At 34.6% G+C, this 144179-nt stretch overlaps 6 protein-coding genes across 10 annotated transcripts; 3 read left to right on the forward strand and 3 right to left on the reverse strand.

Moving 5' to 3' along the window:
• The first annotated feature begins 3001 nt into the window (after window positions 1-3001).
• Window positions 3002-18417, forward strand: Arpc2 (Actin-related protein 2/3 complex, subunit 2). The gene is made up of 8 exons (XM_089637925.1): window positions 3002-3186; window positions 4095-4188; window positions 6272-6371; window positions 7003-7189; window positions 11312-11447; window positions 12891-12975; window positions 14227-14428; window positions 15918-18417. Exons 1-8 carry the CDS (start codon window positions 3113-3115, stop codon window positions 15943-15945), a joined length of 906 nt encoding a protein of 301 aa, XP_089494051.1. The 5' UTR covers window positions 3002-3112; the 3' UTR covers window positions 15946-18417.
• A 1023-nt stretch (window positions 18418-19440) lies between these two features.
• Window positions 19441-24445, reverse strand: LOC149426667 (uncharacterized). Of its 4 annotated transcripts, none has more exons than XM_089632723.1 (4): window positions 24277-24445; window positions 20907-21059; window positions 20049-20147; window positions 19441-19770 (listed from the first exon to the last, which is right to left on the reverse strand). In XM_089632723.1, the coding sequence occupies exons 1-4, from the start codon at window positions 24308-24310 to the stop codon at window positions 19607-19609; spliced, it is 450 nt and encodes a 149-aa protein (XP_089488849.1). In that variant the 5' UTR covers window positions 24311-24445; the 3' UTR covers window positions 19441-19606. The 4 variants fall into 4 exon arrangements, with proteins under 4 accessions (XP_089488849.1, XP_089488856.1, XP_089488839.1 ...); XM_089632730.1 differs by lacking the exon at window positions 24277-24445 and adding an exon at window positions 21909-22002; XM_089632713.1 differs by lacking the exon at window positions 24277-24445 and adding an exon at window positions 21688-21900.
• LOC149426668 (uncharacterized) lies at window positions 23567-42094 on the forward strand. The gene is made up of 3 exons (XM_089632738.1): window positions 23567-23907; window positions 24175-24311; window positions 39225-42094. Exons 1-3 carry the CDS (start codon window positions 23751-23753, stop codon window positions 39429-39431), a joined length of 501 nt encoding a protein of 166 aa, XP_089488864.1. The 5' UTR covers window positions 23567-23750; the 3' UTR covers window positions 39432-42094.
• Window positions 42095-42298: 204 nt separating this feature from the next.
• Window positions 42299-65738, reverse strand: LOC149426669 (uncharacterized). Of its 2 annotated transcripts, none has more exons than XM_089632693.1 (11): window positions 65546-65738; window positions 64431-64507; window positions 51438-51657; window positions 46527-46796; window positions 46251-46443; window positions 45618-45785; window positions 45372-45523; window positions 44900-45217; window positions 44615-44674; window positions 44102-44267; window positions 42299-44022 (listed from the first exon to the last, which is right to left on the reverse strand). In XM_089632693.1, exons 2-11 carry the CDS (start codon window positions 64499-64501, stop codon window positions 43964-43966), a joined length of 1677 nt encoding a protein of 558 aa, XP_089488819.1. In that variant the 5' UTR covers window positions 64502-64507; window positions 65546-65738; the 3' UTR covers window positions 42299-43963. The 2 variants fall into 2 exon arrangements, with proteins under 2 accessions (XP_089488819.1, XP_089488829.1); XM_089632703.1 differs by having other exon boundaries at window positions 65542-65738.
• A 3481-nt stretch (window positions 65739-69219) lies between these two features.
• PolrMT (mitochondrial RNA polymerase) lies at window positions 69220-103495 on the forward strand. Its single transcript, XM_089632749.1, has 24 exons — window positions 69220-69479; window positions 69618-69734; window positions 70475-71072; window positions 73392-73499; window positions 73787-73973; window positions 74553-74663; window positions 74782-74943; window positions 75039-75371; window positions 77237-77377; window positions 77652-77770; window positions 78954-79128; window positions 79234-79355; window positions 83304-83519; window positions 83874-84023; window positions 85320-85517; window positions 87617-87826; window positions 89337-89491; window positions 93909-94060; window positions 95491-95650; window positions 95816-95945; window positions 97889-98032; window positions 99282-99453; window positions 99768-99859; window positions 99996-103495. Exons 1-24 carry the CDS (start codon window positions 69332-69334, stop codon window positions 100117-100119), a joined length of 4224 nt encoding a protein of 1407 aa, XP_089488875.1. The 5' UTR covers window positions 69220-69331; the 3' UTR covers window positions 100120-103495.
• On the reverse strand, window positions 103495-114110 carry LOC149426671 (protein KATNIP homolog). The gene is made up of 13 exons (XM_089632759.1): window positions 113483-114110; window positions 113287-113402; window positions 110450-110614; window positions 109849-110276; window positions 109576-109758; window positions 109350-109487; window positions 108345-108606; window positions 105898-106125; window positions 105444-105800; window positions 105226-105373; window positions 105041-105134; window positions 104832-104947; window positions 103495-104722 (listed from the first exon to the last, which is right to left on the reverse strand). Exons 1-13 carry the CDS (start codon window positions 113503-113505, stop codon window positions 104587-104589), a joined length of 2394 nt encoding a protein of 797 aa, XP_089488885.1. The 5' UTR covers window positions 113506-114110; the 3' UTR covers window positions 103495-104586.
• Between the last annotated feature and the right edge of the window lie 30069 nt (window positions 114111-144179).

Raw genomic sequence — 144179 nt, forward strand, 5'->3', positions numbered from 1 at the left:
CACCGCATCATCAGCATACAACAGACAACATACTTTCAAATTATTCAAATTCGCGCCCAATCCCACCTCTTTCAATTCTTGCATACAATTATCCATGTATAGATTGAATAACCACGGTGACATTACGCAGCCTTGTTTAACACCTTTTGTGATATCAAACCACCCCGTAAAACCACCGTTTACCCTAACACATGCAACGCTTCCCTCATACAGAGACGCAATTGCCTGAGTCAGATTTGTATTCACTCCATACTTGGACAACACCTTCCATAGCTTTTTCCTGTCGACTCGGTCGTATGCTTTTTGTAGATCTACAAAGGCACAGAAAAGTTTCTGGTTTTTTGCCAGAAAATTTTCAGTGAGCATACGCAATGAGAAGATCTGGTCCATGCACCCCCTTCCACTCATAAAAGCACCTTGCACATCCCATATTTTATCTTTTGTTTCCTTTCTTACTCTTTCAATCAAAATTCTACTATACAGCTTGCCAACTGAACTTAGCAGGCTAATAGCCCTATGATTCCCACATTCCATACGTGACCCTTTACCTTTGTATAATGGCATGATCACAGCCCTTCTCCAGTCTAAAGGCGTATAACCTTCCTTTAAACATTGGTTAAAAAGATTGCACAACCATGTGAGAATTATACGGCTACCTCCATTAAAATATTCAGCAGCAATATTGTCAACCCCAACAGCCTTACCATTCTTCATACATTTAATCGAACTTTCTATCTCATCCATGCTAATTTCGGTAACATTCACTCCATCGTCATTCATATCTGATTCGCCGCTGGAATCACTGTCACTCACTTCGCTTTCGAAGACTTCCTCGAAATAATTCATCCATCTCTCTTTTATTTTTTCCTCATTCGTCAACATTTTTCCATCTTTTGATTTTATCACTTTCATGCTTCCGTTTTCTGGGCCACTCCGGGACCTTTTGACTTCTTTCCAAAACAACTTAATGTTTTCTTGGAAATGGTTTGTCATTTTCATTCCTTCTTCCTCTTCCAGGCGTTTCTTTCGTTCTTTCACTCCAACTCTTACTTTTTTCTTACATTCCTTATATACTTCTTTCGCTCGATACTTCTCTTCGCTGGAAGCACTGCCAGCCACAATCAGACATAACCATGCTTTCTTCTTCTCTGAGACCAGTGCTTTAATCTCATCATCCCACCATGCATCACCTTTCTTCCTACCTTGCGTACTTATTCCACAAACCTCCCTAGCAGATTCACAAAGACACACTTTTATGTGGTTCCATGTTTCGTCTATGCTTAGACCATCCATTTCCTTCGCATTCAATCTTATCTCTGCACAATTCACATACTTCTCACATTATCGTTTTGTAGTTTTTCTATTTTGATTCTTGTTGGAGTTAGTACCGTTTTCACTTTAGAGCGCCAACCGCGAAAGAGGTTTACTCTCGACACCACCAAAAAGTGGTCAGTTTCAACCTCTGCCCCTCTGAAAACTCTCGTGTCCTCGGTAACGGCTCTCAACCTAGAATCAATTACTACAAAATCGATAATTGACCTCTCATTTCCTCTTTCCCACGTATATTGGTGGATACCTAGTACCTTCATAAAATTCTTTAAATACCTATAATCTAAGAACATATTTTAATACAATTTTAAGAAAATATTAGGAAAATTTTTCATAATATTAGTAAGTTCATACTGGTAAAACAGAAAATATATCCACATTTTAAAAACTAAAAAATAATAATACTAACACCTACATTTTCCCCAAAAAAAATTCCCAGAAATTTCCCATATTCAGAAGTTTCTTCGGGAGGGCAATCCAATTTTGCTGAAAAACAACTTTGTAACGAAAATTCAAGGTCATGCTGCCGAATTCAACCATCTATTGCGAAATCTAACAGCCGAAATTTATCAACCGAATAAATTGAATATACACTTTTGCCAAAAGGACGGAGCAATTCGAGAAAAAATTGAAGCCGAGGGGTGAGAGGGAAGATGTATGAAAACGAAAAAACCTACTTAAATTTTTTAATGACTTATCACATTCCTTGCCTCATCAAATACCCCAAAAAATCATCAGCTAAAAAATAAAATAACTGCGTTAACAACATAAAAATAAAATAATATTATTTCATCATGCTCCACTTTGCGCATACAAAATGGGTTCAAAATTTAGTCATACAAAATGGCTGCCAGGCAATTTCCCGTCACCCTAGATTTGGCTTCAATGCCATTCATACAAAATCGCACTGATGCTCTGTGCTTTCTAGGTCTATGATTTTTGTCACATAAATGTACACTGCTCAGACATCAATATTAATTTTATGCATAATACTTCAATAACTTAGGGAACATTTAAGTTATGTATTTTGACTCAAAGATATTAAAAACCACGTATTCTAATATTTTTGGTTTTACTAAACATATTTATTGCTATAAATAAATACAAAAATGTTTATTTTTTTACTATCATACAAAATAAGTATTATATATCCATACTTGCAATAATAATTATTAAATTATATTACATGCCATTTTGCTAAATCCACAATTACGCACGATGTGACAATCTTATCATGAATCATTATTTATAAATTATATTCTTGATATAATATTCTGTACAATGAAGATCAATGTTATACGCAATATTATATATAATTAGCAGTCTGTGATGCATTATGAACAATGGAATAAAGAGTATTTTAATTAGCCGTTGATAACACATAAAAACAAGAACACAAAAAACAAAAAAAATTAAATGATCGTAGAACAAGATTTTTAAAAAGTGTACTTTAGTACCAATCATAAATAAACTATGGTGCCAATATACTGTTATCGGGTTGATCTGATACCAAAAATAATTCCTCTGAAAAGATCTAAAATTTTGCCAGAAATTTCTATCACGAAAATCAACCCAAAAAATCAAACACACACAACCTGCCCCTATCTTTTGACTTTGTAGTCTATGGTATGCAGCAACATTTTTTATGGGTTGTCAGTTGAAGCATCTGTATCTGTGCATTGCTTATTCTTATTCTTATTCATTCCGGTTGTAAAAAAGGTGCTCTATGTCAAAATTTTAGGGCTTGGTTTCATGAAGTTGAGGTAGTTAAAAGGAAAACATAATGATTTTACTGGAGATTAACAATAGGATAGTCGAAGAGACTCTTACTGTTAAATATAAAAATGCACAAGCTCGGTGAGTCGCCTTTCCTTCTTACAATTTTTGGAACACAGTTTAGCATAATTTTGGCGTTTTGAGACATTTTGATAAACATTCAAGTCATTCGTATTCTTTTTTCAATGTTCGTGTTTTGGCAAAAAACTGAAAGCTTAAGTTTAACGTCAAAATACTAATCAGGGTGAGGCCCCCACGTTGGTCATGTCGGATCCGCCTTTTTATCGCTAAGATATTCTTATCTGACGCATACTATTGGAAACCGCTAATGTTGTACAAATAAACCTAGTTTGAAAGACCATTAGAAGTAGTTAATTTTAAATTGCGCAAAGTTCCAGAATTTGGTTGAAATTAGGTTCGGAAATAATTTTAAAACTTTTTAAATTTTTGTAGATCGCTACATCGGTATGAGTGTGAATGAAGCAAGAGGTGTTTGTAGGATAGAGTCGTGGGGCGTTCAATCATCTTTGCCCATCCTTACGTGAAATGGAGTAGTGGCTTTTTATTTCTGACTTACATAAAATATTTTCATTAGTGCCAAATTTTCCTTATTAGGTGCAACTAAACTTTTTGCATTTATTCAATTTCACAAGAGTATTTCCCTATTTAAATAAATAACTTTTGCATTCTTACCAATAGTAATTAACAGCATTAGAAATCCCAGTGCTTGTCATTAAAACATTGTTCCCTAAATTGATAATAAACTCATTTTATTGTAATCTGCCCTATATTATAATAATATTATATAATCTGTCAACATTTTGAGGGTTATTTTATTGTAAAATTTATTAATTGGTTGGAAAGCACGCCAAACAAATTAGATATGGTATAACTGAATCATGTCATTTGGTTGTATAAAACATGTTTTGATTCATAGATTTGGGGTCTGTTATATCATTGATGCCATAATTCTATCGTCATTTTTTCAGATTAAAGCCGGAAACAACTGATGTGACGGTAGCGGATTTTGATGGAGTTCTGTTCCATATTTCAAATGTTAATGGAGATAAAACCAAAGTCAGAGTAAGTTACCTGTACAAAATAATCCAGTAAAATAAACAGAGAAAAAATCTGGCTATATAGACCAAATGTTTCACCTTTTAATTTGGGGTTGTCTCCTAAAACAATATTTCATGCTATTTACAAATGTATCATATTAATTAAAGCATTCGAAGGATATAACTTTTACAATTTTTAGAAAATACCGAATAGTACTGAAGGTATAAGCCGTCAAAACATTGATATTTGTGGTCGGTCGAAAAGCATGTGACATCACAGTACATGCGTGGCGGTACTGCAGTATGAATTGTGCTGCGTGTGACTTTACGAGACACAATTAGATACATTTTAAATATAATAAATTTTCACAAGGTCACACTCACCTGGAAGTAGACTCTGTCCATTCAACGATTGAAAGGGCAAAAAAAAACTACCCAATTCCAAATATTTTACCGCACGACAAAAAAATTAACGGGAACAATTCATCAGATATTGCAAAACTAATAATCAGTACATTGTACACTCAATGAACTTAGAAAATTTCAAATATTTAAATCCCCTTTAAAATGGTTCACAATCACCTTTTGTAAATCGAAAGAAGAATATGAATGGTGAGGGTTTCCTAATATCAACGATATTATGGCTACGAGCTGACGTAAATGTGTCGGGGATGATACTGTATAAAAATGGTTTTCAGGAAACTGAATTTAAATATTATTATATTAGAAGAAAAGGGAGAGGTGTTTTGAGCGGTGACCGGATAAATCATCAAAATGATAATTTCGCATTTTTAAAAAGTTATATAAAGTCATGAAAAGTGATAAAACAAAATCTCTATTAACTGGGTTAAGTAGGTTAGGTTTAATTTATTTTTTTCATCGTTTCTAATGACTTTATATCACTTTTTAAAGGTGTGTTGAATTGTCTATGTGTTGATTTATCATGGAACCGTTTTGAGCACCCCGGAGGTATTGACCCCCGGGTAAATACAAATCCAATCGCATTAAATACACCAAATTTTGGTGATCTACAAAAGATGTTACAGTGGGTACCAGAGCCACTGCACTTTTTTTACACTTATTTTTTTTTTAATCTTTTTTTCTCTGTCAGATGACGAAGATATGGAAAATAGATATTTATATTTACCTGTTATATAGTTATTTTTTTACTTCCAAATGAAGTTTTCAACTATCTATTTATTATTCTATCTATTCGATCTATTTTATTTATATTTATATTTACCAATAAATAAAATATAAATATCTACTTTATTTATATTTATAGGTAAATATAAATATAAATAAAATATATATATATTTATATTTACCTGTTATATAGTTATTATTTTACTTCCAAATGAAGTTTTCAACATTGATCCTTTTATAATATACCATGTGTCGTACCAAAATATTCCATATCATTTTGAAGCAGAACGACTCAAGTCCACAATGCTTTTTTTTAAACATTTTTTTTAGGCTTCGCATATAAAATATTTTATTTTATTTTCTCATTTTCAATACAAAATTAATTGATTCAATAGGATAAAAAATTAAAATCAATTATCATGAATATCCGCAGAAGTTATGAGACAAAACTTACAGAAAAAAAAGTATTTTGGCTCTCCTGAACATTTAGCTTTTTGGACTTGCATCCGTATGCTTCTCGGGTACAGATATATATATTTGGCCGTATTGTACAGACAATTCATTATTCCCATTAGATTTTAAAATTAATTTCAATTGACTACAAAACTGTTTCTAATTTGATTAAAATTAGTGAATAAAATTTTATTGGTGAACGGAACCCACCTATTCTATTCTAGAACAAACCGTTTTGAAAATATAAAGGAATTGTCATGCGTTCACACTTGCTCTATTTTTTAAAATTGGACATAACCACAGATATTACTGTACTGTGCAGCATTTCTGTGTAAAATAGAACGAAAGTTGAAGTTAATTCAACATTGAGTTTCGTGGATTCTGAGGCATATAAAGCCAGTTCTCACTCATCTATTTCATAGTTCATATAAAATAGATCATAGAAGAGTAAGGTGAGAACTCAAGATTTAGAATGTTACCAAATGAAAAGTACGTTTTTATATTTACAGGTTAGTATTTCACTCAAATTCTACAAACAATTGTTAGAACATGGAGCGGATGAGCTCTTGAAAAGGGTATACGGATCTTTACTCACCGAAACTGAAACTGGTGAGCATTCATTGCTTTTAAATACATATAGCATAGTGTTTACTATAGCTGCAGGGCGAGGACACGGGATTTGAATTGGAAATTTTTCAGTTTGACTTCAATTACAGTGCCAGGCTCCGCTCATGGGTGGACTTTTCTTATTGGTGTTTTTCCCTTAATAATTACAATATGTAAATTCATACTAAGGTTGAGGCGTTTCAAACTCCATCACATTTGATGAACATCAACAATATTTTGATATTGAACAGACCCTGTTAAATGCCGATTCTCAGATATTTTAGCTTTTGATCAAATTGCGATCAGCTTTTAAGCATAACAATATAATCATTAAGCTTTGCAGTTGATCTCAATTTGATCAAAAGCTAAAACGATTGAGTATTGTTTAACGGGGACCGTACAGTTAATAAAAATTCTAAATGTGATGCAATTTGACAACACAACCTTAATTCACAGTCAATTTGACTTATAATACAATTAATGAAAAATTGCAGTTCAAAAGACCGGTAATGTATGTGATGGTGCATCCACTATGAATGGGTTATAAAGCGGTGGTGTACAAAAGATGATAGTCCGATTATTGCTGTGAATCTTGTTTCTAAACGGAGTATTTTAATGTTTGTTTGGTTCGCAGGGTACAATGTATCCGTGTTGCTGGATTTGGAAGATATCCCCGATAATTGGGAGGAGGTAGTAAAGAAAGTGGGACTCTTGAAGCGACACTGCTTCGCTTCGGTCTTCGAAAGGTACTTCAGTTTCCAGGAAGAGGGCCTGACTGGAAACAAGAGAGCCGTCATAAACTATAGGCAGGATGAAACACTGTGAGTTACTATTGTTATTTGAGTTTTACCTATATGCTTTCCATGTTCCAAAGTGGTAGATACTTTCAGTATCGCCCTGTTCAAAGATCACCATTCGTAAACGAAATTTTTTCTTTAAATGTCTTTAGCCGAGTTTGGTTACCAGATGTGAATAGCCGGGTATTTCCCCACCTTCCTCCCCATCTCCTTCCCATATTCATTGTCTTCAGCCCACAGACATATGAATATTAATAGACTAGAAATTAAGGATGAGGGGTAAAATCAACTGTTGACGAACGGAGAGGGTAAAGCTGACTGTGATTCGTCAATAAATCAATCTGATAGTATAAAGGCATCTCGCCTTATAATATCACCATTTAGTTCATAAAAGTAAAATCTGCTTTTGAATGAATAGACATTTTTACATGAGAGCGCAAATTACTCGCCACGTTATGAACAAATTTGCAAAGTCCGAATTCGGCAAAATAAATTTCTTCTATTTTCAGAGTCGAATATTTCGTTTATGTATTTAGTTAAGACACTTTTATAAATGTTCATAATTTACTTCCCAGCAACCAACCAGCTTTGTGTTTCACGTCCAGACGTGTCTCGATGTGATAGTATAATTATGTTTCTACAACTGATCCATATTATACGATGTGAATATGCTTAAAATAAAGTAAAATAATGCTTATATATGGAATGTAATACGACCACAGACATAGGAATTAATAGACGAGAAGATAAAGGCGAGGGGTAAAATCAACTGTTGAAGAACGAAGGGAGTGAAGATGACTGTGATTCGTCAATAAATCAATCTGACAGTAAATAGGCATCTCGCATTATAATATCACCATTTAGTTCATAAAAGTAAAATCTGCTTTTGAATGAATAGACATTTTTACATGAGAGCGCAAATTACTCGCCACGTTATGAACAAATTTGCAAAGTCCGAATTCGGCAAAATAAATTTCTTCTATTTTCAGAGTCGAATATTTCGTTTATGTATTTAGTTAAGACACTTTTATAAATGTTCATAATTTACTTCCCAGCAACCAACCAGCTTTGTGTTTCACGTCCAGACGTGTCTCGATGTGATAGTATAATTATGTTTCTACAACTGATCCATATTATACGATGTGAATATGCTTAAAATAAAGTAAAATAATGCTTATATATGGAATGTAATACGACCACAGACATAGGAATTAATAGACGAGAAGATAAAGGCGAGGGGTAAAATCAACTGTTGAAGAACGAAGGGAGTGAAGATGACTGTGATTCGTCAATAAATCAATCTGACAGTAAATAGGCATCTCGCATTATAATATCACCATTTACTTCTTAAAAGTAAAATCTGCTTTGAATGAATAGACATTTTTACATGGGAGCGCAAATTACTCGCCACGTTATGAACAAATTTGCGAAGTCCAAATTCGGCAAAGTAAGGCAGCTTCTATATTCAGAGTCGTAGTTAGTTTCAGAGTATTTAGTTAAGACACTTTTATAAATGTTCATAATTTACTTCCCAGCAACCAACCAGCTTTGTGTTTCGCGTCCAGACGTTTCTCGATGTGATAGTAACAACTGATTCATATTATACGATGTGAATATGCTTAAAATAAAATAAAATAATGCTTATATATGGAATGTAATACGACAATTGGGTTTATTCTCTTTTTTCGCATCTATTTTTACCAGTTTTCATAGTACAAGTAAACATTTTGCCGTGTTATTTCGTAAAATGAACCGATGATGCCTCGACCATAGTTCGCACAAGAATGATGACGTCACGTTTTCAAATATCACTTGAGGCCGTACGCGAGCCCAGCCGGCTCAATGGAACCGGTATGGGGAGTGGGGATAATACGCTTTTAATCACTTAGGGCAGGTCTACCTAATATTCATATGTCTATGAATACGACAATTGGGTTTATTCTCTTTTTCACATCTATTTTTACAAGTTTTCATAGTACAAGTCACCATTTTCCCGTATTATTTTGTAAAATGAACCGATGATGCCTCGACCATAGTTCGCACAAGAATGATGACGTCATGTTTTCTAAATTCACTTGAGGCCATACGCTAGCACAGCCGGCTCCAATGGAACCGGTATGGGGAGTGGGGAATAATACGCTTTTAATCACTTAGGGCAGGTCTACTAATATTCATATGTCTATGCTTCAGCCTCACAAAATACCACAATTGGGTATGCCATAGTCCCACTGGCAGTTGGAACCCAAAATTATATTATCATAAGGCAATCAGAAACTGTTAAGAAATAATTATAAGTAGTGTTTTATGGCCTGATTAATCATTGATGCATTGGATGCACTTCAAACTGGGACAGTCATATACTTAGCTATGTTCATTTAGCAATAATAACTTTGTATTTATACTAGCTGAAGTCCCCGGCGTTATCCAGACTTTACGAAGATCGAAAGCAGTAATTTTCCTTTTATTTTAAACTTCAAGTATGCAAAATTTCACCAAGTATTATAATTCTGCTTTAATGGTGGGGAAAAGGGGTGGTTTTTCGCAATCTTATATACAGGGTGTATCGGCACTAACCCGACAAACTTTAACCAGCTATTCCATAGCACATTTGGAGTAAAAAATGTTATGGGCACTTTGCTGTCCGGTAGCATTTTTTTTTCAATTAAAAACAAAAAAATTTAAATTTTCCACACTACATCACTGTCATTGGCATTGCGTTTCATGTTCAACAGCTGTTATAAGCAAGTATGTCAAAAAGCGTCTTCGTTCTTTCGCACACACTAAATAATAATAGTTAAAAATGAGACGAATGGTGCCGTGCCATTTCGTTGTGATTGTAGAAGTGCGCCAATATAGGTACACACGTGCATTATTCAACGGAATTCGAATAAAATTTTTGCCAGATGGGTTTTCAAACTTTGACAAAGGATAAAACAGTGGTGACATGTGGTGAAAATATGAATAATAAATTTTTTATTAAAAAAAAAACGTTACCGGACAGCAAAGTGCACATAAGATTTTTTACTCCAAATATGCTAAGGAATAGCTGGTTAAAGTTTGTCGGGTACGTGCCGATACACCCTGTATATATACAGTGACCTTCCTCTCGTTTAGAAGGTCAAGTGTGCAAAATTTCATCAATCTCGGAATAAAACTGTAGATTTGTATAAATCAAATCCACGCCACCCTTTGCGGACACTCTTCTTTATATAAATACTAGCTGACGTGTACCTGACGATGCTCTGAGACTTTTCTCTACCTTCTATAAATATAATGTGCAGGTATTATATATATAAACCTTCCGGAACAAATTCTCTACATGATAGTGAAAACTCTTACCAAAATCCGTTGCGTAGAAAAACTATGCGCACAAACAGACAGACGCGGATAGCGATTTTGTTTTATACTATTTAGAGATGTAGATATTGTTATCAGTAGTTGTTTATTTATTTATCAATATTCCTCACTAAAACTGTATTTAATTTTGCTAAATTCCATCTGACTTTACAATGACATTGACTACACCCAGAATAACCCAATTTACATGAAATAGAAAATTATTTCAATGTATTTATCCACTGCGGTGGAAATCCATATTTTTTATTTTCCGTCTTCATGATTCAATATCTGTTTAGGATTACTCAGTTATAAGTGAACTGAATATATGTTTGAATAATATTTGATCGGTTAGTTATTTGAGTAATCCAAAGGGTCAGGTTCAGTCAAAGATATTAGAAGAACGAGATATGCTATGTTGGCCGCCGGACCGTAGCCGGAGTACTACCTAATTAGGGTACTTTGAACAGTATCGGGACGTGTACGCACAGAAATCTGTTCTATGTATTAGTGCGGATACCTTAGCGCAAGCGAAGGTGTGCAGTAGTATTGGTGAACAAAACCGGCGACACTCGGCAAAACAATTCCACTCAGTACGAACTGCGCATAGCACATCTCGTTCTTCTAATATCTTTGGGTTCAGTCCCCTGCTAACTAAGACCTCCAACATTGCACAAGCAACTTTTTCCCGTAAAGTTATTAGGGTAGTAAGAGGAATTCATATGTTGTCAGATTACATATTTGTAACCTGGAAATGGTTGTAAAAAAATAGTAAAATGTGAATCTTTGTCAAATTGTAATTTCTTTCAGATATGTGGAGGCACAAAGTGACCGAGTCACTGTTGTATTTTCAACAATATTTAAGCACGAAGATGATGTGGTCATCGGAAAAGTATTTATGCAAGAGTTAAAAGAGGGGAGGAGAGCATCCCACACATCACCACAGGTAAACTATTCATTCAAATCCAACTACATACATTTATGTAATGTCAGTCGGGGGAAGTGCATCTACGGGGTATGTACATCTATCTATTTTATGAGAAAACCAAGCCATTTGTGACTGTGTGTGACATCTAGGAACATACTACATATATACTAAACCCATCAGTGCACGCCAATTTTATTCTGACAGCCATTTTATTTTCATGGTGATTTTTACACCTCGAAATAGTAAAACCCTATGTATTTGCTTGTTTTAAATCACATATTGTGAAACTGCGGGAGCTGGCATGTAAAGTCCATTTTTCAATAACATTTTCAGTGGATTAACCTCTCAGAGAGTGAGTTTTTGAAAGAAGAAAGTGTTCAAAAGAGTGAGATCTTTTTACCTCAAAAATTCCCATTTTTTTAAATTTGAATTCATAGTATGCATTGTTAAAAATTAAACTTGTATATAATATCAAAATAACCTAATTAATCAGATAATTATAATGACAATATTTAATATTATTATTATTAGGATGTTTCTTACAAACACCGTCGCACGGTGTGAGTCCATACTCCTTTACGCATATTTTTTAATGGACGTACATGGTGCGGCCATACTCTCCAAAAGGTTAATAAATTTTTGTGTTTATTGTAAAAAAGATATAATAGATAGATGAACTCGCCCCATTTCACAGGTTATTTGCGTCTAGGTGACATTTTGTACTATAATGATTATATTTCATTCTACAATGCTCTTTATGGTTCCCGCGGTAAGGCCTTTAATAAGGAAATGTATAAACGTGTTTTAAACCATTTACGTATTTCTCAAAAGCACACGAAACTTGCCACTTATTGGCGTTTATTGTTAATTGAATCTAACTCGTTAATTTATATGCTGCACTTCCCCGAACGACTTTATACAGTGAATTCTCAATCAATCGCTCCCTGAATAATTGTTTTCCTTCATTATTCGTTTATTTTTTCCAGTCTGGAATTAATTTCATACAAAACACACAAATAGATTGCATCGATTGTTCCTCTTATGTCGAAACATAAGATTAAACATAAGATTGACCAAACGAATGGTCACCGGATAACTTATCAAAATGAAAATTCAACACACCTATAAAAAATGTTATAAAGTTATGAAAAGTGATGAAACAAAAACTATGTTAAATTTTTACGTATATAACTATTTAACCTCGTTTTTGTTTCATCACTTTTAATGACTTTATATCACCTTTTAAAGGTGTGTTTAATTGTCATTTTGAGGAGTTATCATGGAACCTGTAGATAATTGTGCAGCTCACCCAAGTGACACGACATTAGTATGAATATAACACTTTTCTATATTCCCGCATTCATCACTTTCAAAAGCCATAGAGGTTTCACTGTATTATATAATTATTACATTTATATTTATGTACCCTTTAACATTACAACTCTGTTTTATAATCTCCAGGTTCTGTTTTCTCACAAGGAGCCACCGTTAGAACTGTTAAACACAGACGCTATAGTGGGTGATAATATTGGTTATGTTACATTTGGTGAGTTTCAAATATTTATTTGTGCCTAATATGTTTTCTTTTTAAATACATCTATTTGCTTATTGAAGATAATATTAGCGATTTCTAAATGAAAATCTGAAACAGAAAAGGATACGGTCACATCTAGGACTCGAACCCAGGACCCTTGCCGTAGATGATTTGTATTTTGTGTTGCGCCTTTTATGAAAAATAATCTCAAGGGTGACATGTTAGGTGTATACAATATCAGCGCCGGGGCGCCTTAGAATGTCAGGGCCCGGAGCGAACTGCTCCAATTGCACCCGCACAGGGCCGGCCCTGGCGACATATCATTGTTATTAGATCTGAATAGTCAGGTTCCCATCCCACTCCCTTCAGCTTCACAACAGGGTGCCATAGTTCCACTGGCCTCAGAAGGCTGGGATCATTAGGGACTCTAGTAAAGTTTACACATTCATTTATTATTCCATATATAGTACTCTCTCAATAATCCGTCACCCCAAAACCGGGCAATTGTCAAATTAGCGAAAGCTGTGGATTATGTACATACAAATCTGCTCAAAATTAACACAGATATTTCGTAAAAACAAACAAACACTTCTATTGATCTTTCATAAAATTTCCTTTTTATTAAAATTAAGGTGTCGTGTTTACGCTTGCAAGAAGACTCGGTTTTGTAAACTTTTATACAGAAATGTGGCAGAACGAAACGTTTTTTACATTAACGAACAGAAGCACACTCGACAATTGCTAAAATACACAGGAGGACTAAGTGAAATGTACATCTAAATGAATGAATGCGACGAAATTTTTTTACCTAGATTTAGCAGCGGAAAATCAATTTAACTCAAAAATATTATAGCTAGACAGGTTTGTTTAGTTCTTTAAACGTGATAAACGTAACCCGATTGCCCCTTTTTTGGGTTGCATGGTTTTGTCGGGGATGCTGTGCGGAGGGGGCATGATAGTGGGTATGCTAATAAAAGAGTATGCCTGTTACGTTATGCACGCACGCTACCGGCCGACCTGCTAAACCGAACTCGTATCTCAAATTTCGCTCGTAACTCAAAGCAAAAAATCACTCGTTCGCCGGCTCGTATCTCGAAAAACTCGTACGTTGGGGCACTCGTATGTCGAGGTACCACTGTATTTTACTTACTACATGAGAGGTTTTCCCTTTTGTTCCCTTGAAGAAACCGACAAGCGCATTGCACTGGAAGAGTGTATCCATCAAAATAGAGTCAATCTTACTCATCTTTGTTTATGTTTTAGTCCTGTTCCCGCGCCACACATGTGCCGACGCCAAGGACAACACAATAGACTTACTGCACATGTTCCGAGACTACCTCCACTACCACATCAAGTGCTCTAAGGCATATATACACTCGCGGATGCGCGCTAAGACCCAGGACTTCCTGAAGGTGCTCAACAGGGCCCGGCCCGAACCCAAGAATGTCGAAAAGAAGACCATCTCGTAAGTTATCTCACTATATTCATAATAAATATATTACTATAGCTAAACCACAAGCAAAGGTGCGCAAAAGCATGTCTCTTACCAAACACAGAAAAGGCGTGGTTTATTAGTAGTTCACTAGCACTCCTTGGTGGCTTACCACTTTGCCCGCACCTCTCTTCATTCCGGACAATACTAGGAATTTTTGGTTGAACTATAATCGTAATCTTACTTTGAAGACCAATTTAAATTATAGAAGCATTTACACCCCTAATTAACCCTTTCGATGCATAAATCAACCACCATGATCTGTACACATTGCCATTGAATGTGTAAAATGATTAAAGCTGCCCAACGCTCAAGACATATCTACTATTAGTGAGCGGGCTTTTCTTAGTAATGGGTATGGTGTACTTAAAAATCCATTACATTTGATGACAAATTGACATCGGCACCATTTTAAATTTTCGACATTTTAACAGTACCCGTTAAATGCCGATTCTCAACCCGTTTTAGCTTTTTGTCAAATTGTGATTAGCTGACAAGCATAACAAACAATATGACCGTTATGTCGAAATTAATGATCGATTAGTTAGTCATCAACTGTGATGGCAGTTTCAAGCACTTCAACCCCAGCGTTGCATAAGGGATAAGAAAAGGAATGGGTGTCCTAGAGGTTAATAAATTATCTAAATATTTTCCAAGCAATTCAAGTTTACAATAAGTGAAAATTATTATAGGTTAAAAATATATATATTCTTATAAATCAATGATTGCTGATTCCGGGTATATGTATAAACATTTTATTAAATAGAATTAATAAATTGATATATAAAAACGGGTTCAATTCAAATCAGTGACAATTCAACACACTTTTAAAAAGTGATATAAAGTCATTAGAAACGATGAAAAAAATTTATCATTTTAACCCAACCTAACCTAACCTACATAACCCAGTTAATAAAGTTTTTGTTTCATCACTTTCCATGACTTTATATAACTTTTTAAAGATGTGATGATTTATCCGGTTACCATAAAAACGATTTGTACAAGATTTATACGCCTTGTATAAATATTGGTCGGTGGGTTCTGACAAAACTATGGCCGCTTCCTCACGGGTCTGTCCGCCGCGTGTTTGTGCAGGAATTTTTTGCGATTTTGTACTGCGTGTAATCGCACATGGGTCACCACAAAGTATTTCAAAAGCATTAATATTTTTTTGAATTCTTGGTAATTATTTATTTTGGGATTTGTGACCCATTTGGGAATGGCCTTACTGTTAACCGACAAAACAGGTACGAGTGACGTCACATGAACCTCGCCAGATTTCAAAAATTAAAATTTTGATAAATATTTTAACCATGAAAACTATGAAAACAAAACTGGAGTTCATTATTATTGTTAGTGCTTTAATATTGAATTCCTAGAGATATCTTGATCATTTTAATATGTCCTTTCATACACTGGTATTATAATTTGTGTTTTATAATGGTTATTTGTTTTGTTACAGGGGGAGATTATTTATTAGAAAGGATTGATGCGCAGAGAGTGCAGAGAGTTCATTGTGTACAAATGTATTAATTTCCTCCTTTGTTCACCAAAAGGCATTACAAACCAACTCTTCAATGGTATGAATACGGAAGTTAATTGTAGTATTTTTCCTAACTATGTATAAATCGTTTATAGTTAGATGATGCTCAAAACGGTTTCTCATGAACCTGAATGACAAATTTCATCATATTTAAAATCGTAATAAATATTTACTTAAATGTCATTTTTACACTTAAACAGAATCATATTCAGTCAGGTAACGACACGAACATATGTTTTTACAACTGTTTTTTTTTTTACCAAGAATTAATCCCTTTTGATTGATTTGGAAAAGAAAATTAACTTATCTATGTTGAAATACGTATTTATGAAAATACCACCACATTATTAAATACTCTAATTTTGTGATTTGACACTAAACTACATAAAACTCTGATTATCTTACGAACAGGTGATAATGATTTAGATTTTATTCAGGTAAATATTTTATTCATCAAATATCTATTTTATATTATTATAAAAAACTATTTGTGCATAGTAGACCTGCCTTTATACTTCCATTTATTAAATCTAAAACATTTATTTTGCATTCACAGCTGACAATATTCGTTACTGCTTTTTTTTAAACTTAGCTGTTTTTTTTTTCAGTGTGTACAGAAGACTAGTTTTAAATTAGGTCAATTTAAAGTAAAAGACAAGTCAATATTATTTTATGAGGGAATAAACTTTTAAACATGCTTTTTTTATAAATTGGCTGAGCAGTTAATGGGTTTGGGTTCAATTTCTGGCTTCATTGTGGCTTTCTTAGGAATTTGAAGAATGGTTATATTTCAATTACATATTGTCATACAAAACTATTAATCCAAGCATGGTATTAACTTACTAGATGAAAAATTTGTGCAGTTGACATTGTCGTTTATTTATATCTTTATTATTGTACGTACTTGTAAATCGAAATTCATTCTACTTCCACAAGTACAGCCAGGGTTGAGTTTAAAATACAGATGGGTAATTGACTCTTATATTATTATTACCACTTGAATGTATTCAATCTATTTAAATAGTTTACTATGCACTTGTCAATTCTTATTGTAAAAAATAGGTAAATGTAAATTATTATTCTGCAGTTGCAAAAAATCACATGAAGAGATAATATCTGTACACGAATGTGGTTATCCTGGGATAGTCATGATTATATGTAATAAAACAAGTATATTTTCTAATGTGTTGTTAATATAAGCTTATTTTTATTAATAATTTAGAGAAAGTGGTAAATTGTGTATCGGGACTATTTTGCCAACATATTATTTACAATAATAAGTATGGACCTTCATATTATCTTTATTACCAGTGAGGGATTTGTTTAAATATTACATGAATCAAAGGTATTCATAGTTAATTATTATTTTATTAATAATTATTATAACTCATTTAATCAAAATTACATTCATTTCATGTCATTAGTCCGTAAAATATAAAATAAACGGTATTTTGCATAATTATAGGAAAGCTGAAACTTTAGAGTTATGGAATAATGTATCTATGTGCAAAAGTAGCTGGCTTCTTGATTCCCTTCTATTACTCAGGGCCCTAGCGCACACCGGTCGCCGGAGACCATAATCGCCAGGAGACTAAATTAAGGCGACCAAAGCGACAACCAGTGCCTTTTAACATCATGATTGGAGCACTCATCGGATGATGTGGTTGGTCAGTTGTCGAGAGTTTTGCCTGCGAACCGCTGGGCTCGCCGACCAAGGGTGTAAATGCATTTAAACTATTGCACCCAATGGTTGCCAGCGACTGTTGCCTTGTGCGCAAGGAGTCTTATGTAATACAAAATAACATCTTAACCTTAATTTTACAAGCTTTGCTCCAACTCTATTACTGGTAATGCATCATGACAATTTTACATCCCTCCTGCAGTTAAATGTAGTTTACTGGCGTAAATGCATTTATTTCGCATTTCCCTTTATAATAAATATGATATTAACTTTGATAACTCCACCATCCTCGTAGGTGTTGTTTAATAACATTTTTCCGTATTTATTTACACAATCAAAGTTTGGATGTCTTGAATCTGTTACTCGAATTGTTATTTTCCGTTGATATTATGTTCAATTTGGGCAAGAAATTTGTTAGTCCTTTAGCTTGTAAATCTTTTATCGAAATGAAAGTAGTATAGCCAAAACCAGAGATTGCATTTCTTGTCCCTCCGTTAATAGCCACGAACAAAGTTCACGCTTACTATTTATGTTCTGTTTCATTGCATAGCTGACAATTAATTGCTTTAAATATTATTTTTTTAAACTATTTTTAAGTATTTTTGAGTCACGGATCTAGTATTTTACTTTAGAAATTCTTTGGTTTTTATAACATTAAATTATGTCTGATGTTTTATATTTTGATTTTAATACATTTAAGGTGAAATATTTAATAAATAAATATAAATATTACAAAAATTTTGTGTTATTACTAAAGAGATAAAAATTAAATAATATTCTTACTGCCCTAACCCATTTGTGTTATGTTTATGTAAATAGCGAAGCAAATGATGCCTACATCCTAGTATAATTTGTATAAATAATTAACCTTTTCCATGCGGGACTTTGTTTCGCCATCCATGCCATCACGCGGCATGTGTTGTCACAATTAATGTTTTCCATTTTAAAGGATAAATACGAGAGCTAAAAGTTATTTAGAACTGTTATTGTAACCATTTACAGACAAGGAGTGATTTGGCCCTCTAAAACAAATTGAAAGTCATCAACTCATAAATGTGTGGTCCAGAAGACCAAGATTGCATCCACCAGGTGTTCATCGGCAGGTTTCTCTGATCAATTTAGGAAGTTCAACAGAAATACATTTTTTTTTGTAAGTGGAAGCAAGCATTTTGGACTCGATCTTGTAGATGTCGCTAGCGTGACTAATCAATGAAGATTTTGATCAAAGATTTGGCACATTTAGGACAGTAATGACATTGATACTTCTTGGATCACTATTGCGACAGTCGCGTACAGAGATAGCCACCAATGGATCAACTGTGTAACAACCGCATAGATCAAGTTAATTAAGGTAAACAGAGAAAATGCCGTGGGTTCTAATTTTAGGCCCCGATTGCTTTTAAAAGATAACACTGAAAGGATGCCCCCACACAATATTTCTAATATATTTATAATTTTTGTTGCTTTTGCAACTGCACATTTAGACTTGCGTCTCCGAAAAACCAAGACTCCCGGGCAATTGTCCAAGCAATAGCTGACCCAACAATTATGTAATAATATTAAATAGTTCACAAACAGAAGAAGAAATTTTGAATATCACCACTACACTTGACGGCCTCCATGGTCGAGGGGTAAGGCTCTCGACTAGCCTGCGAAAAGTCGTGGGTTCAAATCCCGGGTTGCGCAAGTAAATTTTATTTGATTAATTTGTGATATTTCACAATTTATTCATTTATAATAATATGTAGTATACTTGCTGCACGTTCCAGAGTGGGAGATACTCTCAATATTGCCCTGGTGTAAGACCTCAATTCAGAATTGAAACGCTGCTTGAAATGGCTTTCGCCAAATATTTATCTAAGACATTACTCATAATCTGCTGTGACATAAAGAGTAAAATAAAAGTTGTATCTTCCACTTTCACAGTTCAGCATAATATCTGCCCCGGTTCATTAGATCTCTGCTTGGACATCTTCACTAATGCTGCTATCTTACTGCTGAAACTGACGGACGGCTTTTTGAGATTGTGATTGTCCAGTTCCTGTATGCCATTCAGACGTTTGGTAGATTTATATGAATTGTCATCCGAACCTGAAAAATCAATCATAATGAAGTTTTGTTTTGATACATGTAATATTATTGTTCTTTGGCAGGAATCAAACCCGCAATTTCCAGTGAAAGACATAAACTCTGTGTGTGTTGGAACATAAATTCTCCAATTTTAATTACAGCTGGGTGGCGTTACTAGTTACTACTGAAGCTACTGTTGTCTGCACAGATATGTTTGTATCTTATGTTTGTTGATCCAATTTGAGCACAGAAGTTATACTACAGCATTACAACACAAAGTATATAATTAGTAATATTACTTGGAACGGGAGATGTGATGGAACTTATTAAGGAGGCACTTTGTTGTTCTCTCTCACTGTCGGTGTCTGATTTAAACTCCGCCCGCACCAAATCCAATGCTACCAATAAAGTAAAACTGTATGAGCATTTCTTATCGCATCTTTTGACCATTCAACTTCAATTCAAACCAACCTGATAAAATTGGACATGTTAATTTATATTTTGATCAAATGACTGCGAGATAATCCACTTCCTTTTTGATAAATATTTTCTTCATCCAATATTTATGGTTTCGGTGTTAATTTTAAGGTTCACATGCCCTGTCTAGATAATACTTAGTGATGATTTTATGTTTTGATTTTCAAATGCAATCTCAATGGTGAAGTGGACACGACAACAACTTGTCTTCAGAATTACTGTAAGTTGAAGCAAGCAATGTGTGAGTTGAAACAATTACTGTAAGTTGAAACAAGCAATGTTGACTCCCGTTTTGATCTATTAGACATGTTACACATTCCAGGGAGTTGAATCTTGTACAGGATAAGGAACTTATAAATGGATAACATTGTAATATTAGAGGAACTAAAAACAAGTTTTACAATAGCTTGATACAGATAACGCATGTAAGCCGCTCCCAACTAGCAAATTCATAATTAAGCAGTCAAAAGGGCAAAATAAAGTGTATGAAATCAATTTTGGTATACATAAATATAGTGTATTCGGACCTTCCCTCAATGTTATATTGAATTTATTAACTTACTAGCTAGTTAAAGAGCAGCTCGCGTGCATTGTGAGGCCCATCTGTACCAAGCTAATGATATAAATATGACTTAATATGCCAAATTAGAACTCATATGAAAACAGTTTGGTTTAATCACCTGCCTTGAGGTCAATCATGTCCATTTGAGAATTTTGTATTCTTTCTAACTGCTCTCGGAACTTCTTTGTGATGACTCTGCGTTGATAATCTGCTTCTATCTGCTGTTTGGTGCGGGGTACTCTAAACTTTATACAGCAACACAATGCGATAACTGAAACAAAACACAGGAATTCAATAGCAACGTGCAAAGTTTCTCTTAGAGAAATAAAATAGTTTTTACATGGAGTTACAAATAATGCTGTGCCCTCAACACTTAATGAATAATCAGTTATTATTCGTTACATGAAGTTGTGTACAATAAATATTAGTAAACCAACAACAATCTTTAGTTTGCGTAATTAAATTGATAGTAAATTAAACTTTTACATATATTATTATTAGTTTTTATTCACATATACATGCTGTTTCCAAAAGTAATTTACAAATAAAATGTGTTACGCATACTTAAAGCTGTAAAACCAGTCAAAGCCAGAAATATGATTTGCCAAGCTCGAAAATTTCCGAATATTGTCTGTTCGAGCCACTCCGGTTCTTTTGCATTTTTAATCATTTCATCCATCACAGCATCCATTTTTAGATTTGGGTTCAATGAAGATATTTTTGTGGATTACAAATGGATTAAACAAAAGCAGGCTTTGTCTTGCCATCCAAACTCAACAATATTATCAGTCAACTAAACCTAACTAATCATGGATAATTGAGGGAGTGGTAAGCCACACCTCAATACTACCCCATATTACAGTCACACCTATTAAAAAAGCATAAGTGCACCTACTTACTGTGATACTCTCCCATCCCTAACTCACTTATTGGAAATCTAAGAAAAGAAACGAGACGAGACGATAAATAATGCATATTCATTATAAAAATATTAATGTGTATTGTGTTCAACGATCGCACTAGTATTACAAATTTAAAATTCAATGACATAAAATTTCGTAGTTCCCGCTGTTTCAATAGGGTTGCAATGATAAAAAATATTACTCAATAAATATCTCACCGCCCACACTAGCACAAAGACACATCCACATTCGTTAAGGCGTTGCCATACGTAGTAATGCAAAATCATGTGTTTTTGGTTTGAAAATTTGGTCTCCTAGAAATGTTTCATATGCTTTAATTAAATACTGCGAGTAGAATACATCTTGGCCTTTGAAATAATCGAGTATTTTTTAGATAAGTCTTTTTATAAGCCCAGAATAAAATAATGTAAAGGCCTATGAAAACTGCTTTAAAGTATAAAATCTCCTACTTACGAACCCATTTTCAGTTATGATTTTATTGTATAATGTGGAAAATTAAGTTATTTATAAAATGATCGAAAAAAATATATATTTATGCCTGAAAATCCACAAAATAAAATAAAAGGCACTTTTTGGCCATGTTTTTTTCTTGCATAAATCAAAACAGGCGGATGGTGTTAAGCGGAAATTTAAACCTTATCGCCATCTACGTAAGGGTTGTTATTGATAGCGGCTCAATTTAAAATATTACACGACGTAGTGCATCGCCTTAAGTCCTAAATTAATTATCATTTGCGGAGAAAATAGTGGGTTTTACACCAACGTACGCTTCAGAGCGCAGATATTGCCACATGCCAGTCATTCCAATACATTCTTTTTTTTAACACCTATAGAAACTTCAACTTACAGATAACAGCTGCTACCAAAGTAGTTGCGTAATTAAAAAAAAATATAAAACAGGCTGTTATGGAAAGTAAAAATTACAATTTCACAATGTCATTGGAAAAAAAACCAATTCGAACCAAAATAATTTTGAAATGCTCGATTTCTGTTGTAAAGGCGGTATTACAAAATTTCAAACTAACAACAAAAAAATAAGCTTACTTTTTAAGAATGAATTTACTAGTATGATAGAGATAAACTTTAACAAATTAACTAACCATCGTCAGTTTATTTACGATAGTAAACACGTAATTTCTCGGCAGGAGTAGACAGAGTGGATAGACCGCCACACAACTTTGTCTCCGCACGCACTGCTTGCTCCATTCGTATTACACTGTATTTTGTATCATAAATACGTTAAACTGACTCTTGACATGAACCGACTCAAATATTTGATTCACTTGACTGTTCCATGTCTGCTTATGTGTGGTAAAATTTTATATTGTTAGGTGTCATATAAAATTTTAAAAAATGACCGGGTTAAAAATTAGGAGAACCGGATAAAATGAAAGACTGAAGTAAGCCTAATGGTTAAGAAATAAACGCTTAGATGATTTGGACATGTAGAGCTGATGAAAGAAAAAAGGACTGAAAGGAGATTACATGACATTGAATATAGTGGTTGAAGAAAAGTGGGAGGCCCGAGGAATTTTATTATGATTCGTAAACCCCCAACGGTCCATAGTAAAAGATATCATCGTGCAAATTCAATTTGAAGCCCTTATGTATCATACATAAGAAATTCAGGAAAATTGAAAACTTTCTAAAAAAAAGTTCCTAATTAATTTATTATTTTTCAAATTTCAATTTCATGTGAAAGTTGTAAGTTATAGTTTAGATTCTGGAAGCTGAAACAGCCATAGAATCTTCTTAGAATAAAGCCTTTTATTGCTTGCAAAATAACACCGGTAGCGGAGAGATCTGAGCGGGTCGTATGCTTTTTCTCTTTCACTTACGGCTATTTCATCTTCCCGCAGAAAATAGGGTGTCGGAATCTGTTCTATAACCTTTTTATTAATTTTTATATTTATTACGAAGTCAAAATGATTCTTTTATGATAATTATGGAATAAATTCAAACTTATGTCTAATAATGTGACGCTGAACGTGACAGTGTGTGTTTTTCTTCGTCGGTAATATAAGAATTTTGCATTCAACATGGCTTCAAATAGAGGAATTCAGATCGGATCAGCGTGGTTTCAGAGGAAATTAAATCTGCGACCGCAACACAGAGGTGTTCATTTGGTAACCGAAGAGATTCTAAAGCAAATTCCCGAGTTGTCTCAATTTTCTGTGGGTCTCTGTCATATTCAAAGTAAGTGTATTTTTCACAAGAAATGTCGCATGGTCAAAAACTCCCCCTCCCACTCGTGAAGTTTGCTTCATGTATAAAATATGTATTATTAATTCAAGAAAATGTTTCTAAAATTACCTAGAATTTGCAATGCTTTATTTATGATAATTTATTTTGGTCTTGAGTGTAAAACATAATAATATATTGGGGTGGCAGTTTTGTAATTGTCAATTTGACAGTGAGCAATTCTATGTTTGGCCTACATACATGAATCGGTCTTATTTTCAGTAATGCACACTTCCGCTAGTTTGGCATTGAACGAGAGCTGGGATCCCAATGTACGAGATGATATGGAAATGATGTTAAATAAAATAGTTCCAGAAGGCTTACCGTATAGACATTCTTGCGAAGGGCCGGATGACATGGTGAGTTTGTAGTGTGTAGTTTTAGCCAATAAGGATTAAGTTGATTCTTCGTGCTGTCCTCATCGTGGATTCTAGAGGAACTTTAGGTACGGTGGAGTGCACTAGGGTATAACGTCATATTATTTTTGTGTTGTATAGTATAGGCCAGTGCTCCGCAACCGGTGTGCCGTGAGCCGGACACAGGTGTGCCGCGGTCAAATTCAATGAATTTGACATTTCACAATATATCATTACGTATTTAATACACAATGATAAAATATTTTTCATAATATTGTCTATTTTTCATTGTATGCAGATACTGTTAAAAGACGTATTCACAATATATTAGAAACACTGATTAGAAAACTGTTATTGGCTGCACTTCAGATTAACGAAAATACCGATATTAAAAATAAAGCACAGTTGATAGCTATTGTACTTTTCGTTGACGAGGACTTTATTAATGAACATTATTTATTTTGTAAGGAGGTTCCAGAGCGAACTACCGGTGAAGAATTTTTTCAAGTAACCGATGATTTCTTCAAAATCTATATAATTTTAAATGGAGCAATTGCATTGCTGTTTGCACGGATGGCGCTGTGGCAATGACGGGTAGTAAAAAGGGTTTTGTCTCTTGTGTAAAACAAAAAAATCCAACGTTACAATTTACACACTGCTGCATACATCGAGAAGCATTGATGGTCAAAATTTACCGGAGGAACTTTTGAACACGATGAATGAATGCATTAAAATCGTAAACATAATTAAATCAAGAGCCCTAAACTCGCGAATCTTTGGAATACTCTGTGCAGAAATGGGAGTCAAATATGAATCCTTATTGTTTTATACTGAAATTCGTTGGCTATCCCGAGGCAAAGTTTTGGCTAGATTGTTTGAGCTTCTTCACGAGGTGCGTGAGTTTCCAATGAGTGAGTTGCAAATCAAAATACGCCCGAACTATATCAGCACCTCGATGATAATTACTGGATAGCCAAACTTGCATACATGGCTGATATATTCGAGCATTTGAATGAACTTAATAATGAACTATGGCAGAAAGAGTTGCAAAAAGGATGTTTGGAAATGTACCAAAGGACCAGTGGCGGTTCTTCCCTTAGGTCAATTGGTGTTTGACCCCCCAAAATTATAAGACAACAATAATAAATATAATAATCAATTATGTGCATCAAAACATTTAAAATGTAACGCGAAACAGCGGCGGCGGCGAGTGACTAGCAGTGACATCTGTTGTCTCTAATAGAAGCTTTCATTCACAAGTCCACACGATTCGCTGGGTCAATTTAAAGAATGTCCAATTTGGCATCTTCTGTCTCTACGCGCGCCATAGAATAAACGAGATGGCACTATATTTTTCGTCGAAGTAAAAATTAGCTTCCGAAGAAAGTTTAGGGACGCTTAGGTCATGACCGTGGGGGAGACAACACGGTGAATATTATATGTTTTACAGAGATGGTGACATAAACAAATGTCGTTTTTTCATTTTACACGCTTGTAGTGTGTGGAACAATGGTTGTTTTTCAATTGCATAGTTCGGGAAAGGATTAGAATAATTATTTATGTTGTTATCGATTTAGAATGAAACAAAACAAAAAACGTAAAAAATCATTGTCAAATAGAATCAAACACTGATTTTATTTATTTTAATGTTGTGGACAACTACATTAAAACTTAATATCTTAAAAATAATTTGCCGTAAGTACATGGATTGTGTATTTATTTCCAATTTATTATATTAACATAATATTTATTTAGAGTCCGCGACTCTAAAACTCTATAACAAATTGATATAGTTAATAATATATGGGCATTTTTCACAATATCAAATAAAGATTAGTCACACATTTTTTTCAAATGACCTACCACGACTGAATCCCTAGAGCCGCCTCTGCAAAGGACCTACCATAGTACAATTGAAAACAAACAATTAACTGTGGATCTGGCCCAACAACATTTAAATATGCTTCAGCAGAAACTTGGTCAGTATTTTTATTCCATTAATACGGAACAATACGATTGGATTCGAAATCCTTTTGCAACCAATGCAATAAATTCTACAGAAGCACTGCCTATGCAAATTCGAGAGGAATTTACAGATTTAAATAATGACATGACATTAAAACTTCACTTCTCCGAAGATCCATTAGATGTTTTCTGGATTTACGTTAAAAAATAATATCCTCGCATTTCCGTCAAAGCATTCCATTTTTAACGACATATTTATGTGAGCAAAGTTTTTCAACCATTTTTTTTTGTATTAATTAAAAATGATAATCGGTCATGCTTAAAAGGTCTTGACCAAGAACTTCGGGTTGCGCTTTCAAAAATCGAGCCGAATATAAAACTTTTGTGTTCATGAAACAAGCGCAGGTTAATTTAACAATTAATCGCTCATTAATTTATTATTATTTTATAATAATTATTAAGATTGCGTAAAAATAAATATGTTATAGTTATATGTATGTATGTATACTTTTCAAATAAAAAACAAGAAATCAATTTAATACCTATATATTTTAGTTTTCGGTGTGCCGCGGAATTCTAGGAAGAAATTTGGTGTGTCGTGGGTGAGCAAAGGTTGCGGAGCACTGGTATAGGCAACAAGGACTTTCTTCATAGATTGGTGATAGTTTGTTGGAAAAATTACCATTACTGCCTGACTGTTAAGAGTAGTATTCGACCATTTCGCTCGGTAGCGCTAATCTTTACGGAGGTACCCAAATGCTACCGAGTACCTTCCGAACGCTAGGCGGACAAGCAGTCGCCGGCCACTAGCGATCAGAAACATTTTAATGTTACATAATACAATTAGTTTATATATTTATCATTGACAGTTTCTTTAAAAAATAAGCTAACTAGGAATAAATTCTTCTTAGTGGATGCTTTTTGGCAAATATTTATTAAATATACATTCAATTTAAAATTCAGTTTTTTTTTCACATTTAGGTGATGGGTTAACCATTTTTGACAATCTCTGTGGTTACATTAGAAATGAAAACAACACTATGAATCATGGTTTTTACTGCAGAGTAAAGATTTTCCCCCATGGATTAAGATATCCATCCATGTAACCTAGTGGCATGTTGTGTATGGTAAAGAACTATACATTCACAAGTATAGTACTTTACCATACCCAAATGTAACCTAGTGGCATGTTGTGTATGGTAAAGAACTATACATTCACAAGTATAGTACTTTACCATACCCAAATGTAACCTAGTGGCATGTTGTGTATGGTAAAGTACTATACTTGTGAATGGCCCCCCTTATTTTACCAGACGATTTAACAATAACGAACTCCAGTGCAAAATATTATGGCTTTAAATATATATTCATGCAGAATTTATTGATCTCATAAACATTCAAATTAATAGACCAGCCAATCAGGGAAAGTGGAACAAATCTAGTTGTGGGAGGCGGCGTGACCCTCTCCCTTTCTGTAAGTTGTCAATAGATAAATCTGACAGTATACAGGCAACTCGCATTGTAATATCACTATTCAGTCCTCGAAAATAATATCTGCTTACGAATTACTAGTCCTTTTTACAATGGTGTGCAAATTGCTGGATACGTAAAAAACTTAACCTCAAATCCCAAATCGGATAAACTAAATTTCGGGCTTGTTTCCAAAATTGAATATTTTTTACTCTATTTAGTTAGACAAAATGTATTATAATTTACCCATCTCACTCATTTTTAGCATTGCTAAGTCTGGCGGTTTGTTTATAAACAAACATTCAGATCCTACGTAGAAATGTCACATTATGAACTGCGCTGCAAACCTTTGCCCTTTCTGCTCACAGTCTGGTTATTTCAATGTGCGTTCTTCAGTGGTCAATGTACGACTGATGTCGTAGTTTATTCAAAGTATTTCTGTGACAATTTTTAGTCTGTTCATTAAGAATTTTAACCCTTTTGGCAGTAAGTAAGAATAGCAATGTGTAATGTTATGACGTATGTCTTATTTTAAACATTGTTTCTAGTTATTTTGGGAACTATAAAAACATGTTCATAAATATCCAGTAATTAATACAAAATTGGGTGAAATTTCAAGCGTTTATGAATTTTATGATTTTAGATTTTTTTTTATTAAACCCAGAAATGTGGGATAAACAATGAAAAATAGGTTGATTTATTGGATTCAAAATCAGTAAGCAGTTTATATATTTCCATATTAATATTCAGAGGTATGATTTTGAGACAAAACCGAATGCTCGGAAAATCCATCGCCAAAAGAATTTTATTTGTAACCACGCCATCGCCCGAGCTGTTAAGGAACGCGGAATAATTGAATCGAGTACAGTTGTAGTTGTATTTTTGCACCAAAGTACACCGCAAAAAGAATAATGATGAGATGCTAATATTTTACAATGTTCTTCAATTAGAATCGGTTAAATTTAAGAATAAAAATCATCTCTAAATTGGGATACAAAATTCAGTTCCAAGTAATCCATCAAACGAAAAAATTCATTCACCGTGAGATCACATCTGATACTCCATAGATTTGGTGCTTTGGCGAATGTTGAAAAAAGGAAAACATTAAGAATTATTTTAATTATTTATTTATTTATTAACGCACTTTTTAGGGGCTTATATGAATAGCAAAATTTATATAGTCTTATACATAACTGAACACCCCCAGTGACAATCTTTTTTTCTTTTTTTTAAAATTTATTGAGTAAAACCTCAAATTGTTATATTCAATTATTGAAGACAATATCAGCAACTCTCAAACGAAAATTTGAAACAGAAAATATTATCGTCAATGATTGAATAGTACAATCTTTTTTATTTGTTTAGTGATAAAGTGAAAATTTTTACAGACTCGGTTATAATTATTTCCCTCCATTAGTATTCTGGGCAATGAGGAATACATATGGTAGTTAGTCCTTGAATTTCTGCGCTGGAATAAATCCTGACTTCTAGTATTACGTAGTGGAACCCGAAAGCTTATCAATTCAAGCAATTCTGGACCATTAAATGCATAACTTAGAATTTTATGTAGAAATACCAAGTCAGTGAAAATTCTACTGAAATCTTGAAACTATGAAAACTAGCTGAAATTATATAAATAGGGTGTATCAACATGTACCTCGAAAGATTTTAACCAGCATCTCATGAGCATATTTGGAGTAAAAAATGTAGACGTCATTTTGCTGTCTGATGATATTTTTTTTTTGATCACTCTGCCCCAGGTCACAACAGATAACGTGATACGCGCTCTGACTCGTCAGTGCGGTAACAAGCCGGAGTGCATATCACGTGATGCGTTAAGTTGTACCCAGTAGCTGTAAACATTGGACAGCAAAATGACATTACATTTTTACTCCAAATATAGTCAGGAATCGCTAGATGGTGTGCCATCTATCCAAAACGATTTAAACCAACTGAAACACATTTCAGCATTTAACTTGGATTACATTATATTTAACTTGGTTTTATTAGGTTTCTTTTCGCTTCATTATTTCTTTGCCGCAAGGAATTTAATATGATGCAATATTTATTTTAATATTCGATCGATAACTTTAATAATTGAAAAAATGAGTCCTGCGACCGTGATTTCTGAGCGTCCGATTTAGAATTTCCTGCATGCGACCATATCTTTTTTTGATTTTTCTGTTTCATATTTTTGTTTGAGTCGTTAATATTGTCTTCAATGATTAAATATTATAATTAGTTTATTATTAATTTTTCATTTAAATATTTGAAAAAATTTATCTTTTTTTTTAAATTTGTAAGCTTATTCCGTCACTTTTCAAGTAATATTAATAGTTTTTATTTTTCGGAATAACTTTATTGAGTAAAACCTCAAATTGTAATATTTAAATATTGAAGACAATGTTAGTGATTCCTAAACGAAAATCTGAAACAGAAAAATCAGAAAAGGAAACGGTCACATCTGGGACTCGAACCCAGGACCCTTGTCTTTCCGTGACAGTGCTCTACCAACTGAGCTAATGGGACCCTATTCCCCTCGGTCACTTTTAACTGTAATTAGTGATTTTTTTTTGATTTTTCTGATTCAGATTTTCGTTTAGGAATCACTAATATTGTCTTCAATATTTAAATATTAATAGTTTTCAGTATTTGGATACATTCAGAAATATTTTATAACAAAGCGAAAACACTCCAACCTTATGACCGAATACGGCTGAGGCCTGAGGAGTTAGAAAATCGTAAACTTTAAAAATGTGCGAATTCGTTGGTTCTTTTGAATTTGCATTGCGAGGTACTTGTTCAGGTCAACATTTGTTATTTTCTATATATGTATGTTGTATATGGCCTACTTGATATACAGGGTGTATCGGCACTAACCAGTAGCATTTTTTTTTCAATTAAAAACAAAATTAAAAATTTCTACACTCCATCAGTCATGGCCATTGCTTTTCGTGTTCAACAGCTGTTATAAGCAAGTATGTCGAAAAGCGTCTTCGCTCTTTCGCACACACTAAATAATAATAGTTAAAAATGAGACGAATGGTGCCGTGCCATTTCGTTGTGATTGTAAAAGCGCGCCAATATAGGTACACACATACATTATTCAACGGAATTCGAATAAAATATTGCCAGATGGGTTTTCAAACTTTGACAAAGGATAAAACAGTGGTGACACGTGGTGAAAATATGAATAATAAATTTTTTATTAAAAAAAAACGTTACCGGACAGCAAAGTGCACATAAGATTTTTTACTCCAAATATGCTAAGGAATAGCTGGTTAAAGTTTGTCGGGTACGTGCCGATACACCCTGTATATATTATATAACTCAATTTTCAATCGTTAGCAGCTGTTCGAAAGTTTTGTATGAAAACAAAATTTATGGAAATCAGATTTTTTATGCGATCGTGAACTGTCAAAATTGAACGCATTAAATTAGGTTATTTAAAACATTTAGCAGAAAGAACTGGTATTACGTTAGATAAATACATTCACTGTCTACAATTATCAATAAGAATAATCTCAATTCTTGCTTTATTTAGTTCAATAAATCATTTTACACATACGGGAATGGAAAAAAGCCACTATTTTTTAATTCACATGAGTTGTAAACACATTAAATAGATAGATAACTCAATTACTAATACACTGGTATATAAATGTGTAAATATCAAATAAAACAAACACCATTTTAAGAAGCGTGCTTTCGAGAACAAACAAAATTGTAATTTAGACGCATATCGTCACATTGGTTTGACAAGGTTGTAACTGAACATTACATGATTCTGAATTATGGGGTTCCAAACATTATAATCACAATTTCTCATAACGTCTATAACAATTGCTAAATTTATGGTTTGATCTAATGTGTAGTATTTTAGTTCTTCTTTATAAACGAAGAAATTTTTAATCGGATGTATATTTTAGATTCTAGAACACAATATTTTATTTTACAACGGTCTATCGTTCCTTTAAACCTTGGTCAACTGACATTTTTTCGTAATGCCGGGATCACACGAGGGCAATACAGAAGACAATACAATACTGACATGCCCCTGCTCCGTGAACAGCCTTGACTGCGCAGGGCAGGACAATGGAACAATACGACAATTCTACCGTAGTTCAAACGTCGTGTGTTACGAGCGTATTATCTTTTTATCGGTCTTTTATACCATGATGTGTTCCATTTATGCAACATTTTTAAACTGAGATCCGAGCGCCGAGATACGAGTAGATACGCGCGGGGCGATTGGTCCTACTATTTTATCAAAAAGCGTTTACACGCGGACAACGTGGCTGAACACAGTGGTGGGGGTAAGACACTGTTCTGCAGAGATTGCTTGCCCGTCTATCTCTGGGACAGTGTCTTGTTTCATTGTTCTGTCTTCCAAACTACTGTTCACACTAGGACAGTGGGTCTGGAGCTGGGACAAAACAGTAATGTACTGTCCACATGTGATTGTTGCATTATTGACACTACAAACAAAAATTTGTTAGAATTCAAACGGTGCGTTGTCTTATTTTTAGAAATAAATAAAAAAAATTTGTTATTAAAAATTTTAAACTAAAAATAATAATGTTTTAAAAATAGCTCACCTTACGTTTTTTCGTCTAAACCCTAATACTAAAATTACTGCTAACGAAAAAATAAAACTTTATTCAACAAAAATGTACTATAAACATTACAGCCACTTCACTTTTTTGTCATTTCGTATAAAAACCTATCTTTATATGTAAAAAAGAATGTTTGTTTGTTTGTGTATAGTACTATCACACTTGATACACTTGGTGAAAATTTGCACACTGTTCAAAATAAGAGAAAAATTACTGTCAACATTTGATTTAAAAAAACTCTTCATATAGCCTGGGCAACGCCGGGGACTTCAGCTAGTTATTTATTTATTTATTGGACAATTTGTATAGCGCCGCTTTTGTGAGATATCACCTCAGGGGCGCTTGACTTAGGAAGAAAAAAAAAAACAGAAAAGTGGATGTTTTGTAAAAAAAGTCGTAAAAAATATTTTCGGGCACTTACATTGCTAACGCTGGCTAAACATTATAAGATGCATTAAAATAATGTACTACGTAAGTGTATATTTTAAAAAGGGTTACAGAAAAGTCCGCGATGGTATGTCTATCTCCTAATGATAACCCCCAGCTCAGTTATGAACAAAATTCACAGTCAAGCTAGGTACCTACTCAGATATTTGTCTACCACCTTGCATGTGCAGCCAGCATTTCGAACTCAAAAACTCATTTAGTGACTATAAGAAATCGATAATAATAATAATTTTGATTTCTTCTACTATCTCCACTCATCTTTTTTTCATAAGCCCCAAATATCAGTCGGTCCTCAACCTCGCTATGAGAGATAATTTACATTTGTCAAGTTGCTCCCTGGTAGGAGCCCTGGCAATTGAGTGATACCATTACAAAAAATACTGATTCAAATAGGTACTGAACATGGGGCCATGACTCTGTAATATTAAATGTTAGATAGCAGTTTCTATGTTTTTACGTTGGCAACATTAGTTTAATAATCTGTAGTCGTGGTGTTTTTGGATTTACCATCATGTAATATGTTTGTTCTACATTGATGTCCAATATTAAATGACAATTTTTTTTTAAATTCTATAATTATTTTAATTGTTTGACCTGAGAAACCATTTTGCATTTTCAATGCATTTTGAAAATAGGTATTTTGCATTTTGCATTTGAAAAGCTTTTCTAAAACCCATTTTGCATTTTGCATTTCAAATGGTTTTGGATACCCATTTTGCACATCTCTGGAAATAACACTGTGCTATATAAATGTTATGGTATCATTATAATTATATCGGAACAGGAACGAAGCAACTGCATTCGGCGTTTCTCGCCATTTGCGGTAGCTTCGTTTCTTTCTCATAAGTTGAGGTTCAGCTCGGCTGTTCGGCTAGCGTATGAATATAAGTGTTAAATTTTTTACTATGTACCCTATAGATTCAGAATTATAGACCCTATAGACTCGAAAACTACTGGACGGATTTCTCTGAAATTAATAATTTTGTTCTTATTAGTGTCGCGAGTGTTTAGACAGTGGTTTGAATGGTTTAAGTCGGGGACGCCCGTAGAATACTTAATACATTATCTCTGAATATCGGATGAATGAGATACGGAGCCAAATTAAATTCGATATGATGTAGTTTTAGTAACAATATGGTATACAGTAGCGAATGGTAGAAAAATTCAGGGACGCCCGAGGAAGATTTAACGCATTATCTCTGCACTGGAATGAGATACATAGTCGATTTAAAGTCAATATAATGTAGTTCTTTTAACAGTAACAATTTGGTATACAGTAGTGAACGGTAGAAAGAGTCGGGGACACCCGAAAAAGACATGAATCAAATAATTATTTGTGTAAAACGAGACGTAAGTAATGAACAAAGAAAGAGGTGTAAGGAGAATATATGACCTGGAAGTAATGTTTGAAGAAATCGAGAACGCCCAAGGAATAAATGGCACGATCAAATGAATCAAATACTTATGTGTGGTAAAATGTGTATGACATGGAAGTGAATATAAGTCGAGGAAGACATGGCATATTGTCATATTGTCGAACAGGCCTTCCATTGATATGCTTGGTGTAACTATAAGTGACCAGCTCAGGTACGGGGGCTCCATCGAAGCCAGAGTAAAGTTGGCCTCTCAGAAGCTGGGCGTACTGTACAGGGCCCGCAGATACACAGATTAATAGTACACAACTGCTGACCCTGTACAAATCACAAGTGCGCCCTACTGTCGAATTTGGCAGCCATCTCTGGTCCGGAGCCCCTAAATACCTGAAAAATACCCTTGACTCTGTGCAGAAACAAGCGGTCCGTTTGATAGATTCCCCAATCTTAACAAACGGACTGCAATCTTTAGAGCACAGGCGTCAGGTAGGTATGCTGTCCTTGTTCTATCGGTATTACAATGGAAGATGCTCTGAGGAACTAGCGTCATTGATCCCTTCGGCACCGGTGCGTAGTCGGGATACACGCCAAACGCGCGCCCAACATTTGTACACGGTTGACATTTGTCACATGAGAACGGGTCGCTTCTACGATTCGTTCTTAAGTTCAACAGCTCGGCTGTGGAACGAACTGCCAGCCTCTGTGTTTCCTCCCTCCTACAACATGGGACTCTTCAAGACCCATGTTCACTCCTTCCTCTCCACAAAAAGACCCTCCACACAGCATCCCCAAAGATGACATAGGCCCTGATGGAAATTATTTTCTTCAGGGCCTCCTGTGTGGAGTTAATATAAAAATAAAAAAAAATATATTAAAATACCATAATGTTATTTCCACATTAAAAATGCCTGTTTTCAGGTACACCAGAATTCACAATCTCAAAACAAGATGCCTGAGGAAGACTTAATGCATTATCTCTGCACTGGAATGAGATATTGAATTGAATAAATGTCGATATAATGTAGTTTTTTAACATTAAAATTTTTGATTTCATAATATGTAGTACATGAAGTGAATGAATGGTAGAAAAGACCGGAATCAATTTATTACTTGTGGTAAACGGAGATGTAAGTGATGAACGAAGAAAGAGTTGTGAGGACAATGTCTGTCTAGGAAGTGATCGGTTGAAGAGGTCGAGGACATCCGAGGAATACATGGCACGATCAAGACCAAATACTTATTATAATACAGTAATAGTATTTCCACTTTAAAATGCACCCAGTTGACAGGTACACTAGAATTCACTACCTCCAAACTTTACTGCAAACCATTTGTAAGTCCCCGAGCAACGCCGGATACACGTCAGTTAGTAATTAATAAAAAATTCAAAGTTTCATAAATTTATTTCAAATTGCGGTGGGAACCTTTGGTTTCATAGAGGTGTGCATTTTAATTATTCTGTAGTTAACTTCTATACAGGGTGTCCGGAAACTCGTAGTACAAGCGGGAAACTGGTGAATCTACATCATATTTGGAGCGATTTTGTAGTATATTTTTTTTTGATTTGAGCTTTCGTTATCGAGTAAATCGAGTTAGAAGTTGATTTTTTTTAAAATTTTTTTTATTTTTTTAATCAAATTCTTATAAATTATTACTGAAGATCAAAGTACCCAACTAATTAAAACTATTTGAAAGTAAAACAAATGAAGAAACTCGGATTTGAAGCATTATTTTGAAATCACCCTTCATTTAATCCGGTGTAATCATAAAATATTTCTGCTCTGCAGGGTTAAAACATCTGTTGTTCAACCCTAAACACCGGAAAAAACTTTAACCCTAAAATAGCCGAAAAATATTTTTTTTTGTTTTTTTTTTTTTTTTTTGTGAAAATGCTCAAATCAAAAAACTTTATGTTTATTTGGGTTACCCATGTGGTGTAGATTCTCCAGTTTCCCGCTTGTACTACGAGTTTCCGGACACCGTGTATTTGAATATAAAGCTTGGTGTTTGTTCTTTCTAACACTGTTTAGTTCATATTTCTTACCATGACTGTAAGGGAGACAAAACAATTTCTAAGGGACCATATGAGCTGTCAAAAAGTGAACAAATTGACTCTACGGGTAATAGCTGTTTGTTCCCAAAACCGAAAATTCTGATGAGTTATTTGTATTTGATATTATCTTGTCGTGGCAGTGCCCAGAAACTTTATTTGACATTATCTTGTCGTAGTAGTACCCAGAAACTTTATTTGACATTATCTTGTCGTAGTAGTACCCAGAAACTTTATTTGACATTATCTTGTCGTAGTAGTACCCAGAAACTTTATTCGACATTATCTTGTCGTAGTAGTACCCAGAAACTTTATTCGACATTATCTTGTCGTAGTAGTGCACTTTATTTGTAATGAATTTGGAGGAATCACAAGAAAAAATAGAAAAGTTGATTGCTGTTGAAATTTCTCCTTTTAATTCGTTTTTATGAAGTAGCAGAAGTACACATAAATTCTCCGACTTTCTGACGAAAGGTAAATAAAATTGAATTTTTTTTTAATTTTTCGAAGAAAATTTCCTCTGAAAGCTTATCACTTTGTGATGTCATTATTTGTGTTTTATGACGGCTGGGCCACATACACAGCTGTAACATAAAAATAATCAAATTAGCAAAGTAGGGTGTCAGGGTACTTACTACCCGACGGTTGGGCCACATACACAGCCGTAACCTAAAAATAAACAAATTAGCAAAGTAATGCGTAAGGGTATTGCCCTACGGCTGGGCCACATACACAGCCGTAACATAAAATAATCAAATTAGCAAAGTAGTGTGTCAAGGTACTACCCGACGGTTGGGCCACATACACAGCCGTAACCTAAAAATAAACAAATTAGCAAAGTAATGTGTAAGGGTATTGCCCAACGGCTGGGTCACATACACAGCCGTAACATAAAAATAAACAAATTATCAGGTGTAGTGTGTTAGGGTACAGCCTGCCTATTGGGCCACATGTTGTATACGTCAGAGGTATCATAAATCCTTGGCTAAACATTTCTATCTTTAAATGGACATCAAACCAAAAGCATTTGTCTCTAAGTGTATATTTACAATCGTTCGTGCTGTACCTGCGGTCTTCTGCAAAATCACTTTTATATGTTTGACCAGTGGAATGCCGATGGGTCTCTGGAGAACATGTGATCATTCTAATATTTTCCTTTGTAGAATAATTTGCGATGCGATTTTGACTATGATATGAATAACTAAAAAGTCACCACTCGGGCTAATGAAACTTTAGATTCCACTTTTGATTTTTATGGATGGCTCTCTGAAGACATAAAAAATATTTTTTCTGTTTTATGCTCCGCCCTTCAATAGTTTAAAGCTGCATAGATGAAAGTGAAGAGAATTTGGTGAATTAATAGAGTGGAATAGTATGGGGAATAATGGTACTTGCATGATAAGTGGATACATGATAATATCATGTTTATGATTTTCCCTACAAATTCCGCCGAAGAGTGATGAAAACAATGTTTGTAAATAATACGGCACAAGTCAGAATCATGGTTAACTGTATCCACAAAACATAGTTGATATTAATATGGGACGTCAATTAACAAATCTAAAGGGTTGCACAACACAGGGTGTCATGTATAGTTCGAGTTAAAAAGAAAAATAACTTTTTTCGAAATTCCAATGTTTTAAGGTAGTTTTCAGGTAAAAAAATGTTGAATTGTTTTGTTTGTATGGGAAAATAAACATTCGGATTTCGAAAAAAGTTATTTATCTTTTTTACTTCTACCATCATGTTGAACCATCTCCCGAAGTTAGCAAACTTTTCCCCGGACACCCTGTATAATCTATCGTTTGTGGAATATTGAATTCTGTTTGCCCATTTTTATTATTTTTAACCTCTCCAGCGTTTTAGATTCTAATATGACTGGGCGTCCATATTTTATAATATATCATATCTTAATTTACGTCTTCGTAAAGATTTTTCTCTCAATGAAGCTCGAAGAGCAATCCTCATGCGGAGATAATCAGCTGCCATTGATTCTAAAGACAAGAACAACTTTTATAATAATACATACATTGGAAGATCATAGTAGCTTGTTAACCCCTCCAGCTTTTTAGGGTCGTATATGACTGGGCATCTATATGTTATAAAAGTATTTTTATCTTTTTTCTATCATGCGGAAATATATAGACGTTAGAAAGAGAAATAATAATTCTTCCCAGTTTGCCTATACTGGATACATTAATAAAATCCTAAAAATAGCCAAAATGAATAATTTATATTTCGCGCCGATATCCAATCGGTTTAACTTGAAAAATTATTTCTTTATTGTACGTATTCTTTTTTTTTATTGTACGAACAAGATAAAAGAGAAGGTACAGTTTTCTTACAAATTCCCCAAACAAAACGAATGTGTTTTAAAAATAACGAGTTCTTTCAATTTTTCTATGATTGGAGTAAAAAATGAAGTAAAAATGTTGTAAGCGTTTTCATGTTTGATATTAAAATTTTATTATTTAGAAAGAGTAATGTTTATTTTAAATGCATACACCGGAAAGATAATTTTATCTAATCTAAAACAGTATTTTTTTTACGGAAAATTAAAAAATAAGATTTATAGAGCGCATTTGAAATACACAGAAAACATTGCAAACTGAACTAATGTTACAAAAGTATTGAAGGGTTTTAAATGACATTTGGTTAGGAAATTTTGTGTTTGCTTACTAAAGTTGAATGATTGAAATGTTGATAATCCCGTTTAAGCCTATTTATTTATTGGACAATTTGTGTAGCGTCGCTTTTGTGAAATATCACCCCAGGGGCGCTCTAGGTATTTTTTTTGAAGTAGGTAATGATAAGTAAGAATTTAGAGCTGTACAGCAGTCAGAACACACGAAGGCGTGCTTACTGAGTCTCCTCATCAGTGTTGAGTGTGTGCGAAACGTATGGCAGTGTGATGCACAGTTTGGTAACATGTGGTCCTGAGCACCCCCATCATGTTGAGTGCGCATTCAGTATAATGTGTCTTGCTTGCTTACAGCCGGCACACGTGAAGGCGTGCTTCCTGGGGTCGTCGCTGAGCATCCCCATCACGGACGGCAAGCTGAACCTGGGCACGTGGCAGGGCGTATGGCTGTGCGAGCACCGGAACCACGCGGGGTCGCGCAAGGTCGTGGTGACGCTGTCAGGCTGCCCACGGGACTCCCCCCTGTCGCCCGTGTCTCCGCTGGCATCATGTTCCAGTTAGGAGCGGCCGGGGGGTAGTCACACCCCCCACACACCACACTCCCGCTCCTCCTCCAAGGCCACTCGCAGATAAGCGCGGCCGTCCGCCCACTCGAGGAGCATCACTCGTCCATATAAACCGCCTCACAAAGAGTTCATTGACTACAGACAATTATGTAAATGTGATTGCAGGTGTGACTACATTTCTAGTTAATAGTTCTGCGAGACTATGTCTTATGTTTTAGTGGATGTGCTTGGATAGAATTATAGAGTGGAGTTGGTTAGGGCAGAAGGAGTGGCGCTGATATGGTTAGATACTGTAGTGACCTTTTTGCACTCCGATTGTTTGATTTTCTCTTCTATGTCAACTAATTACTTATATAAATTTTACTCTATTCTCGACACGACAATATGTAAATAAGATTATAAAATTATCGAAGTATTTGATAGTACATACCATAGATATCGTTGAATTTTGTAAATAAAAATATGAGAAATTTTTTAAATAATAATTTATTGTTCCATTAATGCGTCTTGACAATATGTAAATAGAACAATACAGGAATATTGAAGTTTTTTGTATAAAACGATAAGTTATATATTTTCATTTATCCGATTCATTTAAATCCCAATTGTAACAATGTATAAGCATTTCCACAACATTTTACTACAGAGCATTGTGTCTTCAGTCCAAGCCATTATTTTGTTACATATCTCACTTTTCCACAGTTTCCCATTTGGTTTGCATGGCTGAAATGAAATCTCCAGTATTGTTCAATATTTTGGCTGGTTCAGATATATTTCAATTTGACGGCTTCACTCATTTTCCTCGGTAGTATCAAAAGTCTGGAATCTTTGTAGAATTTAGCAAGAACACGTGCTTACGCTGCAGACATAACTGAAGTCTTCAGTCCTAACGGGTTGAGCATTGCGCCGCAGTCTTTTGTAATTAGCACTTCATCTTTAGCCATCTATCAAGTTTAGTATTCTGTGTGCATTGTTCTCCGCGCGGGAGGCACCTTTAGCCTGGACTGAGCAGCCTATTACAGCAGCAGTTATTGTAATCGCACAATCACTTTGAAGGGAATTATCGAGGGCGCTCTTGTTTTCCACTAAGTTAGTCCTATAACGTAACCACACTCCAATGTTTGAGTTAAATGAACGTGTCCCCCTGACACTTGTTTTGCCTTTGTGTACAGATTGGTTGATATTTATATAAGTGTTTGTTTTAATAAGTTTTCACTTGCATTGAATGGAGCGCAGTATGAGTGATCATAAATAAGTATAGAAAGCTATTTTATATTTTCATACACTTGACCATTTTTTCCAGTTCTAGACTTCACATTTTATTAAAATGTATTGAGGAATTAAAGTTACCAACTACGGTATTGGTAACTGTATACATTTCATTATGGAAGTGATAGAAATGAAATGGGTTTGATATGCACCATTCAAAGTGTCACTATGCATCTCTTAGTATAATCCAAACATTTGTTTTGGCAATATCTGCAATCAGTGTAAAGTTTTTATAAAATTTTAATACGGTGTAAATATGTATAGGCAGATGATGTAAATAATAAATCAATGTACACCATGTGTTCACACATTACTTACACGTGTGCGTGCGTGACTAGGTTCTCACATTTACCATTCCTTCAAATAAGCAATCTCTTTATTTCCCTCTTTCTTTTTCCACTTTAAGTACACCAAGTGCACTAGGTTCTCACAGGAACCATTCTCTTTCTGTTGTCTTTATTCCACTTTACACCGTGTGATCTCACATATGAATAAGGTTCAGAAGTACCCTTACTTGACGCTTTATCCCTTACTTTATTCCTTCTTTCAATTATCTGCATTTCTTCCACCTGTTGGGATGGGTTAGACTTTTCCCAATCACCTCAAAACAACCAAATGTGAAGAAACTCTTGTTTCCATACATGAATAATACCATGTTTTGTTACATTTACTCCCGAGTTTAGCTTTAAGTCACCAAATCTTGCTCCCTTCTTAAATAATAATATAAATCTGCGATAATTTGCTATGAAATGTTTGGTTAAATTTGTGCGCAGGTCTTGAGGACCTGATACTAAGATACATGTACATCTAGAAACAGTATGATATGGCGCACCCCGGCTGTGTTCATAATAACTAGAAGCTATATTTTTAAAATTTTAACTCTGTGCCTCAATTCTACATCACCAACATATTGTTTTGAAAAAAATATTATTTCAATTTAGTCTCCTGTTTAATTTTGAATAAACTTGTAGAAAGTGGCCATTAAATAATTCACAATAATGGTGCCATACAGATTTTAATGTGAAACCATTTAGCTTACAGAATTGATAACGGGTCAAATATAGTTAATATTTATAAGTTAATCAACTTGCGACGCGCTCACGTTCCAGAGCAGAGCGCAGTAGATATTATTCTATTTGTTTGTTTGTTTGAGACAGTATGTTGTAACATTATTTTCCTTAGTTAATGAAAGCATTTGGTTCCTATGTGGGCCCATGTAATGTATGATTATTGGAAACTACAGCATACTAACTAGCATCCAAATAGATTTGGTAAGATTTCTGAGCTTAATGTAGGAAAATATCACATAAGCTCGGGTTGTTTGGTTGCGATGGTTAGAATATCACCAGTCAATCCAGATGATAGTGTTTGTATCAGCAGTGCAAACCATTATATATTATGTAGTACCTATATTGTAAAAGCAAACTTTTATCCCATGTCCATTAATAATATAGATAGGAATCAAAATATTTCACGGCTTGTGAAAATGCACTGGCATCCAGTGTTCTTCGTTTGGTTATGTATAAGAAATTATGCACAAATTTTATATTTTAGTAAAGCAATTTTTATTTAAATATCATTGGTAGTGTTATTTAATTTTATATAAGGTTTATCTAGTACAATACGGTAATACTCCAATTTATAGTATAATATATTATTCAGAAGTGTTTTTTTATTAAATGTATCGCCATGTATAATGTTATTATGTATTGTTTACATATATTATATGCATTTAGCCTCTTTTTGTAATGTTTGAGTATGTTTGTTTTTCTGTGTTAATGTAATCATTCATATTCTGTAACGAAAACACCAAGTCAGAAGTAAATTGGGGTATAGCTGTATTTAGTTTTCTATGTACGAAGGAGTAAAGTTTTGTATTGATTATATTGTCATATAGCTGGGGATTTCAAAGTCCGTATATTTAACAAATAGGCTTTTCTATCTGCCGAGACAATGATTTGCTACAAATAGACTATGCTTAAGCTGTAAAATGCTAATTGGACATGAAATATATGAAAACATTATTATTAATTAAACTTTGGTATTACCGACTCGCTTTGAATCATTTGGCATTAATCTAAAATTATCAAAATTAATTGAAATCACCGAGCTGCAAAATTGTTAAGTTTGTAACGCATTTCCTAGATATAAAACGACAGGAATTTGGATGAGACAGAAGCAGAGGCCGTATCAAGCAGTAGCTGGGCTGTGCTGTACCGGACCGAGGGCCGGGGGCTGGGGGCTGTGCTGTGCCGTGCTGTGCCGTGCCGTGCCGGGCCTGCTGTTTGCTATTAGATTAAAGTGGATGTATGTGGTTTTGGGTATAACGGGACAGCGGACATCCGCAGCTTGGCAACTATCTCTACGTACTAAGTACACCTCTCCGCATTATATTGGGTAATCTATAATAATGTAACAAATCAGATGTATTATAATTTATTTTTGTTTTATACTTGACCTTGTACAGAGCGTAATACATTCCTAGATATACTATTCCATTGTGGTGATTTTATTTGACATGTGTAATGAATGATCTCGTTATTGTTGAACGTTGTTTGGACATGTTTCATGTTACTGTACTGTATCACATGTCACCTTTTCTTGTGAAATTTGTATAAAATTGGTCATCAAGTACATTGTACCATAAATGAATGCATTTTCATTAATATAAATATTTGCATATAGATACACAATTATGAAACCTAAATTAAATATTTGCAAAAATCTATAAATTATTTTAATTTAATGTTATAGTCCTGATGTAACCTAATTTTTATAAGTTTATCCTCTCTTGCTGAAATTAACTTAGATGATTGTATAATTACATATACCACAATATATATATACCAACTGGATATGGATTCTGCAAATCATCCCAATGCCACCCAGCAGGACCACAAGGGAAATATAAAGCAGGAACCAGCACAACTCATATTTACTTGAACAGTGGAGTGATATTTATTGTTTCTAAAAGTCTCTCACAGTAATGAGACTGTTATTTATTGTATAATAATTAATTAATTATTAATGAATAATAATTCAAACTTTCACACATTTCATGAATTCTTGACACTGGGATTTAGAAGACTTACAAACTGTTAAAACTATGTTGGAATTAACAGAAGAAACAACATGATGGATTATATGTACTAGAAGTAAGTTTAAATAATATTCTTTGGAATAACATATAGGAAAAGTGGGTCTGGTGGCAGGAATACCCCTCAATAGAGCTATACACGCCTGTTGTAGTGTTAATGTCTATAAGTTTTCTGTCGACAGCTCAGCGCTAGGAATGTTATGAGGTCCAGGTCCTGCCTCTGCAATAATAATAAAAAAAATTTAGTGCACAACTTGATTAAAAAAAGATTTGTACATAATATTGTGTGACTTTCGTACCTTTTATTTTGGCCTGGACAGTTAGGAAACTGGATTTAATATTGTCTAAGGCATCACCGAGACCATGTTTTATTTGGTTGAACTCTTGAGTGACGAGGGACAATCTTCCTATAAGGTAATTCAAGTTTTCATCGACTTCAGCCATCCTAGCTGTTATGATTCCAACCTGTGAACAAAATAATTATTAAATAAAATAATTTTTGATAAATAAAAAGATATGGTGCTTGAAATAGAGATCTGCGAAGACTGGCCGAGAAAGTCTCGAAATGTGATGGAAAAATAGGTTCAGAAAGAGTCCACGCCTGGCATTTGGTTGCATGTTATTCTCTCTGAAAACTGGCTGAGAAATTCTTGAAATGTGATGGAAAATAGGTGCGGAAAGAATCCAAACCTGGCATTTGGCTACATGCTATTCCTCATTTATATATTTTTTAAACTCTTCCAATAATTGGAACTGAATTACTGGAATAAATCGTATGTCTATGTAAGTATACACAATGTTTTAAAACCAACCTTTCCTTCCATGCTATCCATTGTGGTAACAGTTCCATTGACATAATGATCCGATTGCGTCTGTGAAGTAAAATGTGTTTGTATGTTGAGGTATATGTATGTATATATATATATAATAGGAAAAGGGGGTAAGTGTCACCACTTGTGAAATAATATTTTCTAAATCATAGTTATATTTTATACAGAATATATGCAAATTTGTTCGGTACCTTACAGGAGAAAACTATGTAGGTACATAGTTATTTTTTCATGCTTTGTCAAAATAATGTGTTTGGTAAAACTCACCTGAAGTTTCTCTAAGGCGGTATTACTAGCTGTGACCTGTTGGTACATAATACCTATTTGCCGCCACACTTGTGCAATTTCATGCTCTATCTTAGAGCTCAGGTTATTCAATGCTCCCGTCTGACTGTCCACGATGGAATGTTCTATCTCATCGAATCTCTGGTTCACTGTCTGGTTAAACTCCTTTCCTTGGCTCGTGACCAAGGCTCCCACTTCCAATAATATCTGATGTATTCCGTATTCTACTCTTCTCTTTGTGTCCAAAACATTGTCGGCAGTTTGAATCATGACCTTTTCTCCCTTTGCTAAAGCTTGAACCTAAAAAACATGTACATAATACATTAGTAGATAAAGTATTTATATTGGATTATTTAGTTCAGTTGGGAAGGTGTTCAGGATTCGAGATTCTTAGATTATGAAGTATTGGTTCAAGCACAAATATCGTTTAGTTTTATTGTGCAATAGATGTTACCTCAGTTCGTAGCTCTTCATAGCTTTTATTAACTTCAGCATGCATATTTTCTGTTTGTGTGCCAGTATCTGTAACAGCCTTGGACAATTCCTCTTGTGCTTGTTCATAATAAGTTTTCATTTCGGCTAGCTGAGATGTCATCTTCATTATTCCTGTAACAAAATTTGATCAATATAATATTTCTGAAGGGTTTTTGGTTTAATAACTACCTACTGTTAATGGTAATTGATGAATCGGACAACTCACCCTTTTCAGCGCTGCTAAGTTGATTATACCCTGTTTCTTCTATGGAATTGATTGTCTGATTTTTAATAGATTCTGTGTCATTTTTGGATGGTAATTCTTTAATAGCGGCTTCGACACTTTCTAGAGACTTCTGAATCCCTTGAATATTTTCCTGCTGCTTTTCAAGAGCTATAAAATAAACATATTTGAAAATGTGTCGTCATTACGGTTAAAAAGCAATATATTTTTATGTTAGCGCCCTTGGGGTAATTTTCCACAAAAATGGAACTTTGTTTTTTTTTAATGTAAATCGGCAAAAGAGTCCCATATGCTCCCAACTGTCTGTAGCCGACTGGCATTATAAATTGGGGTATATTGTGAGGCTGAAGGTAGTAATAATATCTGGCTATTCAGATCTGGTCACCAAACATGTCCAAAACCATTTCAATTCTGAATGGTGGTTACTGAGAGTATCTTCCACTCTGTAACATGCCACAAATATACTGTATATTATTTTGAATGAGTAAATTGTGAAATAACACAAATTAATCAAATAAAATTTATTTGCGCACGCTGGGGTTTGAACCCGTGACCTCCGGCTTGCTAGTCGAGAGCCTAACAAATTTTCCAATTAATTTTTAATTAAGAATTTACCAAGTGTCATTTTATTATGCCATGCTTCATCAGCTAAAGATATTTCTCCGTATGGATCGGATTCGGTGTTGGTCTTGGAAATATTCACATGGTACTCCATGAGCTTGGAGTCGTATTTGGTTAATAATTTCTCCGTCTCACCAATGTGCTTAATGAACATTTCTTCCTGTATGTTTGGTTCTTTAACAGGCTCCTGTAAAGTAAGAATTGGTTTTCATTAAAAAATCCATTATTATAACTGAGTTAGGAGTTTTAGAAATTTCTTGATTTAGGTACCTTTTCTTTTTGACTGTCTTTCAGGTTCATGATGGCTCCCTTTACGCCTCCTATAGCCAGTATGACTCCATCTATTTTACTCTCTAACTTATCTTCCAAGGCAGATATTTTTAGGTTTGTAGAGTTAGTATCGGGTACAGGAATTACAATTCCGCTGATCTCAGTTTTAATCAGGTTTGCGATATTTAAACTCCAAGAATTGAGAGTGTTTTGTATTGTGTCTATTATTTCATTCGTTTTCTGTAATTGCTGCTTCTCACGTTCATCTTTCTGAAGCAAATGAACAGCATCATGAATTAGTATAAAATATAAAACATTTTTTTTAATAAATTTAAAAAATTACAATTTTGGTGATTTTCTCAAGTACCTCAATTATGGTAGTCGTACATGATTTATGTAAGAACCAACAAAATAATATTTTGTAGAGAAAATAATAAAACAAGAGAAAAGCACATATTATGGTGAAACAAAAATAAAAAAATACTTATTATTGTAGAAACCATTTTAGAAATAAATATAAACACTAAACTGATTGATAAAAAGATATTTTAAAGAAAATAGAAATAAAAATATTAAAAGTTGTAGCGCGCGGAATATTACTGCCAATACACCATCTCTCTCTCCCCATATGGCATTGTCCCTGTCTTACTGCACGCAGGCGACGAGATGCGCAGAACCCTTTCTACGCATCCCCCCCACGCGGCCGACCATCCCCTACGCTGCTGACACGGGATGAAGCCCTTAAAAGCAGCAACTCGCCCTTACACAGTACAGTTCTTCTGTCTGCTCGCTTTGGCTAGTACCCTCCCTCAGCTGGCTACCCGTGCTCCGCACGGCCCTCTGAGAACAGCTATCTACTACCATTGCTAAGCACAGTACAGTTCTCCTGTCTGCTCGCCTTGGCTAGTACCCTCCCACAGCTGGCTACCCGTGCCCCGCACGGCCCTCTGAGGACAGCTATCTACTACCATTGCTAAGCAACCGACTTGAAGACTACTAGACTCGCTAAAGGCGTGCTCCTCTTCTTGGCTACCTGTGCTGCGTACAGCCCTTGAGAGACAGTAATCCGCCCCAAGCAAACCTAGGCTAGTCCCGAACAGTTGTGCCGCGACTCTATTCTATTTTGTTGTTCCCAATTATTATCCCGCAAGGACCCTATATAAATCCTTGCCTAGTCGATAAATGTTATTTTTAAAGTGTATTCGTGTAAATTGTAAACTGTGACTATTTTGCTATTGTAATCTGTGTAACCTAAACAATAAACTGTGTTTTAAGCCACCAAAAGTCTTATAAAGTAAGATTAAAATAACTAACTAACTAACCACCATGCCGTTCCCCGCAGTGGTAGGCAGAGAGGACGGACCGCAAAACAACTCGGTCTTGGCACACACTTCTTGCCTCATCTACATTTATACATCCTCTCATACATACTCTTCTATTATTCTGACTCTTGACATGGCCCGACTCAAGTATCTGATTCACTTGATCGTGCCATGTTTTCCTCGGGCGTCCCCGACTTATGCACCTAAGAGAGCAGAATATATGGTAGAGCTTATGGAGTCTTTTTACTATGTCATTTATATGGGCCTCCCAGCAGAGTTGGTTGTCTATGATTATCCCCAAATATTTAACTTCCTTTGATGATTTAAGGGTAGAACATGTGCAATGGATATTATGTGAGGTTTCGGGAGTGTTTAGATTGAGTGAACACAGTCTATGCTTGGTTTAGGGCAGTTATTGGAAGCATTATGCATATAGAAAATTTCATGTATTGTGTTTTATCAATATTAAGTGTGAGGAGGTTTGTGTCTAGGCCAATGCTTGACTTGTATTAGGCCACTATTAGTTTTATGAGTTAATGATTGCCATGATTCATCTTCAAATATAAAGACACAAATGATAATATCTCACCTCAAATATCCATGGTACACAGTGTATTATAGGAAATAAAAGTGGGCCTAGTACACTGCCTTGAGGTATGCCATAGGCCATAGATAATTTATATGCTCATATGTATTTTATCAGAGTTTGTTGCGTTCGGTTTGTTGGATAGTTTTCAAACCATGTATAGGCTACCCCTGTTATTCCGATCTGTTGAAGCTATTTAACCTTCCAGCGGGCGCGTTGAGAAATTTCCCTTGAGCGGGCGCTTGTCGTAAATTTTACGTCATCAAGTTTTCTCCATGTAAGTGGTGTTTTCTTTATACAAACGTTAGGGAATTTCGTTAAGGATATGAAAAATCATAATAGGCAGTACTTTAAAAAATATATATTTGACTTTCTTAAAAAAAACGAAGCAACACTCTAAACATGTTAATATTTCAAAACAAAATATTTTATCGACCTATTTAGTCAGAATCAATATTCTCATCCTTACAATTGTTACAAACCACCTCAACTGAAGAATGTTTCTTGCATGTAAAGGACTTGCAACGGCAACACTTCATTGATGCTGAGGATCTTTTCTTATCCAGTGCACATAACCGACAAACACCGCATTTTGGAAAGCTTCTGTTTTATTCTTCTGTTATCGGTTCAACTGCCCTACCGTAATTCACTTAGAGAAAAGCATTTATATCTTGCGGTAAATTTTGACATTTGATTTGACTCTAGCATAGCTCGAAGCTCGATGCTTACAACTAAGTCGCAAGAGTGGGGGAAGCTATAAGGCGCGTTTGTCGTAAATTTTACGACAGCGCGCCCGCTGGAAGGTTAAGAAGTAAGAGATGGATGACTTTATCAAATGCTTATGCTAGATCGAAAAAAGCAGCAAGTGGTTTGCGACCAATGTCAAGATTATGAGAGATGAATTTTGTGAGAGCGGCTATTGCATCTGAAGTACTCCTACCTTTTCGGAAGCCATATTGGTTATCGGATAATGTTTTGTTATCCTCAAGGAATTTACAGAGTTTACGCTTCACTGTTTTTTCCTATAATTTTAGATATTGTGCTAAAGTAGAGATATCGGTCGGTAGTTTTTTATAGATAAGTTGTCACCTGCTTTGAAGAAGCTTAGATTTATTATATGTTTAAGAGGTGAGGTGATACATTTTTGGAGGTGTTTGATAATTTTTGTTGAAATATGATCTTTCCTGGTAGAGTTACTATTTCAAAGAGATAAAACAGAATTTGAATAGTACTTTCACAGGACTAGAAAATTAACGTTGAAATTGGATGAATTGTACAAATTTTGTGAAACAACCCGTCTTTCCATTTCATAGAATTTGAACAATTCTTCGAATTTCAATAAAGTTAATTTTCAAGTTCTGTGAAAGTTCAATTCAAGTTCTGTTGTTATTTCGGTACTGTGAAGCAATTGGCCCGTCATTATGGGCTATAATTAATTAAAATTATTATGTCATTACATAATAACAGAATTTGAATAGTATTTTCACAGGACTAGAAAATTAACATTGAAATTTGATGAATTGTTCAAATCCTGTGAAACAACCTGTCCTTAATGTACATAGTTGAATAGCATTAATTATTTTAAAATAGGGTTCGAAAATATCATGATCTTCATGTAAATATCAGATATATGTATATATAAAAAATTGTCAATTTCGACTATTTCCAAACAAAATTTATTAGTGAAAAAAATACACAATTTAAGTGAGGATTAAAAGTATCTCTCTAGAAGTGCTCTTACTGCATAATTGCTCACAAAGCTGGTTTTTTTCAATGGCCAATGAGGTCGATATATTTTGAAAATGATTTCCAAGCATACAATATCACGAGTTGACGGTGCCCGGAAAATCTAAATTCTACTAAATTATAATTACAATAAAATATTTTGGCATTAAATTAATATCTCTAATATATATATATATATATCCATCGTGATATAAATATTCCTCGAACCCTTCCAAAAAACAGTAATGCGCGGCCCAGTCCAATTGGTAAACTAAAAAATCTAAATGTTAAGAACTTTACTGGGAACAGGGCCGGCCCCATGCGGGCGCAATTGGAGCAGTCCGATCCGGGCACCGAATTGTCAAGGCGCTGATAATACCTAACACTTAAGTCCTACAAAATTGCCTTTGATATTATTTTTCACAGAAATGGAGCTACACAAAAATACAAATCATCCGAATATTATCGATTAGCGATCACCTATCTAGGCGTCTACTGGTTAAAGGGGCGTCAAAATATAACTTGCGCCAGGCGCCATTTGGCTCAGGGCTGGCCGTGCCCCTGGGAACCAAAAATTAAAAATTTAGAATAACATGATTTTCCCTGACATTCCAACCCCACCCCCCCCTTTTTAATTATGAATTTCGATTGTCAATTATTTAATTATTAAATTATTTTGCCTGAGAACATTTGAAATACAAGTAATGAGATCTTTCAGCTAAACAGATTGTGCAACACTGCTTTACAAAGTATATTATTCTAGCATTTAGCTTTGAACCGCAGCTTTTGGGTGAAATTTCATAAAGTGTTGCCATAAAAAAATGTCTTAGAAAAGTTTTCAGACAGCATTCAAGCCAAACTGAACATTCAATTCAAGTTGTGAAATAATTGTTCCTTAGAATTAAAATAAAAGGTTTTGGATACAATTTTACAATGTAAAACTATCCTTAAAGGGAAATCAGGCCCATTATTCTGGGTTTAAAATTAATTTCACTGTCTACAAGAGATTTCGAAAACAACCCATTTTCTTACCCTTTGAAGTAGAATTTTAATACTTTATGAAATTTTGCTCAAAATAATAGGAAAATTATTGCTAATTATTTGATTTGGAAAAACGGGCAACGCTGGCTGGCGGACTTCAGCTAGTAATAATACATTATAAGGCTGTTTGCCTTTCCAAGATACACAGAAATATTCAGTTTCAATAATTTATTTGTTTACAGTCAATAAATGCTTATAGAAAGAACACAAATAGTGTATTACTTAATTGCATTTTACCTGTATGAGTATAGTTTCCACATTGGACAAGCGCTCATCGAGCCGGGAGATGGCCCCCTTGAGCGGGTCTAGGGAGCGGTGGCGCTTGTCCAGGCCTGCCAACGCCTTCTTCAGCTGCTCCCCGAGCGCCTTCTCCCGGAACTCGTGCCGCTCCAGTTTGTCTTCCGAAGCCCTCAACATGTGGACCATGGATAACATCGCATCGCGAATATCTTCGTGTCTGAAAATCAGAAATTACATTTTCATTATTAAACACTATTACTAACTCCAGGGCCATTTTTGGGTAGGCGAAAAAATGCGCCCCCCTGGCCCTGAACTTTCCGAGATGATCTATTGTCAAAAGTCTCAAATACATTTTTTAAATTTATTTTATCGGCATACATGACACATATTGATGTGGAAGGAATTGTAATGTTTGTAAGCAGAGATATCTGGCATCAATTAAATACCTAGGTATTCATTATTTCTTTATGATTGCTGACATGTACACCATTGATAACAAGTTGGCGCAATCTCTATTTGAAACACTGCAAAGAAATTTAAGCAGTTTTAAAAAATATATATTTGTGCAAAGTATGGAAACTACATAGAGCTTCAGCGAAACCCCTATTGAAATTGCCGCCCGGGGCAGCTGCCTAGGTTACCTGGGCCTAAATACGACATTGACAAGCTCTAGTATCCAGTTACGCCGGAGATTTCAAACGTTTTTTTTTTCAAATCTTTCCTGATTTTACTGCACAATTTCTCCACGAGGATTTATAAATGCGTTTTTGCACATAATTAAATGGTGGTTAACAATGTAATTAAAACGACAGTACGAAAATGAATTTCGGTAGCACATCTGGCAGATGAATACTCCTGAATAAATTAAGGTTCCGAGTTTGAGTCTTGACCTCAACCTAACCTAGCCTAACCTTTTTTATTCTCTGTAGGTTTTTCTAATTAATATTAAGGCGAAATAGGTAGACTCGACCTGAAATTTGTGATTTTTTAGGCCAATTTTAGACGTACGGACACTTTTCTACAAAAAAACACAAATTGATTTCGAAAGATCGTTTTTTTATCTACTAAAGCAGGGGTCTCCAAACTACGGCCCGCGGGCCGTGTCCGGCCCGCCAGTGTCATCAATCCGGCCCGCGACATATTATGACCATTTTCATCAATCAGGCCCGCGACAACTAATCGCTAAGACCTTACTCAGAAGGGGCGAATTCACCGCGAATTTTTTCGTGCGAATATATATGCTCATTGGCGAGGTACTGGGCACCAATACATTGCGTCCACAAGTATAGATATAGGGTACTAACACTACTTATTTCCGCGTGTAACCACGACATGTCGCAAGCGTCGCAGTTGTGACAATACAACTCCAATGGATTGGAGTGAGATTGGAGTGAAATGATTTATGAAGAAATATGATCCCTGGAAATTTTATTCTCCACTTTTTACTTTTACTCCCCCCCCCCGTGGACGAAAATATGGGTGTCTAGAAATTAAAACAGTTTCGGCCTTTGAACTCACTGGAGTAGTCAATGTGGCCCTCCGGCTGAAAAGTTTGGAGACCCCTGTACTAAAGCAAGACGTTAAATTTTGAAAAATAACATTATTTTCCGATCATAATAAAGGGTTACCGTTGGTCGATACGCAGATTTGTTACATTTTCAAAGGTGAATTTGTATTATACAAAAAAAATTTCAAATCATATAATTATACAGTATGAACAATCGATAATTTACCTACGGATCGTATGTTTTTTACAAAAAAATTTTTACAAAAATAATTTACTAAGACATTATTGAAACATTAGAAATAATTTATGACCAAAAAAATATATTTTTACTCTTGCTCTGCACTCTCCGCCGCGACAGGGCGGCGCCGGTCTAGATAACATTTTAAAGAAATTCCTCGCTTAATAATGGAGAGGAAAATACCCTTAGACAAGTTTTATTAGAAAACACAAATTACGACATCAAAAACGTACGTGGGAGATATATTTTCAGAAAAAACAAAGGTTATTAAAATTCAATTATCCGTGCACATTGTAAGTACTTTATATGCTACAGGGTCGTTCGAAAGAATCAGTCAGAATGCGCATATATTTTTATAACATTCAGCGATAATTTTTTGTTTTTTTTTTAATTTCCAGGGAAAAGAATCAACTATGGACTATCAGGAGTTTATGTCTGTTATCGATGTTCCATCTATAAATGTTAAAACTTATGCCAAAGTACATGAAACTGTTTGTGATTGGTGGTCAAAAAATGAATTTTGTTCATCATTTCTATTATATTGTCCAATTCACTATTACATTGGTATAATTCAACAAATTTAATATTTTTGTGTTACTTTTTGTCAGTTTATTATGTCATATTGTGAATTTAGCCTCTTGTTTTAGGAGAAAAAAAAACTTACCTATGATTTTTCAATTGAAATTTACCTTGTGAATTCAATAACATTTCAAAAATTAAACAATAGTCAGGTCTTTCTACCTCCGGTAACCATGAAAGAAATACATGAAAGCGATACAATATTATGCAATCGCATAACTGAGTTGTTTGGTATCAAAACTGGTCAAATCCAAAATTTAAAAAAAATAAACTAAGTATTGGACTGTGTTCATAATTAACAAAATAACAGTTCGTATTTTTCAAAAGCAGTCATATCCGCACATTTTGTTAGAGAAACCGGTTTAAAAAGCGGCAGTGGTATCAAAAATAGTCAAATCCAGCACTATTAATTTTCAAATTAAGTCAAATCCGAGCCGACCAATCAGCTTCAAGAATTTTGTATAGCGCATCGTCCATATTTTTTTTAGTTTCAATCAGTTCTTGCCACGAAAACGTGACTGTTGTGTGTTTTTAATTAAAATTTGCTCTAAAAATGGAAGAAAATCCAAACAAAATAGTGGAAACAACTCCTAATTTATCAAGAAAACCCTTGATTGCTAAAACTTCATGGAAAAGCAACAGAGCAAAGGTTTCTAGGTAAGGTAAACATCCAGTCTTTAGAACAATGCTCTCCTAGAATCAGCAATCCTCAACCGTTAAAATTATAAAAAATGTTTTAAATGATATTAATTTTCTATTTTCCAACAAAGCCAGGGATTAAGATATTTATTGATTTAATCAATATTAATTCAGTTTATTGTTGAAACTGAATGCTGATAATGTCTTTATTTATACGTGGACTGAAGACATGTTACCAAAAGCGTCGAATGAAATCGCCAGTGCTGTTTTTCATTGCCTATGCTCTAATGTTGAAAAATACGAAAAAGTAACGACCATACGCCTCGTGGCAGATGGTTGCAGCGGCCAAAACAAAAATACATCGGTTTTGGGAATGCTTTGCAAGTATCTTATGGACTACGCACCAGAACGAATAAAAACTGTGGAGTTGCTGTTTCCAGTAGTGGGTCACTCTTTCCTGCCGCCAGACCGCGTATTTGCCCAAATTGAGAAGAAGATTAAAAGAACGGAGATTATACCAAATCCACAAGGCTACCACCAATTGTTTAAAGATTATGGAACAATTTTAAATTTGGGAACAGAAGTAGAGGTTCTTGATTGGAAAAAAAGCGAGTACTGAAGTACTAAAAACTACAGGTGGACTGCATTTTTCAATCAAACAATGTAAGAAATTTTTCATCAAACGGAACAAACAGAAGCGCAATGTTTTAGTGCGAGCAGAGGAAAGCTACCAAAATAGATTAGGTTCACCTAAAAACATTTGCAAAAAGAATAAAACCATCAGTCAAATAAATATCACCACCGTACCAACAAATGTGGCAGTAAAAAAAGAAAAATTAGATGATGTTAAAAAGCTACTTACTGCTCACTATGGCGAGCAATGGAAGCTTCTACCGGAGCTACAGTACTTAAAAAAAAAATTTGAGAGACCAGACACTGACATCCATTTTCATTCAAATGAACAATGTGAAATGGAGGATGAATTGCCAAATTTAATTGTGTAGTCTAATAATTATAAATATAGTAATTTGAAGAATATCTCGATGGAAAACTTGATAAGATGAATATATATTTTAATTACTTTGTTGTCTATTTTTTCACTTTAATTTATTTCCTAGTACCTTAGGTTTTCGACCCCTGATCCTTATTTAAGTTATTTTCTAAATAAGCCAAATCCACACAGTTAACATTCAAAGATAGTCAAATCCACTAAACTTGCTATCAAACTCGGATAAATCCACACTTCACTATCAAACTAAGTCAAATCCAAACTTGAAAACTCAATTTTGTAAGTTTTTTATATGGGATATAAGGTCGTTTATGGTTAATTATTTTTATAAAATCTATTTAAACACGCCGCCAAAATTTTTACTTTCTTCGGTGCTGCCATATAGTAAAATCTGAATTTGGAGTTTCCTGAAAATTCACCTAAAGTGGAGTTCACCAGTTTTGATACCAATTGACTCAACTACGTATGTAGGTAGGTACCGTAGAAAAATGGTTAAGTATTAGAAATAAAACTTACTGGTAATACCTATCGTACAAACGAATAAATATGTAAAACGAGCTCACTTTTGTAAAGCCTATGTAAAATAAATAAATAAAAAAAAAAACAAATGAATAACAATATTTAAAACAAATCCTTGGCAAGTCGGCGCCCGGAGTGGACTGCCCGAGGGCCGGCCTTGAGTGGCGCCATCTACCAACGAGCTATGATAATCCAAGAAGTAAATCCAAAATGGCAGCAGATTTTGTAAAATAGTGGTTGTGTTTTTGTAAAATCTTCCCCAAAATTTATTGGTGTCATGAAAACACATTTTCCTTTTTAATAAAAATAAAGTCGTAATTTTATTATTTTTGTTCTATTTTGTTATTTCACTAGCCTTCAAAAATGTTTTGTTTTCATTAGATAAAGCTAATATTCTTTTTAATCACTATGTAAATTTTATCAATGAATGAAGCTTTTATTTTCCTTGGGGAAAATTATTAAATTATTCTTATTTTGATTTTTAAAATATGCATAAACAAATAATGTATTATATTAACAGCATTGTAACCACAGACATAGGATGATTGTAACTAAGTATTATTCATCCACGATTGTAACATAATATAATTATTTTTAACCTGATAAACTTAGAGAAATGTCTTTATAATAAGAAGAAAAAAAATCTTCATGCACCATGTAAAAATTCAACAAAATTAAATTATTTTCACTTGGTTTAGAACCACTTTATTTTTATTATCTCCGACCTGTTTCGTAATCAACTTCCTTTTGCAGAGGAATACATGTAGTGCCGGCCCTACGTGGGCGCCATTGGAGCACTCCGCTCCGGGCGCCTAATTGCCAAGGTGCTGATAATAACTGATACCTAACAGTCCTAACACATCGCCCTTGAGATTAATTTTCATAAAAACGATGATACACAAAAATACAAATCATCCGAATATTATTGATTACAGTGATCACCTACCCAGGCGTCTATTGGTTTTGACAAGGGGCACCAAATTTTTACTCGCGCCAGGCGCTGTTAGGCTCAGGTCCGGCCCTGCATGTATACTAACTGATTTTTAGATTATTTTTTTTTACAAAATTATTTAATTAATTTTTAAAGTTCCCAATAAAATGTAATCAGAATCTTGGAAAAAAATTATTATGTACTAGCTGTGTACCCCGCCACGCGTTGCTGTGGCTCAGTCTGTCTGTGCAGATAGATAAACAAACGACAACAAATGGCGTTGTTTAAAAAAAACATGTTTTTACCTGTCACAGGCGACATCTATATAATGTAGTCGAGAAAAGTATAGTTGTGCTTCAAATACAAAGGTGGGTAAAGTCGTTTTATACTTCAATTCGGGGAATTGAAGTCAAAGATTCGCAAAAGGGTTGATTGGCCGGGAAGCAATTATTCGAATAAGTTCCGTCTTCATTTTCCGTTTCCTGGAGAAGAGAGCTCTATTTCCTGCGTGTGAAGTTGTTGACCGCTTTGGCGGATATTTAAAAATACTATGCATGTACAATGCACATCTTACGTAAATAATGTACGTAGAAGAACGGATTGAAAACCTTTCAGTAGATATCGATGTATTATTGTAACGTCTGTCGATGACAACACACCTTTATTACAGAGTTCAACTTATTATTCTAAAAAACCAAACAAAAGATTATAAACTAGATTATTTACTTTTCAACTGTAATCTGAGATTTTTTTACTCCCATATAGTGTTCAACAAAGCTGTCCGATTCCGTAATTTATTCATCTGCCTTTTACAAGTATACATATATTCTTCAGAAGTACAATAATAAGTGTATAGTACATAACAAAATATATTATTCTGCAACAATAACTTTAATACCAACTATCACATACACGCACCTATTTCTCGCTTTCACACACTTGGAAACAAATTCACCTCAAATATCGACATATTTAATATAAGTTTGCCTGTGTTCAAGAGATACCTGAATGACATTTTTATGTAGCATATTAGAGCGATTGCGTATGTTTGTTGTTTTCTTGTAGATATGTTGTGAGCTAAACAAAAAATTGTTATTTTTGTGTTGATGTTTTAAAAATAAAACCTTCTGTTGTCACTGTATTATACAGTAAATTATGTAAAATATGTATAATGTAAAAGCCCATCAGGGCTTTTAAATTAATAAATAACATAATAAGCCGAGTATGATCAATATAAGCTGGTACAATACAACAGTACACAGGAGTTCAATAATTATATATAATAACGAGAGTACAAGGTAAGTACTTCATAAATTAGTGTGGATATTTTAGCATCTCGCCAAAAGAATTTCGAAATATTGAGGCATCCGATTGATCAATTCCCCTTAAAAAATCGATTATTGTACTATGTTTATCATTTCCCAAAGAGGTGAGTGCTGTTTTATTTGGAATTTTGACACCATGTCAAGTGCATTAACTGACTAGATACTATATACAATCCATATATAATACATTAGATACATTATTACATATATTAGAGAGCAAATAGCAATATGATGGGAAATTGTCTGTCTTGAATGTCAGTCTCTCACCAACGGACTGCCATTGACAGGGGCCATGTGCGTTTCAGGGGTGAATTTGTGATGGGAGTTGTGTTATTCATATTATAATACTGTTTTAATTAAATAATAAATAATAATTAAGACCTTTCAGATTTCTAGAATATAGGTCACCCCTCCATATATTTTGTTCTTGTACTTGAACAAAAACAAACCAAGTTCGGGATTTTTTGGTTAGGTAGGTAGGAACCTACTTACCTACTTACCTGCGTATATAATTTTTATTAAACTAATAATAATAATTATGCATATCTAATTTTAGGGTGCGCCATAAGTTTTTGCACTTATGAAAACTCAAAAAAAGAAAACAAAAGGTCGTATGTAAATGAATGTTTATTTAAATAAAAGTAGACGGACAGGAATTTTTAAAAATGTCGAATCTGGGATCAAGATTTTTAAAAACTCTTTGGAACATTGCGCGCGTGGGATACATTGGATGTATGGTAGGTTGATCAATTTTGGTGCATCAAAATCGTAGTGTTGTACCCATGGAATTGCTGTACCTTTGTAAGAGAAATACTGTCAACATCTTGACATATTCTGCAGAATCAGATTTTCCGAGTGCGTCTTCGGAGAAGTAAGTAGGTACCGCTATCACTTTTAGAGAATGAAGAGCCGTTTGATGTTATATTTTAGGGTTTTCCTTGCTACAGAATCTATTAAAAAAAATTTACGTGCTCGTTTAGATGAAAATGGCCCTTGTCCGAACATAAGATGCTGTAAAACTTTTGATCATTGCGTCAACGAATAGTTTATATGAAAATTAAAACATTGTGTTTATATCCTGCACCAATTGGATCTTGTAAGAGTAAATCCAGATTTAATATTCGACGAAGATATGATTAGGGTATCGCCAAAGCAGCTGAACGCTGCGCGTCGACAAGACCGGAACTTCTCATTGCTCCTGTTTTTATCTCATTTAGTGTTGAACCAGTCGCCTCTAACTTATCGATCTATGTTTTAATTAAATTAACACTGTGACACTGATTTTAATCGATAATGAACACGAAACAGACGCCGAAAAATCACGCTGAAATCGTTTTGTTTGTAAAACTGGTTTTCACAGAAAACCATTCGGGGCGAAAAAGAGTACCGAGCTTTCGCGTGTAATTTATAGAGGTTCAGACGTTGCGATTTTAGTTGATCATCTCTCTGTTAAATGACACTTGAAAGCTAATCGACAAGTTAGTGTGAAAACCCTTTCAATAAAGTTGATCAAGTTTTTAGTTAAGCGACTAATGTTGAAAGCCCGTCTACTTTTGATGAAGAGTCATCGTTCGAGTTTTGCACCGAATCGACAAGTTTGAACACATGTTTCAACTAGCTTGTGATTTTTAGTTTCTTGCGTCCTTTATTTCTTATGTATGTAGTGGTCGGATGACATAATGTTCAGGTTTATTCACCCCTGCGAAAGCGATGCCTGTCTTTTGGATCAAAAACAAGAAATATTTAATTATTTATTATTTTTTAAATGAGACATAAAAAATAAAATTGAAGCAAACAAAGCCATGTAAAAGAAGGATTTAGTATTAGTGTTAGTATTTCCAGAGTGGAAGATACTCTTAGTATCACCCTGGTGTAAGACCACCATTCAGAATTGAAACTTTGAAAGACGGTTGGGAGTAGTTGGAGCTCTTGTGCGGTTTCACATAAAAAAAATAAAAAAAGAGTGGAGACTTGAAAACGAAACTCCCAGTGCAAGATATCTCATTGTTATTTCTATTTTTATTTATTTTTAAATAAAGTTTATGATGGGGTTTTTTTTAGTTTTTTTGTTGGCTAATTCCGCTACACGCTTTTATGCATGCACAAAAAATAATAAAAAATTTTTAAAAAAATACTTGGTTTCAAGTTAATTACCCAGTACAAGAAACAACTATTTATTTCGGGGGAGATGGTAAAGATGCATTAAAATTCATTGACAGTTAATTTTGAAGGTTAGGAAATACCATAGACATATGAATATTAGTAGACCTGCCCTAAGTGATTAAAAGCGTATTATCCCCACTCCCCATACCGGTTCCATTGGAGCCGGCTGTGCTCGCGTATGGCCTCAAGTGAAATTTGAAAACGTGACGTCATCATTCTTGTGCGAACTATGGTCGAGGCATCATCGGTTCATTTTACGAAATAACACGGCAAAATGTTGACTTGTACTATGAAAACTTATAAAAATAGATGTGAAAAAGAGAATAAACCCAACTGTCGTATTACATTCCATATATAAGCATTATTTTACTTTATTTTAAGCATATTCACATCGTATAATATGAATCAGTTGTTACTATCACATCGAGAAACGTCTGGACGCGAAACACAAAGCTGGTTGGTTGCTGGGAAGTAAATTATGAACATTTATAAAAGTGTCTTAACTAAATACTTAAACGAAATATTCGACTCTGAAAATAGAACCGAATTTTTTTGCCGAATTTGGACTTCGCAAATTTGTTCATAACGTGGCGAGTAATTTGCGCTCCCATGTAAAAATGTCTATTCATTCAAAAGCAGATTTTACTTTTAAGAAGTAAATGGTGATATTATAATGCGAGATGCCTATTTACTGTCAGATTGATTTATTGACGAATCACAGTCAGCTTCACTCCCTTCGTTCTTCAACAGTTGATTTTACCCCTCGCCATTATCTTCTCGTCTATTAATTCCTATGTCTGTGGGAAATACGCTTAAATTCTTTAAATAGCCCAAACAATTAACCTAATAACCAATTTTGTGCATATATTTCCATCTCTACCAACTTAAATTGTTGTTTTCGGCAGTAATTAAGTTGAAATCAAATAATGTTATTTATAAATAAATGCGTATTATGGGTGCAGCGGATTTCAATACCCTTCAGTATCTTCTAATACTATAATGTTAAGTAATTCTTCTTAGAATCCATTTTCTAACCCCAATAAGACGTTTTTGTGCTTTTTCAATGACATGTTCTCAAGTTCAGCAAAATTTCAGAAATTATAGAGACGCACGTACGAATAATTTCAGTTGACGCCATCTTGATTATCAATATCGGTTCGAGTTACTAAAACGTTTGAACGAAATCTAGTTCAATTTTTTGTCTTTTATAAAAGCCGCGTCAATAAAAGTTGTTCAACTAAAATCGAACCTTCTGAACCTCCACTACCGCGCGCCCACCCTCGGTCCTGTTCCCCGCTCAGAAGCGATATCAGAAGTGCAAAAACTTATGTCACACCTATATACATAGACTTAAATGTCTATATAACATAAATATATGCATAAAAATACCGAAACATTGGTAGGTGAGTAGTTTTTTTTATGTATTGGTATATTTCATCTCGCTGGCAAGTGTAAAAATAGTGTTAAAAAACAATGAAGTTTACCCATTCAAAGTATTCCTTGGAAATAAATATCGTTTTTTTTGGGAGAAAGAATTTTACCCTAAATGTTTATTTCTCTTTCTAATCTGGGGAGAAAACATATATATTTTAGCAGTTATTTTTTAGGTTATACAGTTATTATTTACTAATTGTAAATTTAAAAGGTTATCAATAAAGTAACGGCTGTAACAAAAAGGTTCCAAAGATTAACGTAACCAACGGCCCGCTGTAATTCAGCAAGTTTAAGTACCTACCTGCATTAGCATGGTTCTAATGTGATATTGTGTATTTCTTTATAAAAGAGCGGGTGCAATATTTTTCAAATCTTGTAACCCCGCAAATCATATTTTTGGTCAATCGTTGTCCCAGTTTGCCCCTGCAGCGCCCTTTATAAGAATATAATATTTATCATGATCTGAGCGCCCATCGCCCATCGCCCATGTGCACAAGCACAAACAGGATGCACAGTTTATTACCTCCGAGTGTTCCTTTTATAGCACGATCTATGCTTCTCTATGTATACCACCACTGTTCTAAAACCTAATAAACATTCAGATTACAATCGCCGGCGTCGCTTTTATCAATTGAGGCGCCAGCAGCCAGCATGACATGTGGCCGGCTCGGGCTCGGCATGAGAGCTGTGAGCTGACAGCTGGGAATTACATTATGGAACAATGAAGGTATTCAAACTTATGGGGTTTATTTATTTCGAAAGAAAGGAAAGTATTTTTAATCGTTAGCCCCGCAAACGAGTTAAAGTAGGGGTTGTCGGTCCACTGTCCCTGCATTTTGAATACGTTGCTTGCTTATCGCCAGCGAAAACCGAATTTTACAGGTACCTACCATTAAAATGTTATTAATTCATTTCTGATTGTTTAAATACACCTTTGTGGCATTTGTTGAACTTTCGCCAAATGAAGTGTTCGTGTTGAATGGTTTTGTGCCGATGCCTATGAAGAAAATGCACTTTCTTAGTTTATACCTACCCATTTATTTATTTTATTTCGAAAGGCAGACATTCCCGGGTTACGAATAACCTAATATTTGAAAAATATTCTAATATCATCATTAAAAGCGGAAGATGTTGCTTGTGAAATAGTGGAGGAATTTACCCCAAGACGCCCGATCATAAGCCGTGTGTAGCTTGTTTTAAATAAATGTATGTTAAGATATAATGTTGATTTGACGTGCCAATTAAAGACTAAAGAGGCATTAAAGAGGGTTTCTGAATCCATGAATTTAATGCTCAAAGCTCACCGCCCACCCCTGATTTTATCATCTTCATGTGGGAATTTTTGCCAAAGTTTGTACATTACGTTTGTACGTTTTTCACATGTGCCACGATTTTAATAGTGATGTGTTATATAATGATGGAAAGTTATATATCTTTAGTCAGTTACCTGTCGAACCTGTATATTATATTTAATTTATTATTTAGATCAACGGGTGGTGTGTTTTTAGCGTGTCATATATTTAGCATTCAAGCAATGTCTGATTTAGAAATTAATTAATTTATTCTAATAAAAATTTAAACACAACATTGAAAAAAATCACTTGTATCATTTCTGGTATTAAATCAATTAGTTCCATCCCGTGACCATTTATGTATTTTTAATGCCGTTTTTCGGATTAGTTTATAAAAGTACAAACAATTATATTACGTGTATATAGTTTTTTTTCATTATTTTTTGTGCATAACTGAACTGCCTCAGAAACAATCTTTTGCATTTTTAAGTGATAAATTGAAGATGTCTACTGAAGAATCCAAATTATTACCCTGTATATTAGTAGGTATTTTGGGCGTAAGAAATAAATATAGTATTTAGTCCCAGAATTTCTACACTGAAAAAAATAGACTTCTAGTAATCTGGTATTGGAGAAAACTTGAAATAAAAGAAAGTAACGGAATGGAAAGCATAAAAATTATAAAAACGTGTTCGAATTGGCGAAAATGCACAGGTATCAATTTAACAGGAACAGAAACTGCAAAGCTTCTACATAGGTCCTTATTTATCCTTACAATAAATCATATTTTATCACTATCCCCGTCACTGGTGTTCAAGTCTAAGGACGGGTTGTTTTACAGAATTTGAACAATTCGTAAAATTCAAAGTAGATTTTCAAGTTCTGTGTAAGTTCTATTCATATTATGTTATTATATCATTATGTGCCAGTTGCTTCACATGACTGAAATAATTACATACCTTGAATAGAGCTTTCACAGAGCTTGAATTGTAACTTTGAAATTTGATGAATTGTTAAAATTCTGATTTATTAAATTGACGTTGACAATAAATCACCATAGTTTTTTTTATCAAAATTATTATCTGTGTAGGTAATTGAAATACATATTATGATAGCAAAAAAATAATGTCCCATTGACCCCCTTTAGACTGGTCAATACAGAACCGAACTGGAAAAAAATCTATGGCATTGATGTAAGTAGGTACCCACATGCAGATTTCGTATTTATATTATTTAGTTAACACTGGTTAAATATGGATGCATTCATGCTCGCAGCTATTACATGTGTGGCACTTGAAAATACACTAAAAGCCTATTATGTTGGGTAGTAAATAAAACGGTATAAAGCACTTACGTTACTTCTCTGGCCAATGTAAGTGATATAAATGGCACTGTGAGCGCCAGAACTAATATAAGGATTTTCATCGTTTCCTGAAAGAAAATAACATCGACATTAACAATTTGTGCGTATATATATTATTTAATAAAGCCTCACGTTTATGAAAATAAAATTTAGAACAACCCACAGTTTATTTTCCGCCGAATATAAATTTGTTGCACACATTAATAATTAAAACAATAATTGACTCACTCACTATCGATAATGTGATGATATTTTCTCATTTACATTCACGCAAATCTGTATACTGTGTCGTATGTACCACATACTTAACCAATAAATGTAATACTAAAAGGATGTAATATAAACCTACTAAGTACGTACCTACATACAGACAATAACGATATCTTCGGGTTAAGAAGGTTATTTTGCAAACGTATTCGTAATACATGATTCCAATAAATAAATCTGCGATGTTTGATGAACTGAAACTAAGTCAATTGCTATCCATGTCATTCAATAACTAATCATTAATTAATAACCTACCCAATAAAATATTATTTATAAAAACAGCAATGTGTGCGTAACACATATTTCTATACAATGTATCTGACCTCTTGTATGTTGGTTATCGTTGGGTCAAAAGAAGTCTTTAAACTAATTCTACATTATTTGATGCCACTTTTACTATTGGATCGAAAACTTAGACTTATTTTCACATAAGTACCGAATACTTATCACTACAAACCGACACAAATATCAGGAGAATGCACATTTGTTATAATAAACCAACAGAAGTATAAAAGAAAGTAATAATTCGTAGGACGTGTAAAGGGGTATAAAGTTTAATACACGCATAAAGTTTAATCATGTTGAATTTCTTGTACTTACGACAATACAAAATAAGTTTTTGATTGGTTTTTCAGCTTTTCCGAGATCATCGACAGAAAAATCTCTCGAACGAATCAATCATCTAATTTAGCTTTAAACTGCACATTATTATAATTAATTAATCTCAAATCAATAAGTAGAATAAATAACAATATGCACTTGATGGTAGACATGCGGAAGGAAGGTACTTTAAAAGAAATCTATTTATTTATGAGGATATAATACATAAAAATACCTACTGCAGTAAACTTTTCGATTTGAATAAAAATAATTGTATTATTTAAACACCAAAATTTTCACTGATTAATCTTGGAAGACACAAACTATCTAAATAAGGGGGGTCAACAGTCACTAGTCACCAGTCACTCGCCAGTCAATATCAGCACCGCGGGCACACAAGGCGGCGTTCAGACTGAAGCATAGGACTGAAGATGACTGTCAACATACAGCGGCCAATGGATTCCTGCATCCACCCGTATCCCATTTTAGAAATGCTCAGGTCCGTATTAAGGCGAAGCTTAATTCCAAATCACTATTTTGATTAATCTTTATAACGAATTGGTGTACATTATGAAGACCAAAAAATATGCTTTAGATAAATTGAAGGTTTTCCTATCGTTTCGCTTGAGTAGAATACAAATAAAAAGTAATTACTCAATAAAAAATATAAATGTAAAGTACTAAAAAAAATATTTTTTCAATAGAAATAAATGAACGCATAAAGGACAGTTTCACTTGATTAACTTTTTCGCTTTCTTATAAAATTATTTACAAAATAAATAAAAACCAGTTTTGTGCTAGAAATCGAACGTTTCTAGACTCCGTTTGTCAAGCGATTTTAATGCCTATTACCTACAATATAAGGTATACAATATAATATAATTATATTATAATATAATTATATTGCAATATAATTACCTACAATATAAAGTATACCAAGAATATGCACATTTTTGGCTTGTAGCTTCCTCTTAAGGTTTAATGAAGAAAACTTTATACATGTTTTAAAAAATGTATTAAGTTTTGTACCGTTGCGATGGTACGAAGGTAGTTTTCTATAGAGTGGAAAGCACACGTTGCTTCAACCTATAGACGGTACACGATGTACGGAAACTCGGCATTTTCGTCAAAATGTGTACAGGTCATTTTTATAATTTTTATTCCTTTACTTTTAAGTTTTATTTCTAAGTATCCACCAGAGATGTGCAAAATGGGTACCCAAAACCATTTGAAATGCAAAATGGAAATGGGTCAAAACTTTTCCATTTGAAAATGCAAAATGCAAAATGGTTTTTAGAAAAGCATTTCAAATGCAAAATGCAAAATACCTATTTTCAAAATGCATTGAAAATGCAAAATGGTTTCTCAGGTCAACAATTTTGTCATTTAATAATGTACATCAATGTAGAACAAACATATTACATAATGGTAAATCCAAAAACACCACGACTACAGATTATGAAACCACAAAAAATTTGCGCGGGACTAATGTTGCCAACGTAAAAACATAGAAACTGCTATCTAACATTTAATATTACAGCGTCATGGCCCCATGTTCAGTATTTGAATCAGTATTTTTTGTAATGGTATCACTCAATTGCCAGGGCTCCTACCAGGGAGCAACTTGACAAATGTAAATTATCTCTCATAGCGAGGTTGAGGACCGACTGATATTTGGGGCTTATGAAAAAAAGATGAGTGGAGATAGTAGGAAGAATGTTGCAAAAAAGCATTTAAAATGGAAAATGCATTGAGAAAAGCATTTAAAATGCAAAATGCAAAATGGTTTTTAGAAAAGCATTTAAAATGCAAAATGGAAAATACCCATTTTGCATTTCCATTTGAAATGGATTTATTTGAAATAAAGCACATCTCTGGTTTCCACCAATGCTAGATTACTAGAAGTCGGGATATTTTCTTCAGTCCAGAAATTCTGTGACTAACAATTTACCCAAAATACTAATGGAAGATAATAATGTCGATTCTTCAGTGGACATCTTCAATTTATCATTTAATAAATACAAAAGATTGTTGCTGGGGCACTTTAAGAAAGATAATTCAATACATTATTCCCATGTAAATTATCTCTAAAAAGGGCGCTAAAAATAAATAAATGTGGTTACGTCATGGAACTAACTTTTCGGATTCTTTACCAGAAAGTTAAACTTAATTAACGTAACCTAAAATAGTGGATTGCTGTATGGGAACCCATATTAAACATTTAAATATTAGCAAACCATAGACAAAATGGAGAAATAATTAACTAAAAATTCTGCCTCAATACAGGTTCGCCTAGTGAGGCAGGTTATGCACAACCTAAAATATAGTATATTATGCCATTTGTATATAACACTCTTACATTCATATATATTTTTTCTTATATTAGAAACTGCCGTATTATTGTAACATTATTCTTTCATCAATTTCATTGTTTCTAACTGACATATAATTATACAACTTACTAATGATATATTATATATATTCTGTAATTTTTTGATGAAATAAATAAATTTAAAAAAAAAAAAAAATGTTTAATTGAAGTATAAATGGGACATGGTAAAACACACACTTCATTTCGATCTAAATAATTAATTTAAAATGTGAACCAGTTCGATAGTTGTACTTAACTCAATTGATTAAATAAATTAAATTATTAAATTTTCAAGTAAACAACCAGGAGAAATCCTATCAAAATCGTAGGACATGACATAAACGCAATGTAAAAACTTTGACGATAATGCTCAAGTTGATCGGGGTGTGTTGAACCTAATTACTTAAAACTTTAACTGCTTGTATTATAATCCTCCGTGGTTCCTGATTTATTTTTTGACGTCCTTCTCATTAACCATACAATGGGTACATATATAATCATCACAGATACTAATTTCGGTTGTCGTAACTCTGGTTCAATGAACCCAAATTTGCTTAGAATTTAGTGTCATTTTCAAAACATGAACATATTGTGTGAAGAATTCAGACAAGCGATAAAGTACCTCCTATATTTTTAGAGTACATTATTGAGTAGTGAGAGTTTGGTTCGAAATTTTCAAAATATATAGTTGCATTTTCACCCCACCCAGATGATGATTGACTGACGTGGCACATGGGGGGCAGAAGATAAAAAATAAATCGAGTCGTTACCGGAAGAAGATGAGAATAATTTAATTTTTATTTTGATGATGAAGGTGCTAGTAAACGAGCAAGATAAATTGCCTTTTCATTACTGTCTATTATCGAACGATTATTGTCTTGTCCCTCAATAGTCTTGCTGGGAAAGTTGTTGGCTGTCAATATTTACATATCCCTTCAAGATTGCCATAATGTATAAGACAAATTTACAACACAAAAACGATCTCATGCAATACTTCCTCCAAACTTGCATAAACTGGGAAGCAAAATTATTTATTTGTTCGAAATTACAACAGTTTTGGTAGTGGTGGGTGACGTACATATGTAATAGGGCGAGAAAGGAGTATATTTGGCCCGACATGGCAATACACGAAAATCTTGCCTGAAAATATAAAAATCTATACGACAATACCTTGACAGCAAACAAAATGCTTTAAAAACTTGCTCGTTTACTAGAGACTTGAAAAACCTTCTGCTGTAAGACCCTGCGCAGAAAATTAAGTTCGCCATTGAAAGGTAACGGTCTGCAGCGTAGTACTAGTAACTTTTCTGCGCAGGGTCTAACATAATTTGGTTTATGTCGATTTCTTACCTACCCTTGGGACGATGGGCTTAAAAATGAGGAAACATTATTTTATCACAAAAGTCACCAAAAGTGACATTTTTCGAAATATTTAAATGCTTTGCTACGCTCATCACTACCCGTGTCTCTGTCTAAATAGAGTTGTTCATCTTGGCAATATCTATGATATATTTTATCTATGTTTACTTATGTCAGATTTGTTCTGTAGTTTTAACATGTGATTTTTCCGGACTTTTCCAAAATCATAACATTCATTATTCCATTCGATTTTATTCAATTTTTGTTGCGCTGTAATATCACAAACAGTTTTAAAATGCATCGTTTCACAAGCCTTAAGAGTTTTTATCAGAGCTATTGTCAACATCTTTTAACCGGCAGTCCAAATACGTTTATAAGTGATACGAAATTATACACCTTTTCTTGTTCACACTGTCAGAACATAACAAATCACTTGAAAACCGGTAATTTTTTTTCTTCTAATACACAAGCATTATTGTAATATATTTTGAATGGATACTTTATTTACCCGGGCTTATTCAATTAAACGCCCGATATGAATATTTGCGATGTTGCATAATACAGTATAGTTCTAATTTCAGACTACCAATTGTTTATAAATAAAAGATTTCAAAGTACTCACGAAGCCTTGATACCTAGATCAATTAGGAAAAAAAAGAAAGTACGAAATCAACGAAAATATGTAGAACTTCTTGAAGGTAAGAACAGGATTTTTAGGTTATTTTTCTTGTTTTTGTAGTTTTAATTTCCTTACCGTCATATGCAGTGTCGGGGGAATAACGCATGAAAAACTTTTCGAATTCCGCTGCACGTGTAATATGCAAAAATATATATAAATAGCACTTGGTTTCAACTTAATTACGACAAGAGATAACTATTTATGTGGTGGGAGGGTTCCATGATAACTCCTCAAAATGACAATTCAACACACCTATAAAAAGTGCTATCAAGTTATGAAAAGTGATTAAACAATAACTAGGTTAAATAGTTCCATATGTAACCTATCACTTTTCATAACTTTATATTGCTTTTTATAGGTGTGTCGAATTGTCATTTTGATTGGTGGGAGATGGCAAAAGAAGCATTAAAATTACATTTTTTCTCATCAAAGTTCTGTTGGAGGTTAGGAAATATGCATAAATTATTAAAACCTATTTTGTGCATGTTTACTTAAACCCTGACTTAAATAGTTGTCTCCTTAGTCTTTGTATGCTGCGTAATTCGACAAGTAACAACATAACACATTTCATTGTATGTGGTCAACAAGGGGCGTTCAACAGAATTATCTAGGAGTGTAAAGAACATTCCTCAACATGTCCTTGTTCTATACAATATTTTAGGTGCAGTGGAACAATGCTTCTAATGTTATTTTTATGTTCTGTGGGTATCAGGTAAACATTAATAATTATTATACATTTGATTATCTATTATATTCCAGTAAATGATTCTGCAATGAAAGAAACCAAAGCATCAGTCACTAGGTTCAACTCCTCCCACCTTTCCAAACTCACAACCAATACAGATGTGTCACTGGGACAGTTACACAAACTGACATCTACCAAAGTTCCAAAGAAGATCCTTGATGACAGAATTGATTTCGAACTGCTGAGAAAAATAGAAAATTCCGTTTTAAATAAGTATAAACAGGCGGATAGTGCTAGTTTGCAAAGGGATGAAGACGACGGTCCAATAATCTTTATGTCTGAGCATTTTCATAACCTGCAGCCTTTCCAAGATAAATACAACATGAAGTTGATAAGGGAGAGTTATGACAAGTTTCGCAGAGAAACAGTTCGTGATCAGAAAATGAAGGATCTCCTTTACGCCATTAACGAAGGTGTCAACCAGAATATAAATCCAGACGCGAGCGACAAAGAAAATAATGAAGAACTATTTTCTATGTCGAGTGGTCCCAATGCAAATCTTAAGGATCCTAAAGGGGCACACCAATTGTTCAGAGAATATTTGTCTGAATTTAAGCAGTTGAATTATGATAGTCTTGACATTGAAAACATTGAACATATCCAAGAACTCGAGTAAGTTTATTTTCATGACTTATTAATTATTTTCAATTAATCTGTTTTTTTTTTCTAAATCTACATTAACTCTTTTTTTTAATCGACTTATAGTATTATGAACAGCTCATTTTACTTTGTTAAATGAGTTAAATATTACTATACTATCTATATCATAGTTATGCAGAAAGCGTCCAACTCACAATTTGCTAAAATCTAGTTTTACATTTTTTCCTGCAGATGAGATCTTTATCTGTTGAAATTATCCAAGCTCTAAATAGAATAGATTTTTGGCAATTCAATTTTATACCAACCCACATATCAGTTATCTTAAGTGTAACTATACTTAAAGTGATGTAAAAAACATTCATATTGTTTGTAATTCTCTGGTTCGAAAAGCTTGTTCCCTGTCACTATAACCTCACAAGCATCTGTTACACTCTAGCGACCTCTGACGTACTCTGGAGTAAGCTTTATGACTAGCGCCATCTATCGCTTAAATACTCAACTTATTACCATACATCACAATATCCAATCCACCAAGAACGAATTAGTGCTAATCTCTTAGATATTTCATAAATTTTTAGAAAGTATCCAATTCATAGGCATTCAAATTAATAGACGAGCCGATCAGAGAAAGGGGAACAAACCAACTTCTGCATAGAGCGGGAGGCGGCGTGACAATTACATATTCGGTGATTTGTCAATAAACGAATCTGTCAGTATACAGGCTCCTCGCATTGTAATATTACCATTCAGTCATTGAAAATAAAATCTCCTTACCAATTACTAGTCCTTTCCTTTCCTGTGTGAAAAACTTAACTACATAACCCAAAACGGGTAAATAAAAGTTCCAAAATGCTTGTTTCCAAAATTCAATAATTTGTTTGTTTTTTTTTTTGTTTTTTTTTTTTTTTTTTTTTGTTTTTTTTTTTTTTTTTTTTTTTAATTTTGCCGGTAACCCGGGCGTTTATTGACATCAATATTTGTTTACAAATTATGTGCGCTACCCGACTCACTAGACAATATCTGTTCTGAGCCGGGTAGCAGTATCTACCATTACATATATCAATAATAATAAAAGTGAATAAAAATACAAAGTAAATAAATAAAAATACAAAATACAGGAAAAAGAAACGTAATTAAAAAATAAAAGATTACCTAGATAAAATAATCTAAATATAAATTATTACATACATATGTAACAGTAAAACAGTTAGTTATACACTTTTATTTACCCACTCGCTACGCCATGCGATTCGTTTAAGAACGAACATTCCTACAACCACCACGGTAAGCGGAAAATTTTGCTTGTTTTGTGATGGAGGACTTAGCCAACCGAAGAATTGAACACGCTACGCCTGGGTGGGGCCCCAAACGCGATGCCAACTCGGCCACTGACCGGTCATTTTCTGCGCATGGTCTGGTTATTTCAATGTGCACTCTTCGGTGGTCACTGTACGACTGATGTCATAGTTTATTCAAAACATTCTCAAACAAAAACATGGTCACATGGTTTGCCTCATCGAAATGATACCCAGATTTCATGTTCGGGCAAGTCTATTAAATTGGATATCTATGATCCAAACTTTAAAATGTAGGATAACACAGGAAATACAATAATGTATTTTTACAAATACATTAAGTAGATGATAAATGACATATTTATACAAATTCTCGTAATAATAAAATTAAAAAATAAAATCATTTTCACTTCAGAAATGCCATATTACACTTTTGTATCATCAAATTTTCAAATTACTTTTTCTCAGTTTCATCTTTTTGGGGTTGGATGCTTTCCGCATAACTACTTATATTTTTTTACTTTATTGTAGAGAGGATACGGTTTACATATACTTCTCCTATTCTGCCTCATTCCTTTAACAGTCAACCGGTCCCTTTTATAAAGTTCACCAGGGTTGTCATTGGATATGAGGCTATGTTTTCTGGTTCCACAATGTGTCTTCCCAGGTTTCATCTCTCCTCTCCAATTCCCCTTGGTTCCCTGAAGGCTCCACGAGGGAAAGAGCTCTCTGAGTGGCCTTATCTCCCCTCTCCACTCCTTTATGGTTATCCGAAGGCCTCACAATGGAAGAGTCCACTCCCCCTTGGTTCCCTGAAAGCCCCACAGAGAGAGAGCTCACGGAGTGGCCCCATCTCTCCTCTACACTCCTTCTTGGTTCCTCGAAGGCCCCACGGGGGAAGATTCCACTCCCCCTTGGTTCCCTGGAGGCCACACGGTGGAAGAGTCCGCTTCTCCTTGGTTCCCTGAAGGCCGCACAAGGGCAGCGAGGCCTCATCTCTTCTACTTATAAGTAAAATCTGTTTTTTAAATCTTAGATCGAAAGGAATTCACATTCCCTGCATCTCTGAAATGGTTGAAGAAGAGTTGGGCCATGAAAGCCATGAAAGCCATGAATTAGAAACCATCAAAGAACAAATCAAAAAGTAAGTGTGTACCTACATAAATAATTGATTTCTGTTTCTTCTCTTTTCTTGACTGATTTTCCAATACCTACTGGGAATTAGTTTCAGACTGCAGGGAGATTCTGTATCTTTTCACTAGCCTAAAGTAGGTTAGTCGGCGTTAAATCAGTTGCATGTAATACATACATAACAGCAGTGGATGAAGATGGTTCGGACTAGGAGCAAGACACCAAGGAAGTTCTGATGATGTAATTACACTCCTCCAAAAATTACAAACTTATGAAGTCTAAATTCTGTTTTCATTTTAGAAAATCGCCTGTAACAACTAAAGTGAATACATTAAAATCTAAGGCAAAGGCGAAGAAGAAAGTAATTTCAGCTCAGTTAGCCAAGGAAAGTGCAGATAAATTGCAAAAGATATCCAGGGAGCATTCTTTAACTCACTTGCTGATGGCTCACCTCGAAATGTGCGTAGCAGTCGGTGCCCCAGATAAGGTAACATACATCCATAATTTATCTTATATCAGAATATCCTTTCATTTCTATAATGTATATGTACACATATAACAACCAGAAACTTGATTTTCAATCAATTGACAAAATGAAGGCGAGAAGATTTTAAATACATATATATATGTATTTAAAATCTAATAAAATAATCTAAATATAATGGATTGCAATCTTTAGAACACAGGGGTCAGGTAGGATTGCTCACATTTTTCTACCGGTATTTCAATGGAAGATGCTCTGAGGAACTAGCGTCCTTGATCCCTTTGGCACCGGTGCAATGCCCAATATTTGTACAAGGTTGACATTTGTCACATGAGAACGAGTCGTTTCTACGACTTCAACACCTCGGCTGTGGAATGATTTGCCGGCCTCTGTGTTTCCTCCCTCCTACAACGTGGTTCTCTTCAAGACCCATGTTCACTTCTTCTCCTCAAGAAGACCCTCCACACAGTATCCCCAAAGATGACACAGGCCCCGAGGGAAATTATTTTCTTCAGGGCCTCCTATGTGGAGTTAATGTAGAAAAAAAATTATAATAATAAATATTGTAAATGTGTTTTTCAGGGTTGGCACATTTTAAATCACTACCGAAATCGGGGCAAGAAGTTGAACCATCATGCCTCCTTGAAGGAAATTAAATTATTTAACATTTTACTTCATGGTTTTGCAGCACAGGTAATTAATTGTCTTATCACATCAAGTTTTCAAAACACACTCTGGAAAATAACTTTTCTTCATCATTGACTTTAATTTATTATTGTTTGTTGAATATTAAATAAATAAGACTTTCTAGGGGGACTATACAAATGTTTCCAACATTTTGGAAACCATGCAGGCAGATTCTATAGAATTGACCGCCCAGAGTTATGCGGCAGTATTTGAATGTGTGGAACGCTCTAATATGTACGATAAATATGATTTGCTAAAAAGATATTGCAATGAAATGTCGTCCAAGGTAAAAAAATTACATACATATATTCATGCTTATTCTGATGATAGAATTAACTTTCTGTCCAACATGATGTTATTTAAATATATTTTTGATTGCAGGGAATAGAACTGAACGACTTGATGGATAAATGTAAATTTACAAAAGATCAGAGAATTGATGTGCTGAAAGCCATTCACACTATTGAGCCACACTTTAAGCCCGTATATAGCCTTCCTATCCGAGACTACAATTGTTCTTTAGTGGATCATTTGAACCCTGATATAGTATTTAAGGATCCTTCAAGAAATTTCACGTCTCCCGCACAAGGATTAATCAATACCGAGGAACTAATGAACAAGGTTTATAAACAAATCGAATGGGAAGTTTTAGGATCTGTCGCCATAGAAAATATTGAAAATAAGGGAAATCTTTCCGAAACTGTTATATATTGTGTAAGTAAATAAAGAAACCATTTGATTCCCTTATAAATGCCAATCCGTGACAAATCATGGGATTAAAAATTTTAATTTACTTTAACCACTTAATGCTAGGATTTTTTAATAAAAAAATTAGGATTTTTAAAAGTGTTATTCAAAGTTTAAGTACATTTTCAATTAAAATATAAATAAGAACGAAATAAGCAGCTAAAAAACACAACCAATCTCAACTGCAGGCAAATTCAAACTGAGTAAAATACATCGCTAACTTTCACGAGGGTTACTCGTGTTAGCTAGTCGAAACCGGCGAACGTCACTAGGGCCAGCAGAAATTGGAACGCATTTAGCGCGCGAGCGTGACTTGTTTAAAAGCATGAAGCGGTTAAAAAAATAATAATTTCTATGGCCCGGAATCGAACCCCCATCAACTATCTAACTAACCAATACACAACCAACTGTTTTAATAATGGCGGCATGAATTTTAGAATGTTACTATTTTAGAACTTCACATCTAAAATGTTACGCATTCTAACCAAAATTATATCGACTATGTTTTGGTAAAACCCTTCAAGCTACATTTTTTGGGAATGTTGATTTTCAGTTGTTTCATATAGGATAGTCATCAAAGTACAATATGGTAAAGTCATTTTTGCTGATTAAGGCATTTTTAATATTAAAAACTAAATTTATGCATTATTTTCAGGTGAATTCCAGAAGACTTTACATGAATTTACTCAACCCTTAAATTTCTCTTAGGACGGGTTGTTTCACAGAATTTCAAAGTTAATTTCAAGTTCTGTTAAGGTTCTATTGAAGTTCTGTTAATATTTCAGTTTTGTGAAACAACTGGCCAATAATGATATAAGAACAAATTTTTAATTAGTTTTCTAAATTTGTAAATATTCGTTTTAAGTAAAGTTTTCAGCTTTTGGCTTGAAAAGTTTTACCAAACCACAGTCGATATTGTTTAACCTCTCAGAAAAGGACTTTTATTTACTTTGTGTTCCTTTGCGAACTGTCAAAACGCGAAAATTTTTGTGTTATTCACGAGTTTTGTTAAAAGCTTCATAACGCACGTTTTGGGAAACGTAGCCTCATTCTAAAAAATGTTTTGGAAAGATTATGAAATTCACTATCGTATTGTTTTGTTATACGTAAATATTTGCGTGTCTAAATATACATTTTCTGAAAACGTCAAAAATATATAAAAATCGCTGACCATTATTTCAAAGCTGTGAAAAATGTACTTTTTTCTGAGTATCATAAAGAAATAACACTTTATATATTGAAGAAATATAATTAAAAACTATTAGTCACCTCAAAATATTAACCGTCCAAACTAAAATATTTTTAATAAATTATTTAAAAACGCAATAAATTATGAACGAACAAGATGACAGGTTCAATCGACTCAGATAATGCACCTCAACATTCCATAGATATTCTTGAATGCAGACGCGTAGCGTTATTCATTATTGATACTCTGTTTTTTAAATCATGGCAATCCGTATACTAGTGATGGAAATAAATCGATTTTTGTAAAATCTCGCGCGTTTACGTGAAAAGACGTACTAATGTCTTGACCGCTATTATCATATTTACGTCTTTTGACGTTCTAATGTTCCGAGTGGTTAAGGACGGGTTGTTTCGGAGAATTTGAACAATTCATCAAATTTCAACGTTCATTTTCGGGGTCTGTGAAAGTCCTATGCAAGTTCTGTTAATATATCATTATAGGTTATTGGCTAGACAGAACTGAAATAAAAACAGAACTTGAAAAAATCTTTCGCGGAACTGGAAAATGAACGTTGAAATTTGATGAATTGTTCAAATTTTCCGAAACAACCTGTCCTAATTTTAATAATATGTATTTGTTTCAGCGTAATAAACTTAGTAAATGGGAAGAGGAGTGGAAAGAGGTTATTGGGAAGGCGTTTGTGCGGAATTTAAACACTTTGAAGTCTCAATCTGCAGCTTCACATAGCGCCTTGAATATCTGTCCCTATTTAACTGTTCTTGAGGTATACATAACATTATCATATATCCTAAGATAAAACACATAAGTTCATTAAAATTAGCTTTTACCGTGGTATATGGGAGTAATTACTGTGCAAAGAATTTTCCCTGGGAATGAAATGTTTTTCCGGGATGAGAAGTCGGGAAGGACACTTCATCGCCAACTCAAAAATCAAATCACGTCGATCGGTGGCTCTGTTTCAAATTGAATGAAGGACAAATACTTTTGCGTTTATAATATTAGTTAGGATTACATATTCACTTCATTTTTCATTCCAGGTTGATGAATTTGTGGATCTGGTGCTGTTAGAAATAAGGAAATTTGCAGATGGGAGTGAGACTTATAGTCCCACTGTTCGGACCTTGCAGAAAGAATTAGGTCTTAAAGTATATTTACGGTAAGTGTGTTCCTAATTTATGTTTTACGTACTATTCCTAGTTCATACCATGAACCTGAAAGGCCCTGGACTGAACATTAGGGCGATTTTGTATGAATGACATTGGAGCCAAATCTAAGGTGAGGGTATATGGCCTGTATCTCGTATGAGAAACTTTGAAATGAATTGCATACCAAGTGGTATAAAATGAATCATGTATTTTATTTTTATATTATCAATGAATAATCACGGCTTATGATATTTTTTGGGTATTTGATGAGACATGAAATGGAACATGTCATGATAAATTTTAGTAGGTAGTCATTTTTCACACATCCTCACCTTCACTCCGTGACTTCAAAATGTTCTCAAATGGCTCTCTCCTGGGCCTTTTAGGTTCATGTTTCATTCAATGTTTTTGCTTCTCGTATTTAAACGCCAAAAATAAGAAACTACCATATTACGATCAGACTATTCAAGCGTATATATTTAATGTGGAATTCCATAGTAGTGAGTTTTTTTTTTTATTTGTATAAAAATTACATACAATGTTATTTATACCCGCTAAGCTACTTCAAGTAGCTTGTCAGCAGGAGATTAGTTGCACATATAATAATAGTACAATACATAAATGAAATAATCATCAAGGCTTTAGCGTAGTAATACATACATATCTACAAAAACCAAAATAAATAAATTGTGTTATACTTTAAAGTTGTAAATACAGAAACAGTGTTATGGGGAAAAACAGTGTATCACAGTCTTAATACATGAGGTTACTCCTTAGTAGCCATGATTTTAATATTAAAGAGAATTTAATAATGGAGCAATTTTCTTTTAATTCATATGGCAATTTGTTAAAAATTAAAGGTATTATGTATTCAAGAGTTCTTTGACCATATTTGTTTTGGAACACAGGTACTTTCATTCCTTTATTTTGTATGAAACGTGTATTGTGTACATGATAGTTAATATGGTCGATCTGCGACACCCTGTATCGACATCCAAAAGTTTACAGTTGTTATAATATGCTCAAAATACCATGTCTTTAAGTACTTATAAAAAACTTAACTTGTCTATGGTATGTAATAAACTCTTCTGTTTTGTTAGCCTAGCCAATCACATTGTTTTATTCAGAACCTAATTAATGTCATATTATTAACGTGTGTCAATTTTTTAAATTATTTTGTTTTCCTCTCTTCAGATATCAAATACAAAACAAGAAAAAAAATGGCGTGATGGATAAAATAAAGGATTTATACTCAAAATATTGCAGCTGGTACATTGACAGGGACTCTGAACCAGAAGGGGGAGAAAAGTATAATTCTAGGAGAAAATGGCAACAGCTTCTCAATGAAAATAGGGATGGAGCTTCTATTGTAAGTGTGGATTCAGGTTCCTTATCTCAATGATCTAATGTTTCCAATTATCTCAATACTTACTATCTCATTTACTTCTGATTTTAATACATTGTTCTTTAACAGGATATTGAAAGTCACCAGTGGCCCATTACGATCTGTGCCGGTGTTGGAAAATTTCTTTATAACATCTTGATGAATGATATCAAGGTAGATGTTAATGTCTTCAAAAGGAATACCAAAAAGCCGTAAGTGCCCTTATTTAATTTCTTTATATCATCTTGATGAATGATATTAAGGTAGATGTGAATGTCTTCAAAAGTAATATCAAAAAGCCGTAAGTGCCCTTATTTAATTTCTTTATATCATCTTGATGAATGATATTAAGGTAGATGTGAATGTCTTCAAAAGTAATATCAAAAAGCCATAAGTGCCCTTATTTAATTTCTTTATATCATCTTGATGAATGATATTAAGGTAGATGTGAATGTCTTCAAAAGTAATATCAAAAAGCCATAAGTGCCCTTATTTAATTTCTTTATATCATCTTGATGAGTGATATTAAGGTAGATGTGAATGTCTTCAAAAGTAATATCAAAAAGCCGTAAGTGCCCTTATTTAATTTCTTTATATCATCTTGATGAATGATATTAAGGTAGATGTGAATGTCTTCAAAAGTAATATCAAAAAGCCGTAAGTGCCCTTATTTAATTTCTTTATATCATCTTGATGAATGATATTAAGGTAGATGTGAATGTCTTCAAAAGTAATATCAAAAAGCCATAAGTGCCCTTATTTAATTTCTTTATATCATCTTGATGAATGATATTAAGGTAGATGTGAATGTCTTCAAAAGTAATATCAAAAAGCCGTTAGTGCCCTTATTTAATTTCTTTATATCATCTTGATGAATGATATTAAGGTAGATGTGAATGTCTTCAAAAGTAATATCAAAAAGCCGATAGTGCCTTTATTTAATTTCAATTGACTGATTAACTCTTATATTATCAAAGGCATATCACTAAGGGCTTTGTAACCTATCTCTCGTTCTCATAAACGATACGTATGACAGAAGGAGCGATTACAACGGAGCTCTTAGTAGCAGGACCATAAGTGCATTATATTATTTTATACAGGGTGTAACAGCACGTTCCCGAAAGATTTCAACCAGCGATTTTTGGGCATATTTGGAGTTAAAAGCATACATGTTATTTTACTTTTTAATGATACTTTTTTCAAATATACTAAAATATTTTTTCCTAAAAATAAAAAAAATATACCGCACCTCGTCATTGGGTAGATGGGTACAGCTTAGCAGATCACGTGATGCGCACTCCGTCTCGTTTCAAACAGCTAGATGATAGACGAGACAGAGCGTTTACAGGGTGGCCACAGACCTGGAAAACCGGGAAAACCGGGAATTTTACCGAACCGGGAATTATCAGGGAAATGTCAGGGAATTTTAAAATATTCTTAAAATATCAGGGAATTCCAAAAATAAAACGAAATTCATTATTTACGATTTGTGAAGTCCCAAAGTTGTGTTTTATTACTTTTACTTGCGGCGTGTGTAACAAAAGATATGCCGACAAAGACAAACTAGATAAGTAGGTATTTTTTTATTATTATTTTCGTAAATAGCCCTTGCAACACAATCATGTCGTAAACCACCCGCCTTGGTTTTTACCCTATACTATGTAGGTGCGAAATCTGTAAAGAAAAAGCTAGCAAAGTTACAACAAAGTGTCAAAAGGGTCGGACACCCAGTACGGTCGTAATAAAATTTAAAGATCATCATTATCAACATTTTTACAAAGTGTCAATACAGTAGAACCTCGTTAATTCGAAATCAACGGGACATCAAATTTAGAATTAACGAATTCCCACGTAATTCGAAATTTATGAAAAAAAAAAAATACGCCGAAATCGATTTTCTCGGCCTACCCTTCAAATCCGGGTGGTATTTTAGTTGTAAATTCGTATTAATACCAATTATTTCTTTATTTTCGCGGCCGATTACCGTAGCGGCGGGCCCTTTAAATTCAGATATTCGTAAAAATACGATATATTTCCGCGTAAATCGAGATTTCGCGGTAATTTTCCGTCGCAGCCGGCCCATTATTTCAAATATCGGAATTTAAATTCGTAAAAATACGATATATTTCCGCGTTAAACGAAAATTCGCGGCCGTATTCCGTCGCGGCCGGCTCTTAAAATTCATATTCGAAAAAAATTCGCAAAAATACGATATATTTCCGTGTAAATCAAGAATGCGCGGCCGATTTCCGTCGCGGCCGACCCTTTAAATTAAGATATTTGATGTAAATTCGTAAAAATATGAAATATTTCCGCGTAAATCGAATTTTATCGGCAGTTTTTCGTCGCGGCCGGCCTTTTAAGTTCAGATATTTGAAGTAAATTCGTAAAAATATGTCATATTTCGGCGTGAATCGAAATTTTTCGGCCGATTTCCGTCCCGTCGTATTTTTTAACTCGGATATTCGAAGTAAAGTTAGTAAAAATACGATATATTTCCGCGTAAATTGAAATTTCGCGTCCGATTTCCGTCGCGGCGGGCCCTTTAAAATTCAGATATTCGAAATAAATTCGTAAAAATACGATATATTTACGCGTAAATCGAGATTTCGCGGCCGATTTCCGTCGCAGCGGGCCATTTAAATTCAAATATTCGAAATAAATTCGTAAATATACGATACATTTACGCGTAAATCGAAATTTCGCGTCCGAGTTTCGTCGCGGCCGACCCTTTAAATACAGATATTTGGTGTAAACTCGTAAAACTACGACATATATCCGCGTAAAACGTATTTTCTCGGCCCTTCAAACTCGGATATTCGAAATAAATTTGAAAAAATACAACATTCCGGTGTAAATCGATTCAGATTTACAAAATAATAATACTAATTTGGACGATGTATAACCACGTAAAAATACATTTTTCGGCGTTTTACCGCCACGGCTGACTTTTAGATTCAGATTTTCGAAATATTATGATTTATTTTCGCAAAAATCAAATTTTTTCGAATTTCACGAACAAATTTTCGTGCGCGGACAAAAATAAATTTCGAATTACGAATTAACGAATTTCGAATTAAAAAATTTTTTGTACTTATGAAAAAAAATTTCTGCGGAAATTTTTTTGGCGAAAATTTCGAATTACGCGTTTTTTCGAATTATCGGGGTTCTACTATACCAAGGCTGCCCAACCTTTTTAGCAGTTGGGCGAAATTGACGATTTTGAATCACTGGCGGGCCACTGAATACCTGACGGTTCCTATTTCCATGGGGGGGGGGGGGGGTGTTGTTAGAGAATTTCTATAAAACATAATTCCCCACACAAAAAAATCTAAATGAGTGCTCCCCACAACATATTTAAAATCCATGGGGGGGGGGGGGGGGTTGTTAGAGAATTTCTATAAAACATAATTCCCCACAAAATAATTGAAATCCATAGGGGGTGGGGGTTGTTGCACACCCATTATTTACCACCACTTATAATTCGTTCGCGGGCCATTCGCGGGCCTGGGGTTGGGCAGCCTTGTACTATACTTACTTTTGTTTATTTGTCTATTTTTGTCTGGTCTTTTCATTTGTACACAAATTGTCTTCAGGCGAAATATCATAAATTTGTTATAAGTGTATTTTGTTTTGAATAGATCATTGTGGTGCAAGGAAATAATAAATGCTTTCGATGACGGAATTCCCTTTATTTATGTATCTGTTCTAATTTTCTGGCGTAGATGAAAATCGTGTTTCAAAAATAAAATTTTGAACAATATGTCCTTATACCAAATAAAACATATCAGGGAAAAATATAGAAACTGCCCTGGAAAACCTGGAATTATCAGGGAATTTTGAAATCCGTTTTTTGTGGCCACCCTGGTTTATCACGTGATCAGTGGCGATGTGTGTTAATATATATATATTTTTTTTTAATTAAAAAACAAAATATCTTTAGACAGGAAAATGACATTTTACTCCAAAATTGATGCCCTCTTAGTTCTGCATTGATGTGTAGGCAGAAACCAAGACAGGGCGCTGTTGTGCGTAATGTGTGTGAATTATGATGGTGACACTTTAGTGCAGGCGATTTCATACTAGTAATGGTTCATGGCTTCTCTCTTTGTTTTTAACAATATAAAAAGTAATTTGTGTAATTTTGAATATTCACACAGTAAGCACATGCCTGCGCTATACAGCGTGTACCGCGGCCAAGGTTATACGCTGCACCAGGAGCTGAAGCCGCACCCGCTGCTGGTGCGTCTGGTGAGAGAGAGCTGCCCCCCGCACCTGCGCCTCGACACTGCGCTCGTGCCAGCCCTGTGTCCCCCGCAGCCCTGGACCAAACACACCCTCGGGGGCTACCTGCTTACTAAGACGCCGCTCATGAGGCAAGTACTCTTTATTACATCTCTTTTTTGCGAGCACGTAAGCATTATCAAATCGAATGAATTGAGAGAATCATCATGCCAAGGTTTTTATTTTGACTGATAGTTGGGTTCAGAGTGGTAGGTATCCTCCTGGTGAAAGAACACAATTCAGAATTGAAACGTTGCTTGAAATGACTTAAGCCGTGTTTGGCTATTAGATCTGAATAGTCAGTTATGTACTTCCCAACCTTCTTCCCCATCTCTTTCAGACTCACAACATACCCTGATTGGAGATGCCATAGTCCCACTGCCTCCAGACAGCTGGGAGCAGTTGGAATTCTTATTTCTAATGTATTGAGTGTGTTTTTTGTGAAGGACTGCCCCGGGAAGTGTCCAGCAAATCCAGCGGCTGGAGGAAGCCCCCGAAGCCTCGCTCTTGCCGGCTTTGGACTGTCTCAATCAGCTCGGAGCCGTGCCCTGGTGCATCAACAAACCTGTGCTCGATATCCTCATTAAGGTGTTCAGGTACCAGCATCCATTATTTCTTTATTATCAGCACCTACTATGCTTACACCTATAGGCATTCCGCTGATAGCTGTCTTGTAACCTCTCCTTACTCAAAAACCACGCATGTAACAGAAAGAGATGTTCCAACAGATCCTTCAGCTGCAGAATTTTATTTCAACCTAATCTTAAAATCATCTAATATAATTTATTTTGAATTGCATACATATACAGACCGATAAACATTTTAATGAATTATGAAAGGGAACGAATAGACGGAGAAAGAATTATCGGAAAAATATTACAAAATGAATGTTAGAATAAGTTAGGGAAGCTCCAGGATGTTACGATCAAATCGAATACTAGAGTCGGGTAACAGAAGGATATGTGTGAGACGATCTCGGAATAAAGCAATGGGTTGACAGAAATAATAGTTGTTTGGCAGTTTTCATCCGTCTGCAGTGAAACCACTTGGTGGTTATTTAGTTAGACAATTATCATGCGTCTAAATAGAAAAAAAAGTGTACCGGTTTAGGTTTGTGGGTATGTTTTTTTTTTTATCTTTTAAGCGCGGCTGACGCACACGTATATGATTTGGAAAGTCAGGACCTGTGCGGCTTACATCTGTGATCGACCGGCACTTATAGGTCAATAATTCTTAATCCAGAAATTTTGAAAAACAATGACAAATTAAAAAAAAAACAGAATCATTCCTGCAGGATGGTGCAGGATTTCTGATTTGTTTAGCAGTTTTCGGGTTAAAGATTATTGATGAAATTTTGTACGCTTGACCTTCAAAACTTGAGGAAGGTCACTGTATACATGAAATTTCTAAAAACCATCCCCACCCCATTTTCCCCTTCCTTAAAGCAAAATTTGATACTTCTTGATGAAATCTGGCCCCCTGATGTTCAAAATAAGAGGAAAATTACTGTCTACATCTGATTTCGAAAAACTCTGCGTAAAGCCCGAGTAATGCCGGGAACTTCAGCTAGTAATATATTAAAGGTGAGGGAAAAGTAATGTCACCAGTTTTGAGGAGCCCAAAACCTCAAAAATAGACTGCATCAGTGTACCGCTTCTAATGGCCGCCATCTTGTTGAAAATGTATTCAAAACTTAATGAAAAAAATGGGATTACATATATACATATCATAATATGAAAAGTCTCTAAGTATATTAGTTTATTTTTTATACTTCCTCATAACTGGGTCATTACTTCTGCCCCACCTTTATATAATCTGATTATTTGTATTTAATATAAACTATAAATATAATATTATAATAATCCGATTGATTGTTTGATATATTTACTTAGAGAGGGAGGTTCGAAAGAGCTGAATGTGGCACAGCCGTCGCGCCTGGCGCCCTCACCGCCGCCCCTGTGTGCGTCGTTATGCCGGAAGGAGCGGGCGATGGCGCAGCGGACGCGTGCTGCCCTCGCACGCCAGCGACAGGAGATGCACTCCCTCTGGTGCGATACACTCTACAAACTGTCGCTCGCCAACCATTACAGGTAATTATTTCTCTTTTATTTTTTGTTATTTATTTATTAATTGTAAAAAATTAAATGCAAAACAACTGGGCCTTACATTATCAACTTATTGAATCCTTTCAATACTAATGATGGAATTTTTTCACAGGCATTTGTTATATTTTTTTGTTTATCATAAACGGCTGTCAGATTATACCGAATTCCAGACAATATAGAAAGTACTTTTTTCTGGATAACCTTTGTTTATCTTCTGCATTAAATTGAATGCCCTTGGACCAAATGGCTCATACTAAAATCCCAGTCAATGTTGTTTAGGTATAAATTTCACAAGTAGATATATTGTTGCTGTCTATCACATTGCCTTATCAAGTTGAACCCTTGGGTCAAAATGCAAATTAAAAAATTAAAATCCCACAGAAGTAGTTGATGATTTTCAAGAAACATACCAGAGTTGAGTTTGTTCAGTATGTATAACCAAATTCCCTATAATATGAATAATCAATCGTCCAACTCTGGCCGCTAGACGGAGCAAGTGTAGCATGTTGACTTTGACATTCCTTTCGATGGCGGCAATTGAATTTACTTAGTATTTGGTGGCGGTGTCTTGCGCTTTCTCATTTGTATTTTGATTAAAATAAAATTAAAATGTAAAAAAAGTGGGTTCCGTGATTCAGTTTACGGACGTGCCATAAAAAACATTGACAGGTTATTTTTTTAGTTGGTGAAATGATTTTGTTCAATCCTAGCAAATAAAATGTTCTTGTTAACGTAAAACGTGGATTAACCGTGAAAATATAATTATAAAAATTTTAAGGTTATTTCATCAAAGCTGTGTTATTTCCATTGAGATTCTGTGTTCAAGCTGATGTTATAATCATCGTCAATGTTGATGTTACCAACGGTTCCATGATAACTCAACACAGTGACAATTCAACACACTTTTAAAAAGTGAAATAAAGTCATTAGAAATGATGAAATTTTTTTTAACCTAACCTAACCTAACCTACTTAACCCAGTTAATAAAGTTTTTGTTTGATCACTTTCCATGACTTTTTAAAGATGTGATGAATTATCATTGTGATGATTTATCCGGTTACCGTTCGAAGCACATTTTTGTATTTTTGGTGTCAAAATGAGCTCCCCTTTATGTACAGTGTAAAGGCAGGAGAACTATGTCGCCACCCGGTTGGGCAGCCTTGTGAGGCGGGTTAAGGTAGGAGCTGTAGGAAAGGATATATTCATGCAGGTTTTGAAGAGGCCCGGATTATATGAAGGAGGAAAAACAGAATTTTGTATGTGTTTTGAATTTTCGAATATATTAAATATTATAGTGATAAATATTAATAAATTACAATTTTTTATACATTCATATTGTTAAGTATATTAATATCTTTTTGTAAAATTTCTCACAAGTATTTTATTATATTTTTTTTAATTTTCAAATGCTGTAATTTATTAACGTAAAATAAAGAATATAATTTCACATCAAATCTAATAAAATGTTTGAGAGAAAGCCAAGGCGCACAACTCATGCCGCTAGGAGGCACTAGTGTAGCAGGTTGCCATTAGAATGAATGGGAAATGTCGGAGGTTTTATATTATAGGGTATTTGGTACAACCAAAACTTTTCTATATGAATACCTAGACATGGGTATCTAGCATGGTTGATCGGTATAGGGTTTATGGATAGTGTCGATAACTTGTCATAGTTCCCAAGCACAACTGCAGATAACTAATGTACAAACAACATTTCACGTTGAATATATTAGGAACACTTAGTCGTTGTGAACTGCTGTGTGTTTGTTGGCGACCTGCAGTCATGCTCAGAACGATGACAAGTTACCGACATTATCGACTGACCGTGCTTGATACCATGGACAGTTTCTTCTCTCTTCTGACGACAGATGGATAGACATCATCTTGTTTGAATTTATGAATTTTTGTTTTGTTTAATATCTTACAAATTTGAGAAAATATATACATAATAACTCGAGACAATTTAATAGGAAGATTTTGGTATAAACCCTTTTATCACAACACCAGCTACATATATTATTATAAATTGTAGCCTTTCGTCATTGATTTCTAATGCCTTTTTTGTTTTATTATGATTGGCTCAGAGATGACATGTTCTGGCTGCCGCACAACATGGACTTCCGGGGGCGCGTATACCCGTGCAACCCGCACCTGTCCCACCTGGGGGCTGACGGGTCCCGGGCCGTGCTGCTGTTTGCCCGCGGCCAGCCCCTGGGTCCTGGGGGCTTGGATTGGCTTAAGCTACACTGCATCAACCTCACGGGCACCATGAAGAGGGAGACTGTGGCTGAACGGTGATTATTACTTTAACCATAACTATGCGGCTGTCGCACATGTGATCCATGAAGTTTTACTAAAACACATACTTTGTGTCAAAAGGGATAGATTGCATAGAAAAATCCAGCTTTGTAAAGGTTAAACTTTCACCCTCCATCCCCATTGGATCTATTTCACAATCTCTAACACTAATTCCAGCTTCCTGACAGTATAATGAGCAGGGTTCACATTCACAGTAGCAAAAAGCTTTTTTCCAGTGCCATGTTTTGAAAGAACAAAATTACGTACATGTTTTATTGCTACATTATTATTAACAATTATATAATACGAGGCGTATCCAGAAAGTAAGTGTACTGAATTTTTGTAGGTTACAAATTATTTTATTGTAACAAAAAAATTACATGGTTACCGTAGTACATATGTAAGCTATTTTTCGACGTAGTCGCCATTCCTCTCAAAAAAGGTGGTGAAGCGGGGGATCAACTTTTTGATGCCTTCCTCGAAGTAGTTTCCCGCCGACCCCTTAGTCCACTTCTCCACCTCCTCCTTTACCCCCTCGTCGGTTGAAAACCTTTTTCCACCCATGTACAGCTTCAGGGAGGTAAAGGAATAATAATCTGAAGGTGCTAGGTTAGGGGAATGCGCGGGGTGGTTCAGGACATCCCATTTAAACGAGGCAAGCAGTTCCTTCGTGGCGTTGGCCGTGTGTGGTCTGGCATTGTCGTGCAGCAGGCTGACTCCCTTTGTCAGCATGCCTCTCCTCTTGTTTTGAATCACCTTCCGCAATTTTTTTAGGGTCTCACAGTATCTTGCAGAGTTGATGGTCTCCCCTTGCGGCAGATATTCAATCAAAATTATGCCTTGACAGTCCCAAAACACGGATGCCATGATTTTCTTGGCTGTAATTGTGGTTATGAACTTTTTGGCGGAGGGTGAAGAGGTGAGAACCATTTTTAAACTCGCGATACCACTTGTACACACTCGTACGATTCATAGCTTTATCACCATATGCAGTTTTCACCTCATTATAAACCTCAAACGGAGGTTTTTCTTTCCAAACGAGATAACGGATGACGCCGCGTATTTCGCACTTGGCGGGAGATTGGATTGACATTTTTCATGAAACGTGTTGTCGCGTCGACACTATTCAACGTACTGACCTTGAACCGGTCTCGTTGTAGAGGAGAAGAGTCAGGGTACACGTAAGTGTAGCCAACATGTCGAAAATAAAATTAATTCGGTCGTGAGAGCCTCAGTACACTTACTTTCTGGATACGCCTCGTATTATGTAGTTTCTATACTGGAGCGAATAAATTATTGTTGCAATGTTAGATCACAGCCTTGTTCGCCATAGTTATTCTTTGGGAGTTGTCCGCACATCCACACACTAGAGAAAACCGCCACTGCTCATAGAGCAATGCACGCCACTGAGTATAGTGTAATATAAATAGCGTATCATCGTTATAAAGGTTGTGTTTCAAGCATTTAGCTTGGCAGTTCTTTCAATTATTATCTTTTTTTGAACAGGTTGGAGGAGGCTGAGAAGCTGATGGACAACATTCTGGATTCAGCAGACAAGCCACTGGACGGACGCAGGTGGTGGGCTGAGTCAGAAAAGCCTTGGCAGACGATGGCGTGCTGTCTAGAAATTGCCAACGCCACTCGGTCACCCAATCATGAAGGTATATAAACTACATACCTAGTTCTTTTCTTACTACATACTTATTATTGGACATGTATTTGTTTAAAAACTTAAGAATCTACAGACAGAATTAGTAGGACATTCATTTAAAACAATAATAATTCTAAAGCATGCCAGAAAACAACTTGCTCTTGATATTATTTCCAAGAGTTGTTAAGCTGCCAATGTTTTTATGTAGATATTGCATAGCAAACTTTCACCCAATGGCGTGTATAGTATAAGTAGCCTGCAATACATTGATTACTTCCCAACAGTAAAACAATTGACCTGTACCTCATACTATCTAAATGAGTCATATCACACTCGCAGGCAGTTCTAAAAATTATAATACATAGTAAAGTTTACTGAGCAACAACTAAGGCCTGGTATTTCAGTTTACTCAGTTGGCTTATCTTGTCAGGGTTTCCGTAAGAGAGCAACTTGACCAATGTAAATACATCTCTCAAAGCGAGCTTAAAAAGCAACTGAAATACCGGGCTTTAGAATAACAAGTTCCATCGGACACAGCTACGTGATTCAATAATGAACACCCAAAATATATTATTCTGGAGCCAGTCTTCGCATGATCATCTCATTAATGTCAGAATAAACCTTGTTATTTTAAGGGGTTGGAGTGACAATTTTCAAGGACTCTATTTTATTTGTTAATTAAAAAAAAACTTTAAAAAGAACCTCCTATATGCAGATTGATGATTGGTAATTAATTTATTCAGGTTTAAGTGGGAGGTTATTTGAGAAGCCGCCATTTTTTCTAGTAGTTTAGCTACGAAAGGCAGATTTGATACAGGTCGATAATTACCCAAGTTGTCGGCATCAAGCAGTGGTTTTTTAATAATTGGGGTAACTTACCGCAGACTTAAGTGACTCCGGGAAGTCACCTGTGCTTAGGGACTTATTAAACATGTCAACCAGGAAGGGGGCTAACACGTTGCAACATTTCTTGAGAAGTCACGTTTGAGATAGGGTCAAGAATGCGCAAGATTTAAAATTGGTTTTGGACTCGTTGTCAAATTAAAGGTTCAATATGTTCATATTATATTACAATATTAATGTTTTACATTGTTCTTCTATGGTGATTTGATCCTCTAATTCTAATATTAAATTGTAATCGTTTATAATTATAATTGTAATAAATTATCATATGTTTTTCGATCATTTTGTAAAAGACTTAATTTGCCACATTATACAATAAAAATATGTATGTCCAAAAAGGAGTTTATAAGTATGACAGTTTGCAAATTCAAGTAATTTTTAAGCCTGATACTTTATTTTTTTCTTAGCTTATAAAAAATGCTTTATTATTTATAAGGCCAAGATGTGTTCTACCCGCAAAGTGACAAGTCAAGACTTCCCTAGAAGTTAAAATATATATATATAATATTTCTTCACTTGTTTAGTGACCGATAAAAATCATTTAGACTTTTACCGGAAAAAAAAGGCCTCGACTTGAGTTGACAAGTCTAAGGACGGGTTGTTTCAAAGAATTTAAACAATTCATCAAATTTCAACGTTCATTTTCGGGTTCTGTGAAAGTCCTATTCAAGTTCTGTTACTATAGCATTATAGGCTAGTTGCTTGACAGAACTGAAATAATAAAAGAACCTAAAAAAAATCTCTCACGGAACTCGAAAATTAACTGTGAAATTTGGAGAATTGTTCAAATTCTCCGAAACAACCAGTCCTAAAGGTTGTTTTGGAAAAACTGAACAATTGTTCAGATTCCCAAGTTCTATTAGAATGTAAGAAAATCTTCACGTTGATTTTATTCAAATATGAATTGGGTTGTTTCAACTCCAAAAAAGCTTCCGTAATACGTATTTGAATAATCCATTTCAGTATTCCCCGCCGAATCGGGCAATTATTCCAGAGAATTCGATAATAATTCATTTTTAGGCCACAACACTTACAAGTTGTCTATGGAATGCGTCTTTGCCTGCCCGTCATCTGTCAGATTTCTTTGTTGTACGTTTTGCATAATATTTTTTTACAATGTATAAAACATAAATGCTTATCAGTGAGTATAGTTTTATTCGTATTCAGTTAATTATGTATATAGTAAAGTTAATATGGTGACATTCAATCAAATTACTTATTTGTTCTTTCCTTTTTCCGGGACGGGAAATTCTTCATAAATATAACCTAAAAGCCACGGAGGAAAATGGTGCTCAAATGACACTAGAATCATGGAAACAGATAGGAAATGAATTCAATGCCCAGGGAAACTATAGTTAAACCAAACTATCTGATTGTCTAACATTTAAAACGCTGTTTATGTAGATAAAACGTTGTGCGAGGTTGGTTACAAATGATACATATGTACTTGGTATTTCTAATTCTTTATTGAATTTCCCTATCATTATTAATAATGAACGCCCTATGAATAACTTTACTGAGAGCATTGAGCATAAAAGAGACATCATGATAAAATACAACATCATGCCGTCAGTTTCTTGTTATCTGATATAATTCTTAAGTTTGTCTGTTTTCTTTATCATGTACCAATGGATGTAGTACAATAAATATTATATTATTGAAACTTTTATTAGCATCATCGCAGTCCAGGGGATAAAAAATACATATGTACTGGAGAAATGCAACAGAGTTTATGATATTATGACAAGTCTGTGTTTTGGATGGTGGCTGTTCCTATGCAGAAACCAAATTATCTCCATGTGTCCATATCAACTCTCCAATTAAACATACAAGGGAAATTAAACGGTTTTCCTCAAAGAGAACCATAGTATTATTTACTGTTGAAATATGTGGTATAATATTTTGATATTCACTCTTAACATATTATGGTAGATTAGGTGCTGCACATTGCACCATCTACCCACATACAACTGTATATAAAACATATTGTACATATGTTACTTATAACTTACAATGAGGAAGTTTACACCTGTAAATAAATAAGCATTTGAAATTATATGACATGGTTTCGTTTTATATCTTATTTAAATAAAGTTGTAACATTGAGAACAATATGCTTTTTACTATAATATATTAGTATTTTGTACATTGATACATTAGAATAACTTTTTTATAAATTATGATTTGGTAATGTGAGCCTCAATGGGTTTCTCAACCCTTGCCGAGGCTCCCATTTCATTATTAATATTATGTATTTGTAATTTTTAGACAGCCATGACTAGTAGGTAATAAAGCTTTGAGATTGCTTCCCAACGCATATTTTATACCTGATATTAAAGAAATTTTGTTTTTAACTGTCTTCTAAAAATTTTAATGCCAGTAACAGGTTTGTGCTAATGTGTCCCAAACTATGCAACATTCATATGTGAGGGTTTAATTAGTCTGTTCGAAGGCCAGACTTGGCCGACTTAGTGGTACGATTGTCCCTCACGCTATCAGCTTAGTATGATGGTGCCAATCCGTTCAGTGCTTTATTCTGTATTATAAACTAAACTCTTTCTGTGACTCAAAGCCAGTGTAGGAAATGATGTAGAAAGGTAGGGCATATCCTGAACCCCCCCTTGCACACTATATACTATGTATTCAAATATTTATTAGGCAGACTAGCCCACAAACTTTAATTGCACTATATAGTGTTGCGAAGACTACAGTTTTACCATAATAACGTTATGAATTGTTTCTATAGGATAAACCTATTCTGCCATTTCCCACGGGGGTAGGCAGAGGTGACGGACCTCCAGCAAGTTGGTCTTGGCACACACTCCTTTCCTCATTCACATTCATACATCGTCTCATACATACTCTTCTTCTGTTATTCCGACTTTTCACATGGCCCCCGACTCAAGTATCTGGCTCACTTGATCAAAAATGTCACATGAATAAAGTTTGTCAATTTATCGAAAAATATACATTTTTACTGTTGGCAATAGTTTGTGATACATTGGTCGACAAGAGAAACAAACTTTTTCAATGTTTTTACCAGTTTTTTCGTCATTCTCAATCACTGAAACCAATGATATGAAAACGAATTTCGGCAATATTTTATGTAGAAAATGTATCTAAACTTCTTCCCACAAAACCATTAAATTCTGAAATTTTAATCTTTGGGTTTTCTTTGCGTTATTTTCCAAAATAGTAGAGTCATTGCTTAGCCTGTGATTGGTACTTTGTAGTACATACAGCCTGTCAGATCGCAATTGTAACGTTTGCTCATGCGTCATTCTTAAAAAAATTGGATTATCGCGCTATCCGGCCGATTTCGCGTGATCACACTTTCATAAGTATCGATTTTTTCCTAAAACAACTCGCCCTAAGCATTCTGGACAGTGGTGAATTATTAGTTGAATGGTGATTAAAGAAGTTCATTATTTCCCAGTCTACGGGAGGGTATATTTAAAATTATAATAATTTATCACCAGTCAATGGCTAACAACAGGATGTTTAATAGTGACGATTATTTGCAGAATACGTCAGCCACTTTCCCATCCACCAGGACGGCTCGTGCAATGGACTGCAGCACTATGCGGCGCTCGGAGGCGACAGCGCGGGGGCCTACAGCGTCAACCTCACCCCCTCCCCTTGCCCACAGGATGTCTACAGCGCTGTCGTCGCTCTGGTAAAGTCACACCTGAACATATATTTTTATTTTTTAAATTTAAATGTGTGCATGTATGTTCTTTCATGTATCTTGTATAATATCTAGAGTAATCCACGGATTTAGTTCAACACCAGTATAGAGGTCAGGGGGCAGCTGAAATCGAATCTTTTGCCAAAATGCATGACATAACCGTACATTGGATTATGCCAGGCCATCATTTCAACAGATGGACTGACAATGCAATGCAATGACTAATGTTTTGAAATAGAAGTCAGAAATACCAGAAATGTTTTGTACGGGAGGAAAATGTTGGTCTTGCCATATTTCCAGAACCATCAAAATCTTTTAAGAGTTTGCTAGGACAATTCCAGAAATAAAACCCTTAAATAATATTCACAGAAACATTTCAGCATTCCAGATGACATCTTTTGAAACAACCATTGTGATAGAGACTGGTTTTATGCCCACATTTAAAGGGTTTAATTAAATTTGTGTTCACGAAAACTTGCATTGATCACATAATGACAAAAACAAACAAAAAATATTCCACAATCCTACATCAATCCACCATCACTGATCATTAAACTTTAATCCTTAACATTCATTCAAAGAACAACTGTCCATCGACTCGAAATCTATCCTAGAATAAACTTATAGGCTTTGAAAAACTAAAAAAATCACTTCTTCTAACACAGCAAACTTATTTTGTGGCACCATTTTAATTGAAATTAATAAAATACTTAGTTTTTACCACTTTTATTGTTTATAAATACTAACATGTTTTAAAATAGAAAATAAAACATTTTTTAACTTTTGTTTTATTTTAAATGTTTATTTTCTATTTTAATACTATATAATTCCACCACGTATAACAGTGTAATAAATAAACTCATACTAACATGTTTCATGAGCAACGCTCACTTCTTCAGCGTTTTAATAATACTAGTATTATTAAAACTGACAAACTGCTTGAGCAGTTTAGCGGGTATAAATAATAAAAAAATAAAAAAAAATATGGTGAATTGTGAAGAAGTGAGCGTTGCTCATGAAACATGTCGGTATTTATAAACAATAAAAGTGGTAAAAACTAAGTATTTTATTAATTTCAATAAAAAAATCACTACACACTGAAACCTGGGAATCATTATTTAAAACTGAATAGGTTGCTTGGAAAATATTTTTTGAACACCTTCAATTAAAAATACAAAACTTATGTGTATCCACACATTAAAATTATCAAAATAGCTTGGTTTACGCCTGCTTAAGAACAAATAAACTACATATCGACGGTCCCGAAGAATAATGTCAGATGTGCAAATTTGTAGTTTTGCAGTAGACCTGTTTAAAGTTTAATTTCTGCATTTTAATTAAACTAATTTTTTTTAAACTTCTATATATAAATAATGTATTGTTGCATTGGATGATCTAACATCAGATCTCTTTGACAGGTGGAAGCTAATCGCGCCCGCGATGCTGAGGCCGGGGTCAAAGTAGCACTGGCCCTGGATGGATTTATCAAGAGGAAAATCATCAAGCAGACGGTCATGACCACTGTTTATGGAGTCACTAGATTTGGAGCGAGGCTTCAGATTGCCAAACAGTTGAAAGGTAAATATTCTTCACTACTACATCAATCTTGTTTTGTTTATGACAATATTCTATCAACATACCAATTGACATTGATTGACGATTCAACAATATTATGTTTATGAAATGACTTGTTTATTTTGATCAGCTCTATTAGTGTTTTACTATTGCCTTTTTCACTTTCAGATGTGAAAGGCTTTCCTAAAGATCATGTTTGGACCGCATCGACCTACTTGACAGTGAAAACATTTGAGAGCCTTCGGGAGATGTTCACCTCCACTAAAGCTATTCAGGACTGGTTCACGGATGTTGCAAAGTGAGTTTTATATATTATTTCTGACCAACTACTTATTTACAGTGAAACTCTCTTATGAGGTTTTCTACGGGACCAGGAAAAAACTTTAATGGGAAAATTTTTACGTAAGTGAAAATTAAACCATTTTTCAATGCAGCCTTCAAGGAACTGAATAAGCTAATTAAAACAAACTTCTTAAGCATGAAACTTTTTAAGTTGGAACTTCTTAAGCATGAAACTTAGTGGGAACTTCTTAAAAGAGTTTCACTGTTATGTACCTATTACTATTATGGCCCAGTATATCAGTTGATTTTAACCACTCAGAACATTAGAACGTCAAAAGACGTAAATATGATAATAGCGGTCAAGACATTAGAACGTCTTTTCACGTAAACGCGCGAGATTTTACAAAAATCGATTTATTTCCATCACTAGTATACGGATTGCCATGATTTAAAAAACAGAGTATCGATAATGAATAACGCTACGCGTCTGTATTCAAGAATATCTATGGAATGTAGAGGTGCATTATCTAAGTCGATTGGATCTGTCATCTTGTTCGTTCATAATTTATTGCGTTTCTAAATAATTTATTAAAAATATTTTAGTTTGGACGGTTAATATTTTGAGGTGACTAATAGTTTTTAATTATATTTCTTCAATATATAAAGTGTTATTTCTTTATGATACTCAGAAAAAAGTACATTTTTCACAGCTTTGAAATAATGGTCAGCGATTTTTACATATTTTTGACGTTTTCAGAAAATGTATATTTAGAAACGCAAATATTTACGTATAACAAAACAATACGATAGTGAATTTCATAATCTTTCCAAAACATTTTTTAGAATGAGGCTACGTTTCCCAAAACGTGAGTTATGAAGCTTTTAACAAAACTCGTGAATAACACAAAAATTTTCAAATTTTGACAGTTCGCAAAGGAACACAAAGTAAATAAAAGTCTTTTTCTGAGAGGTTAAGTTTGGCGTAGTTGGAGCTTAGCGCGGCTTGGAAAATAATCCGTATATAGATCGTAAGCCTAGATATCACCAATATTACACATATTGTCTATGATTTTAATAAAGGAATGTTCTTCTTGTTTCTTTGTAAAACCAAAAACTGTCTACGTGAGTGGTATATCGATGCTCTCTACTGTCATCGGGTAGACTGGGAGCTTTCAAAATGTCAACGACACCGACGGCAGCATTTACGAGTTGATTTTTGCTAAAGTTCCCCACTTCAATCGGTATGGTGTTATATGCGAGGATACTAATTTTAAATAGCATTTGTTTTGCTGGACTCTTCGTGAAATTATGGCGAACTGTCCGTTGAAAACAAAACTGTCCTGACGTTAAAACTTTTAAAATCTCTTACCAGACTGTTTTAGATTGATTATCAATTAATAACATCGACATTCCTCAACGCTCAATGAATATAAAATAGTCCATACTGATGAAATCAGGCAATTTACGTAAATTTCTCATTGTCTAAAAATGGAACTATTCTGCCGCTTATCAAGGCTTCAGACGCGGATTTAACCCGCTTATTTTTGACGGAGAAATGTTGTATATAGCGAAGATAGAAACTGACTGATATACCGGGCCTAGGTATATCTTATTTGACCACAGACCTAAGTCTCAATCTTAATTAGATTACCTTAACTTTATGTTTTGGGAGTTCTAATAATATGTGGTTAGTGTCCATTATAATGCATTTTAAATGTCAAAGACTTAGGCCCCATGGAATGGAAACTAATTTATTGTAACATTTATAATTTATCTCCCATTCTTACTTTTATATTATTATTGTCATTGTTATTGTCTTCGCTCCTCATTTATATATGCTCTCCTTTCACTGTCATCTCTGTTTATAAAACTTATTCGTGTAATTAATATGTTGTTAATGGACTATTTGTCCGTAAATAAATAAATAAATAAATAAATAAATAAATAAACATGTTTTAGGTTGATATCTGGCGTTGGCTGTGAGAAAGTGGAATGGGTAACGCCCTTGGGCCTTCCGGTGGTTCAGCCTTATCATAAATTATCCAAAGCAATATTCAACCATAAGGGACCCATTGTGGAATACTGCTCATATGATCAGCATGAGTAAGTTATTGAACACACATATCTAATACTAAATTATCCAAAGCAATATTCAACCATAAGGGACCCATTGTGGAATACTGCTCATATGATCAGCATGAGTAAGTTATTGAACACACATATCTAATACTAAATTATCCAAAGCAATATTCAACCATAAGGGACCCATTGTGGAATACTGCTCATATGATCAGCATGAGTAAGTTATTGAACACACATATCTAATACTAAATTATCCAAAGCAATATTCAACCATAAGGGACCCATTGTGGAATACTGCTCATATGATCAGCATGAGTAAGTTATTGAACACACATATTTAATACTAAATTATTCAAAGCAATATTCAACCATATGGGACCCATTGTGGAATACTGCTCATATGATCAGCATGAGTAAGTTATTGAACACATATATCTAATACTAAATTACATTTTTTTCTTTTTATGTTTCTCTCACTCGAGACGCTCAAATTACCAATAGATTTTATTTTAGTATTATATTTCAATTGACTAAATGCTACATGTATGTAATCTCAATTGAACTTTCTAAATGTTACATGTATGTAATTTTGTTATACAGTGAAACCCGAATTTTACGTCCCCAGATTTAACGTTTTCTCGCCAATTACGCGTAATTATTTCAGTCCCGATATATTTTAGTAAATTTGATACTCGCTTTTTACGTTTTTTTTCCCGGAATTTACGTCGAAAATATTAAAAAAATGTTAGTTTCGCGGGCTTGACACGGCCGTGCCGTAATTGGTCGGCTTACGGCGCGCAACGCGGTGATTGGCCGACATATTTCAATTTTAGCCGGCCGTGCCGTGATTGGTCGGGGTACGGTGCATAACGCGGTGATTGGCCGACATTTTTGAATTTTAGCCATGTGTAAAATACTGTAGCATCATTTGTTCGGTTTATTTACGCATCTGTCATTCGGTTTTCAACTCGATTTGTGACGCTTCTTTCTGACATTATTCGCGATCATCACATAGTTTTTAAAATTTAAAATGTGTTTTTCTTCAATACCCCCCATGATATACATGATTTTTTTTAAATAAAAAGTTCTTTTCTTCAGTATCCCTAATATACACAATTTTTGTAATAAAAAATAAAATTCAATACCCCCCATTTACATTTTCCTTCCGTTTAGGTTTTTTTTTTTCAGTCTCTTAAAAAACGTAAAATAGGGGTTTTACTGTATTTAAATTGACCTTTCTAAATGCTACATGTATGTAATTTCGTTGTAGGAAACCATGTGTTATAAAGCAAAGAAATGCTTTTCCACCGAATTTCATTCACTCTTTGGATTCCACGCATATGATGCTCACCTCCCTCCACTGTGAAGAGAAGGACATCACCTTTGTCTCTGTCCATGATTGCTTCTGGACTCACCCCTCGTCGGTCAACGTCATGAACCAGGTTTGTTGATTTTGTAAATGCTACACTTTTTGCCTCTACTGTTGTTTTATTAGTATTTCTCTCTAGAAATTATTCTCACATAATTGTGTTCTATGATATTTTCTGTGCATTGTATAGTCTTGGGGGGTGGTTTTTCGACACCTCATGCAGACAGTGACCTTTCTCTTGTTTTAACTGTGTAAAATTTCATCAATCCTGGAATAAAACTGTAGATTTGTATTAAAGACAAAGCCCCGACACTCTTAGATAGATAGAAGGTATACTTGTGGTTATCTCAGCGGTGAATGGAATCTTATTGTTTTTATTTCTTATAGGTTTGCCGAGAACAATTTGTGGCCCTGCACAGTCAGCCAATATTAGAAAACTTGTCAGAATATCTAATCAAAAGATACACCTTTGCTTCCGAGTAAGTATAATTTTTCTATATTTTTTTACTAAAACAATATCTTGTAAAAAATATTCATGGCTTCCTTTTACCCTTTGGGGAATTATATAAAAGCCTTTAGTTTTATGTGATACTCATATATTATTTTCTTCTACAGAGAATTTTTCAAAAAAGAAAATGCTACAGATACAGCCCGAAGAAAAAACCTTTTCCGAGAATTGCCACAAAAAGGAGATTTTGACTTACAGAATGTGCTTAAATCAGTGTATTTCTTCAGTTGAATGGACATCCATAGATTATGATGTGAATTTTTGACCTTCTTAGTACCGAAGCAATCAATTACATTTATTGGCATCTGTATTCTGGCATGTGTATTCTGTATTGGCATCTGTAAAAGTTACCTAACTAAACAGTTTTCTATTTGAAAATTATTTGTGCCTTAAAAACAGGTCTTCCTGATATGTACACTGTTTAATGAAGTAAAATGTCCTCAATGAATTTATTATCTAATTTTTAAGAAGAACTGATAAAACATAATATAAATACGACGTGGGCGTGTTTCGTGATCCTAAAGTCAGAGCGGTCTTAAATTTTCAGAATGAAATTCTAATGGGATAGCGATATACGATGTCAGGCAAGTCTAAGAGAAACAGAGCATGTGCTAAATGGGCTAGAACCAAAAGGTATTAAGTCAGTGACGACATTCGTTTCCATCAGTGTGTATTATTATCTGTACAGTGTATACACGGTGTCCGGAAACTCGTAGTACAAGCGGGAAATTGGAGAATCTACAGCACATGGGGAACCCAAATAAACATAAAGTTTTTTGATTTGAGCATTTTCACCAAAAAAAAAAAAAAAAACCAAAAAAAAATATTTTTCGGCTATTTCAGGGTTAAATTTTTTTCGTCATTCGATCTGAAACGCCGACGCAACGGATAGGAATTATTATTTGCATAGGTAGGTACTCACAATATGTAGCGATGTTCCGATCTCCTATTCAAAAAACAAACACGTCAAATTATATTTAATGTTCACCGTTAACTTCCAAGCACAGTTGGGTCCGTCTGATGATTGATTATTGCACTATTTGAATCACGTCGGAGTTAATTTTTACCTCGTCGAAGGCATCGATGATAAGTCTCAAAATCAAAACATTAAAAACGTACAACTGTTTTCAAACACGTCGAACGCATCGATGATAAATCTTAAAGTATCACTATCAAAACAATAATAACGCGTATTAAAGCACACAAATTTCGACCACAATTCGCTTTTATGTTTAAATTAACGAGAAAACTTCTTAAAGCAAAATGCAATGTAAACAGTGTATAAACAATCACATAAATACGGCCACCTGCGGCAACCCATAAACCAAAACTGACCTACTTACGATTTAACAGAAATGGGACATGTGCTTATCGTGCGTCTCTTTCCTTCACATGTTAGTTGAACCCAGCATACTGAGAAAGCTATATTTTGCGAATATGTCAGAGATAGGTATGAATATTAGAACGACAGATGTTTTAACCCTGCAGAGCAGAAATATTTTATGATTACACCGGATTAAATGAAGGGTGATTTCAAAATAATGCTTTAAATCTGGGTTTCTTTATTTGTTTTACTTTTAAATAGTTTTAATTTGTTGGGTACTTTGATCTTCAGTAATAATTTATAAGAATTTGATCAACAAAAAATCAACTTCTGACTCGATTTATTCGAAAACGAAAGCTCAAATCAAAAAAAATTATACTACAAAATCGACTCCAAATGTGATGTAGATTCACCAGTTTCCCGCTTGTACTACGAGTTTGACACCGTGAATGTATATGCAGATAGAATAATAATTTTCCACAATATCTTTTTTGTTCAAAATATAAAAGATGTTTGTATTTACATTAATTTAATGGTGCCTAATGATGACTGATTTCACCCTTTCACTTCTAAATAACATTTCATAGTTCATACACAGGGCTACTTTCAATTTGAAAATTTGGTTATATTTTGTATGGACGCCCTTAATTCATCACACAAATTTTTTATTCCATTTTTTGTTTCATTAAAATAATAATCATCTTTAAAACTGTCCATAATGTGTGATTACCCGATGTATGCTTATTATTTTTATAATAATATTGATACTAAGTACATACATATATTATGTACATGTATCCAAATATCAGACATAACTTCAAGCTGCATAATAATACTGGTTACTGCTTTATATTCTCGTTACCAAAGAGATTGAATGCAGTAAAATCAGCACCTACACTTTTTTGGTACAAAAAAAAAGCATATTGACAAATGTACATATTTTCCACATATGTAATTCCTGATTTCACCGCGGACAATCTCTGCTTGGTGGATCTTTTATGAATAATATTATATTAGAGCTTTTTATAGTTGTTTGAGTGCAATAAATTTATAGAATTTTGCGATCCAAAATGATTCTCCTACAACTAGGTCTGGCAGGTTTTGACACGCAACATAATTTTTGTTTTTCTATAAGTTTTGTTGCTAAACCACTCCCTGCTCTGTCAGCGAGCGTGTTCGTCCCATCATTACCTGAAATACATATGCCGTAGATGTGGGCCTAATGAGGTTCACCAAATGTGGCTCATCATGATTTGGGCCTGCCATTCGTCAAAAGTAATTTTGCTGGAGCGAGTCCAACAAGACCTGGTTCGACTAGGGAGTAGCTTTTGATCTCTAATTTCTTACTTATCTGGGGAAAGTTATTTTTTTATAAGACATAGATTTGCATGTGATAGTGCGGCCATACTAAAGATTGTCAGTCAGTATTGTTCAAAGAATTTTTAATTTTATTGTGATTAACTTTATATCTGTGAACTTTATGTTATAGGTGTACTTTTATTTGCAAATAAATAAGTTAAAAAAATTATCTTTCTGTAAATTTCTTCTCCTAGAAACAAAAATAACAGTCCAGGTAATGGTTAAATAACAGTCCAGTAATGGTTAAAACCTCTAAAAAGGTATTTTATTTAGTCATTGGTTCAAACTGTGTATTTTTTATTTACATTAAAAAAGAATTGGGTACATTTTTTATGTATTATGAAAGTTATGGTTACAACCATGTATGGTTCATGCTTAATTTCTAACCTAACACCTATCCTCGAAGGAACATTCACAATATAATGTTTTATCAAAAAATATTTATTTTACAATAAATTTATAACATAGACACATAGAACTTGACTGTACTTAATTAAATATTACAAATAAAGTATGACTTTAATCTAGTTCCACTAACAACCTTGTAACAGCATTACATTGCCGTGCAAGCTTTAATGTTTAGAAAGCATTACATCTCTAAATACAGGGTTTTCCAATAAGAGGTGTTATTTTGAATAGCCCGCTATTTCGGTAGATGTTACTTTTGAAGCTGTCATTTTTTGACATTTGACAAGTAGAAACTACGCCATTAATAAAAATGGAACGATACACGCTTCAACAACGCATTGAAATTATTAAAATTCACTTGAGTGAATCAAATGCAAATCATCTTGAGTGATGAGGCCCATTTCCACCTCGGTGGCTTCGTCAACAAGCAAAATTGTCGCATCTGGGGCTCGGAAAACCCAAGAGTTATTGTTGAAAAGCCTCTCTATCCTCAACGTGTGACTGTTTGGTGCGGTTTATGGTCCGGCGGAGTCATTGGAATTACTTTTTCGAAAATGAGGCTGGAGCAACAGTTACGGTGAATGGATTGCGCTATCGAGAGATGATTAATGATTTTTTATGGCCGGAATTGGATGGTATTGATCTGGACAACGTTTACTTTCAACAAGATGGCGCTACGTGCCACACAAGCAACGAAATCATTGATCTTTTACGATTGAATATTAAAATAACACCTCTTACTGGAAAACCCTGTAGTGTAAAACATAGTCGCTATTCGCGTTTGTCTGTTTGTGCGCTTAGTTCTTCTAAACTACACAACGGATTTTGGTGGGGTTTTCACTATCATTTAGAGAATTTCTTCCGGGAGGTTTATATATACATAACATGCATATTATATTTTTAGAAAGTAGAGAAAAGTTGATGTTTTGTAATCAAGTAGTAAAAAAAAAAACTTCGGGCGCTTACAGAGCTAACGCTGGTTAAACCTTATGAGATAAATCAAAATAATATATCACAGAATTTTACATCTGAAAAAGGCCTTCATTTCCTTAAAACTTTACCCCAAACCATGTATAAGTCCTCGAGCAACACCGGGTACACATCAGCTAGTAATACATAATTACTCAAGAGTAGTCACAATCTAGTTCTACTAACAATCTCAAAACTTCACTACGTTGTCATGCAAGAGTTGTTCCAATCTTGCTCCACTAATAATCTTATAACTTTGCTACATTTTCATGCAAGTACATAGTAATGTTTAGAAAGTTTTAATTACACTTAAAAGTTGTTACCTAGTTTTATTAACAACCCGAAACCTCGGCTTAGGCAAGTTTACTGAAGAGTAACAACTGTCCACTATAAACTCTACGAAGCAAAGCCAAAAAACGCATCGCGATTTGAGAAGAATTACAACATTCTATTATTTGCAATGCTTTGATTCCTGAATAACTTTGGTGTCACTTTATTTATTATTCAAATGTAGTCTTTAAACCTATTAATACTATGAGCAACTTTTTAATGGGTGGTTAGCAATGTGATATGTTTTATGATTTTGGCCAGTGAGTGCGTCTGTAATATGTGTTTATATTGTTGATTGACAATGACAACTATCGGGTTGATCTATTTCTATGCTGTGGTGGCGGAGCTCTCACACTGGTTTGTGGTCTCTGTTTGGGATCTACTTCTTCACTGCATGCTCCCACTGTGCCCCCGTAAGGATCCATCGCCCCTTCAGATCTGCTACTAGAATTATAATTATAAATAACTGTTATGGAATATTATATACTAAGATTAATCCCTCTGAGTATTCATTCTTGTAGCTGCATAATTGTTTATTTTTAAATCTTTTTACCTAATGGATCCATTTTCTTCCACTGCGCCAAAGTCAATTAAAGTCGGTGTAACTGGCCCATACTTGGGAACACACGGTAGTGTTCCATTATACAATAGCAAATCGTCCACTAAGATCTGAAAAGTATGGTGAAAAATTTAATGAAGTGAGAAGAAATAAGTAATATGTAATACACATACTTAGATATATTGTTTCAAAACAATACTTACAGCAAACTCTTTCACCCCACGGTTTGGTGTTTTTCCATAATTCCAAATGTTCATACTAGACACGCTCATGGGGCTATCGAAGATGAAGTAGATTCTGCAAAGCATATTGAAGAATGATAATTGAACTACGGGTTTGTATGTACATATAGATAAAGTAAATAGTTAGCTGGTCTATTGACTATCACCTATTGACTGTTGCCGGCAAGAGTGGGGCGAGCCAGGCGTGTCTTCCATCTCGTGCAGTATTGTTACCATCGCACAGGCGAGCTGGGATTCGAGCATCATTTGATATTCCCTCCAAGATGTTTATACTGACGGGTTGGGCGCACACATCTAAAATCATTCAGACTATGTTATTTAAGTTCCCAGTACAAACATTTCCACATATTCCTTTGTTACTTACTTGATTCTGTGATGTGAACTCTGGTACCATCTGCGTCTGTTATTTCAATCCCATTGAGGCCCACATAATAGGGGTCACCCCACGTTGAGAATATAACTATTTCAAATACAAATCCAGTCGGTAATGTGCTAATTTCTTGTTTTAGCTCTGATAAAGGAGTTGTGTTTGCTCCTTGTGAGATATCATCAATGGATGTCAGTAGAATTTCCTGTACAAAGTCATAGTTGACGTTTCCCGGTGCCCTTCTCAAAACAACTGGCCTCTCGTTAATTAGTTTGTCGTCCAGGTTGATTTGTATTTCTTTAGCACCACAATATGATAATTCAAGGCTGCTGTTGTAATTCCATATTCTCAAACCTAAAATTAATTGATTTCAACGTATTTGTGTAAATTTTATATTATATTACGAAGGTAATTTTTATGTCCAATTGAAATAAATAATCGAGGCAAATACCTGTTATAAGAAAATCATCTTCGAGAATAATGACAATGTGTATTGATATTCCTTCTGTGAACTCTGACTGCCACATATTATTGTAATCTTCTGTAATATTCACATTATCAAAAAGTTCGTCACATTGCATCGTAGACTCATCTCCAGATTCTGCTACATCATTGTTTGATGTATAAGCATAACTTTTAGAAATTTTGATATTTTCATCAAAGTTGAAAATTTCTATCCCTAAACAGAGACAATTATTCTTTTTACTATGTATGTAATTGTTAAAAACAATGTTTCACAAATGAATTCATTTGAATGACAAAAGGTTTCTCTAATCAGTTCACATTACTATTTCATTTTTTTGTATATCTATGTACATCAAAGTTTTCGCCGACAGAGGCTAAGAAGGTTAAAACAATTTTAGACAATGTAAATAATTAATGAAGATATAGACATTACCTGTCAAGCCTATGCAATTGAGCTGACCCCAGTTTGAGAGTAATATGATTAGACAAAGTAAATAATTAATGAAGAGATAGATATTACCTGTCAAGCCTATGCAATTGAGCTGACCCCAGTTTGAGAGTAATATGATTAGACAACGTAAATAATTAATGAAGAGATAGATATTACCTGTCAAGCCTATGCAATTGAGCTGACCCCAGTTTGAGAGTAATATGATTAGACAACGTAAATAATTAATGAAGAGATAGATATTACCTGTCAAGCCTATGCAATTGAGCTGACCCCAGTTTGAGAGTAATATGATTAGACAAAGTAAATAATTAATGAAGAGATAGATATTACCTGTCAAGCCTATGCAATTGAGCTGACCCCAGTTTGAGAGTAATATGATTAGACAACGTAAATAATTAATGAAGAGATAGATATTACCTGTCAAGCCTATGCAATTGAGCTGACCCCAGGTTGAGAGTAAGATGATTAGACAAAGTAAATAATTAATGAAGAGATAGATATTACCTGTCAAGCCTATGCAATTGAGCTGACCCCAGTTTGAGAGTAATATGATTAGACAACGTAAATAATTAATGAAGAGATAGATATTACCTGTCAAGCCTATGCAATTGAGCTGACCCCAGTTTGAGAGTAATATGATTAGACAAAGTAAATAATTAATGAAGAGATAGATATTACCTGTCAAGCCTATGCAATTGAGCTGACCCCAGTTTGAGAGTAATATGATTAGACAACGTAAATAATTAATGAAGAGATAGATATTACCTGTCAAGCCTATGCAATTGAGCTGACCCCAGGTTGAGAGTAAGATGATTAGACAAAGTAAATAATTAATGAAGAGATAGATATTACCTGTCAAGCCTATGCAATTGAGCTGACCCCAGTTTGAGAGTAATATGATTAGACAACGTAAATAATTAATGAAGAGATAGATATTACCTGTCAAGCCTATGCAATTGAGCTGACCCCAGGTTGAGAGTAAGATGATTAGACAAAGTAAATAATTAATGAAGAGATAGATATTACCTGTCAAGCCTATGCAATTGAGCTGACCCCAGTTTGAGAGTAATATGATTAGACAACGTAAATAATTAATGAAGAGATAGATATTACCTGTCAAGCCTATGCAATTGAGCTGACCCCAGGTTGAGAGTAAGATGATTAGACAAAGTAAATAATTAATGAAGAGATAGATATTACCTGTCAAGCCTATGCAATTGAGCTGACCCCAGTTTGAGAGTAATATGATTAGACAAAGTAAATAATTAATGAAGAGATAGATATTACCTGTCAAGCCTATGCAATTGAGCTGACCCCAGTTTGAGAGTAATATGATTAGACAACGTAAATAATTAATGAAGAGATAGATATTACCTGTCAAGCCTATGCAATTGAGCTGACCCCAGGTTGAGAGTAAGATGATTAGACAAAGTAAATAATTAATGAAGAGATAGATATTACCTGTCAAGCCTATGCAATTGAGCTGACCCCAGTTTGAGAGTAATATGATTAGACAACGTAAATAATTAATGAAGAGATAGATATTACCTGTCAAGCCTATGCAATTGAGCTGACCCCAGGTTGAGAGTAAGATGATTAGACAAAGTAAATAATTAATGAAGAGATAGATATTACCTGTCAAGCCTATGCAATTGAGCTGACCCCAGTTTGAGAGTAATATGATTAGACAACGTAAATAATTAATGAAGAGATAGATATTACCTGTCAAGCCTATGCAATTGAGCTGACCCCAGTTTGAGAGTAATATGATTAGACAAAGTAAATAATTAATGAAGAGATAGATATTACCTGTCAAGCCTATGCAATTGAGCTGACCCCAGTTTGAGAGTAATATGATTAGACAAAGTAAATAATTAATGAAGAGATAGATATTACCTGTCAAGCCTATGCAATTGAGCTGACCCCAGTTTGAGAGTAAGATGATTAGACAAAGTAAATAATTAATGAAGAGATAGATATACCTGTTAAGCCTATGCAATTGAGCTGACCCCAGTTTGAGAGTAGGATGATTTCAATTTTTTTGGCAATGTATTTATTGCCCGCTGAATCTGCACGAACATTATCCAACAGATTGTCGGTGTCTGATTTCAAATCGCTTGCGGTGGGCGGTCTCTTGTCTAGTGGTATTGGCAATGGATTTGAACTGGCAATGATCGATCTAAACGACTGATCATTTCTGTAGATTTGCTCTAATATAGTTTCACACGTCGTAAAAAGGATGGTCTGTAAATGACAGTTTTTAATAAACAACTATTTGTCACTTTTAAGTAATCTTATCCTATTAACCCCTAAAGCAATTTTGGGAGATATTTCTCCCGGACATCAAACACCCGTTGAGTCTTTTTGGGAGATATTTCTCCCAGCCTGATATGGACTCATGCAATCTCATTTTGTATTACAGTGAGATATATGTGTTAGAAAAAGAGAACAATACGCTTTCAGTTTACTTACAAAAGTTTACCATAGAAGCTCCCGAAAAATTTGAAATAATTCTATGAAACAACATTTAACATTTGAAAAGTATTTGTCAAGGTTTGTAAAATTTTTTAGTAAATATTTTTGCATAAAACGAAAAACAAAGTGTGGGGACAGTAAGTTTGATAATACCTTTGTCTAATTAAGTATGTTTTTAGTTTCCTCTAAAGTGGTAATTACAGTTTACACAATAACAACCATTGGTAAGCGACTTTAAAAACTATCTCTCTTTGTTTGCAATCAAAATTTTACTATTTTTAATTGCGAATGTCGATTTGTAATACTAAAATCTTAAGACTTTAATCTGCTTTAAAAAATTGTATCTTATTTTGAAATACGTTCAAAAACAGCAAATTTATCTGGATTCAATCAGCATTTTGACACTGAAACACATTGCAAAATATCAGAGGCTCTAGGGGATTAAGGATTGTGACATTATTATAATCTATTTTATGTATTGCAATGAAATGAGTTAATATTGGGATACTGACGTCACCGAACATACTCGGCATTCCGGACAATTCTCCACTGGCTTGTGCAATTTCACCAAAGAAAATCTGCACTTGATCTAAGAATATTTTCACTAATCTCACTCCCCTAGTTGTATGGATGCGTGATTTATTATAATTCTGAAATAAAAAAATGATTACTTATAAATATAATTATTGAACTGAAATATATTTTTAAACAGATTTTGATTCTGTAGATATCTCTCACCCATATTCTTAGCAGGGCGAGTTTTTCGTTTTGACAAAATAATAAATTAATAGAATATGGGCTAGCAATCGGCATTTTAGAAATCCACAAGTGTTTTTGGTCTCTCGTTCTAGTTCTGCCATCCAAAAGGGTTTTGACTAGGCCATGTCTTCTTTCATTATTCTCTTCAGGTTCAGTCCATAGCTAAAATAATGAGTAAGATGGGGGTTTAACATACTATACCAATAAAATATTATATTCACTTGGTAAACAAAATGAAATTGTGTTGCTTACCTTTTCTATTCTCACATTGTCTCCTTTATAATTAAATATTTCAAGACCATTCAATCCAATGTAATTCTGATCTCCCCAAGTGCTGTAAATTCTAAACTCTAACAATTTTCCTTGTGGTAGTTCGGGAATAATAAATATATTTTGACCGTCACCAATGCTCGCATGACGTTCGCCACCCTTTACGACAACAGTTTCTTTTGTATTTTTTTGCTGTTGTAATTTTTTTGTTGATTTCACTTGCGGCTTTGTTTTTTGATAAATTTGTTGGCACGATGTTGAAAGATTTTTGGATTGTTTAAAAATAATCGATTCGTTAAGACTGCTTTTTACTTTTGTGGCAGAACTCGAGGCAAATTGCGGTCTTTGCTTCATTTCACTGGAGCGTTGAACAATTTCTTGTTTTTTTAGAGTTGGTCCCGTGGAATTTACTGAAGAGAAAAAAAATGTTAATGAATAATCAATGAAAATTATTAATATACCTACGAATTAAAAAATCGTGGCCAGGTAACCCGTAAAGATAAAAAACACAGCCAATTTGCCATAATATCCATCTGAATATACATCATCTACAAAAGAAAACAATTAAAAAATTATGGTATACATTTTGGTTTTGTATCCTCACTGTCAAAAATTTCCAAAGGTTTGACATCCGGGGATTTATTCGCAGGGCCCAGAGCTGCATCCAACAGTTGTTGAGTGAATCCTTCATCACACTTGCTATCCCCCAACTCACTACCTCTTTTATTCCAAATTCCTGAATTAATGACTGAAACAAACAAAAATCACCTTTAGTTCATGGGAATCCATCTCCTTGTAACTCATACATATAAGACCACTTCAAGAGAGGCTAAATATTGGCTAATTTTCGATTATACTTCATAATATTATTTATTTATTTACGCCTATTAAGGCTTTTACATTAATATATAACAATATTTACGAAATTATACTCATAAATAGTGCAGGAAACGACTGTTTAAAACACTTGCTCAAAAATAATTATCCACGAGGAATTATTCTCCAGAGATATAATTCCACAACGTTAACCTTTCCATGAGACATATCATCTGTCCCTTACGTGGCAATATTTAATAGTAAAAGTATACAATTTGCCCATACTGCTTCTTAGAATCACACAAACACAAAGAGCCGGTTGTGTATCCAGGAGTCTGGGAAGATTTCTACTCATGAAGCAGTCTCATAAGTAGAGACCGGATTATATGCAACAAAAATAGCCCAAAATATGCATGCAAATATGCAATAAAAATAGCTAAAATATGCACGAAAATCCATAAAAAAGGTCAAAATATGCAACATGAAATAATACAGGAAGTCGTATTTTTAGATATTTTTTTTATTTTAGTAAGCTATTAGTTCTCAAGGATTACAATTATATTTTCGAAAATATCAATTATAAAATGTATTTAACAATAAAATTTAGAATTTACCTTTAAAAACGTATATGATTAAGTACTGTTCTAAATTTTCTGTAGAAATTGTGTCTACGATCGCTTAATATATTTTTGTAAGCGGAAAAGGAACGTTCTACGTCTACTGATGTGGCTGGACAGAATTTAAATTTGGGTGCGATTTTTGAACTTATTGTTCCGGGCAAAATTTCACCTGCCCCGTTGATGAAGTTATCAATTTGGCACAAAGGTTCAAACCCTGGGTTATTATTCAGTATGTTTTCAAATTTTTCTTTGAGTTTACTCGGGAATAGCTTTGGCAACGAGGAATTCATAGGGCGAATTTCCTTCATAACCTGAATAAATGCATTCAACGCCAATCCATGAGTTTCAAGCGTTTTTATACTTGCAGGTATGTAGGCGAAATGAGTGGTAATCATAGCTAGGTTTTTTTTAATACTGGCGTCGTCAAACGATTCTTTGCACTGGAAAACTGCCAAAGCCTCTGCACTATCGAAGTCATTGATAACACCCTTGATGGCTTCAAAATGTTCATGGTAAAACATCGCAGCTTCGATCCATGTACCCCAACGTGTTATTACTGGCTCAGGAGGTAAAGGGATATTTGGCAGTTTTTCTTTGTAGGCCTTTATACGAGCAGGCGCCTCAAGAAACACTTTCTTTGCTGATGAAATCAGGTTATTTACATTCGCAAACGTGGATCTCACTTCTTCGGCGAGTCTGTGAATTCCGTGAGCAAAACACGTCACATGAATCAAATTGGGATAAAATACTTGGAGGGCTTTGCCTGCTTTGATCATATAGGGGGTAGCATCTGAGAGCAACACATACACATTTTCATCCGCAGAAGATTCAGGAAATATTTTTTTTATACCCTCATTCACAAATCTGGCGATCGTAGAATGATTTGCCTTTTCAAGTTCTCTGCAGGCCACCAAATAGGAAGGTGAAGGTTCAAGTTTTAATGCACCAACAATCAAATTTGCAATGTAACGGCCGCAAGTGTCGGTGGTTTCGTCAGCTGAAATCCATATGATGTTATCCTTGAGTTCATTGCGTATTTCTTCCAGCACATGTAGATACATTGATAGTATGTAATTTTTACGTAAAGTAGATTCATCCGGTATATTTTGATTTGTGCAATATTTTCTGAGAAAATCCTTCAAGGCAGGATTTGTCAGTTTGTATAGAGGGATATTGCTTGCAAGAAATGCTTCACATAGATCCATGCTAAAGTGATTTTGTTGTTTACCTTTGGAGGTTACTTCACTGTTACTGCTACTTGCCACTGTAAAAACTTGTTGTCGTGGGCCCTTCTTCTGCACTCCTGCGATATGAACACTGGTTTTGACATGCTGGTCTATTTGGAACTTTTTTGTGCTAGAAATGTTTTTCTCGCAAACTCGGCAGTATAAAACTTTTCCGTCGTATGTAAATATTCCAGGATATTCAGCTATCCACGTATGGGCACTTTTTTTATCAGGGGGCATGGTTCACTTTCACAATGTACAACTTCGTGCAAACAAACAAAACACTAGACGAAACTCTAAAGAACAGCGCGTGCGACCAGTCAAAAACAAAATTCGCAATTCACTGAATTACCATAAAAATATACCAAATCACCCCTCATACGAATGAATGAATTGTTTTCGGCAATTAGCCAAATTAAGCCGAGTAGGCGCGAGCGCAGGCGAAGATGAGAGAGGTTCCCCCCCCCCCCCCCGCTCCGGCCGCCGGCCGTAGCGATCAGTTATCAGTTCTTCGCTCAGCTTCGCTGGCCGCGCGCCTTGCTATCTGACGTCTATAGTGTCGCTATGTGAGGCATCTGAACGATATCAAGCGTAAATATGCAAGATCTCAAATTATTTGCTAAAATATGCAACTACCGCTGAAAAGGGTCTAAATATGCATTTGCATATGCAAATATGCAAATGCATATAATCCGGTCTCTACTCATAAGCAATGCAATTATTTGTTATGAATTTATACCAAGTTAGATAACATTTACCTCTGGGTCGTTGCCTCTTAGTGTAATCAGCAGAAAGTGCCACGGTGGATGCTCGGGTCCTCGTGACTTCAGGGATACCCGCTATAGATCGTCTTCGTTCCATCGGCCATTCCAAACTTTACAACAAATGAACAGAGTTAAAACCTTTAAATTATTGCGTTAAATGTACAGTTTTGTTGTTTTATTATGAATTTACCTTATATTTTCAAAAGCATTCATCAAACTTGATGGCCCTTCGCTGGTGGGAGAAACAAATCCGCTACTGTCATCGTCGTTCAATTTCGTAATGCTCTTTGTGCTACTGAAATACCAATTTAATAATAAATTTTAACTCTAATGTTTTTTTATGTTACATTATAGACTCTGTAATCTGAACCTATTTACCAAACCTCTAGTAATCCAAATCATCAAGTGATCAGGGCGGGGTAGGTTGGTGGAAACCACAAAACATTAAACATTGAAGTGGAGGGAGCTGTACGAAGTTAGTGAGGGATTATAACATTGGTATATCGACAGAATCTGATTTGACAGATAAAAGAATTTTCAAATAAATAGCATCTACGTTAAGCTATGGAAGGTGTTGTCCAAGTATGAAGTGAAAACGAATCTCATACAGGCAATTGCGTCTCATGGTTATTCAATCTATACATGGATAAAATTGTATGCAAGAATTGAAAGAGGTGGGATTGGGCGCGAATTTGAGTTATCTGAAAGTATGTTGCCTGTTGTATGCTGATGATGCAGTGCTGATTGCTAACAGGGTGGGAGATTACAGTCTCTCGTGTGTAGGATGAATGAAGTACGTATGTACTAATGGACAATAATGTAATTGCATTTATTTATGAGATGGTGTAATTATTGGTATCTCTACTCCTTGATAATGGATTGTTTGGTTCGTATCATCGACGAAATGCCATCCAGATAAACACAATTATACTTGTTTAAATAACGTTTAACACGATCAATCGGAAAACTAAGCAATATTGTGCATTATTAAGTTAGGCACATAACTTTGCACTAAGCTAACGAAAAATAAACAGCATTCGTGTATGATATAAAATAATACTAGACAAGTCAAGTTCCAGTAGTTTTTATAACAGCGCAGCATAATAATTACCTTGTGGAGTCTTCAATCCATGATGGAATATAGGGTGAAGGTGGTAAAGGTGTAGATGAGCTCTTAATCACTTGAATCTTATCTTCGGAAGTCATCACGATGTGACGTACACTAACTTAACACTTTCAAATAAATATTATTTATAATAAATCTTAAAAATTGAGGCATTATATTATTATTTTGATGATTATGGGTTCTTATAAATAAATATTTATTATTTTTTGTTCACCATGTTAACAATGGAATTATCTTGACAAAACTTTCAAAAGTGATTACTACTTCTTCTCTCATTAAGTATAATTTAAACCTTTTTTATTAAACACAAAAACATCACCATTCCACTTCAAAACTTGTATATTTTTAGTAACCAAGGTAACAGATGTTGCCACGTTAAATTTTGGATTTAACTTCAAAGTAAGTACCAATATTTCATGAGGCAACATCAAAATTTACATTTGGTGTTGCCATAGAAACGAAAGATATTAATTTTAAAATATCTACATTTTCTTCAATATACGGTTTTTAGGTAACATTTTTTTCCTTACCGAGAAACACAAGGCCTCCATGTATGGGTTGTATCGTAGAATTTCAACAATTCATCAAATTTCAATGTTTTTTTAAATTTATTATTATTTTAATATAGATCATATGGGTTACATTAATACATACCTATTTTGCAAAATATAATATTTAGGTTCATAATTGGTCATGTATACCTTATCAGAAAAGAGGAGCTCTTGTGCCTGATAAGGGAGCCACGATTCTTACTTAGATTCTATGTTATAATATTATGTTATGTGTAAACTATATATAATATATATATATATTTTTTACTATAAGTTTTTTTGGAAAAAAAGTTTGATTTTATTTATTTGTTCTTGTTGGTTCGTAATATAGCGCAATTCGGAAGGGAGATTATTGTTGTTTTTTATGGCTTGGTAAATATAATGGTTTTGCATTTGAGTTGTTTTAAAGATTGGCGTAATAAATTGATTTCCATTTCTCATCAGTTTGTAAAATTCTTGATATTCTGTGTTATTTTTTTCTTTACACATTTTTATAATGGAAGTTTGCTTAAATATATCATCAATATTTGGTACTGGAAACAATTTAAAAAGCAATTTTGTAGGGAAAGTAGAGTTTTTTTAATTATCACCTTTATAATAATTTTTTGCGAGACTTTTACTGAGTTTAGGTTGTTTTTATAAGATCCTCCCCAACCTATGATTCCGTAAATAAGCAGGGAGTGGACAAGAGCATAATACACATTTTTTAGTATTTTCACATTTAAAATATTTCTTAACCTAACAAATATATATACATTTCCGTATTCTCTTTACTAACTCCGTAATATGGCTTTTCCATTTCAGATTTTCATCGATGATCACACCAAGATATTTCATTTCAGAAGAAGAGTTGATTACAGTACAAATAGGATGAAGTAGTTTACAGTTGACATTGTCACAATTTTCATCATGGATTATGATATTTACTTTGTGTTTAAGTATTTTTTGTAGTGAGAATAATACATATGTTGTTTTTTTGGCATTAAGTGTGAGTAGGTTATTATCAAACCATGATTTTAAGGTATTAATGCATTCATTTGCAAGTTTGTTAACTAGTTCCCATGTTTGACCTTTTATTAATAATACAGTATCATCAGCATAAGAGATTAATTCACCTTTGATTTTCTGTTGGAAAATGTCATTTACATACATTAGAAATAGTAATGGTCCGAGGACCGTACCTTGAGGAATACCAAATGTACTTGTTAGTGGTGTACTCAGCGTTTCCAGGTCCAGATTGCAATATTTCCCTAGATTGGGAGTCGAAATTTCCCTAGATTCCGGGGGTACCACCTTGGCAAGTTAAAAACGTCTGTCCGTCCGGGGGGGGGGGGGGGGAGCTTTGAAAAAAAGTAATTGGTTTTTGTTGATAACTTTCATATATTATTTGTAGCAATAAAAATACACGAATACCCAAATACGCCACATATACACCAGTACGTAGTCACTGTTTTTTTTTTATTCTCTTTCTTATATGGCAATTATTTTTCTTATATGGCAACAGTGGCCGACAGTGGCAACACTGACACAACAAATTTGACATTGACATTTCAAATGATAATTATAAAATACTTATCATTTCAAATGATGATTATAAAATACATAACATTTAAATGATATTTACAAAGATCAGGTAATTATGGACTATTCCGACACACAAAATATCTACTATTTAACATGAATTTATTCATTATCCCATTCACATATTCATTATTTCTTAATTCAATTGAATCGAAGTATTGTTTTCGATAAGTGTGACGGGATAGGCAATATTTACGAAAATACATGTGCATGGAGTAAATTGTTAAGGTCAAATAATAGCAATACATAACATAGCGATGCCTTAATCTGAAATTTTGTGTTTTACCGGGTAAGTAGAAGATTACAACGCCAATAATAATTTGTCAAATAACATATTTTAATGATAATAATATTTGGATAATTTTTGAGGCGCTGTTTTTGTGAAAAAACACCTCCAAACTTTGGAAATGTACGCTTTGCAGATTAAGGCATCGATGGGCTGTATTCATTGATATTGGCTTCTGTGATTATGTCTTCTAGTCATTCGCCGAAGATTTTAATTTAGATTATAGCAAGGAACAAGAAGATTTGGAATAATGAATTATTTGTATAGCGCCGTTTCAGTGAAATATTACCTCAAGGGCGCTTTGAATTATTAGTACAGGTTGAAGACTGAAGTTTATCAGTTTGGCACTTGAGATGATTCAGAAGAACAGAAGTGAAATGACAGTGGAAATATTTGGCGAGAAAAAACCTGTACTATTACATGCCGAACAAAACCCAGAAGTTTAGTTAAAAATCATAAATAGTATCATCCAATTTGTCAACCAATGTTTTCTCTATTTTAAAATTCAAGCAAGTACTTGAAGACATTAATGTTTTGGAATGCAATATTCCGGATAATGTTTTGGTTGACAAACGGTTTCGGATTTTAGTTTTATTTAGATTAATTGCTGAAAACAATCTCTCCACTGTTGCACTTGAGTGTGGCAAACACAGGATTCTTAAAATAAATTTTGAAAGCCTAGGAAATTTAAGGGTGTCGTCGCCCAATTTAGTTTGACTGATTCTCAACCAAAATTGTAGTATTGAATGGCCTAAGGGCGACAGGTCAAAATCAAAACATTGCAACTCTCTCCACTCTCTGTCAAGGTCATTTAAATCTCTCTCTCCTACATTGCCAGAGGAGCGATTGAGCTGCATTGTTTTGACTTGACATTAACCGGATCTATTACTTTTAAATGTTTTAATATTTGAACTGTTCTATCTCTAAAATTAAATCTTTTTAAAATTTGACTAACACCTTCAATATAAAATTCTAAACATCGTCTTCTTAAATCATCTAGGCTTTCAGAATCTATTTCAACCAGTGCGTTTGCTATTTTATCAGTCAGCACACCACCCAAGTACACATCTTCAAATCTGAGAAAATAGCGTGGATTATTATGTTCAACGTCTACTAGCTGGGTCCGGTTTAAATAATTCGGTTCAATATAACAACCTAAAATGGTTTTTAAAGTTGATTCTACTCGGCTATATAGGAGATGGATTTAATTTTTTTCTGACTGCATTTCTAAATTGAGATCGTTACACTAACCCTGTTTTACATGTTAATTAATTGGAAAGAGATAATAATAATTTCAAAGTACTTACCACTGAATTCAAAACAGAAATCTTAATAAAAATCACTGTAAACCAACCGAAATCGCCGAAAGTGGAAAGCCAAAAGTGAAAAGCTGAGAGAAGATAATTTCTTATTGTAATGATCATAGACAAAGTCGTAATCTGAAACTTTTAAGAAGTCCCCGGTTTTAATATTTTTGGGAACATAAATATAATTTTGAGTTGTCAGTGTTAAAAATAACATTGCTTCATTTATCTACATCAACATTATTTAAGATTCCTGGAAATCCCAAAAATAAAAAATGAAAATACATTTATGTTCACTGGCAATCCCAATAATATTGTCATGTAAAACATTTTTTTTGCCAAAAAGTACGAAATTTCCCTAGATTTGTGCTGATTTAGTAAAAATTTCCCTTTTCCCTAGAATTTTTTTTCTCCCCTAGATCTAGGGAAATTTCCCTAGACCTGGCAACGCTGGGTGTACTAAAAGTTTGGTTTAATTTTACAATTTGAGGTCTCTCTGTTAAGTAGCTTTCTATCCATTTAAGGGCTAAGTGGTCAATGCCATTTTCTTTTAATATTAATATAAGTCTTTCATGGGAAATGCTGTTAAATGCTTTCTTTAAGACAATAAAAATTCCTATACATTTATTTGATTTGTCCAGGGTACTCTGAATACTAGATGAAATTTTTGCAATGGCATCTTGGGTACTTCTTCCCTCTGTGAAACCGAATTGATTTTCATTTATAATCGAGTTTTTTTTAAGAATGCAGTTAGTCTTTTTTTAGCAATTTTTTCAAAATTTTTCGATATATTAGATAAGAGTGAAATGGGTGTGTAATTAGAAATGTCCTCCGGGCTACCGGACTTAAATATTGGAGAGATTATGGTTTTCTTATACGTGCTCGGGAAAACTCCTGTCTTAAAGCTATTGTTTATAATATGAGAGATTGGTATAGAAACATAATTTTTAATGATTTTTTGTGTTTTTACGGCGAGACCGTCAAATCCCGGAGCAGAACCACCTCGCATTTTTTATATAATTTGTACAATTTCAGACGGATTGGTTTATTTTAAAGTTTTGTTATTATACCATTATTGGCCAGTTTTTACACAAAAGATAATAACAGAACTTGAAAATCAACTTTGAAATTTAATAAAGTGTTCAAATTCTGTGAAACAACCCGTCCTACGTCTATAATAAATAGCCAGATAATATATTAAATACCCATATGAGATAAAGAACATTAACTTTAAATTCAGTAAATTTAAATGATTCACCACTTCATGGCAAATAAGAATCTTGAAATTTAAAAAAAAAATACAATGAACCAATAGCCTTTTTCTTCAAGCTGTTATGAAATATGTGAATCTAGCAAATGAACAAAACGTTGCTTTAATACTTGCAGCACTGCACGCTTATTTCATCATATAGACCAAGGGTGCCCAACCTTTTTAACAGTTGGGCCAAATTGAAGATTTAAAAATCACTGACGGGCCACTGAATACTGATGGTTCCTATTTCCATGGGGGGGGGGGGGGGGGGGGGTAAAAATGAAAAATTTTCCGCAAAATGCTTTTTTATGCAGATTTTGTTATGGGTTTAGGTACCGCCGCCCCGAGAATCATTTATTGAATAACCAATACCTCTGCCATAGGTCACCACAAGTGGTTCGCGACGTTTGGTGATTTAGCAGGGGTTCCCGGCTTCATCGGATGAGGTGTGTTCAGGATGCGCCTGCCCACCAGCTGCGTGGCGTGCCAGATCGGGAGAGGCTGGTGAGGAGCTCGTTTGACCTCTCCAACTGGTCTCTCGACCCATCGCCTTGCGCCGCAGTGGGAGGGATATATTCATATGTCCGTTACTTCTAGACAGACTGATCCCTAGAATTCTACCGAACCATAGACATATGAATATTAGTAGACCTGCCCTAAGTGATTAAAAGCGTATTATCCCCACTCCCCATACCGGTTCCATTGGAGCCGGCTGTGCTCGCGTATGGCCTCAAGTGAAATTTGAAAACGTGACGTCATCATTCTTGTGCGAACTATGGTCGAGGCATCATCGGTTCATTTTACGAAATAACACGGCAAAATGTTGACTTGTGCTATGAAAACTTGTAAAAATAGATGTGAAAAAGAGAATAAACCCAATTGTCGTATTACATTCCATATATAAGCATTATTTTACTTTATTTTAAGCATATTCACATCGTATAATATGGATCAGTTATAGAAACATATACTATCACATCGAGAAACGTCTGGACGCGAAACACAAAGCTGGTTGGTTGCTGGGAAGTAAATTATGAACATTTATAAAAGTGTCTTAACTAAATACTTAAACGAAATATTCGACTCTGAAAATAGAACCGAATTTTTTTGCCGAATTTGGACTTCGCAAATTTGTTCATAACGTGGCGAGTAATTTGCGCTCCCATGTAAAAATGTCTATTCATTCAAAAGCAGATTTTACTTTTAAGAACTAAATGGTGATATTATAATGCGAGATGCCTATTTACTGTCAGATTGATTTATTGACGAATCACAGTCAGCTTTACCCCCTTCGTTCTTCAACAGTTGATTTTACCCCTCGCCATTATCTTCTCGTCTATTAATTCCTATGTCTGTGTACCAAACCCTCATACCTTTTACCTTTTCAGAACTTCCTCTCAATCCTTTCCTTAAAAAAGACCCTCGATAATTATATTATATAAAATTATTATTTATTTATTTATTTTTCATGTTCTCCGTAAAACGGTTATTCACCAATACATTATGGAGAAGATTACAAATTAGACAAAAAGTATAGCAAAACACATAAAAAGGTCAGTTTCACTACTTTGTGACATACGTCAAAAGATAATTGTTAAACTGCCTGTAGGTTACGTTAAAAATGTCGATGGTCAATGCAGACTCGTTGAGCAGTTCAGTCGCTCTGTTGACTGGGGCGTTCTGATAGGCAGAAGTCCTCGCTTTTGGAGCATAAAAAAGGGTATGGGACCTTCCACGAGTATACTTGTCTGGGACATATAAGTTAATCTCTTTCAAAATAGGTGGATTATGTATAGTTCCAGAGATTATCTTAAAAAAATGTTTTCCTAAAAATATTTTTCGGCGGGCTTCTAATGTATTAAGATCGAGCATTCCTGCTAAGAATAAGGATGGATACAGGAAAGGGTAGTACATATATTCCCTCATATATAGGTAACGCATGAATCTCTTTTGTACTTTTTCTATTTCGAGAATATGGTTTTGCTCAGAAGGGGCCCAAATAATGGAGCTATATTCCAAGATACTGCGAACAAGTGCTTCATACGTTCTTCGGATTGCGATTCCGTTGGTAAATGATCTTGAATTACGAAGAACAAATCCAAGCATTTTGTTGGCACGGGAGACAATATCAGATATATGGGATTTGAAAGAGAGATTTGCTTCAAAAATTACGCCAAGGTCTCGAATCTCATTTTTACGTGTTAATTCATGTTTATTAATGTGGTAGGGGAACAGGAATGTATCTTTGGACCTTGTAAATGTAACGACACTGCATTTCTGAATACTGAAGGGTAAGTTGTTCAGTTCCGACCATTTGACAAGAGAATCAAGATCGTTCTGCAGAAGAATGGAATCGATGTAACTTTTGATTGCTTTGAAAAGTTTTATATCGTCAGCAAAAAGGAGATATTTTGAGTGGTTTATAGTGTTGCCAATGTCATTGATGAATAAGAGAAAGAGAAGGGGTCCTAGATTCGATCCCTGGGGAATCCCGGAGTTAGTTTTGTATTCGTGAGAGATATGGTGTCCGTAACTGACATACTGACGACGATTGCGTAAGTAGCTAGCCACAAAAGCGAGGAAATTCTGAGAGAATCCGATGTCACTTAATTTTTTTAATAAAATATCATGGTCGACTTTATCAAATGCTTTCTCGAAGTCTGTATAAATCACATCAACAGGTACAAAATTTTCAAATGAATTATTAATATAGGTAATGAGATTCATAAGATTCGTTGAAGGTGACAGTGTGGGACGAAATCCGTGCTGATTTTCGGTGAGTGCGTGTTTTGTTTGGTTATATATCTGTGAATAAATTATGGTTTCTAAAAGTTTTGCGGGTGCTGACAACACAGCTACAGGTCTGTAATTATCTATTTCTGACTTTTTTCCTTTTTTATGTATAGGCGTTACTTTCGTTAGTTTCCACATTTCCGGAAATATATTTTTGCGAAGTGATAGGTTAAAAATATGTTTTAGAGGTTGAACAAAATAACTTGCATATCTTTTGAGGATTATAGGTGGAATACAATCTGGGCCGACGGAGTATTTAGGTTTTAGCTTATGGAAAGCTGTAATAATATCGTCATCGTTAATTTCATGAATTTGTACAGGTAAAGAGTTAAATGACGATGAAGCTATAGAGGATATGTCAAGTTTGGGGATATTGTCGCTAAATACTGATTGAAAATAGTGTGCGAAACCTGCGGCGATCTCAGACGATCCATCATATTTATTGTCTTTGTAGTCCATGTGGTTAAGTTTGTCACAGCCGCGGCGTTTATCGTTAGTGTAAGACCAAAATCGAGTTGGGTCTGTTATTATACTGTTCTCGGCCTCACGTGTAAAGTCAGTGTAGGCCTGACCAATTAACCGTTTGATTGATTTTCGCAAAGTTTTAAAGTTAGCTAAGGCATGTTCGGATTTTGTTTTTTTCCAAAGATAGTGCATTTTAGTTTTTTCTCGTATGAGGTGAATGATTTCCCCACTAAACCATTTCGGATATTGTCTAACATCTTTGAGCATACGTGTAGATCTTTTCTTAAAACAAATGTTGAAAATATTATTGAGCTGTTCATAAAACATTTCGACAGCTAGATTTACGTCAAGGCAATCGTAATGATTCCAGTGATGTTGTTCTAAGGCATTCTTAAGTGTGTTATCTGAGCTTTCGTGGAAAATCCAACCCATGTTTATGTCTGGAGGCAATGTGTCTGTTTGTATATGTGATTGAGTTGTGTAATCGAATGTGAATGAAAGTGAAGGGTGATGAATATCCTCTCTGACTAATGGGGAGTTATGGCGGCAGATAACAGCATTTTTAGAATTTACATTACTTAATACTAGGTCTAACATGTGTGCATTTATGTTATAAACAGTGTTGAATTGTGTTAAATTATAAAAAGAACAAAAGTAATCGAAAACGTCAATTGGGTTTTTCCCTGAGGGAAAGTTAAAATCACCGAAAATAATAATATTTTTTGATTGTAACTTTACACTTTCACTTATAGTTTTGTCGTAAAATAATTGATACTGTTCAGATGTTGTATTTGGAGGAAAATATACAACACATATATAAATGATGACATTTCTATGCGATACTTTCACCCACAAGTCTTCACCTTGGGTTTCTATGCAGTCCATTCTTTCCGCGTGTGAGTGGCTGTCAGCTCGGAGGGCTAGGAGAGTCCCTCCTCCGCGACTGCCTCTATCCTTCCTGTAGACGTGGTATAGGTTTTCGAATAGCTCCGACGAAAAGGTGCTTGAAGTTAGCCAAGTTTCGGTAAGAGCAATCAGAAGTGGTTTCTGGCACATTACGTTTGTCATGAAGTCGATAATTTTATTATTCAGACTTCGAACGTTCTGGTATACTCCACTAATGTCTATCTTTTTCGGACGTCGTATCGACCGTCCTAGTTTGGGGTCGTGGTCTCCGAAATGACCATTCGTTGAAGGCCACGTTTTCAGGCCAGATCGTGGGGTCCAGGAAAAAGTGGAAGTAATTTTCCGGTATGCCTATTTTGAAGGCAGCATAACGTTCATGCCTCGTAACCAGTTTTTCGACAGTGTAAATTAAATCCGGTTTCTTCTTTTTTAAGAATGAAGATATATTTTCTTCTGTGGTATTCGGGTGAAACATGAATACATGTAGATGTAGGTTTTTGGGAATAGTGACCAAGCTGTCGTCGATAGACCCTGTCCCTTTACAGATTGGCCGAGATCGTCGTCTACCGTTGACGAGGGCATCGCTATACGATGTTATTGGCTGGGTTGGCAGCTTGGGCACAACAGGCTGTATTGTACTCTGTGGTTGTGGAGGAGAAGACGCCGCTGCAGCAGATGTGGAAGCGGAATGTAGATCTTCCTCCGGTTTTCCTTTTTTAGCAGTGGATCTTGTAGTCATTTTGCGGGTAGTGAGCGGCTGGACGCCGCTAACGGGAAGGTGAGTCTGGCCGGCTAGAGCGGCTAAGGTAATAGCAGGAGCGGGGGCGAGGCCGGGGGGCCCGGGCGGTGGAGGTATCCCAGACGGCTGCTTAGTGATATCGCCGTACGCTGAGCGCACACACACATTTAAGTCTGGCGCCGGCGCTAGTACCTGGGGAGTACCTGCAGTTACGTTGTACGAGTACTTGCATGAAGGGCACACAATTTTAGCACTACCGTCACTTAAAATTGAACGAATCGTGGTCAGTTCGCTACCGAAACCCTCGATTTTGCCACTCAAAACATCGACCGTTTTAATCAGGGACTGAATGATATCACCAAACTCTTCCATTTTGTAAATAGACTAGAACGAACGATTAAAATGAATACTATCGAGAGCCGATGACAGAAGACGTGCGTCGCGTGTTGCGTGCGTATTGACACTTTACACACATTATGTGGGGTTAAGAGGAAGCTACAAGCCAAAAATGTGTATATTCTTGGTATGCCTCATAACGTCACGAATATAGGTAAAAAGGCATTAAAATCGTTTTGACAAACAGAGCATAGAAACGCGGGATTTCAAGCACAAAAAGGTTTTTATTTATTTTGTAAATAATTTTATAAGAAAGCAAAAAGTTAATCAAGACAAACTGTCACAGATAATCTTTGTATAGTAATATTAAAAAATAAGTTTTTAAAGTTGTTTCATTTATACGTTCATACAATGAGGAAGTTGAGTGAAAAATATTTTGACTTATAAAAAATATGTTCATGTAGATCAAAAAATATCGATTCTAAATATATAAATATATTTCTATATTATTATTCTTAGAATTAGTTAAACGTTCTTGAAAAAGCATTCAATAGCAATAGACTGTATACGCTCCACGATTGGTCGAAAGAATTCTGACGTCACATGTGTCGTGACTTGTACGTACAACGGATCACCTATGGTGCATCTCTTTTTATTACATGAGAGATGGTCGGTTTAGATGAGAGAGGTGTATAGGCCAAAGGTTTATTTGGGTTTGTCAAATATATGTACGTATTTGTTGTTATTATTATATGAAATGGATTTCTAAACATACATATTCGTATAGTGCTTTATAATAATATGTTGTTTGTTGCATAACTTAGAAGTTTTTATTATTATACATGTGATACACTTCAGGCCGCCGGCCGCCCATAAAAGTCTCACAGTGAACTGGGCTGTAAACCGTTATTTTACTTTTGGTCTTTACTTTTCTGCGCGGTGGTCCTGAATTCGCGCGGGGAACGTCCACAAGTAGCGACGGCAATCGGTACTTGTACGGTACCGGGCGGGAAAAGCAAATATTCTAACTTAAAATATAAATTTAACTATGAAATCTTAATCAATTTTCTTTTTTTTAATAACATCAATTCTAATAGACGGTTAACATTGGTAAAAAAATTACTGGAATTCCTTGTTGAAGAATTACAAATTTTTCCATACAAAATGCTTAAGCGACGTGGTTTTCACAGTTCGAATGACGTCACACCACACCCCGCCTCTTACCGCTCGAATTCCGCTCGTTTTGGCGGGCTTAATAAAATTTAAACTTTGAGAATTAATTTAATTATGAAAACAAACTTTAAAAAAAAAAATACCAGTATTTAAGTTTGAATGCGAACATTGATAAAAAAAAATGGACTCAACTTCCTTATTCTATAGAAAAATGTTTTTTTAGTAGTTTACATTTATATTTTTTTATTGAGTAATTCAAATTTTTATTTGTATTCTACCCAAGGGAAACGATAGGAAAACCTTTAATTTAAAGCATATATTTTGGTCTTCATAACGTTAACCAATTCGTTATAAAAGGACTGGGACACGGTCAAGCGGCTTGATCGCAAGCACGTAGTTTTTTTGTCTATTGTTGTCTATTGTTGTCTATTATTGTCTATGCTTAGCGGCTTGACAGCCCGCATCAAGCCTCTCCGTCAAGCATGGCCACGCCTTCCTGTGATTTCGTGGTGGTCTATGTATATGTACTTCTATGCCTTCCTGTCATTTCGTGACTCGCGGCAAAATGGAATCTGTCAAAGACAAAGCGTTCTCGGCTCTTACGTTAGCTTTATGTTTGAATAAAATAATAAAAAGAAACGAATTTGGTGTCAAGAATGGTACAAGTTGAGGTACCGCTTTACCCATGAGCATTTGCAAAGTGTATTACAGGCTACAGCTATTTTTTGTATGAATATCTTGTGCGGTATTCATACAAAAAATATGTTTTCTCCATTGAAAATTCAAAAAATTATTTATTCTACAGTTTGATTATTAATGACCTTGTAAACCGCTGTCATAATTATTAAAAAATACTAAAATACTTCCAGAATTTTTAAATTAGATGGATTTCTACAAATTGAACACAAAAACAATAACTAAGTACCTATTTTATAACAATTTTATTCAATTTATATCATTGTTTATGATACGTGATATTTATTTGTCTATTGTCGTTTGTCTATTCCCACAAAAATATAAATTCGCATCAAGCCCCGTCGCCAGCACGTAGAATTGCGCAATGCTTGCAAGCCAGCTTCGGTACACGGTCAAAATGCTTGTCACAAAGTGCCATAGACAATAAACTACGTGCTTGCGATCAAGCCGCTTGACCGTGTCCCAGTCCCATAAAATAGTGTTGCCTCAATGTAAAAAAGTGTTTTTTTTTTTAACATTATTTCTGGCTTTCACCCTTCAAGGGTGTTCTTGGCCATCATTTAAAATTATTGAGAAATGAAATGTGAATTTAAATATTAATTTTATTTAAATGGGCAAATTTCAAAATTATAATGAAAATTGGAGTCGAGTTCAGACTTAGAAGAGATGAGATGTTGAATGGAGGGGAGGCAATTTTAGATAAGGCTTGATAGAAGAGAGGATATTTGTTTAGAGAGGGACAACCAAAAAATATGTGATCTAAAGTTCCCACTTCTAGACCACAGAATGTACAATCTGAGGAGTCAACGACGTGAATTTTAAAAAGATGGGAAGGAACGGAACAATGTCCGATCCTCATTCGAATGAGTGAAGAAATTTCTTTTTTGGAAAAATGAGGGAATTGCTGAAACCACGGTTTTGATGGAATAGTCCTTTGTATTGAGGAATTAAATTAAATTAAATTAAATTAAATTAATTAAATTAAACAGGCTCCCTTGGATTGACTAGCAATGTGCCAATACTCCGACCAAACATTGCGGGATCTATCTTTGATGATGGACAAAATGTCAGATAGGGGAATGTGGTTTACGAGGGTAACAACAGGGTTGGACGCTCCTTGTTTTGCCAAGGCATACGCAATATCATTACCCATGACACCAACATGTCCAGGAATCCAAATCAGAGTTACAGTTTTACCAGAGCTTTGAATGGAGGCTATCATCTCTCGAATAAGGCATACAAAATGATCATCAGGATGAAGAAGAGGACTGGATTTAAGTTTTTGGAGGGAACTGAGAGAGTCAGAGAGAACGAGGGAATGTTCAAAATTATTTTTAATTATATATTAAAAATAATTTAATAAATTTATAAGAGAGATTCTATTATTGCAATGCACTCGGCTGAAAATATTGAAAATTGATTTGAAATTGAATGAAATATTCTGTCATTAGAATTATTGTGGTAAACGTTAAGGCGACACAATACCCTGATAACGGGGATTTGCCCCGACGCTCACATTTTAATTATTTCTGATGAGCTTATTACTAAAATCTTAAATGTTTCTAGAGGGATTCGAAGGGATGCAAGTTATTTATATTTAAGATTAATAAAAACAGGACCTTACAATTAAATATATTATGTAAAACGATAAGTAGGTACATTTTATTAAATGTAAAATGTTGTAAGATAAGCGGCAAGTACCAGATTTTATTTTTCTAGACGATGAATTAGTAACTTCCCGACGACTCCCTCACAAAAGATTAGAGATTTTATTAATGTATTCATAAGAATTAATTAAAATAAAAACACTCGCGAAAATCCAATTTCTGGCCAGATACCCGAAAAACGACCGCCAGTACTTCAAAACTCTCTATTGTGCGTAGTATATTTGTGTGCGGGTTGACAAGGAGTTACTACGTATTGATTCAGACGCCGCGAAAGTTCCGGCCTGTAAGGTTGTGTCACCCGGCCCGTCGCTTCGGTCATTTCTTTTACGTATTTTTTTTATTTAATCAAACGATTACTTTGAAATCTATTAGTGAAATTTTCTGTTTTTTATAATTTAACTTCTTCCTCAAGTGAGTAAAGGTTTTTTATATAAATAATAAATATAAATATAAATAATAACCAATACAAAAGAATACATTGTTAAATGCGTAAATGTGTAGGCACTTGAGAAAAAAGATGACACTAAAGTATTGTCGTTATGTTATTATATATCATTTCTAGCCCAAGTAGACTTTTTTACTATTAATCTTTTTTTTCACGCGACGCGGCTGTCTGTCCGGTTGTCACAACCAGCGGCACAGAATGTTATAGAGTGCCCCTTCACTAGAATCGTTTTCCTAGTTTTATTTATTTACGCCCTACTGGGCTTTTACATTAATTTTTAATTATACAGTCATGTTAGTTGTAACAATGGAATATCTAATAAATTATGGTAAAATAAAAGGAGTTTTTTTACTAAGGAGTGGTATTCTCTTATATTTCAATAAAGTGTTTGTGAAGAGTTCGTTTCATTACTAATACTCCAGGGCAATTACCGATTCGCGATCGTAATTATTCCGGTAGTCCCAATTTTTTTATATGTTTTATAAACTGGTCCCCTGATGTAAAATCTGAGTTTCCGACCTTGGCACACCTGTGCTCGCGCCGCCATTTTGAAAAAAACCGGCCGAAATCGCTCCAAAATCTAGTTTTTCCAAAATATCTCATTCCCAATGCAAATTTCGGCTAAATTAGCTAAACAATTAAAGTAGAACATACAATTACTTACTACTTTTGTGTAAACAATTTTCTTCAATCTCTAATAGGTACCGAGGTAGAAAGAAATTTTTGAAAAAAACAAGTTTTTTGCGCGACTAGCTTTTGTTTTTTGTAAATATCTCGTTTCCAGTACAATTTTGTGAAAAAATTATTGATACTAATTTTGTAGAAAATAAAATTTCATAAAATAAATAGGTATTTAATTTATGTGTTTTAACTCTAATATGTATCCAAGCTCTTATCCACCAAAACCAGTTAAATTACCCAACAACAAATTTTTGAAATTCGAAAGTTTTTTTCCATAAAACAAAAACTCTACATCGAAAGTTTTTCTCCATACAGACAATTAGACATATGTCACCTATAAAGTACCTAAAGTCATTCGAATATTAAAAAGAGTCATTAATCTTTTAAGTTTAGATTGTTAGATCATTTGTTGTAGATAGAATTGTGCAATTATCTCCCCAAGTTACTGCACTTACTTACGTTGAAATGATTTTCAAATTTAAGGTAAAATTGAACCAATTTATAATAAATCTCTTGGCTAATATATACTTACGTTTCAGTTAAATATGGGAAAACAGAAGACAAAAGGAGTTTTATCCCGAACAAAATTACGGCACCAAGGAAAATGTTTAACGGAATGGAGAAGGTACTACTTAAATACACACATAAAAATAGATCTTTGGGATACGTTTTTTACAGAACATAATTGTACAATGTCAGCTCAAATAATTTTATATATGTAGATATATACATATATACGCAGTCGATAAACTTCTGAGCATATTGAATTTGGAATATAAGAAGTAAATTAATTTTGATTTCTGGTGACATATTTTTATTTTTACCGAAATGCATTTTTTACACCAAATAAGCTCAGGAATTGTTGGTGAAAGTTTGTCGGGCATGTCTTAATACATCTCTAAATAATTAGGGAATAGAGACAGTATAAATAATTAACAATATTTCTCATTTTAGGAAAAATTCCGCAAGACTTCATCCAGATAATATTGCAAATAATAAAGAAAATACGAGTATTGTGTTAAACACTATACCGACACTCAACATGGTAATTTTTTCACAATTTCTGTAAATATAAAGTAAATAATATTAATTTTATATGATTAAATAAGCGCTCTAAAAAAATTAACAAAAACTGACATTATTTTTCAGCACGGACCAGAGATGAATGAACCTGAAAAGTTTTCACTATTTGCTGGCTCTAGTTCTTATGACACTAACGTGCATGCCGTTTCCAGCCCCTTATAGCTAGGTCTGACGCAGGCATGACGATTGTTGTCAACTGATATGTTCTTACAACAATAATTGTTGAAGAAAAATAAAATTAAGGAATGAAATTTAAAACACTTTACCTCTGTTTCAATTTTTGGCCTGGTTTTGGTGGATTAGAGCTTGGATACGTATTAGAATTAAAACACATAAATTATATACCTATTTATTTTATGAAATTTTATTTTCTACAAAATTAATATCAATAATTTTTACACAAAATTGTACTGGAAACGAGATATTTACAAAAAATCAAAGCTAGTCGCGCAAAAAACTTGTTTTTTCAAAAATATACGCACCTTTACGACTTTCTACCTCGGTACCTATTAGAGATTGAAGAAAATTGTTTTCACAAAAGTTGTAGGTAATTTTATGTTTTACTTTAATTATCTAGCTAATTTAGCCAAAATTTGCATTGAGAATGAGATATTTTGGAAAAACTAGATTTTGGCGCGATTACAGCCGGTTTTTTTTTAAATGGTGGCGCGAGCACAGGTGCGCCATGGTCGGAAATTCAGATTATACATCATGGGATCAGTTTATAAAACATATAAAAAAATTGGGACTACCGGAATAATTACGATCGCAACCCCCTTTTTGGCGCTATGTGTACTGGCCTATAAAACGGAATCCCCAAATATATCGACAACATTCTCACATTTATAACCCAGATAACATGTAGGTACGTTTATAATCAACAAATCAATACAAAAACCGACCAATATCATATAACAACAAAGGCAAAGGCATATGGCAACAAAGAAAAAAAGAACAGGTATCCGCTAGTAAGCAGGGTGAAAAAAATCAAAGGCAGAATAAAGAACACAGAAAAAATGTGCAATTAATGCTTGCTTCTAGACTCTATCTATATTACAGCAGGCAATTTATACACTTGTATATACCCGTCTATACGTACTTATACGCTCGTGTGTATAATTCCAAAATTTGATTGAAAAGTGAATTAACATAATGTTTCTAATATTGTTTTTATTTAATCACGAAAATACTTAATATATCAATAATCCGATGCCGAAAGGACCGATTTCACCGGAGAAAAATTCTGATTTAAACATATAATTTTATTATGAACGTATTGAAGTCGTAAAAAATTTTCAAATACATATTTCCCATACATATTGTTTTCAATTATATATCCGTAATAGAAATTTTAAACCGTTAAATATTTATGTTATAAACAGAAAGCCTACCTCAAACATTAACGAATTCTTAATGTATCATGAATATATTTTAAATAACTGTATAGATGATGCCCTTATCTTTGGTGATTTCAACATTGACATTCTTCAAAAAAATAATACATCTCTTAAATACATCAACACGCTAGACTCATACAACTGTTTCATATGTAACACATCCTATCCTACACGAGTAACAGATACCTCTACTTCTCTAATAGACCATATCATCTCAAACAGACAAAATATTTCCTCAACTACTGCAAATATAGATGCCTACCTAAGTGATCATAACATTTTGATATTAGATTACCAAAACAGCTTGAAACATCACACTAATAATAGAATACATTCTTTTTCAAACAACACCAAAACCGATAAAAACATGTTAAAAACATATGTAGAATCCCACAACTTTCCACACGAAACCACCAGTAATGCCAATGAAATCTATAATAATTTTAATGAATACATCAAAACAGCAATAAAATCATCCCAACATAAATCTGAGTTACGCATAGGAGACCAACGGAGGGGTAATACTCCATGGTTTGATGCAAAATTAAATGCACTTATCAAACAGCGCAACAATGCGTTTAAAATCTGGAAAAAAAATCAGCAAAGTGATATATTCACAGCACTGAGAAATAAAACAAGAAATCAAGTTACCAACTATAGAAGATATGCTAAAACCAAATACTACACGACTATATTTAAAGAAAACCTGCGTAATCCGCGACAGACATGGAAAATAATAAATGCAATTCTAACAAATAGCTCGACACCCCAGAAAGATGAAATTGAATGTCTTCTCATTAAGAATGAAGAAATAACATGCCCAACACAGATAGCTTCAACTTTTAACAACTTCTTTATATCAGTTGGGGAAAACTTAGCAGCTACAATTGCATCATATCCAGATGATTCTATCACTATAAACACGGATCAAAAAGCAATCCAGTCCTTATACATGGCCAAAACAAATAAAACAGAAGTTCTCAGTATCATCTCTCAACTAAAGTCTAATGCATCTCCAGGTTTAGATGGAATTACACCAGTGTACCTGAACTTTCGCAAAGATATATTAGCTGACCACCTTGTTTTTCTTATTAATCAATCCCTGAATAGTGGAATCTTCCCAGATCAACTAAAGATAGCAAAAATAATTCCGATTTACAAAGATAATTGCAAAAAAAATCCTTCTAATTACCGTCCTATATCCATCCTCTTTGTCGTCTCTAAAGTTTTTGAAAAGGTTATTAAGCTTAGGCTCACTAAATATCTCATATTAAACAATTTACTCGCATCCCAACAGTATGGATTCAGAAACCAATCTAACACAAAATGTGCTGCCTTCGATTTTGTATACGCCCTCCAAAAGCATATAGACCAGGGTAAGCATGCTGCAGGCTTATTTATAGATTTAAAAAAGGCTTTCGATACGGTTGACCATGGGATACTACTAAAGAAGCTAGAACACCTAGGCATAGTAGGCACTCCCCTGAAGTTACTGTGTAGCTACCTCTCTAACCGACACTCTCAGACCTTTGTTGGAAAGGGGACAAGCAGCATGGGAACGATAAAATGTGGCGTGCCTCAGGGCTCCGTACTTGGACCATTACTATTTTTAATATATATAAATGATATTGCTAAATGGGGACTTAAGGGTACAATACAACTCTATGCAGATGATACAGTGATTCTTTATCACAATAATGATTTAAACGAACTTGAAAAGGAAATGGAAAGTGATGTAGCTTGCCTGGCAAACTGGCTGCGATTAAACAAACTTAGCCTAAACATAAAAAAAACACATTACATACTGTTTGCAAATAAAAAAATGTATGTCTTAATATAAGTCTTGATAATAACCGCCTTGAAAGGGCTGATGTTACAAAATATCTTGGCCTTTTCATTGATTCACAACTCACATGGAATCACCAATTTAAACATGTTCTATCCAAAATTACTCATATAACTGGTGTTTTATATAGACTTCGCGGGTTACTTCCTCCCTCTTTATTAAAATCGACTTACCATGCTATGATTCACTCACATCTAATATATCTCGCCGGAATCTGGGGATTTGCTACAAAAAAAATGATTTCAGAAGTCCAAGTCGTCCAAAATAGAGCCCTGCGAAATATTTTCAGTTTACCTTGGGACACACATGTCAAAGACATCTACAGAAACACCCAAATACTTCATTTTAATACCATTCCCACTTTTGAAATAACGAAAACTATATTAAAAGTAATTCAACACTCGGCACATTCCAACACTACACTCTATTACAATTACGACGTACACCAACACAACACAAGAAATCACAACAAACTACATATACCAAAAATCAAATCAACAAAATATGGACTAAGATCCCTGGAATACATAGCTCACACAAAATATAATCAACTACCCAACGAGATCAAATGTGCAAGTCAATGTAAAAAGACCCAAACTAACATGCTCAAACTTCATCTTATTAATGACTATCTGAAATAATAATGTTGTGTATGTCCCATCATATGTCCATTTAATACATACAGCTATATGTTTCATGTAATGCGTATCATTCCCGCAATGAGTTTATTAACTCCTGGGAGTACAATGCTTTATATAATATACTATATTCTGTATTGTATACTTTTAATAAAAAAAAATTAAAAAAAAAAAAAAAATGACGTAAATAAAGTAAAAGTTTTGTTTAAACAGGAAGAGAAGAAACCCGTTATTCTGGAAGGAAGGAGAATAGAAGACATATTTTTTCTTTAACTGTATTAAATAGAATTTCGCAGCACGACTCTTTTTATGATTGTAATTATCTAACTTAGAGATAGTTGAGCGTATACTTCGAGATGACAAGTTCTGGGAAGAAAAAATGCTTATTAAATTAACTAATTTTTAAATGGATTGCATTCTTGTCGAGCTTATCGATCCTGGAGTCACAAGGTCTATGAATGTTCGTGATCCTCCACATATCTTAGATATTGTATGTAAAGAACGTCAATTTGGAAATCGTCGTTTAGATTTCGACGAAATGCTATTTATTGAATAATTATTTTCGTTTTTTATATAAAATTATTTTTACTATTTCTAACTTATATTATAATAAATGATGGCCTTTATACAAAAAAAGTTGCATCTTATGCTTTTTACATTACATAATTATTTGTTTTATGTAACTTTTTGTAAACGATAATAATAAATATTGAAAATGACTGATATTTTATTTATCTTGTCAATATATTCAGATATAATTATGATCAGATATTATGAAAATGATTCGTGATTGAATACCGTATTGCTTTGACATCTGTCAATGAAGAACACGTCGGTTACGAGTCATAAGTTACTGCCTACCGTCTAGCAGTATGGTTACAGAAATCTGATAAGAATCATAAAATCATGAGCTCCTTCTGCAATAGGTAACGTTTCTATCGAAATTTGCCTAAAACATGCACATTCAACTTAATATTACTATTCACATAGTTTGAAAGACGCCCATTATTAAGCATTTCATGTTCAAACCTTACTCATGGGTACCATCTAGTGGATTTCATCGCTTCGAACTGTTCGTGGTGTCGGGTGTTCCCCATTGCAACGTACTTCATTCATCTGCACCCCGAAATATTATAATATTTAATTCGAGCGGAGCGCGTGTGAAACTAATTTGCTTCGCCCACTTAAATCGCGTTCACGCCAATAACTGATATTTTTTTAGGATCTTACCACAGTTAGGAGAGTCGGGAGATTTGGATCCATCAGTAAATAAAAGAGAAAAGTTGGGCCATTTAGATGAAATAATGTCATTGAAAATATTATTGACAGTTCGGGCCGGGAGATTGGAATGACTTGGATTCCGATCCCTTCAAATATTGTTGGGGATAGGGTGACGTGACTATATTTTAATTTGTATAAGGGAAGTAGATCATTTTGGATGATGTGAAGCTCTGAGAGAGACTTAAAATTTTTACAGATGTCAGGAAGAGGTTTAGTTGAAGCTCTGATTGTAGATGAATGGGTTGAGTCAATGAACAACGAGACGCTGGGGATAACCTGATGACATTTAGAATTTAAACATTTAAGAACAAATTTGTCAGCAAATAGTTGACGCCTTAAATAAAGAGGAGGATCAGAACATTCTACTTGAAGGGAATTGATGGGTGACGATTGCATCGCTCCAGTTATAATTCGCAAAGATTTAGATTGAATTTTGTCTAATTTATCAAGTAGATTTTTTGAGGCAGTACTAAAAAGTGGGCAGGCATAATCGAGATGGCTTCGAATAAGTGCGTTGTAAAGCAACTTAATGGAAGTAGGGTGAGCTCCCCACCAAACGCCAAATAATGATCTGATGATATTCAAATTTTTTTCGCATTTAGTAACTAAATTATTAATATGGGAAGACCATTTAAGTTTCCTATCAAATGTTACTCCCAAAAATTTTACTTCAGAAGCGTTGGGGATTGGAGAATTTTTAAATAAAATTTGAACGGGGGGGTTTTTATGGCGGTTTGAGAAGGTGACACACTGAGTCTTTTGGATTGAAAGTTCAAAACCATTTAAGGTGAGCCATGTGCAAAGGGCATTCATGGCTTCGTTAAGATATTTGACGGCGAGAGGGATGATTTTGGATGATAAGAAGAAAGCTATGTCATCTGCGAACTCAATAACTTTTACTTGTGGGGGAATAGTGCATGCATATCATATGTGTATATATTATACAGTAAGGGGGACAATACATCGCCTTGTGGTAAACCCTTCCAAACAGACCTACTTTGAGGAGAAATATCTGGAAGTTCAATGAAATTTTTTCTATCTAGAAATAGATTAATAATAGATTGGACAAACATGGGGGAAGGCCAAGGCCTAGAAGTATTTTTTTCAGGATTGGGATGGAATCATTGTCAAAGGCGCCTTCTATATCTATAAAGACGGCAAGACAAACTTCCTGTTTAGAAATTGATAAATTAATATCAGTGCTGATGATGGCAAGGTTTTCTTGAGTGGATTTTTTTTTCCTAAATCCAAATTGAGATGGAGAGAGAAGCTGTTTACTCTCGACAAAAAATTCTAATCGGTTTTTAATTAATTTTTCATAAAGTTTACTGAGGGTGGATGAAAGAGCGATTGGCCTGTAGTTGGATCCAGAATTTGGTGATTTGTTTGTTTTTAAAATAGGGATGATTATTTGAGAACTCCAGTCATCAGGCATTATACCAGTCTGGAAGATTACTTATTTTTTTTATTTTTTTTTATTTAAGTACATAAAACAGGCATGGTGCCCAAAAATTTATATACATGGATGTTTATACATAATAATAACAAAACGATAATAAAAAAAATAGTAACAAAAGGAAAATGTAAGTAATATTAATATTAATCTATTATAATAATATGTAAGCTAAATATGCAAGTAAATAACAAATAAGAATGGGTAAAAGGTAAATACAAATATGTTCATAAACGATTTGTTATTGTCACACCTGTACTGGTGAGACACTGATTAGGTAGGTACAATGTTGCTTCTCTTTAAATAAAGGGCTTCATCACAATATCAGCTTAATATGATTAAAGGTAATGCATTTTTTTTGAAGTGTTTAAATTGGTCATTAAAAATGTCTATTTCATTATTAGAGCCATGTATAATGTTATAATTTCTTAATGTTCGCGGTACAGGGGAAAAATATCCTGTATTTGTGTGGTAGGCTTTAATATAGAAAATATCTTTCATCCTCCTTGTTGATTTTCTTGATGGTATATTGATGTCAATTTGGGATAAAATGTTTGGTGTATCAACTGATGCATGTATAATTTTGTGTAGGAGCAGTACGTCAGAAAGTTACTTATCCGGCATAGGCTAGAACAATCACTCTCCCCGTCTAGTGATCTCCAATTTGGCTTCGTCTCCGGTAGATCCACCGTGCACGCCATTTCGTTTGCGCTTAACTGGGTGAAGGTTTGTACAAAGAGGTATGTAGTTGCAATCTTCCTCGATATAACTGGTGCCTTCGACTTCGCATGGTGGGACATGATACGTATCAAGGTTAAAAATAGGAACTGCCCAAAAACCCTATTTAAGTCAGTAGACAACTATTTATCGGGCCGAACTGTTATCATTTCTCATGGTGACACTGTTATTGAACGCGAAACCGATATGGGGTGTCCTCAAGGCTCCGTACTAGGTCCTAAATTTTGGAACATAACCTTCGATGACTCCTCTAGGTTACCCTTACCTGAAGGATGTATCATGATCGACTATGCGGATGATAAAATGTATCTTGTCTCTGGGGACAGTAGAAGAGAAGTCGAACGTAAGGCTGGTGAAGGTTTGGACACCCTCCTTAAATGGGGGGAGAGGAATAAAATGACCTTCGCTCCCCAGAAGACTATGGGCCTCCTGATGAAGGGTTCTTTCAATAAGACAAGAAACCCTACCATCCGTATGGGAGACACTAATATCAAATTTGTGGATAACGTTAAATATTTAGGTGTCACTCTAGATCGATCGTCCTCCTTTCTGGCTCATGTCAAAGATGTATCCTGCAGGGCTCAGTCGCTGTTTCTGAAGCTTCGAAGAATCTCCACGGCAGAGTGGGGACTTCGCAGACCGGCTTTGCACGCTCTCTACAAGGGGGTATATGTTGCGCAAGTCGCATATGCCGCCTCTGTTTGGGAGCATCGCCTGGATAACTGCTTAATACTTCTTGCTCTCACTAGGGGTCAGCGCACTCCCCTGCTGGCACTATCTGGGGCATATCGAACCGTTGCTTCGGACGCTTTGCCAATTTTGGCTGGTATATTACCAATCGATCTAGAAATTAGGGAGGTGTTAGCGAAGCAGCGATTAATCCGTGGATCCCCGGCCAACCACCTTGGTGTCGTTCTGACACCGGGTGGACCAGGAACTCTCCCAGGACTGCTCCGAACGATGAGGGACCTGTCGCTCAAAGAGTGGCAGGTCTGTTGGGATAGGTCGAGCAAGGGAAGATGGACCTTCTCCTTCTTCCCTTCAGTTAAACTCAGAATGGAAGGGGCCTTCCTCAAACTGGACCATCACGTCACGCAGCTCCTTTCAGGACATGGGGAATTCAGGGGAAGGCTTCACAGCCTTGCCCTGTCCACCCACCCCAATTGCGCTTGCGGCAATAATTACCAGTCGGCCGAGCACATTCTGTGGCACTGTGAGATTTTGAAGGATGCCAGAGACGAAATGATAGAAGGTCTGAATGTCCCCATTAGACCGGTGTAGAACACCGATCTTGTTTCTAACAGTGTGAATTTCTAGTGTTTGAGGAAGTTTACTAGGATCTGGGTTGAGAGATGGCCTGTGCTTAGAGTCGTTGACTAGTGTAATAATTGGGAACCCCCGGTGTACTGCTCCTGCTCCATGACTTACTCTTTTACAACTCTTTCATTATTGTATATGCTATTCTGTTTTTCTTATTTTATTATTCTTATCTTATTTCTTTTTCTTACTGTACCAGCTGTTTCAGATGATTTCCATTCGTTTATATTTTGTTTTTTTTTTGTTTTTTTAATTAACTTGTCTTGTACTTTTTAATTCTTATTTTCTGTTTTCTTTTCATATGTTTCTTTTTCCCTGTCTAAGGTTAACACACTGTTTTTCTTTTTACAGACACTGTAATCACTCTTATATATTTGCGTTTACTAATTATCTCTCTTACTTTACTTTGTTATCTTATTCAATACTTACTGTCCTCTTTACAGACCATGCAGATCTTATTTTTACACCTTTACTTTTGTTTTTACTTATTTACCGTTGCCCTTATGTGGCACTTTTTGGATTGATTATTGTTTTTCATTTTTCCTCTTATTTTCTCTTCTTTTTACATGTATTTTTTCCGGTTTTTTTTTAGTAACAGCAACGAGTTTACAGGCGAGAACTGAACTCCGTTGTCTGTTTTGTTTTGTTTATTTTCCCCATTAGGGGTTGGATAACGGGCCTCGTCCCCGCATGCACGACTGGAGCTTCTTATTGTTATTTCTTACCGGGGGACTCCGCCAATCACCTGCGAGCGTTGGTGGTCAGAGGGGTGACTGTGCGGGCTGGGGTAACCTCCACCCTGCCTCCGACCTCCTGACGCTTCTTTCCCCTAGGTTTTTTAGGGTTTTATCCCTCTTTTTCCAATACTTATCTTCAGGGCACCACCGGGTGGTCGGCTAAGGGGTGTGGAAGTCCTGACCTGCACCAGTCGCCCCAACCACCACCAATTTCTCAACAGGACTGCCAGTCGTGGTTCGGCGAAACTCCCCCGTCACTCTATTGTTTACCTTACTTTTATGTGTTTACAGGTACTGGAGTGTGGGTCCCCTCCACCAACTATCTGCCTGACACTTGAACTTGATTGTTTTGTTGTTTATTTTTCTGTGTTGTCCTTAGTTTAGTACTTGTAAGCGCTTGCATACCGCTTCATAACACCGTATGCGGGGACATTGAAGGCCTAGCTTCATTTATATAAATTGTAGAGCCGTTTATTAAAAAAAAATAGATTCATGCGAGAGCTCCGAAGGGGTGACCATAAGTCACCTATACCGGGGTGGGACAGAGTGGGTGTACCTTCAAGTCTGGAAAATTTTGTTTAAGATGCTTAAGAAGTGGTTTAGAACATTATCATTACTATTTTTGATTATGCTGTAGGGTATACCATCTCTGCCTGGAGATGAGTCCTTGACTATTGATAAACAATTTTTTAGCTCAATTAAGGTGAATTTTTTTTTTTAATATATTTACTCCACACAGGAGGCCCTGAAGAAAATAATTTCCCTCAGGGCCTATGTCATCTTTGGGGATGCTGTGTGGAGGGTCTTTTTGTGGAGAGGAAGGAGTGAACATGGGTCTTGAAGAGTCCCACGTTGTAGGAGGGAGGAAACACAGAGGCCGGCAGTTCGTTCCACAGCCGAGCTGTTGAACTTAAGAACGAATCGTAGAAGCGACCCGTTCTCATGTGACAAGTGTCAACTGTGTACAAATGTTGGGCGCGCGTTTGGCGTGTATCCCGACTACGCACCGGTGCCGAAGGGGTCAATGACGCTAGTTCCTCAGAGCATCTTCTAGTTGCGCGTGAGGTTTAAAATTGAATAGCCTTAAATGTGTACCCTTCACCCCCCTTTGCCCCTTGTCCCCTTTCCTTGATCCGGGCCCAGAGACAAGGAGTATTGTTCAGTTGTTATCGTTGCATCTTACCCGCGAACATTTCGTGTCATATTGAAACCCGCATATGTTGAACTCGGCCGTGATCATTTTGGAGCACAATCGTCCAGTGAAACGGTTTTACCCGCCGCAGTGAATTTCACTGTGTTTTTTTGTTTTGTGTTAAGTGTTAATGTTAATTGTATGCAAACTGATAAGAGAGCAGAACCAGCGGCTTAAGGAGAACGAGACCAGGGTAAGTCTTTGGCCTTTCCCACTCATTTTCCTCTTGCAAACACTAAGGCAATTCAATTCGTTTTTATTTGTCTTAGTCTATATCGCATCCGCACAATACCGCAACCCCCCGCACAATTGCGTACGAAAGAGTTCCGCACAACCATCAATTGGTCCAATTTCGAACCGGGTTATATTGTATTACTTTCGTTCGCAATTGCAATCTATAATCATTATTTGTACCAAAATCATGGCATTTGCATTATAAATGGGTTAAAATTTAGTCCGTCAAATAGTTATATTAAAAACGAATTACATTTAATTCCTCGTGGCAAATTATAGGTTGACAATAATTTAATCGTGTATGTAGGTACCTGGTTTAACGCAAGGAATCGTATTGTGTAAGTAGGTACTTGTATTCAATACTGAATTCTAATAATACGAGTACATACTTCGCTAGCGTTAAGTACGTAGGTATGTATTAACGACCGCTAACAATAGATAGTAAACAGAATAATAATATTCAGTTGTTATTGAGTTTAATTTGGAAACACATATCAGAAGAATTGTTTACTTTGATCAATTACGCTAGCGTTAATTCAATTATAGCGTTATTTAAATTATAATTAATTATTTGGGTTAATTATTTATTGCTAAATACATAATGGCCACTAAAGAAAAAAAGTTGAGATTACTGACGGCTCAGCGAGATGCGTTAGATGCACGTCTTACTAAGTTATTTGAACTATCAAATAAAATTTCCGACTTGAGTATTCTAGAGGAGTTTCTTTCGTTAGTTGAAACTCTAGACTTGACTAGAAGTAAGTATGAGGACATATCTCAACAAATAAATATATTAAATTTGGAAATCGATTCAAACTTTGAACCTGATTTTGAAAGATGGTTCAAGTTCGACGATATGTACGGACATATCAAAAGAAAAATATCGTTAAATCGGGAAAACACTTCGCGGGTGGTTAGTGAACAGAAAAAATGTAGTGTAAAACTCCCACCGATTGAATTGGCATATTTCGATGGGGAAATAAAAAATTGGCCCATATTTTATTCAAGTTTTATTAATACCGTACACAATAACGATACACTTTCGAATTCAGAAAAGTTATATTATTTGTTGGGAAAAATCAGTAACCGTGTTAAATCAACGTTCGCCGGGATCATTTTATCGCCGGAAAATTACGAAATTATTTTTAACTCGTTGATCGATAAATATAACGACAAAAGAGTAATATCTTCTGCATACATCGATCAAATTTTGGATTTTAAATCCTTTGCTGTTGCAAATATTAATAATCTGGAATCCTTCATTGATCATTTTGCGTCAGCTGTGGCAGCCGTTAAAAATGTAAATTTAGATAATTTGTGTGACTTTATTTTCTTACACATTGCATTGAAAAAACTTGATATGGACTCGGTGAAAGGATTCGAAACATACAATCGGGAAAATGAATTCCCCTCGTTTGAAGACTTGGTGAAATTTGTGCGTGAACAAGTTAAGATCTTGCAAAGAACCGGTTCTTCAAGGAAATCGGTGGAAAATAAAAGTGAAACGTTAAAACGGTCACAAAGATCGACGCATGCCTATATGAGCGCTGGTAGTGAGGAAAATCGTCAGCCTATTAAATGTTTACTTTGCAATAATTTATCGCATGGAAATTTGTTTAAATGTTCAGAATTTAAAAAATTGACTGTAAGGGAACGGTTCAATTTTATCAAAAGAAAGGGATTCTGTTTTAGATGCCTTAGTGATAGACATAAGGCTAGAGCTTGCAATTCAAATCAAAATTGTCATAAGTGTAATGACAAGTTTCATCATACAATGTTACATTTTGAAGAACAGGGTGCATCACACAAGGGGCAGTCAGACTCTCAAAATGCCCAAAGAATTGAAAACCAGAAAGCTGATCAATCGAATGATCCAAAACCGGGCTGCTCCAATTCTGATGTAGCTTTGTGTACTTTTTCAACTGTTCGATCTCATAGTCTAAAGACTCATTGTACTGCATTGCTGGCTACCGCACGAGTGGGAATAATAGACGCACAGGGAAATGAACATCTCGTTAGGTGTTTATTGGACAGCGCATCTCAGAGCAATTTTATTACTCGGGATTGTTGTAGAAAATTAGGATTTTTTGAATATCAACGCCCGTCTTGTTCCACCGTTAAGGGTATTGGAGGATCGTCTAAGCCCATTACAGGCTCCATACAGACCGAAATTTACTCTCGTTTCAATCGATCAATAAATTATAACATTACTTCATTGATTGTGAATAAAGTTACAGAGCGCTTACCTACCGCCAAAGTTGATGTACCTTCATTGTCATATTTGAATGACTTACCGTTGGCGGATGAGTCATATGGAGAACCAGGAGAAATTGACATGTTGCTAGGAGCCCAGCTCTTCCCGCATCTCCTGTTGTCAAAAAGGGTTCAAGACCCTTTTCAGAGGCATAATCTGCATGCTTTAGAAACAGTTCTAGGATACGTTATTTTGGGATCAGCACCAACTCGGGTTGAGGATAATGTTAGCGTATCTTGTTGTGCCATGCTAGAAGAACCAGATGATATTTGTCTCAAAAGATTTTGGGAATTAGAAGAGGTAAACGTTCCGTCTATTAAAAGTCCTGAAGATCGTGAATGTGAGGAAATATATCAAAGAACAACCACAAGAGATCCTGAAAATGGAAGATATATAGTAACTTTGCCATTTAAAGGGGATGTTTCAACCCTTGGGGATTCATTTGCAATGGCAAAGAAACGTTTTTTATGCCTTGAACGTAAATTGGAAGCCTCTCCAAAATTAAGAGAAGCTTATAATAATATTATCAATGAATATTTAGAGAAGGATTATTTGACTCTCAGCACTTCAAATGAAGGAAATGAGATGCCTTCATACATAATTCCGCACCATGGAGTTGTACGAGAGGATAAAATCACGACCAGTTTGAGAATAGTCCTGGACGCTAGCGCAAAAACAAGCACTTCCGTGTCATTGAATAATATTTTATATAGTGG

The sequence above is a fragment of the Hesperophylax consimilis genome, chromosome 1, assembly GCF_061612785.1.
Source record: "Hesperophylax consimilis isolate HC1 chromosome 1, BYU_Hcon_1.0, whole genome shotgun sequence".
NCBI classification, from domain to species: domain Eukaryota; kingdom Metazoa; phylum Arthropoda; class Insecta; order Trichoptera; family Limnephilidae; genus Hesperophylax; species Hesperophylax consimilis.

Coding starts and splice junctions, on each gene's coding strand:
- LOC149426671 (XM_089632759.1), bottom strand. CDS start 113,505: ATGAATGCTTTTGAAAATATAAG. Junction 109,488..109,575: donor TCGCCCTGCTAAGAATATGG/GTGAGAGATATC, acceptor TTTTTATTTCAG/AATTATAATAAATCACGCAT. Junction 105,135..105,225: donor TTGCCGGCAACAGTCAATAG/GTGATAGTCAAT, acceptor TATGCTTTGCAG/AATCTACTTCATCTTCGATA.
- LOC149426669 (XM_089632693.1), bottom strand. CDS start 64,501: ATGAAAATCCTTATATTAGTTCTGGCGCTCACAGTGCCATTTATATCA. Junction 45,524..45,617: donor ACTTAGCAGCGCTGAAAAGG/GTGAGTTGTCCG, acceptor ATTTTGTTACAG/GAATAATGAAGATGACATCT. Junction 45,218..45,371: donor ATGAAGAGCTACGAACTGAG/GTAACATCTATT, acceptor CATGTTTTTTAG/GTTCAAGCTTTAGCAAAGGG.
- PolrMT (XM_089632749.1), top strand. CDS start 69,332: ATGCATCGTTTCACAAGCCTTAAGAGTTTTTATCAGAGCTATTGTCAA. Junction 79,129..79,233: donor ATAGGGATGGAGCTTCTATT/GTAAGTGTGGAT, acceptor GTTCTTTAACAG/GATATTGAAAGTCACCAGTG. Junction 87,827..89,336: donor AGGGAGACTGTGGCTGAACG/GTGATTATTACT, acceptor TTTTTTGAACAG/GTTGGAGGAGGCTGAGAAGC.
- Arpc2 (XM_089637925.1), top strand. CDS start 3,113: ATGATTTTACTGGAGATTAACAATAGGATAGTCGAAGAGACTCTTACT. Junction 11,448..12,890: donor CATCCCACACATCACCACAG/GTAAACTATTCA, acceptor TATAATCTCCAG/GTTCTGTTTTCTCACAAGGA. Junction 14,429..15,917: donor GTCGAAAAGAAGACCATCTC/GTAAGTTATCTC, acceptor GTTTTGTTACAG/GGGGAGATTATTTATTAGAA.
- LOC149426667 (XM_089632713.1), bottom strand. CDS start 21,838: ATGTCATTGAATTTTAAATTTGTAATACTAGTGCGATCGTTGAACACA. Junction 20,148..20,906: donor CATGATTGACCTCAAGGCAG/GTGATTAAACCA, acceptor CTTTATTGGTAG/CATTGGATTTGGTGCGGGCG. Junction 19,771..20,048: donor CATCACATCTCCCGTTCCAA/GTAATATTACTA, acceptor TTGATTTTTCAG/GTTCGGATGACAATTCATAT.
- LOC149426668 (XM_089632738.1), top strand. CDS start 23,751: ATGGCTTCAAATAGAGGAATTCAGATCGGATCAGCGTGGTTTCAGAGG. Junction 23,908..24,174: donor GGGTCTCTGTCATATTCAAA/GTAAGTGTATTT, acceptor TCTTATTTTCAG/TAATGCACACTTCCGCTAGT. Junction 24,312..39,224: donor GCGAAGGGCCGGATGACATG/GTGAGTTTGTAG, acceptor GCTTGCTTACAG/CCGGCACACGTGAAGGCGTG.